Below are 143,171 nucleotides of genomic sequence, written 5' to 3' on the forward strand. Positions count from 1 at the left end.
ATGAAACCAGAGACAGAGGGAAGCTGAGCGAAAATAGACCTTCGCGAGAAAGGAGGGAGCCCGGGGAGAGTCGCGCGGTCCGCTCCCCGCCCCCAGGCCGCCGCCCCCTCTCTGCCCTCGGCGCCCCGACCCCGGCGAAGGTGCGAGGGGCTCGGGGCGGCCGGGCGGAGCCTGCGACTGCGCGCGATCGGGACCGGGCGGCGGTGGCGGCGGCGGCGGCGGCGGCTGTGGTGACGGCAGCGGGACCGGGATGGAAGGTTAAGTCCTGAGCAGCGGCAGCTGCCGCAGCCGCCGGAGGGAGGCCGGGCTGCTCCCCGGCCCCCTGCCTCGGCCGCCGCGCGCCGGGCAGCCGGCTGATTCGCTCTCTCTCTTTGGCGTTTGAAGGGAGCGCGGTGACTGTCCTTGAGCGCGGAGGGGCGAGCTCGCCGGCGGAGCGACCGAGCAAGAGGAGGCGCAGGAGCGGCGGCGCCCGAGCACCCGAGGGGGTCCGAGTCCAGGCAGCCGGCCAGACACGCGCCACAAAGGGAGCGCCCCCGCCACCCGGCACGCCGCCTCCCTCCCCAATGTCCTCGGCCATCGAAAGGAAGAGCCTGGACCCGTCCGAGTAAGTGTGGCGCTTCTGTGCCCGCGCCCTCCCCCCCACCGGGTCCCAGGCTAGCAGCGAGGGGCTGGCTTCAGGTACGCGCCCGCGGCGTGCCCTTGGTCCCTCGGTGTCGCAGGGGCTCCCCGTGCCTCTCGGGTGACTCCGGAGACACCGAGAGGGATTGGGCGGCGGAAGCAGTAACAGGGGTCGGTCCGGCGACCCTGCGGGCCGCTCTGGGCTATCTGGAAAGCTCCCCCAAACCTTCACCCGGGCCAGAAAGTTTGCCCAGCAGCAGGCACCTGGAGCTCCGAGGCGCAGGTGCAATGCAGGGAGAGTGGATGGAGGGATTCTGCCTCCTCCCTCGTCACTCCTTTGGGTTCCCTTTCTCTTTGTCCATTTGTCCCTCTGGAAGAGGGAGACACTCCAACAGACCGTTTCGAGGGTCCCAGACGGTCTCCTACTCAGCCCCGAGTAGAGCGGCTGCGGGCATTGATGGGGTCCGTCTGTCCACCTGGGAACTGGTTCAGGCCTCCGGAGACTTTTAAAATAGCTAATTCGGAGTTCCTCCGGGTGCATATTCGCCCCTCCCCGGAGTCTTCTAGTGTGGGCATGCGAACCTCGAAAGTTAGTGCACCGGTTTTTTGTTGGTGGTGGTGGTGGGTTTTTTTTAATTTTTATTTTTTTATTTTTGGTGTGTGTGTGTGTGTGTGTGTGTGTGTGTGTGTGTGTGTGTGTGTGTGTGTGTGTGTGTGTGTGTGTGTGTGTGTGTGTTGTTTTGTCTAGTATATTTTCTGGGGAGCAGGATCCCATTGAACTCTCAGAAGGACTTGGGGTCAGCGAACCGGAGCTGTAATGAGCTTGTACTGTCTGTTCTCTGAGCTTTGCGCTGGTTTGCAAAGAACATCCCCCATTCTCAGCCCATACCCCAGCCCATTTTCTAGCCTTAACAAGGGGAGCCAGGAATGCTTAAGGTATCATTTTTCTTGTCCACGCAAATGCCCTTTTAAGAGTCATTAGCTGCCTGGTTTTGAGTTTTTATTCCTTTGAAGTCTCCATCTAATCCTTTGAAGGGATTTGTTAACACAAGACCAAAGGAGCTGGTTAATGACTTGTCCATTTGTGCTTTTAAGGAGCATTTGTTTCGGTGGCTTTTTTTTTCTTTTCCTGCCTTAAAAGAATTGTGCTTTCCTGCTGAAGTTCCCCTACTCACCTCCCCCCCTTCAATTTCAGCCTTCTGTGGTGTTTATTTACCTGGGTTTTACCCTCAGTCAGCAGCATAAAAACCCAGCATGTTCTCATAAAACACAGGAAGTCCCACGATCCAGCGAGAATATAAACATCACTCTTCAGTCTTGAAGGTTAAGACACCAGCTCGGAAAGGACCTAGATTTGTTGACATAAAGACCAGCTTCCTAAAAATCTCAGGAGAAAAATAACAACCCTTTAAAAAACAACTCGGTGTCTACAGTTTGTTCCCTTTTAAAAATAAACTTAACATTACATCTGAGCTCTGAGTTTGCAGAGATCGGACAAGACATAATGCTCCAGGTAAGGGAGCCGGTCAGACAAACTGGTGTTTACTGCTTTCCTATCAGCACAACTTAGCCACTTTATTAGAAGTTGAATCTACAGAGTTCAGCTCCTTAAAAAAAAAAAAAAAAAGATTTTTATTGTTAATTGTGTGTGTGTGTGTGTGTGTGTGTGTGTGTGTGTGTGTGTGTGTGTGTGTTTACCTAAGGGCAGGTGCCCCTGGAGGCCAGAGGTGTTGGATCCCCTAGAGCTGGAGTTACAGGTGGTTGTGAGCCACCCATTTTGGGTGCAGACACTCTGGCTTGGGTCCTCTGGAAGAGCAGAAAACACCCATAATGGCTGAGACATCTCTCCAGCCTGAGGGTTGAGTTCTGTAAAGGAAGTTTTCTCTTTCCAAAGTCTGTGCCTTTTTAACCCCTGAGACTAGAACACAGAAAGGTATCCTAAGGCTGTAATAGTGAGCACCTAGTCCAGGAAGTCCGTTGATAGTCCCACAATATGTGCCCAGTAGGAAGGCTGTAACTGAACATGGACAAGCCAGGTGGGAAATGTCTACAGAACATTTCCCCCTCTTTCTGGGAAATTGCTGAGAAATTTTGCTGGAAATCAAAGCTACCAGGGTACTCTGATATCATATTCAGGATAGGCTGGTGGCAGGAAAGTCAAATATTAACTTAAGGTGAATCTCATTCAGTCTTTGGCTTGAATTGTTCACCAGAGATAATGTCACATCATCATTAATTACAGAGAGATAGATGGAGCCAGTGTCTTGCCCAGCCCTTATCTGCTCTCAGATAATCATATCTTTTTCTAGTGGAACTCACTCACCTTGCAGCTGCCTCACTGTGTGTTTGCTCAAAGCCAGCTTGGGTCTTAACCATCCCCTCTCCAAATACAGACTGGTCCTTGCCTAGGCACATGCAAAGGCAGCATGTACACAGGGAGCCAGAATCCGGGAGCATAGATGTCCTCTACCAGGCACTTGGGGATCCCGCCTGCCTTGCCGCAGGTCATTTTAACTCTGGAGTTTTCTTCCAGATAAGTGCAATTTCTTCTCTTTCAAAGTTGACTGGTAATAACATTAGCATCGAGCATGATGGAGGTTCTGTGTGTGTTTTTGAAAGCCCGAAGTAAGACCATGAGATGTGCAAAAGAAGTTGATTCTGAATTGGTGTGCTTGAACAGGCCAGGGGTCTTAGTTAACTCTCGATAGGATGGAAAAGCTTCCATATACCCTATAGAAACAAAGACTCTAGCGTATTATTAAAACTATTTAAGGTCTTAGCCCATCTCACATAATTCTATACACACAAGAGGCTGAGGCAGAAGAATGGAAAGTTTCAGTCCAGCCTAGGCAATTTATTGAGATCTTGTCTTAGAATTTAAAAGGAAGGAAAGGGTCTGTAAGCTGCCCCAGATGCTAAAGGTGATTGCTACTAAGCCTGATGACCAGAGTTTGATCCCCAGGCCTCACATGATAGAAAGAGAGAGCCGACTCCTGAAAGTTGTCCTATGACCTGTGTGTGCACATGCACACTCGTGTACACACGTGCAGCTTTCTGGGGCACCTGCCCTTATGCGTGCATACCTACACACAGACATACAATTAAAATAAAAATTTAAAAACAATGCAAACACAAAGAGCTGAGAAAGACATCTCAGTGATGGAGCATTTGCTTAACCCGAGTAGGGACCTGGTTTGATCGTAAGCCCTGAAAACAAACAAATAAACAAAAACCCCCACAACTCGACTTAGTTGTTGTTGTTTTTCCTTAAAGAAACTTGTCTGAGCTTCAAACTTCCTGGTTCTAAAAGAAGGTAATCTTAAGTTTTATGCAAAAATGGTGGATTTGGCGTTAGCATTTAGCTAAATATTTACCGTGGATGCTTAATGGTATGAAGGTGTTGGAGTGCCCAATAAACATTCCCCAAGCCTCACTGTCCCTAATTATAATGGGGCTGAATTTCATGGGTACTGGCCAATTAGGCCACAAGGTCATTTGGTAAAAGTGCCAGATAAAAAGAAGAGGCACAGACTTATCACCCCAGGGTACCCAAGAGAACCCCACTGGGCATTTCACAGTAGGAATAAAATCCAATTGTTAAAATTAAAACAACACCAGCAACAAAACAACTAGATTGTTTTTAAAGTAGGTTTTATTTGAATAAGGTTCCAGAGAGCACTGGTTAATTATTACACATCAGCAAGCATTAAGCTGTGCCGTCTATTTGATGTCGCAATCATTTCTTCCACGTCCATTTTCTCTCAGAAAAGTTATTTCTTCTTATCTAAAAACAGAACTATTTAGGTTCTAGGAAAGTAAAGCAAGCAGAAGGCCCTATGTATGACTGTAAAACAATTTTGTACATTTATTTGTATGTGTGTGCGCGCGCGCGCGCGTGCGCGTGTCTGTCTGTCTGTCTGTCTGTGTCTGTGTGCATGGGTACACAAGTAGAAGTCAGAGGACAACCTGCCAGAATTGGCTCTTTCCTTCCACGCTGTGGATCCCGGGGATCCACATCAGATCATCAGACTTGACAGCAAGCAGCCTTACCTCTGAAGCCATCCTTTAAATGAAAAGGACACATCCCTCAGCTCACTGTGAACTAACTGCCTAGATTGAGATTTTGGTATCAATTTAATCGCCTTTCAATCTCTTTGAGACCATTGTTTGTCTCTTTTTCCACTTTTGTTACTAATTTAACTTTATTCAAAACACTTTTACTATTGTAAAAAAAGAAGTATGTAAAGAAAGAAAAATCTGATTGATGTCCTCTGTTTAACAGCAGTATTGTATTCTAGATTTCTTTGCAAAGGTTCGTTCAGATCTAATATTCATTTGTTGTTTTGAGACAGAGTCTAATGTAGTCCTGGGCCTCTTGCTGATGATGAGCTTGAGATCCTGATCCTCCAGCTTCCACCTCTGGGTTGGCTGGGATTAAATCCCCACTTTAGGTAGTATTGGAGACTTGAGCCTAGGACCTCTGATAGAGCTAAATCTCTAGCCAAAGATTCATGCAGAATTTCAATTGAAATAACTAGATATTGATGGAATTTTTTAGTTTGGGAAGAGAAGACAACCTAATACAATTTTGATTGCTCTCTCCTTCCTTCTCTCCCTTTGAGTCTGTGCACTGGGAAGGGCCGCGGCAGGGTGAATTCAACAGATTATCTGTAGATCGTTGGCACATTGGGTCATCAGATGCTTTGACTGTGAGCAGCACCTTTGGTCCCAAGTCTGTTCTCTGGGACTTGGCAGTGCTTATGTCCTGGGTACCAAAGAAGAAAAGGAGGGGAATCTGGGAAGACAGAAGAGAGGGGAAAGGTAGAAGAGATCCGAGGGGACCACAACAGTGATGGAATATAGTCAAGGGCACAGCGCCACCTGCAGGTGCCTTGGACACCTTCAGGTATCCTGTCTTCGAATTTTCAAATGTTAGGGTCTCTCTCTAGCTTGCTTCTTCCCATCTTCATTCGAGGTTGGCTGTGTCTCTGCAGTCTGAGGTCCTTTCTCCTAGAATTGCTGGAAAGCAGTGGAGTGAGGTCCCTCATTTGGCATAGAGCTATTCCCGGGACCTTGCCTTTCTTCTATGAGTTTATGTATCCCTAATGCTTGGCCTCCTCCTCCTCAGGGAACCAGTGGATGAGGTGCTGCAGATACCCCCATCCCTGCTGACATGTGGTGGCTGCCAGCAGAACATAGGGGACCGCTACTTCCTGAAAGCCATCGACCAGTACTGGCATGAGGATTGCCTCAGCTGTGACCTCTGTGGGTGCCGGCTGGGAGAGGTGGGGCGGCGCCTTTACTACAAGCTGGGACGGAAGTTGTGCAGGAGAGACTATCTCAGGTACCTTCGTCACACTCCTGGGGCACATCTGGGTTTGAACACAGGGTCTCTAGCTCCTGCTCTGGCCCTGAGGTGCTTGCCCAAGGAGGCTAGGCCATGGAGGCTGAGCCTCAGCTGCCTAGGCACAGGAGCTGTGAGCCTTCCTCTGCTCTGGCCAGGTTCGCAGAGATACATCCCTGTGTGGTAAGTCACTAGTGTCTTTAAAGGTAAGAGAAGAACAAACACAGAATTCAGAATAAGGACAAAATTCTGGGGAGCATACCGAAGGCTCGGGTTTGGAGAAGTATACATGGGGAAACAGAATATCATGGGAACTGGGGGTAGGGAGAGAGTTCATTTATAAGTTTCGGGGTGGGTTCTTAAGACCTCATTTTAATACTCAATAAACATATGCATATATTTAGATATTCTTTTGTATAACTCCAATATTATTGATAAGAACTTTTACAATAACAATCTTTTCTTGCTAATAAGCTCCAAGCACTGAGTCTCGTAGCAGGAAGATGGCATTCAGTAGCTATAAAGGGTGAGGGCCCTGGAGTCAGGAGGTTTGCGTCATAGCCTCCTTGCTTCCTAGTGCTCTGACCTTGGAAAGGGACACAAGCCTCTATTTCCTGGCTGTAAAATGGGGGTAGTGATTGTAGTTACTTCTAAAGTTAAAATAATACAAATGAAGTGTTTGAGTCGGTACGTGGCTGAAGAAATAGATGATAGCTGATGTCGCAAATTATTCTCCAATATAATGGACAAGGAGATGGGAGCGTGGAAGGGTGAAATGGGAAGTGTACAAGGCCAAGTGAGGCAGGAACGTTTCTCCTGACCGGGGGCATGCTCTTCTCCATGTGAGTGTGCTAGCACCCAGTGGGTGTCTGCCTGGCATGCTCTAGCATCCCTAGCTCCTCCATCAGCAGCACTGGAGGTAACTCTGCGCCCTGTCCTGTCGGATCCACTCAGCTGTTGCGCTGCCAGTTCTTTGTCGCCGACTGTGGCAGAGGGTCCACCGAGCACGCAGCCCCAATATATTAGGACCATCTAGGCCGTGGAAGAAGCTCTTTCAGACTCCAGTGCCCCTGGCTGCTGGGGTGGCTCTTCCATCCTGTACTTGTTCTCAGGGCATTGCACATGAGAAATAAAAACAAAACCTCTGGTAATTCGGCAGTCGGAGGAAGCTTATCTGGTCCCCCAAAGACTGAATTCGCTTTTACACGCCTGCATCCCTCAGTGAAAATCATTGTAAATTCAGTGGCTTTTTGGCAAAAAGAAAAGAGAGTGAGTAGGTCTGACTACAATTTTGTTGAATCTCTTTCTTTTTTAAGTCATAAGAAAATAGAACGGAGATAAATACAGACCTGGTTTTACTCACCCCAGGTCTGCCAAATCAGTCAGAAAGCAGCTGGGTAAATGATTCCCACTGGGCCCTGCCTCCATCCCTGTCCAATCATTTGAATCTTATTAAATGAAGTCAGATACAGTAAGGTCAAAAGAGCCGATTCCTCCCTATCTCCACGGTTTTATAGAACATTCAGGAAGAAAGGCAGCGCTGCCTGGGCGTGTTAATCTTTTCCATTTTCAAAAAGGAGAGGAAAAAAATAGTCTGGAAGAGCCCAGTGTTAATTAACTTGTGTCTTGGTGACACGAAATAATTCTTCTCCCTGCTACATTCCCAGGCAACATGTTAATTAACTCTGCATTAGTGCAGACGTTCCCAGCCACCCTTTAATATTTATATTATTGTTATTAAAATGGGCAGCAGAAAGCTTAAGGCGCTGACACCTCTTGACAGAGGAGGGATTTTTTTTTCTTCTTCATCTTCAGGGATGGTCCATTAGCCGTGGGCTTGTTTACTTCAATTCTTTGGCATATCTGGTGCTGATTTCACAGGGTAAGTTCAGAATGACTCAGTGGTCCTCCAGTGAGGTCCAGTCGCTCCCTGGAGAACAGCTTCTCCCCATGATCGTCTTGAATGATCAACTGTCTTCTAGTCCTTTTGAAACATTCAACCTCAATATCCAGGCCCTCAGCTGGAACCTGTGACTGTTACGTTGTGTTGTCTGCAGCTGTTTACGTAGGTGCCCAGCCCAGATCCCCATGGATCCAGTTTTCACGAACTTTTATATAGGGCAGTCCCCTCTAGCCTATAATGTTTCAACAACTGACTCTACATCTTGCCAGCACCTGTTGTAGCCAGAAATATGCAGCCTCACCAGACCCTGGTGCCAATGACACATACTTCAGGGGAGTCCCAAATCCCTGCAGCTTAGAGGGATTGCAAGGCCCCGTGGAGATAGGACTTATACTTCAGGGGTCCCCAGACATGGGGCCAAAGCTCCCTCTGAGTCTGTGCCCCTGAGATTGCTACTCCATTCCCTTCCCTCTTTCCCACTTCCCCTGAGGACATCATAAATCACTTGAACATAAATCCTCGCCTGTGGTCTGCTTCTGGGCTATCCGGCCAAGGCATGGATTCTCTGAGCCAGGGATTAGTACACACGTTAAGTGTCAAGTCCTGGCTTATTTTCATTACTGTTAGCATCTTGGAGTTCCTAGTTTGGAATGGACTGCAAAGACCTTTGCCTCTGCTCCTAGGCTCACAGTGTAAGACACAGAAGCCTGGAGAGGACATGTCATTTGCTCAGGTCACCTAGCTAGTTAGAGGTGACTCTGGGACCTGAGCTTATCTCCAAAACATTAGTCCTTTGTCCTTCCATTAGCTGCCTGATGTGTGGTAATTTGCTTCCTGACTTCCCTTTAATAAGCTCCCTCCTTCCTTAAGGATCTCACACCTCAGGCAGTCAGATTCATTCGGTGCATACTGTTTTCTCAGTTACGTGTCACTGAAAGGCCAGGGCACCAGAACGTACTTTCTGCTCTGTGACCTCCAATGTGGCAGTTACCTACATCTCCACCATTGCTCCAGTGGGATAGTATTCTCCACCACTGATGAGTCTGCTTCCCACACAGGAAGTGGGATCCAGAAGGGAGATGAACTTCGACCCTGCTGCTGCCGAGCTTGCTCTCTGGTTACAGACCCCTCTTATAGGCCATTCGTTCTGGCCAAATGTTGCAAACTTTGGTAACTGCCTTTACCCCCCTTATAACCTCTTAGGATGCATCAGTCGATCCTCTCATTTTGTGAGCTGCTAAGAACTTCTAATGAGAACAAGCATTTACCGGAAATGGTCACAAAGGCTCTATGTGGAAGCTACAAGCTAACGTGCTGTGTTCTAAGCCCCACGTGAAAATGACCCTGCAGCAGCAGTTGGGAGCACACTTGGGATGTGTTCACATAGCCAGTGTTGGCTCGGTCGTTGGTCTCTGATGCTCTGACACGCCCTAGGTGTTGCACTAACACCTGAGCAAGATAACCACTAGGGTGGCTCAGAGAAACCCAAGGCCAAGCCACCTTCCGGCCTTTGTCCTGGTGTTCTTCTGTTCTTACAGGCAGGCTCCTTTTTAAACTTTAGCCATCGTTAGATTCATTAGCACACAGTCTGCTGAGCCTTCTCTTGTGTGTCTCCATCAGGTATAGGGATAGCTGAGAATTCATGTTTCTAACAAGTTCCTGGGTGCCACTGAGATGCTGCTAGTCCCTGGACCAGCTCACTGAGAACCATTGCACTGGTTCCTACCGAGTCGCCTCTCCCAACCCCAACACAAAATGTAACTTAAGTAGCTGATGCACTGAGGCTAAGGAGAAACTTGATTTAGGTGTGAGCGAAGTGATCTCTCCAGAGAGTCATGCTAGGGGGACAGGAGGAGCATGAATGAAGATCTTCTGTGCATCATGGAGAGATACTGTGTGTCCTCTGGGTCTCTGAGGCATGATTTGTGGGACGACATGTCTCCTGGGATACTCCTGTCTCCTGGCAGCTGGGGCTCCAATGAACGGTCATGTGGACATGGACTTTGCAACTTGAGAGCTGGGGCGATGACTCAAGGCACACTTCCTTCCCAGTGGGTGAGATTAGTGTCTGTCGCTGTTGTAGGATTGGGAGCTCATAATGATGCCCATCTCATTGCATTCCTGGTGAATCACCCCTCCAAGGGATGGCTCCAGCTCCTTTTCTACTGAGAAAGTTCCTCTGAGGAAGGACATGTACTGTATGCCTAACTTCTTCTCACAAGTCACTTCAGCTGCATCTCTTCCATAGCTGGTCCACGAAGCCTAGAGGAATGGATAAAAGCAGGAAAGACTCAGGGAAGAGAGGAACACCAGAAAACAAAATGCCACACTATTACCCAGCCTACCCTCTCTGCTTTCAAGGAAAGATTTGTGGGCTGTCATCTGGATTCAGCTTTTTGTGTGTTTTTTATTTTGAGATAGCATATCACTGTGTATTCCAGTCCTGCTTGGAACTTGCCATCCTCTTGCCTCAGCCTTCCGAGTACTGGGATTACAGATGTGTGCCACTGTATCTCACTAGGTCCAGCTTTTCCTAGCTTTGTGGAATCCTGATAGATAGATCCAATCACCAATCCCTTCTGTCTGTTTTCTCTGTCCCGTCTCTCAGCTTTTTTTTTTCCCCCTGTTTTGCCCCAGGCTTTTTGGTCAAGATGGTCTCTGTGCTTCCTGTGACAAGCGGATCCGAGCCTATGAGATGACAATGCGGGTGAAGGACAAAGTGTACCACCTGGAGTGTTTCAAGTGTGCTGCCTGTCAGAAGCATTTCTGTGTCGGTGACAGATACCTGCTCATCAACTCCGACATAGTGTGTGAACAAGACATCTACGAGTGGACTAAGATCAATGGGATGATCTAAGCCAGAGTCCCCGGCACCTTTGGGGAGGCGTTCAGTGGAAACACTGTCTCAGTGGGGTCTTCATGCTTAGGCACTTTGGGAACGTGAGGGTGGGTGAGGCATTTCTTAGGAGATTGTGGACTCTCCTTGGGCACTAAGACACAGCATCCACATGACATACTGCAAAGGCCAAGACTTCGGTGACAAAGGTAGCAGCCCTTAGAGAGAATTTATGGTCACAGACTGTCCATAGGAACTGACAAGATTAGTGGAGGAAATATTTGGGGACCAGCATGCACTGTGCCATCATGATAGGACTTCCCAGATAGGCAGTGCTGGGTAGAGATTAGGTGTGACCGTGGCGCTTGCGGTCTAGAGGTGTGCAATTAATTTCTTCCTGGCTTTGGAACTACCCTATTCTAGCCACTGTCCTTCACACTAGGGAAGGAAAGAGAGAAGAGTAGTCTTTCTTTTATTCTTGGTCACCTTCCCATGGCCTAAAGCTTTGGAGCCAGGGGAAACTGCATGGAAATACATTTCAGTTGGGAATGAAATACACATCTTTCAATCAAACGAATATTTAAAGCAATGTTGATGAATCACTGTTTTTAGACACCTTCATTTTGAGGTGAGGCACCCCCACAGATTGTTTCTATATAAATGTAAATCTTAAGAAGTCAAAGTTGTTCAACTATTTTATTATCTTAGATTATATCAAAGTATTTGTTGTGTGTCATTAAAAAAAAAAAAGACCTTGATTCTGAAGACAATAAAAATGACAAGCTAAAATGCAATGTTGTTGATGTGAAATGACTTACAATTTGAACTAGCAGGGAAATGGTTTGCTTTTTTCCTCTCAGAAAGGTGAAGTAAATAAGCAATTTATTTCTAGGTCAAATAAAAGCTTCCATTTATTGCAAGGGTTTATATGAGGTTTATATAGGTTTCTGTATTACGGGCAATTATATAACAGGCCATCACACAGCTCAGAGGGATGTAGAATAATTAAGTTGTTATTGTAAATGTGCATTTCACTCTGGCATTGTGTGGAGTGAGTGGAAGGCAGCAAGATCATTGCCTTTGGGAAACTTGTAACCTAGAAAGCACACAAATACATAAAATAGATCCCCTTTGGGAGAGAAGGTAATTACCTGGCTTGAAATGTGGCGAAGATGCTGAGCTTGACATTTCTATTTTCCAAGATGTGTGTCTCAGGGTGTTTTATGACAAGTGGTTAAGAGGACCTTACTTAGAGGATTTAAAACTGGCACCTCAGCTTGTATGTTCGCCTGCACCCCCCATCTGGGGCGTGATCTGACTTCAAGCGCCACCTGCTGGTCATTTCTCAACCTACTCATCCAAGGGTGACCCAGGGAATGACAGATCTCTGATATACTTTCAATTATTTCATAAAACCATTGGCAAACACCAGTGAGTCTAGATGTGTTTAATTATCAAGATGTCAGAAACATGCAGCTAAAGCTATGTTTAATTAACTTGAAAGTGCTCTAACGTCTCTGCCATTAAAGCTTTTGTCTTTAATTCTAGAGGAAGAATCATGAAGCAATGTCTCTCTTGGCCTGTAAAATGCTCAAAGTGCTTGGGAGATCTGACTGCTCAAGGTGACCTATTTAAGACGAGTCCAATTATATGGGATCGCGGCCTAGGTGGCCAGCAGGTGCTCCTGGGGAGGGGACGTTCGCTCTAACTTTGCAGTTCCCAGACTACAGTCACTGAGCAGGGTTATCTGCATCACTGTGAACTTGCTGGAAATAGACTCTGGGACCCATCCCCAAACACACAGAAACAGACACTCAGCAGGGGGCTGCCGGTCCTAGAACAGGCTCTGAGGGGCGATTCTGACTCATGCTCTGAAGTCTAAAAACAGCTATTTTACATCATCTCCCAGCTAGCAGGATCGTACACTCCAAATTGTTAGTATTCAGTATGTGACATGAAGGTTAACCACTAAGGAATTCACGCATGTAGACAAACTCTGCTTAGCCAAGGGCCTGATACTGAGAATGCTCACTGTTCTCATTCAGCTAACAGCTGCCTTGTTCTTCATCTAACACCAATCAAATCCAGTCTAACATTTTTGTCAATCTGTGTTGTTCTGTTTAATTATATCTAGTTGAATATGGCAGTGAGATTGTAAGAATGGAGAATTTGTATCCAAAGACTAAAATATAAGACATTCCCACTTTACTCAAAGTGCTAAACACCGTATTCGCACACGTAAAGTAAGGTGCATCAAGATGAGCTGAACCTCTATTTCTAACCCAGGCTGGTTCTGAACTTACAATGCTTCTTCTTCTTACTTCTGAGTGCTAGTATTGTAGACATCCCATCACATCTGGCTACACCCATAATAAATCAAAATAAAGTCATCTTTGTCTGGATACTGTATTGTATTATTGCTCACCCCCAACTATAGTTCAGCTCATGGTAAGATTTAAGAGGTAATCAGCCTAGACCTTCACCATCCCACAACATGATCATGGAGGCCCCTCTGTTTTCTTTTTTTACTATATTTATTTATTCTTTTGTGTACTCTTTGGTGCCATGCTGTACATGTGGAGGTAAGAGGAACTCTGGGAGCCGGGCGGTGGTGGCGCACGCCTTTAATCCCAGCACTCGGGAGGCAGAGCCAGGCGGATCTCTGTGAGTTCGAGGCCAGCCTGGTCTCCAAAGCGAGTTCCAGGAAAGGCGCAAAGCTACACAGAGAAACCCTGTCTCGAAAAACCAAAAAAAAAAAAAAAAAAAAAAAAAAAAAGAGGAACTCTGGGAAATCAGTTTTCTCCTGCTACCTTATAGGATTTGGGAAATGAACTCAGATCATTGGACCTGGGCATTCACCTCTACGCACTGAGCCATCTCACCAGCCCTTATGGGTACATAAGCAGAGTGTTTGCAGAAAGCCACCCTTGGGACTCCAATACCTAACCCCTAACTGACTGCAGAGAAAGAGATGACAGGCCAGCTCCCAGAGCCTCCCAGGTAGTCCTGGCCTGAATGTGTCACTCTTTTGTCCAGACCCAGAATAAGGGAGCTCGGCAGCGTCCCTTCCCTGGCCTACACCTTGACCCATCAGGTTCCTGGAAGTTTTTCCTCTCCCCTCAGGCATTTCCTCTATTGGGAAGCAGCTTCTTCCATTGCTCCAGTAACTCAACTCACTATCTCAGGAAAGCATGGGCTCCCAGAGAGCTGGACTGGAATACCAGCTGGGAGGTTTAGCAGCTGAAGTCTTGGGTTTTAATTATAATGACAGGACTACTTAATAATCCTCCGCATGGCACTTCCTGGGCCAGATGCTCGTCCAGATCTTCATAACAATGAACTCCTTGACTTCACTGAGCCCTCCCAGGAAGCTTCGGCTTGTTGTTACCTGTGTGGTACTGTGGAGGACCTGGAGCCCAGGCAGCCAAGGCAACTTGTCTGAGGTCCTCCAGCCCAGCTGGGGCAACCTGTGCCCTGCTGCCTATTCAGGCTCATCTCACTACACAGAAAGATGCACCAGGGTTTAAATGAGGGTTTTCCAGAGAGTGGTCACTTTTGTTTTCTGATCTTATGAAGGAAAATTTGTGACACTCCTCGGCACACATATACTTGTTCTGGTGGGAACTCGACCTCAGACCCTGGCACCCTGGCATCCATAGACCCAATGAATCTGGAATGTTCTTGTGGAAGCCCCACCTCTCTGCCCAGACCCTGCCCCTCAGAAAGTCCTGCCAAACACAGCTCAAGACCTTCCTTCCCCAGAGATGCTCAAGACCACTCCCACAGGGTATTTAAACTGCACCCCAGAAAACAGACATGTGGTTTTTCAGTCTCTCTTCCCCATGTCCTCTCTGGAGGGCCGGAGCACCCGGAAATGCTTTACCTATTAAACCGGGGCTTTTTCTAATTCAGTCTGATTCAGTCTGATTTGGATTGCAGCGTTGGCGGAGAGGCTTACTGAGGTGCAGAGCCTCTTCAATCCTGAGCCAGCAACAGGACTTTGTTTACATGGTAACCCTACTTGTGCATGCACACACCACACACACACACACACACACACACACACACACACACACACACACACACATACACACACACACAGCAATGGGACTTTGTTTATATTGTAGCCTCCCCCCACCCACACACAGAGAGCAACAGGGCTTTGTTTATATGATAACCCCACATACATAGAGAGCAACAGGGCTTTGTTTATATGATAACCACCCCACACACACACACAGCAATGGAGCTTTGTTTATATGGTAACCCTACATACACACGTACACACACACACACAAACTCCATACACATAAACAGCAATGGGACTTTGTTTGTATTGTAATCCTACACACACACACACACACACACACACACACACACACACACACACACACACGTCCTGAGCCAGCAACAGGACTGAATTTATATTGCAAATAAATATTTTTTTCGTAACAAAAAAGCTTCTTATCACCAAACAGAAAAAAATCAATACCTTTCTCCCCCAATTACAGGATGCTTAAGCTTAGTCTATTGGGAAATGTCAACAAAGCACACATATAAAAAATAAGCACGTAATAAAGATATGTGAAAAGCACAAAGGCAACAAATTAGCCCGGGGATGGCTGTCTAGGAGGCAGAGGAGGTAATGTCTGCAATGGCCCTGTATCTGGAAAGAGCTTGTGTGGGAAGAGTATGGAGTCAGGCCCTTGGAAGGATGAGATCTCTAAGTGATCTCAGAATGCATGAGCGGAAGCTTGGGAACTAGCTAGCAAGGGGCTGAGGAACATCGGGTGGTGGTTTAGGTTCCGGTTTCGGGCCTTGACTACACTGTAGCTCAGTGGTAGGACGGCTTTCTGGGATCTTTAATTCTGCTTTCTCACGGGATGCTCTTACACTGCTGTGCCGGGCACAAGGTCTGGGCCCAAGCGAACGTCACCGGCCTCTACCTTGATCTTGCACTCTTAGCTCAAGCCCCTTCTTCACAGGCAGCATTCTTATTGTTTCTGCTTGCAGAGGTCGGTCACCCAGGCTTGAGTGCTGAGGACTCTCTCGGTGAACAGGAAAAACTGGTACCATGCAGGTTCCTGGGCTGACTCTGTGGGATCAGGATCTTTTTTTATGGGACTCATCAATCTATGCACCCTTTGCTGTGGGATGTTTTCTGACTTCAGTCAGAAATGGCTGCTGAGGCGGGGACGATGGCTCGCTGGGTTAGAGTACTTACCGCACAAGCATGAGGACCCACGTTCCTATCTTCAGCACTCATGTAAAAAAGGCTGTGTAGGGCTGTGCATGCCTGTAACCTCGGTGCTCAGCTCTTGGAGAGCAGGGCAGGGATGGGGGAGCTGTCATTGGGGTTTGCTGGTTAGCTGGTCTACCAAACAATGGTGATCTCCAGGTATAGAGAGAGACCCTGTCTCAGGGAAGAAGATAGGACAGCCATTGATTGTCCTCCTCCAGCCTCTCCACATACTTGTGTGCACAGGCTCTCACACACACATACAAAATTGCTGCTAAGCTGATGTGATGGTGACCAGTTTACCTAGGAGGCTGAAGTGGGAAGATCTCTTATGCTTAGGAGTTCGAGGGCAGCTTGGACAACATGGTGAGATCCTGTTGATAGGAATTCTAGCCATGCCCCCATGATCGTGCATGCCCTGTCGAGAGACACTTAGTCATTTCCAGGTTGTATGTCCTATGTGATCCATGCACTGCGTGGTCATGTAATTTGCATGCAGTGTGATCACGTAATATGTGCATTCGCGGAGTAGCCACGTGGGCCCATGAGCACATGCGCAGGGTAGTCCTTAAAAGGCGGGTCCCGTGTACCCTCCCCCTCCTCAGCACATGTCTTTTCAGCAGGCCTGGTCGCACATTCTGTCCTGTCTTCTCCCTCCTCCTAATAAAACTCTGACAATGGGTTTTGTTGTGTTTCGTGACTTTTCCTTGAAGGGTAAGAGTGCCACATAAAACCAACACCTATTCTGAGGGATGGAGAGAGGAAGGGACTGATGGAGGTGGGGTGGTGGATTGCTCCTAATCCCAAACCCTGTGAAGGCGAGAGTACTGTCTCCTGTTAGCCTCGTGTTTCTGGACCCAGTCACCCACCTGACATGCTGCATGCTGGTGTTATTGACGTGACTTTTGACTCTCCTCTGAGCGTCCACAGCGTTTATTGACTAGAGTATTTTCTTTGTTTTCTGCTTTGTTTCCTGCGTTAAAAATTAGTTCGGGGGAAGGCCCTTTCTCCAACCAGCAGAGCACAGGGTTAAAAGCCCTGTGGCTAAAGCCTGCTTCTGTCTCTCACTGGCTGTCTACCTCAGGCAAGCAACTTCACCTGTCTGGGCTTCAGTTTCTGCAGCAAGTGACAATAAATAGAAAAGCCACAGAGGGCTCTTATGAGTATTTGAATTCATATTCATAAAGCTCCTAGCTCTTCACTGACACCACATAGGCCAGAGTTACACACGTAGAGAAGGAGGAAACGTTTATGGGGTGCATAGGGGAGGACAGCAGCTGGTGAGTCGATTTATAGGGGAGATGGACTTTTCCGTAGTTAAATAATTGCATTTGTTTATGTAGTATGTGTGTGTGCATATACACAGGTCACCCACGTGTGCCGCCCTGTGCACTTGGACATCAGAACTTGACTTGTTTGAGTTGGTTCTCTCCTTTGTGGGAGACCAGCTGGGAGACCGGCCCCCACATTTTACCCCAGGGAACTCTTGAGGAGTGAGGGATAAGAGATTTAGATAGAAGGAAAGAGGGGAGAGAAACAGATAAAAACACAGGATAGCCTCGGGAGGGCCTGGATCCTTATCCACCGGTCCCTTCTGTCTCTTCTAAAGGGCTTTTAAAGGAATGCCAAGAGGTGGAGCAAAAGATCTCCCCCTAGCTCAGCCAAGTGTAGACCCTTCCAATCACCTAGAAACCATGCACATGGTCAAGCAATTCTCCAGTGCAGCTCTGCTGGGTAAAGCAAGCTCAGAGCTCACTGGGAAACCTCTATGGGCTTCCACACTCCTTCCACCATGTGGGTCAGGCTTGGCAACAAGTGCCTTTACCCACTGAGCCATCTCAATGTTCCGTTTTCGAAAGGGATGTGGAGAATCCTACTCTTTGAAATTGTTAATGCTGTGAAAGACAGTGAAAGTCTGTGAAATGCTTCAGAGACAACTAAATGGAATATGTATTTCTATTCTGAACCCAGTAGTCTTGGGTAAACAGTGCTACAAACAAACAAAACCATCATTGGGTAATGGGGAAATATCTCTGTTAATAAAGCACTTGCCACATAGTTCTGAGGCCTGATCTTGGATCTTAAGAACTTGTGTAAAATCTGGTAGGGTGTGATGGCTTCCTTGTAATCCCAGTACATGGGAGGCAGAGGAGGCGATTCCCTGGGGCAAGCTGGCTAGCTAGACTAGCAGTAACAGTGAGCTCCAGGTTTAAGAGAGACCGTGACTCAGCATATCAAGTAGAGAGTGACCAAGGAAGACAGCTGGTTTGCGGGCCAGTTTTATGTTAACTTGACACAGGCTAGAGTCATCAGAGAGCTGGGATCCTCAACTGAGAAAATGCTTCCATGAGATCAGGCTGAAGGCAAGCCGGTAGAGCATTTTCTTAATTAGTGAATGATGTGAGAGGGCCTAGCCTATTGTGGGTACCACCCTGGGCTGATGGTTTTGGGTTCTGTAAGAGAGCAGGCTGAGAAAGCATCGATGAGCAAGCCAGTAAGCACTACTCCTCCATGGCCTCTGCATCAGCTCCTGTCTCCAGGTTCCTGACTTAAGTTCCTGCCCTGGTTTCCCTCAGTGGACTGTGATTCAGGATGTGTAAGCCAAATAAACCCTTTCCTCCCCAAGTTGTTTTTGGTCTTGGTGTTTTGTTACAGCTATACTAGCTCAGTCAGTAGAGCATGAGATGCTTAATCTCAGGGTCGTGGGTTCATGCCCCACGTTGGGTGCCATTTGTAGCCAAAGTTTTCCTGTGTCCTGGCCTGCCAGCAGTCGGGACAAATCTCTCCCACTAGTGTCCCCCAAGTAAACACACAGAGACTTATATTACTTATAAACTGTACGGCCGTGGCAGGCTTCTTGCTATCTGTTCTTATATCTTAAATTAACCCATTTCTATTAATCTATGTCTTGCCATGTGGTTTGTGGCTTACCGGTATCTTACATCATGCTTCTCCTTGTGGAGGCTGGCAGTGTCTCTCTCTGACTCAACCTTCTTCCATCCAGCATTCTCCTCTCTCCTTGTCCTGCCTACACTATCCTTCCTGCCTGGCTACTGGCCAATCAGTGTTTTATTTATCAATCATTCATAGCAACATATATTTACAGCATACAGGACATCCCACAGCAAATAACTCTCAGAAATCTAGCTTCAGTCTTGGGCCTTAACATGCATGTGCATGTGTGACCTTCCTACACACATGTGTCCCCCTTAGACATCACTGAGTTAGTTGAGAAGGTTGGAACATAAAGAGGAATATTATTGAAAAGTATCCCAAAAATTATAATTGCTTAAGTTGATAGCTGTATTGTGAATATGTAAGAGCAAAAACATACACTGAAATATCTATAAGTGAAGGGCTACAATATATCTAATTTATTTCCAAATGGTTGAGAAAAACTGTGCATGTGTACACGTGTATGAGAGAAAGAGAGAATTTGAATGCATGTATAGAGATAAAGAGGAAATGGTAAGGCAAATGGGGGGAAATGTCAACAAAAAGTTTAATCTAGGCAAATGGTAGATGAATGTGCTATTTTTATTCTTGAGATTTTTTTTTCTATGATTGGAACTATCTAATAAAAATTTTTGCTTTGTTCTTAATTCAGGAATCTTAGCTTTTTCTTGTTTGAGCTCCTGGTTCAATTGGGAAAAGAACAAAGGCACCAAAAGAAAATCCCAGTCTGGAGTCCCATGATGCACCAGTGTTCATCGTCGCAATTTTAACATGTTGCTGACTTCAGAAATGATCTGTGCTGGGAGTGAGAGGCTGAGGCAGGAGGGATTGCTGTGCATTTGAGGCCAGTGTGGGCTTCAGTGAGATCTTGTCTCAAAACCGAAACACATTTAGCTGAAACAAGTGACCCCGGCGATGCTGGCCACCACTGTTGGTTTTAAATATGGTGCTTGTAACCTTTCGAGAGAGGTCACAAAGCACGACAAAACCAGTATCAGAGCTTTATTAGGAGGAAGGGTGGGGTGAACAGAAGAGAATGACCAGGCCTGGGAAGAGAACGTGCGTGAGGGGGGGGGGGGGGGGGGGGGGGGGGGGGGGGGGGGGGGGAGGTCGGGGGCAGAAGAGAGAAGAGGAGTCTGTGACTGGCTTTTTAAGGATTTCCCTGCACATGCGCATGTGGGCTTATGGAGCTATGCACGTATGCACTGATTTCGTGACCTCGTTGTGTGCATTTGCACAATCATGCAGAGCACTTACTTAGCTACTGAACTGCGCATGTACAGTCATACAGCAGGAGTGGCAGGATCCTAACAACCACACACAGTACCTACAGTGTCTCTGGGAGGATTGATTGAGTGCCAACTTCTGAAGCAGGTTATCTCCCAACCCTGTAAAATGAACTTGCTAGAATTTTCATATTTTCTTTGTAATTAGGATTGAAATTTCATCATTTGACTCTGGAAATGTGGATATTAAGCAAGATTGTAAGCCGTCACCTTTGCGTGTATGTCTCAGAACTGACTTAAAAGAAGTTTCAAAGCACTAGCTGAGGCTGCTCTCTACCAGTGGCTATGAATTAATTCTCCTGGAAAAAAAATAATTGCTACAAGTTAATAGACTCTTTGAAGCTCAATCAAGCCAATTTTCATTGTCGAGTTGTGATGCCTTTGAACTTGGCTCACTGAATTAGCCTATTGGATGACCACCTTGAAGATGGTTTTGTTGGTGACTCAGCAGCCTCTCTGTGGCTCAGTGTCCCACCCAATCCCATTCATCTTAGTTGCTTAATGAGCAGCTCCAGGCAAACATTCCTTTTTCATTATATAGTAACTAAAAGAGACTTGTAACCAACATGATAGAAATAAACTGAAATCAAGAATCCTGATGTTGCCACTAATGAGGCCACCAGCTCTGTTTCCTCATTTGCAAAATGAGAAATTTAGGACATTTCTAGGAATCTGGTACTCAGATTTTTTAAAGTATTCTTTTATTTTATATGAATGGGTATTTTGCTTTCATGTATGTTTGTGCTCTGTGTTGGAGCTGGTGCCTGAGGAGGCCAAAAGGGCAATAGATCTCCTTGAACTGGAGTTCCAGAAGGTTGTAGCCACCATGTGGATACTGAGAATCAAGCCCAGGACATTTGGAAGAGGAACAAGTGCTCGTAACCACTGAGACATCTGTCCAGCCCCTAGTACTCAGAACTTGCTTTGCACACAGGTAAGTATTCAAACGAGGGGCAAGCATTTGCTGGCAGCTGATCTGCAAGATGCCCTAAAAATTTTTATTTCTGCCAGGCGGTGGTGGCTCATGCCTTTAATCCCAGCACTCGGGAGGCAGAAGCAGGTGGATCTCTGAGTTCAAGGCCAGCCTGTTCTATAGAGTGAGTTCCAAGGCTATAACAGAGAAACCCTGTCTCAAAAAAAAAAAAAAAAAAAAAAATTGTTCCCTGGGTTTGAGCTGAATGAAGTCTCTGCCCGCATGAAATAAGGATACTATGTCAAAGATATCACAAAGTTGATGAACTATGACTTCTAAGACCAGGTCAAAAAAGACTGGATGACTCGAACATTGCTGTCTGCTGAATCAATTGTTCTGGAGCTGGCAGGCCATGGAGACCTAAAGCTCCACAGGGAAATCCACGTGGGTGAAGAGGAGTTACAGCCCCTTGCTCAACCAACACTCATTTACCAATCATGGAAATGAGCTACCTGGAAAGTGAATCCTCTCTGCCCAAACTTTCAGATGATTTAGCCCCAGTTTGTGTCTTAGGCAAACCTCCCAGAATTTCCCACATCCGATGATCTAAGCTTCTCCTGCAATTATGGAAAATACAGCGTTATCACAAGCCAGCCACTGAGTTTTGCAGTGATTTGATATATAGCAAGCTGTGATGCTTAACCTGTCAACTTGACCTCTGGGTGTGCCTGTGAGACTGAATTAAAAAGGGGAAGACTCACTCCAGATGTGGGTGGCACCATTCCGGGGGCTGGGGAGGCAGCAAACTGAATAGCAAGTTTCTTCTTTCTGCTTCCTGACTGTGGGTACAATGTCCCAGCTGCCTCATGCTTCTAACACCATGTTTTCCCCAACATGATGGACTGCATTGTCAAGCTGTGAGCCAAAAGAAATCCTTCCTTCCATCAGGTATTTACCATCGCAATGAGAAAAGCAACTAATATACAAGCTATAATTAAAACACGTTTAGTAACTTTTATGGCAAATTTGATGGAGCAATTTTACATCTAATGACTCCAGCGGTAAAATACGGGCCTTTTATTTCGTATGCCTTTTTAAAATGGTGTGTTCCTTGTCATCCAACTTTTATGGCATTATACAAAAGCATCAGTTAAATGGTAGATTGAAGAATTAAAAAATAATTGGCCCCGCTCCACAGCAAGTTTGAAAACATTGATCAGAATGTTACAATCTTTGTGGAGAGTTGAAAGGGTTTTTAAATTATCTGGTCTAACCTCCCACTCAGTGATAAATTGTCTTTTACCGTTTCTCAGCAATAAAGTTCTGATTCTTGGCAGGGTTGTTACAATCAATGTTCCTAAATGTGCCTTTCTCTGAGTGCTTGCCATGTAAGTGCCTATCCGGGGTATTTATGGTCTGTAGAGCAACACTGCTCAGCAGGTACTTCTAGCCCAGTCCCATAGAAGAGGAAATTGGAGCTTGGGGTAAAGCGGATATTTTTAACTAACCCAGGCCATCTGATTCCAGACTCACTTGGTATGGCCTCTGTCTTCTTCATTGTATTTGTACCCAATACACTTCATTTTGTATAACAAAATGTTACGTTGTCTCTGACTGCTGGAAATTACACTTATTTTAAGAAGAAAAGGACAGAATTGAAATTGTAATATAACCCATGAAAATAGAGTGGGGGCTGGAGAGATGGTTCAGTGGTTTGGAGAATCCCTAGAATCCCTAGAACCTTGGATGCTTTGGTGCTCAGGTGGAGGAAGAGACCAGAGAGCAGCCTAGAAGCTAGCTTTGGTAGCCTCAAAAACAAGATAGAAAGAAAGAATAACACTCACAGTATATCATGTGTGGTGTGCGCACACACACACACACACACACACACACACACACACACACACACAAAACCCCCCCCCATTTTACAAAATGTAAAGAAATAGAATACCCATTTCTACAAATCCACATACCACAGAGATTGTTTGAAAATAATAAAGTCTTAGAACATATCTGCCACATGCCAATTGCTGGGTAGTCAGCCTTCCGTATCCAGGGGTTCCATATGCAAAGATTTGACCAACCCCAGACCCAGAACATCTTTTTAAAAACCTGCAGGGATGCAGACTGGAGAGATGGCTCAGCAGTTAAGAGCACTTGGTGTTCTTGCAGAGGACTTGGGTTCCAGTTCCCAGCACCCACATGGTGGCTCTCAACCATTAGTAACTCTAGTTCCCAGGAGTCAACATTTTCTTCTGGCCTCCAAGGGCACTACACACATATGGTGCACATACATACATGTAGGCAGAACACCCATACACATAGAGATAAACAAAACTTTAAAAGCATGTATCTATAGCGAGCATGCACAGACCCTTTCTTGTCATTGTCTCTAATAGAGTACAATAATTATTCATATATTATTCACATTGTGATACTGTAAGTAGTCTAGAGATGATTTTTATAGGAGTTATATGCAAACACTACACCATTTTACATAAAATGCTTGAACATCCACAGATTTTTATCCTGAGGGATAACTTATTATATACATGTTCATATCCTAAAAATTAATGATTAGGTTAAAGAAAAGCCAAATGCTAAATTTACTCAAGTTATTTTTAGGTGACTTTTGTAGCAAAGATGGGCTAGAGACCCCTGGGACTTTGGTTAAAGCTATTGTCAGCGCCAAGTTGGTACCCGAAATAACAGAAGCGAAGAACTGGGGGCCTGGAAGGGGACCTGGAAACGTGTTTCTTTTTCCAGATGGAGAGCAGGAGTTCCAGAAAAAGTCAAGACGACAAGCCTGAAACCATAGGGAATAACTAACGCCCAGTACCTGTCCAAGGTTCTCCAGCTCACAGCCCTGGATATAAAGGCTTAAAATAATCAAGTGCTTCAGAACTACTCAACACTCCTGCGAGCAAGAGCACTCTATTTGGGCAAATAATAAACCCAGAATCTGCTTATCAGCTCTCCTAATGGAAATGACAACCAGCAAGGCAAAATGCTTCTCGATTCTCAGGATAACACAACCATCTCCAGTTATTACTGATGGAATCCTCCCAGCTATTACGCCTCAGAAGAATATTAATGCATGCAGCCAGCAAAGACAGATCTAAAGGACAGGGAAGCAAGGGCTGTGGCCCTGCACAAGGCTGCTGGTATTCAAATTATGCTCTCCTGAGCTGTGTCTAAGATCAGCACCATTTTTAAAAAAAGAGACATATCAGTTGCAGCCAAGGTTTTTTTAGTCTACTTTCCCCATTCTTCACTGCCTGGATGAGGGGAAAGCGGGAAAAGGAAAAAAGAAGAAAAGAATCACCCGTTACATTACTTTTTAATTTAATGCCCTTGAGTAAGGGCACTCGCAGCGAGGCACGATGGAGACTCCGGGAAGAGCGGTGGCATCATTTTCTCCAGGTAAAGCCTCGCTCCCCATTGTCATGGCATCTCTGCATCGAATTATTTGAATTCCAGACACATCGACAGCACACTGAAGGGCCCCTGCCAATTTTTGCAGCTTGCTTGGAAAAGAGCATCAGGAAAGCCTGCATTAGTCATTTATACGACTCCCTGGTCCCCGTTGTAAATTCAGCTTGCGGGCCTGCCTCCAGGTGAGGCCCTGTGGCTTCGCTCTCTAATCCTGTAACCCTTTGCGGCCAGTTTCTTCCCATAAACATGCGCTTCAAATCTCGGCTCGTTGTTGACCTCTCCCAAGGTTTTTTTGTTTGTTTGTTTTGTGCGGCCGGAGCTGCCGCCATAGCCACCCCTCCTGTATTTTCACACAGATGAAATCTAGTTAAATTTGGCAATGGTGCTCTCATGAAATGGGCTGAGGGCAGCCCATTTCGTTTAAATAAGAGATTTTCCAGTCCCCCTCTGCCCCCAGTTCCTCCTCTCTTTGCTTCTTGTCTCCCTCCCATCCCTTCTTTCCTTCCTTTTTTTTTTTAATTTTATTTTTTCTTTGTTTTGTTAGGGGCAGAGGCACAACTAACCCAGTCTGGTCTCAAACTCACGATGTAGCTGAGGTTGGCCTTGAACTCCTGATCTTCCTGTATCCAACTCTGAAGGGCTGGAAAAAATTTTGAGAAATCGTTTCTGTGGTTTAGGAAAATTTTCACAACACAAACAGGGGGAAATTGCACATGCTGTAAATCCCAAATTTTCATCTATTTTATGTATGCACACAGACACGCACACATGCATGTCTAACTAGAAGACAATGGAGCAAAGCCAGTGGTGATTGTTCTGTTCCTTCTTTACCGTTTGCTTTATTTTCTAAAACAAGCAAGTGTTGCATTTGCAGTCAGGAAAATTAAATGCTACTTATAAAGATAACTTCCCTAGCCAGGTGGTGGCGGCACACGCCTTTCTGAGGCCAGCCTGATCTACAGAGCAAGTGCCAGAGCAGCCAGAGCTACACAGAGAAACCCTGTCTTGGAAAACAAAACAAACAAAGATAACTTCTACCGGGTATGTTTTTAGACAAAAAGGATTGTTTAAGAGTTTTATTATCTGGTCAGGGGAAGGCTCCTACTCACAGGCCCTGGGCAGCAGAGCTGCCCAAGAGACAACGTCTGTAAGCTGGGGTTGCAATTTAGAGTTTGGTCCTGAAGAAGCGGAAATGGCTTCCTCCACCCCCTGGGGTTCTCTCCTATGGATTCAGCTGTCCAGAGAGCAGTCACAGGCGTGGGAAAGAAGGACAGGAAGAAAGGAAGGAAAGAATGACTCCCTGGGCTGGCCAAGTGAGAAGGAGACACACTTCATAGCTGAACTGTCACAGATCGCGGGCAAACTTCCACCCAGTAATTCCATACCATGCAGAGCCAGTTTCTTTTCCCCATGAGCCTTGGTGGCTGCTCCTCCTGCATCTGCATAGCCTTCCTTGTTACTCTCTGGGGTTCACTAAAATCTCCTCCTGACTCAGACCAGATCGAGATTCTTTTAACTGCAAGAGACAGGGATTTCACCATACCAAGAGCCCAAGGCCAGGCAAATAGGTGCTCAGGTAATTTTATCTCCGCTTAAGTATATTACCTAACCCAGGCCTACCAGCAGCCCCACGGTGTTCTGTACAAATTTGATAAAAGTTACCCATATTATTTTATTTCTTAAACACACAGGCACAGTTACTAAAACACATCACTCTCAGTGATTGGAGAGACGGCTCAGTTGTCAAGAGCCTACACTGTTTTTACAGGGGACAGGAGTTGGGCTTCCTGCAGCCAAGCAGGACAGCTAACAAGCACCTGTGATTCTGGCCACAGGCAGTCCTCTGACCACCACAGGCACCTGCACTCATATGCACCAATCCACGCGCAGATACATAATTTTGTCTGTATGCATGTCTGTGCATCATGCGCATGCCTGGTGTCCACCATGGCCAAAAGAGGGTGTCAGATTCACCTGGAACTGGAGTAATAGATGATTGTGAGCTGCCAGATAGGTTCTAGGAATTGAACTCAGGTCTAGAAGAGCAGTGTTTTTAACTATTGAGCCATCTCTCTAGGCCCACATATTACATTTTTGAAGAGCAGCTTCAGGGTTTTAGTGTATTATCAACAATGAATGCTGTATAAAAGTCTTCATATGCTCATCGGCCAATTTCCACTGTAATTTTTTTTATAGTGATTGGATAAGACCAGAACCTCGAGCATGCTAGGCAAGCGCTCTACCACTGAACTAAAATCCAGTCCCCTGAGTTGTGCATTTTCAAACTGCCATTGGCAGGTAACCAGAGTAATTCTTTGGGCTCCGTGACGTATCTAGAGCTCTACTACTCCGGGTATTCAGCAGCGGGGCCACCAGGCCCACATTACCGAATCAGGCTTCGCCTTTAATAGCTCCTCAGTGCTCTTTATGCACTTGACAATTTGAGAAATACTGATCAGAGAGATCAAAAAGGATATGTTCTTTCAGCAACAAAAATATTTTCTTTTCAAGCGAGCAAGGGAGTACTCAACTGTCATCCTACCTCCTCAGGAGGCTGAGGCTCAAAGGCCACTTGAGAACATGGATTCTAGATCAACCTGGGCAAGACAGGATCTATCTCAATAAGTAGGTAAATAAACATTTGCTTTAAAGATAATATTGTGCAGGGGGAAAAATACCTAGAACCAGACCTGCCGCCTAGACTTGGATGGGCTGAGTGTGAAGCAACACTTGAAATACATCTCCCTGCTCTCTCTGGAGTTTCTAGGCTGAAGAAGTTGGCCATTGGTGTTAAGAATCTGTGCTCTTTGGTTCTTAAAAAGATTTATTTTAATTAAAAAATTATGTGTACATGTGTGTGTCTAAGTGGGTGTATGTGCATGTGACTGCAGGTGCCCGTGAGGTGAAAGGTGAGTGCATGTGACTGCAGGTGCCTGTGAGGTGAGAGGTGAGTGCATGTGACTGCAGGTGCCTGTGAGGTGAGAGGTGAGTGCATGTGACTGCAGGTGCCTGTGAGGTGAGAGGTGATGGGTCCTCCTGGAGCCAGAGTTACAGGCAGCTTTGAGCTGCTTGATGTGGGTGCTGGGAACCGAACTCTGGTTCTCTGAAAGAGCGGCCAGCTCACTGAACCACGGAACCATCTCTCTAGTACTCGGTGGTAAGAATCTTAGCAATTTGTTTAGCAACTAATCTTTTTGTAGATACCGTCAGCTAATTTTTCTCGAGTCTCTAAACCATTACGTTCTCAAGGGAATATTATACATTCACTTTGTGTTTCCAATTTTGCTCAAAACATTAATTTTATAATCACTCTACATCAGTACTGAACAACACATTTTAGAGAGAACATTTTTCAGAAGTATGTTACTGACTTTCTGTTTTGGAGGCTGTATTTCCCTATCATCAGCATGCATCGCCTACTCCCACTAATTAAGTTTTATCAGCAAGATGGCATCCACTCAATTCTCCCATCCTATGCTTAACAGTGACTTAAAATTTTATGTTCCATAATGCCTTTCCAATACATTCCAACATTTGGTTGCAGCAAAAAAGAGTCATTGTATAATTTCTTAGATGGCATAAAAATACCAGTGCTATCAAAACAGCCTTGTGCTACATCATCCAATACCAAACTTAAAGATCTAAACAAGAAGCATAGAATAGCCTAGAATTTTAAAGGCTTGTCTGCCACAGTCTCTTACTTTGCCAAATGTGTGGTGTTGCTGTAGATAACTCTGGTTTTAGGTCTATTTTCTGCAAGTAGTCTTCTAAAAGTCTGTCTACACTTTCTTTTGTTATGTGGCAGGCAGGCTCCTTTTCCCCAAACACCCACAAATGAACAGTTTTCTTCCTGGAGGCTCACAATTCTCCCAATGCTTTGTTTGTTTGCTTGCTTGCTTTTTGCCTTGGGTGTTTTGTTTATGTGTATATGCACTTGCTGTGTGTGTGTGTGAATAAGGACATACATACGCCATGGTGGTGTGCGTGGAGGTCAGAGGATGATCTCAAGTGTCAGTCCGTGCCTTCCATCTTACTTAAGACAGGGTCAGGCTATCTGGTCCTTGAGCTTCCAGGGAGAATCGTTCCTACACCTTGATTTTGTCCTAGGAGTGTGAGGATTGCAGATGTGCCCCGTGACACCCAGTTTAACATGGGTGCTGAGGACCAAACGCATGGCCTCTCGCTTGGGCAGCAAGCACTTTACCTTCTGTTTCAGTCGATTTTCTCTTGCTGTAATAAAACACCATGGCCAAGACAACCTATAAAAGAAACCATTAAATTTGGGCCTTATGGTTTCACAGGGTTAGAGCCTGTGACCACCATGGTGGGGAGCGTGGGAGGAGGCAGACAGGAGCAGTCCCTGAGAGCTCACATCTTGATCCACAAACATGAGGCCAAGAGACAGCTGACTGGGAATGATGTGGGCTTTTGAAGCCTCAGAGCCTGTCCCCAGTGACAAACCTCCTCCAGCAAGGCCACATCTCCTAATCCTTTCCAAACAATTCTACCAACTGGGACCAAGTGTAGAGGTATTTGCTCCGCCCACAACCTTGGGCTATAGGGCCTGAAGGAGGCCTTGTATGTGACCTCTTAGAAGGAAAGGTAGAAGAAGAGTCAGGAGCCCCTTCGCCCTGCTGCCTGCTTCCTGGTCTGATCCAACCAACAGGTGGATTCGCTCTGGTCAGAACTGTTTCCTCAGTTCTGTATTCGCAGGTGTATTTCCTCAATTTATATCTTAATAAATCCCTGTTACCCATTAAATAGACTCACATGGATTGATCTTAACAAGTGGTGCACCAAGGAAAGGTAGACGAGAGATGGCTCAGCGGTTAAGGGCACTGACTAATGTTCCAGAGGACCTGGGTTCAATTCCCAGGCCCCCTCCCTTTCCTTTTAAGAGGTCACCCATAATGGCAAAAAGCACTGCCTCTATAGACCAAGTCATAGGTGGAGCAAATACCACTACAACCAAGTACTCAAACATGTGAGCCTCTGGGGCCGTTCTCACTCAAACCACCAGACTCACTGAGCCGTCTCCCAGTCCTATTTTTTGTTTGTTTTGTTTTGTTTTTGTTTTTGTTTTGAGACAGAGTTTTATTATGTAACCCAAGCTGGACTCAAACTCTATCCTCCTGCCTCAGCCTCCGAAGTGCTGGTATTGTGTCTGGCTCACAATTCTCATAGCTTTATCTGTTTTATATAGCTTCCCTCATAGGATGTAGGCTTAATGCAATCAAGAATAATGTGTAGCATTTCTTTTTCTTCTTCTTCTTCTTCTTCTTCTTCTTCTTCTTCTTCTTCTTCTTCTTCTTCTTCTTCTCTCTCTCTCTCTCTCTCTCTCTCTCTCTCTCTCTCTCTCTCTCTCTCTCTCTCTCTCTGAGACAGGGTTTCTCTTTGTAACAGTCCTGGCTGTCCTGGAACTCACTCTGTAGACCAGACTGGCCTCTAGCTCACAGAGATCTGCCTGCTTCTGCCTCTTGAGTGCTGGGATTAAAGGCGTGCACCACCACTGCCTGGCAGCATTTCTTGCTTGCCTCTGCCATAATTTGGTTTTGTATTTCATTCCTTTAAAATGTGTAGTAGGGGGTATGTGGAGATGGCTCAGTGGTTAACAGCATTGACTACTCCTTCAACAGAACCGAGTTTGATTCCCAGCACCCATATGGCAGCCTGAAAAGTCTGTAACTGCAGTTCCAAGGATGGATGCCCTCTTCTGACTTCTTTGAGCACCAGGCACCTATGTGATACACAGACATACAGACAGGCAAAACCTCCATACACATAGAATAAAATAATAAAAAAAATTAATGTAGTATTCATTGGTGTCAGTGTGACATTATGTTATCAAATGTTGGATGGGTGTCATAAAGGAAGACAATGTGCATCCTGGGTAATCTTCTCTCTAGACATTGCCTTGTCAAAGCTGAATCATGTCTCATGTGCACAGGATGTCATTTCTCACTTCCACATCCATTTTGTTTGTCTCTATCCATCTATATTATGTCATATTTCAACCTTGATTTCCTAACATGCTATTGAAATGCTCTTTGCCTTCTGTTTATCTGCTGCGTGATAAAGACTGCCAAGCCTTGCTCTTGTTTCTAGTCTTTAGTTGATACATATTTTCCATCCTTAAAGAATTTAGAATCTGGAGAACATGGTAATTAGTAAGGTGAGATGGTGGTAGTGGGGGAAGGGTTCCACATTGGTAAGAATTTATGAATAAATTGTTTCTGAAAACCTCCTACCTGTACTGATGGTAAATTTGAACAATGTAAACTTGATGAAAAGTTAAATTTCTTTTCTTTCTTCCTTTTTCCCTTCCTTCCTTCCTTCCTTCCTTCCTTTCTTCCTTCCTTCCTTCCTCCCTCCCTCCCTCCCTCCCTCCCTCCCTCCCTCTCTCTCTCTCTCTCTCTCTCTCTCTCTCTTTCTTTCTTTCTTTCTTTCTTTCTGACAAGCTCTTATATAGCCCAGGACGGCCTTGCACTCCATCTATAGTTGAGGATGACCTCCAACATTCGATCCTCCTGCCTCCACCTTCTGTGTACTGGAAGAGCAGCCCTACAGTTTTCTATTATTAGGCCACTGCATCTGATTTATTTGATGCTGAGGATCAAGCCTTGGGCTTCATGCATTCCAGGCAAATATTTTACCAACTGAACTATACACCCAGGCTCAAAGGGTTAAATTTCAGAGATAATGTTTTATAGATAAACTTCAGCTACTCTTTCGTGTTAAGTACTTGGATAGAGAGAAATTCAGTTTACTGTTTGTTTTTCTGATTTTTCTCAAGTTATGCTTGACATGAACACTGGCAGCCAATCCATATCCTAACCCAGAATTCTTTGCTCCCTAGCCTATCCATTTTCTGCAAAAATGTAGCCAACTGTTTAGTTCACTCTCTTTTATTTATTCCCCTATTATCTGACTGAAATTGACTTCAAAAGACCCGAATCTCTAAATAAAAAAACCCAGTGCATAGTATCTTATCTGAGAACTTACATGTATATAATATATAATTAATAACATGTTAAATATTATATTATTAATGAGCAGTTGGTATTGTTAATAACAGCATAGCCATAATAATGAGCAATTTCTATTATATAATGAGATCATTAGTTGCTAATTTCTAATTTATGTGTCCATAATTTATTCTGTGAATTGCTTGATGATGATTCACATAATAAAATTCTTGTGGATTTCAATTGAGAATTCAGCAATACTTTTTGGATACAGCACACAGAGCATGCTATAAAAGGTGTAGGAGATACTAAATTATTCAGTGCATGACTAACAATAGGGCTTTGATTTTTCTTTTAATTATATATTTACCAGTTAATAAGATGGTTCAGCAGGTAAGGAAGCTTGCCATGCAAGCCTGACAACATGAGATTAATCCCCAGAACCCATGCCTAGGCAGAAAGACAGAATAGACTCCAAAAAGTCCTCTGACCTCCGCACAGCATCATGGCACACTGTGCCCCATCACACACACACACACACGCATGCACGCACAATGAGGTTTTGAATTACATACTTGTTAGTATAAGTAGGGATTAGAAAAGCAGTTTCTTAGCTGAGCATGACGGCCCATGTCTTTAATCCTAGAACTCAGGTGGCAGAGGCAAGTGGATCTGTGAGTTTGAGGTCAGCCTGGTCTACATATTAAATTCTAGGCCAGCCACAGGTACATATCAAGACCCTGCTTTAAAAAAGAAAGAAAGAAAGAAAAAAATAACTTTTTGTTTATTTGTTTGCTTTTGGTTTTTCAAGACAGGGTTTCTCTGTGTAGTTTTGGTGCCTGTCCTGGATCTCACTCTGTAGACCAGGCTGGTCTTGAACTCAGAGATCCACCTGGCTCTGCCTCCCAAGTACTGGGATTAAAGGTGTGCACCACCACCGCCTGGCCAGAACTCATTTTTAAGTGATGTTATATCTTCTGTTGGTTTTGACTGTGGACAATTTCCTTTGTGTAGGAGCACAACAAAATACACAAAACTGCATGCCTTTAATCCTATCACTCAGAAGTCAGAGGCAGGTGCATCCCTGTGAGTTCAAGACGGCTTGCTCTACACAGCAAGTTCAAACCATCCAGGGGTACATAGTGAGATTCTGTCTAGAAAAAACAAAAAGAAAAAGAAAAACAAAAATTGCAAACTTAAAACAGGATGCTTCACTGCCTTCTGCCAGGAAGTTATAAAAAAATATACACAGCAGTCATTTTTCCAGTAAGCAAAATTCTCAGGATGTTAAGGGTGAATCATGTCCTATTAGGTGAGAAGCACTAAGGCATTGCCCAGCTAGACAACATGCCAGGCTCCCCAGTCCCAGCTGCACCTAGACTTAACTCTATTTTTAAATTTATTTATTTATTTATTGTGTGTGTGTGTGTGTGTGTGTGTGTGTGTGTGTGTGTGTGTGTGTGTTGTCTGCTTGTGCACCACATGCATGAAGTGCCCTCGGAGGCCAGAAGAGGCCATCAGATTCCCCTGACCGGGCTTCAGATGATGTGAGCCACCATGTGGGTGCTGAGACTCGAACCCTGGTCCTCTAAAAGAACAGTTCATACTCCTAACCACTGAGCCATCACTCCAGCCCCACAGATTTAACTTTAATTGCTCCCTATCTTCTCTCACAGGAGGAAATTTCTAACTGGCATAAACTTTGTGGTACCGAGTCTGGTGTGATTTACTCGTACTGTGGGTAGAAAAAACGGGAGGGGGATATGACAGGCATCTCCACTTCTGTAGAAAGGCGCCCACATTCACACCTAAGACAGGGGCTTGCGATTTCCTCACTTGCCCCAGGTAGGAGGAAAGAGGTGTTCTTGACATCTCTTCAATACTAAAAGGCATTGACTTTTGCAGAGAGTGGGGAAGGGAGTTGAACCCAGGCAAAATCCTAAAAGGAAAAAAAAAAGCCCTCTCTAAAATGAATAAGATTGTGGATGAGCCATCCGGATTCCTAATTAGAAGAAGTGGGGGAGGGGAGGAGAGGGAGCTTTGCACATTATTGTGTGATAGTATACTTGGGAAAACATGAACAAATATCTATTCACCCAAATAGGGAATCAATGACAAAGCGAAATAAGGATATCACCGAATTCCAACTAGAACCAATGAGTTTCATAGGGGTTACTTATAGGAGTATGGGTGAGAGGTACCTATGGGGACAAAAATGACTCAACGGCAGATACATTACCAAGAGGCCACTCCAGCATGGGTGACAGCTCGTGGAGCTCATTGCACAAGTTGCAGGTAGCTCGAGAGGTTGGAGAGAGCCTCTTATTTGCAGCTCACCTTGTCTTAGCCTCTTCTAGGCAGTTAGTCTGGTCTGAGAGTGTCTTTCAGCAGTCCCTACTGCTTATACAAGCTTTGGGAGGGAGAGGCCTAGAGAATCTGGTCTGTTTCAGGGACTTCCTGAAGCTATTGATTTGTGTATTTCCTGAGTCTTAAGGCGCTTCCCTGAAGGACTGAATGTTTTACATTTCTTTAGAATGTAAAATATCGATGTCTTAATGAGCATACCTTCAAGATGGCATTTAAAATCTTTATGTATGTTTTTTCTTTGTGTCTGTATGTGCAATACATGAGTGGAATGCTTCCAGAGTCCAGAAGAGGGCAGTAGAAACCCTGGAGCTGGAGTTAGAGACCATGTGGGTACTGGGAATTGAATCCAGGTCTTCTGAAGGGCCACCTAGTGCTCTCAACTGCTGAGCCGCCATCTCTTCAGACCCGAGAGGGAATATTTTATCTCATAGGAAAATTGTTACACAACACACACACACACACACACACACACACACACACACACACACTAGTGTAAACCCACAAGTTCTTTCAAAAAGGGGTAGTACCACCCTGGCATGCTTGCTTAGAAACAATGGTCAAAGGGGACCTGGTAAGATTGTTCGGTGGGTAAAGCACTTTCTAGGCAAGCCTGGTAATCTGAGTTTGGTCCCCAGATCCCATGTAAGGGTGGAAGTTGTCTTATGACCTTCACACATGCACCATGGCACACACTCTCGCACCCCGACCATACACACACAGAAGCAATAATAATAATAATAATAATAATAATAATAATAATAATAATAATAATAATAATAATAAAAGGAAACAGTGGCCAGAGATCTAGTCATATTTTCTGTTTCTAGAATTAGGCAAACCATTCAATGATAAGGTGATTAGAAGTTCCTACTACACAATCCCAAGTACTGGAAGTAACTCCTGAGTGATTCTGTTTCTCACAATACAAATAGCAAAGTTTAAGATTAGCAGTAACTATCACAGAGCCCCATAGGGCCCCAGACCCTGAGACTAGCACATGAGACATTGTCCCCAGGTACTTGGTGAGCAAGGAGGTGGTAGAATGGAGGGCCTGCAGGGGGAGGTGAAAATAGAGCTAGGTCATGTCAAGGAGTCAGGTAGAGACCAGAGATGGAGGAGAAAAGCACCCTGGGCAGAAAGAACTGTCTGAAAAAGATGCATAGAGATAGAGGCCACTGAGGGCATCTAGAGGTGCTGGAGAAGGAGAGAACATCAGTGAGGCCATGCTTGGACAGCAACCATTAGATCTGTGACCTCTGAGGGTGGGTATGGAAGCTTGATTGCAAGGGAGGGACATGGCTGAGCTGGAGACAAAGAAGGGAAGGCTGTGGAGGCCCCAGTAGCCAATTCTCCTTTGACTTTATTGATATTTAATATATATAAGTGTATGGCTTGAATAATTGCTTTCTTGACTTCTAACACAGTCCTAAGAAGGACTCAAAAACAAAAAAACAAAAACAAACAAACAAAAACCCTCAAACAACAACAACAACAAAAACAAAAACAAAACCAAGAAGTTGGTAGAAGGAGAAATGTGAGATGTAACTTTAGTGGTTAGGTCAATGGAGATGGCCTTTAGGGTAAGGAAGGTGTTTTAGGGTTTCTATTGCTGCAATGAAACATCATGACCAAAAAGCAAGCCTTCCGTATCAGTATTCATCATCAAAGGAAGTCAGGACAGGAACTCAAACAGAGCAGGAACCTGGAGGCAGGAGCTGATGCAGAGGCCATAGAGGGATGCTGCTTACTGGCTTGCTCCCTATGGCTTGTTCAGTCTGCTTTCTTATAGAACCCAGGACCACCAGTCCAGGGGTGGTACCACCCACAATGGTTGGGCCCTACCCCATCAATCACTAGTTAAGAAAATGCCTTACAGCTGGAACTTACGGAGGCATTTTCTCAATTGAGGTTTCCTCTTTTCAGATAACTCTAGCTTGTGTCAAGTTGACGTAAGACTAGCCAGCACAGAAGGTGTGGTGGTTTGAATGAGAAAACTCCCCATAGGCTCACACATTTGCGTGCTTAGTCCCCTGTTGACAAATGGTTTGGAAGGGTTAGGAGGTGTGGCCCTGTTCAGTGGGTGTTGCCTTGTTAGAGGAAGTGGGCCACTGGGAATAGTCCAGTGTCTCTCTCTCTTCCAGCTGCCTGCAGTAGCTCTCAGCTGCTCCTCAGCACCACACCTGTCTGCTTCCCGCCATGATGATAATGGACTAATCCTCTGAAACTGTAAGTAAACCCCCAATTAAATGCTTTCTTTTATGAGTTGCCTTGGTCGTAGTGTCTCTTTACAGCAATAGAACACTAAGACAAGATTTTATTTGTTTTTGGCAAGAGGAGCTAGCTAAGAGGAAGAGAGAGCACATTTAAGAGGAAGGGGGTACTTGGAGAAATAGCTCAGCATTAAAGAGCACATACTGCTCTTCCAGAGAACCCATGTTTGGTTCCCAGCACACACATGAGGCATCTTATGGCCACCTGTGACTTCAGCTCTAAGTGACTCACCTACCTTTTCTGCCCTCCACAGACATCTGCACTCACACGCACATACCCCAATCCAGATACACATACATACATATAATTTAAAGAATAAAATAAATCTTAAAAAAAAGAGAAAGGGGGGAAATTGATGGAGCATAAGGATGTACATGATCGAGGCAGGCCCACAATACAGTTGATATTAAAACAGAGATGATGGCTGGGGTGAAACTTGGTGGTATAGCACTTGCCTAAACATACCTGAGGCTCTGGATTTGATCCCCATCACTGTAAAACAATAAGGATGATGTCAGTGCCTACTGCAGAGGACTGTTGGGGCATCGGGTGAGTTCATTCATACGACACAGAACAGTTAATAGACAGCGTGGCACACAGCTCACGGCAGATGCTAAGTAAGAGATAGTGGTGCTGATGTTGATGCTGATGGCGGCAGTCATGGTGAAAGCCTTGAGGGGACAGGAAAGATGAGACCTGCAGGTAGACACAGGGGCACTCATGTGAGAATGCTTTCCTCATGAGAGATAAATAAAGTCTACCCTCTCCTTTTAAAGTCCCAAGTGACAAACCAAAGTATTCCACCAAAATTCAACCTGGGGAACCAGTGGGTTTACAAGGCATGGGTGTGGGGGTAGTTACAGGCTTGTAGGGGAACCCAAAGTAGCCACACTGGAAAGTCTTCAGCATGAGTGACAGTTTCCCCATAGACACATAGATGGAGTCCCCCTCAGTTAACCTTCCCCAGCCTATGCACCTCCAAGAGCCCTCAGGCCACTATGTGCAATTAGGGGAGAATTATATTCAAATGGTTGGAAGGTACAGGAGGGAGCCTCTGAAATCTCAGGCGAGGGACTGATGTCTTTTCCCACCTACTCCCTCTCTAAGGGATGGTCAACCGCCCAACAGAGGCCAGATCTCAGAGGTCATTTGCAAATAGTCACAACTGCTCTGATGATGTTTTGCTTGGAGGACAGGCGGGAATGAGAGATAAAGAGACAGGAACACCCTGGAGACAGGGAGATGGAGAAAGAAAATCGCAGCGTGGGGTGGGGTGGGGTATAGAAAATGTTCAAATGAATGAGACAAGGAAAAGGTGGTGCTGCCCTTAGCCTCCAGCCAGAGACCACCCTTTAGCCTCTGCCTGAGGTTGGACCCACCCTTCCCACTGGTTAAGAAATCCCGAGGGTCACAGAGTGTACTCTCAGTCCCTGTCCTTCCTACTGACTCATTTAACTGGAATGTCTTGTCCCGTGGTAGGATGTCCACAGCCAGGAGCAGTCCCATTCAGGTCATATTGTCGCTGACATCATCCCGAGGGCGGCAGCTCAGATGTGCACACCCTAGTCTCAGAGTTGGTATAGACCAACCGGACTTTAGCGTGGGGCAGTGGTGTCTGCGTGTGTGCTTCAGAGTTTCCTAATGACGATGGCTGGAGTTAGGCTGGCGAGAATTAGGTGGGCAGGTGTTCTGAGAAAGGCACGGGGTGCCTATGTGGCAGGAGGATATTCCTCCCCTTCCATTGGGGTCCTGTATGGTAACCACTGCCATGGTGTGTTCCCTCCCTATCAGTGTCTCTCTTGGACCCCAGAACGTTGTTTCCCGGTTAACCCAGTTGCATTGATACAGAAAAGGGGAGGGGAGGCAATCCTTCAATCTTAACTGTGGTAGAACCCAAGGACATGAATGAAATAGTTGAGAAACCAGTACCCACATCATCTGATTCCCAAGGAGCACTTCGCTCTCTGAGCTTGGTTTCAGCCCACCAGCAGACACCTCCAGGAGTGGGTGCCACGGAAGCTCTGGGACCTGCTTCGGGTCTACATAGTCCCAAAGGCGAGTCCGCCCCATCTGCACATCTTCCAGCCTCCTGAGAGTTCCTTTCCGAGAGACGGCTAGGGTGACCTCGCCCAGAATGGACGAACCGGATGCCAGGAATTCCAAGAAGCTTCTTCAGAGGTGGTCTATGCTGCTACTGCTGCTGTGGCTGCTGCGCTGCACGAGTCCCCAAGCGCCTAGCGCCACCTTCCGGACATCGCTGGTCACTTTGCCCCTACAAATGTGAGGGACCAAAGAGGAACAAACAGCTTGGCTTGATGGAAGAGGGGTGGGGATATTAGATGGTGACCCGGAGTGAAGAGCCAAGGCCCAGCGAGGACTCCAGGCTTAATGCTGAGGCTCCTCTCTAGGACCTCATCCGGTCACAGTGCGCGGCGGCTTTTCCCTGGAGGCCACCACCGGAGCCTCCAAGCACAGTGTTCTCCTACATCCAGTCATCCCGCCTCGAAATGTACTTCTAGCTGGGTCCATAAACTGGTTCTCTGCAATTAGAGAGACCATAGCCTTGGTATCTTGAAACAAATGTATGACTTGCCAACAGAGAGAGCAGTTTCATGCGTCTACATTTGCCCATGTGTGACTAGTGTGGGTGCCAACAGTGATACACAGGATACAGTGCATGCCGGAGGCTCTAGAGTCAATTCCAGCACCAAACAGGAAAATACTCAACAAGAATCCTAGTGTGGTTTAGTGGAAAGAAGACAGATGATACAGCTTGTAGCCCAGCATTCAGGCTGTGACACCCTTTTTTAGAAAGGATAAAAAGAATGCGTTACTAATATTATTTCAGCCAAGCTCGGCTCGTTCATGCCTACCCCAGCTACTGGGAGGGCGGAGCTAGTTTCTGAAAAGCTAGAGTGGCTTTCAAGTAAGGTTGGGTTTTGAACAGAGGGAGCAGGGAAGGGCAGCTGGTAGAGGTGAGGAAAGAGGAGACAGACTCAGGGGAACCTGGAGAGACGATGGGGTGGTGACTGTTGGTCTTGAACCCTGCTGCTCCTTAGTGGCAAAAGACAGGCTGGTGGTTTCTTGTTTTGTTTTGTTTTTTAGATGGCCTCACCCTATGGTCCAGGCTGACTTGGAATTCTATAGTTTAGGCTGACCTATAATCTGTGGTGATCCTCCTGCCTCAGCCTCCCAAATGCTGTGGCTTCAGTCATGAGACACTTCACTGAACAATCATTTTTTACTGTTTTGTCCACAGGGCTAAGCAGCTTCATTACAGGGGAAGAACTGACAGGAAGTGGAGGTTTAGCAGGCCACGTACAAAGGAAAGGCTGTGACTTCTTCCCTACAATTTTATGGAGCAGACAGAGGCAGGCCTGCAGGAAGGGTGGGATACCCTTGTGTCCCAGGCAGAGTCTAGCCAGAATTGTCCTGGGAAGCCTAAGGAGGAGCCCTGGAATGTGTCCCGAGGGGCTCTAAGTCCAGCCTCCGCTGACTTCTGACTAAAGAAGCAGAAAGGTACCGGCTTGGGTGTCTGGTAGCAGCCTGCGCCTCCGCCACAAGCTCAGCCAGAAAGGTTTGCCTGTGAGAAAATCCATGGTACTCATGAGGCCCCTAGGTAAGGGGGTGACTCCAAGTGGCTTTGTGGGAACACAAGTATAGTGACTCAAAGTACTCAGCCTTTAGCTTGGTGTGGCCTGTGGATACTCTGGTCAACACTGGTGCACAAGAACTATGTGCGGGTTAGTGTTAATTATCGATTTGATAAGATCTAGACTAAGCTGGGGGATGGACCTCTGAGCATGCCTGGATGGGTATTCGTGCTAGCCACAGTAGTTGGGTTTTTCCACCACAGTCAAACTCTTTCCGTATGTGCAGGGATATGGATTTTTGTTTTGTTTTGTTTTTGAGATTGGGTTTCTCTATGTAACCACCCTGGCTGTCCTGGAACTTGCTCTGTAGACCAGGCTGGACTTGAACTCAGAGATCCGCCTGTCTCTGCCTCCCTAGTGCTGGGATTAAGGGGCTGCTCCACCACTATCTAGCTGTGCAGGGTTATGGAAACCAACCATGGACACTGTCCTTCCCTGTCCTGTCTTTCCATCTGCCTCGGGGGAAAGATTCAGAATCACACAGGCTCTGAAGGTGTAACCCAGGCGCCTCTTCCCAGGAGGGCTGAGAGTACAAATGAGACCTGAAGCCACTCCCTCAGCTCCAGCTTCCGGAAGACGTTAGAAGCAGAACTGCTGTCAGTACCGCCTCAGGGTCAAACATCTCCTCTCCTCTCCATAAGAAGCACCTGGCATAGAAACCGTGAAAGAGGGATGGCCTTTGAGCCAGATATCAAACACCTTCGAACCTTAGTGCTCCCTGTTGGGGCCGTGGAGCAGAGGGGTCTCCGTACTCCAGAGTCAGGGTCCTGTGGTTCAAAAGCCTCAACTCAACTGATTTAGTGAGCTTTATATGAATGAGACGAAAGGTTATTTAGAAGCATCAGCTTTCCAGCGGCACTCTAGGCTGGTCACTGTGTGAATGGCTACTGGAAACTGGTGGGTGTGTCATTAGCAGATGTGATGGTTAACGCTGACTGTTGACAGACTCTGGGATCACAAGACAAACCTCTGGGTACATCTATCAGGGTGTTTTCTCTATTGGCTTAACTGAAGTCGGAAGACATACACTAAATGTGGGTGGTCCTAGATGGCATAAAAAGGAGAAAGCCAATGAGTGTACCAGGCTTTTTCTTTGGGGCCACAAACCAACACCCAAATTATGACACAGAGATTTATTAGTTATGAATGCTCAGCCTTATCTTAGCTTTTATAAAATGTTTCTCTTTATCTACATTTTGCCTCAGGGCTTTTCTCTTTCTTTCTTTCTTTCTTTCTTTCTTTCTTTCTTTCTTTCTTTCTTTCTTTCTTTCTGTATGCCTTACTTTCCTGCTGTCTCTATGTCTGTCTGTCTGTCTGGCAGCTGCCTGGTTTCTGACCCCGGGCATGTCCCCCTCTTTCTCCTTGTTCTCCTTTCCTTTCTTCTCTCTTCTCTCCTTTGCCTAGCTTTCTCCTCTATTTACTCTCTCTGCCCGCCAGCCCCGCCTATCCCTCTCCTGCCTAGCTACTGGCCGTTCAGCTTTTTATTAGACCAATCAGATGCCTCAGGCAGACAAGGTGAAACAAATGCAACACATCTTTACATAATTGAACAAATGCAGCACAAGCAACACATCTTTACATCATTAACAAAGGCAGCAGAAACAAATGGAACACACCTTCATACAGTTAAATATGCCACAGCATAAACAACTGTAACACATCTTTGTCTAGTTAAAATATCCCACAAGTGACAACTTCCATCTCTCTTCTTCCTGTTTCCTCACTGCAGACATAATGTGACCAGCCTTTCCTTCTCCATGGTGCTGGCTTTTTTGTTTGTTTGTTTTTAGGGGTTATTGTTTTTTTGTTGTTGTTGTTGTTTGTTTGTTTGTTTGTTTGTTTGTTTTTTGGTCAACTTGACATAAGCTGAAGTCATTTGGGAACAGGAAGCCTCCACTGAGGAATTGCCTTCCTCAGATAAGCCTGTGGAAAAGTCTGTGGAATGTTTTCTTGATTGATGATTGGTGTGGGAGGGCTCAGCCATCCCTGGGCAGGTGGTTCTGGACAGATGATTCTGGGCAGGTGTTCTGGGCAGGTGGTTCCTCCATGGTCTCTGCTTCAGTTCCTGGCTCAGCTTCCCTCAATGATGAACTGTAGCATGAAAGCCAAATTAGACTCTTCCCCAAAATGCTTTTGGTCATGATGTGTATCACAGCAACAGAGAGGAGGCTAACTAGAATGCAGGCTATGATAGACTGTCTCTCCTTGAACTGTAAGCCAAGCCAAACCCTTTATTTCTTGGGTCTATTCTTGTCCAATATTTGGTCACAGTAACATGAAAGGCAATGAATACAGTACTGAACACCTTTTTAAAACTATAAGTTTCAGAGTTGACTTTGGCAAGTCGAATGTCCATAAAGACAGATACCTAGGTGTTGGAACATAGTCCAAGAACAGGGTCAGGTGAGAAGAATTCAGAGTGCTTGTGAGAAAACTCTAAGAAAACAAGACAATAGTTTTGTGACTTCAGTTTCTTCAAGATCACAAAATTCTTCTTGGACTGTGTTTTTGTGTTCCTTCTCGGTATAGTGGATAGCAGGGTGTTTACTTCAGACTGCTCACTACAACTGGCTATTGTTATTTATTTGCCTGAATGGAAAAACATCTTTTTTGTCATGCGTGGCTTCCACATGTGGCTTGTCCACCACATCAGGGTGGTCTGCGACATGCTGCTGATCCACCACATGCAGCTTGTCCTTGTGGTTGGACTCTTTACTTATGTGACTCTACTTAACTCTCAGAGTGTAAATTACTTGATGCCCTGAATAAAGTTAGCTATTGCGTGAGACTTTAGCCTGCCTCATTTATTGGCTCCATTCTCCCGGGTCCTACTGCCTCTAGAGCAGAAAACGCCTGGGATTGCAGATGTTTTGTTTCTTAGGCCTGGAAAGACCCAAATAAGAATGCATCCTGTGTAAAATCCACAAGACATCAAAGCTGGAGGAGTGGCAGACATTCTTGAAGTCCCCCAGGGAAGCTGGTGGTCCCTGGGATGAGTTTGGAGCTGACATCCTTTTTAGTAGGGAGATCAGACTGGGCATCTTGCAGGAAGCCAGCCTGGTGCATTCCCCAGTCCCCCAATACTTGGTAGTACAAGAGAAACACAAGTTTACAGCTGTCCCAATGGAAGGTTCTGGCCTGAGAGGTGTTGGGACTGAGATGGTGAATGGAAGCTGGAGAGACAGGTCCGGAGCATAGGAGACCATGTCCTAATGTTTCCGAAAACTCAGAAGCACAGTGCTGGGTAAGACCCAGAGTCACTGGGGAGGGGACCTGGAAAGAAAAGGCCAGAGGGAAACAGAGAGGGACTGTGTCAGATGACCAAGACTCCTCTCTGTGAGGTCTCAGAAGAAGTTATTGATGGGGTTCAATAAAGAACCCCATTGGCAGGGTGCTGGAGTCATCTCTGCAGAATCAGGCAGAGTTGCAAAGTTGAACCAGGCCTTAGGATTGAATCGAAAGATAGGCATTATGTTAGGACCCTGGAGGCCGTAGAGGCAAAACACAGGACTGCAGAACCAAGAGGGTGAGGTGGAGGAAGTCCAGACAGGTGAATAGACGTCCAGCTGGGAATTCAAGTATGCTGTGTCCACAGTTGTGGCTGCAGCCCTAGGGACACTTGAAAGTTTCTGCGTGCCCCTCCCTGGGTCAGATGACAGGTTGGTTGTCGCCTTGCCAGGGACAACCCCTTGGCAGTGCCAGGGGTTCTCCTTATGGGGTCTGGCAAGGGCATGGTGTCCTTCTTTGGTTTGGTGTATTTAATATGTTCGCTGGCCTGGTGTTTCTAATTTGGTTTTAATATGCCCATGGGTTCATATTTTCCCTCCACAGCCCACGTGTAGAGGTCAGAAGGCAACTTGTGGGAACCAGCTCTCCCCTTCTACTATATGGACTCTAGGGATCAAACTCAAGTCGCCAGGCTTGTTGACCAAAACCTACTTCGTCATCTATTGGAGAATTTTTGCCCTTTGGGAGGATTGGGCAATGTCTAGCCTGGATAAGATCACAAGGACAGACCAAAGTTCAGTTCCACTAAAGTTCACCCTGGAAAACTTTGAGTTTATTAGGCTTGTTACAGAGTAATGGGTGAGGGATTCTAGGCAGGATAGGCAACCTTAAGCAATCACCCTGGAAGGTCTGCACCTAGCAGGTACAATTGCTTCCCTGGGGCTGCATAGAGGGAGCCCCCTCCTCTAGCCCTTTCCTACCATATATTCTAGCCCTTCCCTGAGACTCCAAAGCAGAGATGGCTACATATTCAGGTGAAGGTCCCCTGATCCTCCCACCCCCTCCTTCTCTGAGGGAACATCGGCAGTCAACAAGCCCAGCTGCAGTGATCTTTTGCAAAGCAGGCCTGCTGAACTCCTGAAGATGGTGGCATTTTGGCTTGGAGATTAGTTCTGTGCAGCACCATCTCCCCGGCTGGATCTCTAGGGAGTGAATCCTTTGTCTTCTTGGGTTGCCAGCCCTTTGAACGAAGCACAGCTATAAGATCAAGTTCTTGTCTCTGCTCATTAGTATTTGCGGTGGCAGCCATGGCGGCCCTGGGTATTCAGCATCAATGGATGTACTTGCTCAAAACATGCAAAGACAGGCCAGCAAGCAACACTACTTTCCCCCTGAACCTCTTCATATCTGGACCAGTCATCGGAAAGGACCATCCATTCTGAGGGAAGGGCTTCTATTCTCAGCTAATCTTTTCTGGAAATGCCCCTACACACACACCCTGTCTTAGATTCTCTCTCTCTCTCTCTCTCTCTCTCTCTCTCTCTCTCTCTCTCTCTCTCTCTCTCTCAGTGACAGTCATTGACACATGCTGCAATCCATAACCCCAGTGACTTTCCCTGATATCCCTTGAACTCCCAGTTTTCTGCACAAAAACACCCACCTAATAATGCTCCCTTCCAAAATGAGTGTGGAGATGGAGGGAGGCTCTGAAGTCTGGAATGAATGTGCGCTGTTGATATGAGCACAGGCATGTCAAGGACCCTGGCCTCATCCCCATGGGAAAATATCCACATACTCGGAGGTGAGACTCAGAGGGAAATGGTGAAGCCACATGTGGATGTTGATAATGTTGATGCATAAATTGTCCACCACAGTTGAGCTCCCCTGCTCCCCCATTTTTACAGTCTGAAGACTGCTTCTCTACAGGGACTACACCTATGGAGATGAGCTAAGTACATCTCCTTGATCCTGCCTGTCTAGTCAACTCTACATAATAAACACACTGAACTTCCATGATGTTGAAACTAAAAGCCCAGACTACCCAAACCCAGCCCTTTCTGTCTGTCTGTCCTTTCTTGATTCCCTCACTCCCTCCCCCAGTCAGGTCAAACTCCAAACTCTGCATCTCCATGTCTGATGTTCAAATGCTCTCCAGATCTCCAACTCCTTTCAGCTTTGTTGACTGCAACATTTTCTGTCTTGGGCTTGTTCCACTGCCTGTTAGCACCTTTCCTTGGCAGGTATCCCATCTCTAACATCTTGGGGTCTCCAAGGCAACCTAGGCTTCTCCCTCACAGCTTCACAAAATGATCTCTCCGGATCTCCATTCAGGGACACGCCTGATGTGAAGAGGCCCCTGTTGGTTACGCTGCGGCACAAGTGACTGGCTGCTGCTGGCAGCGGCCATGCCGGCGGAGGAGAGTGCTGATCGGAAGAATCACAAGCCGTGGTTACCTTTCTAGAGCTTTATTGGGGGGGGGGGAGAGACAGAGACAGAGACAGAGACAGAGACAGAGACAGAGACAGAGAGACAGAGAGAAACAGAGAGACCGCGTGGAGGGAAGAGAATGGAAAGAGAGAGTGTGGAAAGGAAGAGAACGCACAGAGGGCACACCCGCTTTTTAGGCTGGGATGATGTCACAGGCTGGTGATGTAATTAAGGACATAATCCTTACAGCCCCAAAATAGCTTGACCACATGGTAGCCATGACAGACTTAGGGGCCTAGACATAGCTTCTGTGACAGGCTTACTGGGAGGCAACACCCAGATTCAGGAAAAGCCTTAATCTGATACCACCCAGGGATCTACCCAGGGGTGAGGAAGTACCTGCCCGGCATCCCAAACATTCTAATCATTAGATAAGGTGGCCAGATGCCCTAGCACACACCTATTTTTTGTTTTACAGACACCCCTAGACAATTGTCAGCCAATCAGGGTCCTGGACCCTGGAAATCCCCTCACCCCAGCCTATGCTATGATAAAAAACTCTGCCCCACCTGAGCTCAGGGCTCTCTGCTCTCACTGCTGTGTCAGACAGACAGAGGGACCAAGCTCTGGAGCTTGAAATAAAGGCTCTTTGCTTTTACATGCAAGATTTGGTCTCTGTGGTCTTTTGGGGGTCCCTGCGGTCTCTGTGGTGGTCTTTTGGGGGTCCCCGCGATCTGGGCATAACACCTGACATGCCTGGCCTCAATGACTTTCCTTAGTCTCAGAGGAATATTCCATAAACCACTTTTTCTATCCTTAAAGCCAGAACCACGTGGCTGAAGTGGCCAAGTTCTGCTGCTTGCTGGGGCTGGAACTTGGTGCCTCATTCAATTATATCTTCAGCAGCTTTCTGTTTTCTGTGGTTTCCTTCACTGCCTAAGCTTAGCTGTCCTTGAACTTGCTCTGTAGACCAAGCTGGCCTCAAACTCAAGAGATCCAGCAGCCTCTGCCTTCCAAGTGCTGGGATGAAAGGCACACACAACCACACCTGGCTCTAACCTTTTCTTTCATTCCTTTCCACACGTTGGAAATTTAGCTGGGTGGGATCTTGCCCTGAGGTCCCCACTCCCTTTATTTCATTTCTTAATCTGTTTATCTCCTTGAACACAGGACTTAGCTCCACTCCACTTCCTGGTGCCCTCTTTCTCCTCAGCTTGTTCCTTTTCATTATAAATCTTTATAAGCACAAATACTAGTAACCACACAACAGAGTCTATACTAGGCTGTTTTGAGATTTCCTTTACCAATGGAATTAATCCAAACTCCTCACTTTAGCCTCAGGCAGAGTCTTTGGACAAGGGCAAAAAGTACCCACTTTCTTCACCAAAATAGCCTAAGAACAATCTCTAGGCAACATATTAAAATTCTTCTCCCCTGAAACATCTTGAGCCAGCCCCCCACAGTTCAAATCACTCAGCACCACTATCTTCCATGTTCCTACCAATATGGCCCATTAAGTAGCACTTCAAGCATTCCACTGCTTTCCTAACCCAGACTCTCAAAATCCAAATTCCTCCAAACAAAAGCATGGTCAGGCCTTTCGCAGGAATACCCTAGTCCCTGGAACTAACTTCTGTCTTCGTTAGGGTTTCAATTGCTGTGAAGGGATACCACGCCAAGGCAGCTCTTATAAAGGAAAACATTTAATTGAGGTGCAGCTTGCAGTTTCAGAGGTTTGGTCCATTATTACAACGGCAGGGAGCATGGCGGTGTGCAGGCAGATGTGGTACTGGCTACATGTTGATCAGAAGGCAACAGGAAGTGAACTGAGACATTGGGTGTAGCTTGAGCATATAATGAGAGCTCAGAGCCCACCTCCACAGTGACACACTTCCTCCAACAAGGCCACACCCACTGCTGCAAAGCCACACCTCCTAATAGTACCACTCCCTTTGGGGGCCATTTTCTTTCAAACCAGCATGCATGCCATACTCAATGATGACTTCTACTTTTCCTCAACCCTCTGCTTGAGACTGAATGAGAAACAGGGGACTGTGGGAATCATCCAAAGTAAATTCAGTGTTCGCATTCACTGGGGTGCCCCAGGCATGAGAACTCTCCCAGAGACATCAAAGCAAAGAGCATAGCAGAGTAATAACCTTGTCTTTTGACCTGGTCCCACTTTTATATCATCTGCTCAGTTGTGGGGGCCCGTGAAAACTACATTCCCATGATGCTTTTGTAAGCTGAGTTTCTCTTACATATTGCCAACACACTCATAAAACAGCTATTTTTCAGGCCTTGAGAAGTTTGTTTGTTTTTTAAGAAAAAAATTTAATAGGGTCTTCTGAAGCCCTGGCTGGCCTAGAACTTGCAAAAATCTTCCTGATTCTGACCTCTGAGTGCTGGAATTACAGGCCTTCACCCTATCTCTGCATTTCAATGTTTTAGACTTTATGAATCCTAGCCCCAGTATGAATTTCAGGTTTTATAATGTCCTAAGTAAAAAAATCAGGTATTGACCTGGATGGAAGTAGCCCTAATGTAAGCTGCCTGGGGCTTAATAATAACTCAGTTATAGAGGTCTTCACTATTCAGGACTCCCTTATGGATTCTGTTAGGGTACCCTAAATGCCTTGTATTCAGCTCTTTCTTTGATCAATTTCTAAGCTATTGGCAACTAGAGCTATTTTTTTCTACCATAATAGTTGAAGCTTAAGCTACTTAAATTATCTCCACAGACACAAGTATGAACACTCTCACATGGTCTCACCTGCAGGTTTGGCTGAGGTGAGTTCCAAAGGAAGAACTGACAATTAACAACATTGAAGAAAGGAAAAGATTGTTATTTGACCAAAGGCTCAAGTTAGAAAAAGAACAACCAGTAATTAGGAATAACATGCTCTGAAATCAGCCAGTTTATGAAAAGCCTCACTGCCACAGGCTGTCACTGTTGGCCTTGAGACTTTGAAATCCAGCCTATCATTGACAGCCAGCACTCAGCACAGCAGATCCTAATGCTATTATTGGCTGTGTTTTCTTGTGAATGAATATTCAATAGGCAAAAGAACATGAGTTGGATGCTATCACTCTATTATTATAAAGCATTACAATGTCCATGAAGTCTAGACTTCGTATACAAGCCATTAACAGACAAATTCAGCAAACAAGAAATCACAAAGGAGAACCAAATCATCAGGGAAATAGAATTAGAGAAGGAGGCAGATAGTTTATATGCCTAATTATTAGATAGAGAATTAATACTTTTTAAGTATATGTCTTGTGTGATATTTTTATCCCAGTGTACAAAATGTAGGTGATTAGGGAGGTGGGGGTTATTGTTTTTTTCTAGTTCAGTGTAGTTTTTGTTTCTTGGTGTGCATGGGGTCTTTCACACCTGGCAATCCTACATGCAGAGCTCTGAGCACCTGTTGTGAGTTACCTGCTATAACATCCAAACCCAGAGATGACACCACCAAGTTCAGGGTCTGCACCTCAGACAACAGAAGATGAACCCTGTGTTAGCTACTGTAGTCAGACGTTTTTTGGACTACCAGCTCGCAAATAATGACATGGAGACTTACTATTAATTATGAATGTTTGGCCTTTAGCTTAGGCTTGTCCTCAACTAGCTCTTAAAATTCAGATTAACCTGCTTCTACTAATCTACGTTCTCTCATGTAGCTTTTACCTTTCCTCAGTACATATGACTTGCTACAAGTCTGCGGGCAAAATCCCCATGCCTAGATTCCTCCTCCTCTTCCTCTCTCTCCCCAGAAATCCTGCCTATCCTCTCCTGCCTAGCTATTGGCCATTCAGCTCGTTATTAAACCAATCAGAAAGCGCCTTAGGCAGAGACCCATCTTCACAGTGTACACAAATGTTCTGCAACAATCTACCATCCGCTACTGGTGGCCCCTCTTCACAGCATTGAGGTTCCACAGCCTTCTCTTTTCCCATCTGTTTCCAGGACCCTAGTGTGGTGCCAAGCCATAATCCCCAAACACATACTCGCACACACTATAATCCTCAAAGCTGAAATATGGAAAGATCCAAATCCACAAGGTCTAGAATTCTCAAAATTGCTTTCTCAAAAGATTAAAATTCTGAATGCTGAAATCATGAAAGCGAAAGTCTCCAAACCATAATTCTTATTAAAATAAAATGCTCTGTTAATAGGAATGCTAGGTGGTTGCATTGTATGAGGTGGAACGAATACCTGAAAATCGGTAAAGAATTAGCCTGGATGTCTGTGAGGAAATTTAACAGGTGCTTTAAGGAGGAAATATTGTCCCTCTGATCTATCAGATTGGGAGCTAAAGACAGGAAAAGGCATAAACAGGAGATGTTTTCAACAGAAAATGCAGCCAGACCCCCACAGATGGAGAGTAAATATTATCTTTTCTCATCCCTTCCTCAGGCTCCCCAGAACATCCCATTGGCCGAGTTCAAGCAGGCCAAATCAGAAGAGGGGCACACTGAAGGAGCTCAGAGGTCAGCCTTCTGGGGCACAGAGAAAAGCAGAGGTTAGTTTTTCCCTTTTTTTCTGGAGAACACTGGTATTGGCAGTAAAAGAAAAACAAACCACTAGCCCACCCAAGTTTTCATAGCAAGTGTTGCTGATGGCGCAGCTACAGCTTAGCCACTCTCGTGACACAGGCCACTGGTCACCGCAGGATTAACGATGGCCATCTACCTATTTAGGTCCCAGTAGGACACAGTAGGATTCCAGCACCCTAACACTACAGGACTTTTGAACAGGTGAGCGCCCGTGTTCAGCATCCTAGACAGTGTCACATTTTTTTTTTCCCCATGGAAATACTTCATTTTCCCCTCCTCTATCTAATAGGAGACACCATTTCAGGGATACAAAGTTGTAGGCTTTGAGATTACAAATCATTCTTGGGCACACTCTTAATCCACCGTGTTAGAAACAGCTGATAGGGAACACTTAAAAAGTAGCCAACTGGCAAGCTCACTCATCACCACCCCCAACCCAGCACCTGGCCATGAAGGTTATATCCTTAGGCTGCAAGAAAACAAGAGGCTTGCAGCAGAAAAAAGCAACATAATCCACTTGTTTAGTGAATTCAGAAATACTTAAGTCTCTCCTAGAGGGAGGGCAAAGCAACCAGGTTCCAGGATTCAGTCTGAGTCGCTGCTACCACTCTGCCTATAATCCTCTTATGTCCTGTCCATGTTTCTCATTAGCCATGGACTGGCTGTGTTCCACAAGAGCAACTAAATCCATGCCACGGTTTGGCAGGACCCATCCACCTGGCTGCTTTTTGAGCATCAGTGGCAGCCCCCAATCTTCATCCACCCCTGTACTTTTATCATTATTCCTGCTTTCAGCCCCTCCTGGAATTTCCTGGGCGCTGCTGAGGAGGACCTCTTCCTTACTAATCACCGGGCAGCCTTTCAGCCCAGGTTGTTCTCTTGATGATTCTCTAATTGTGATCCTCCCTTCTGTTCCTGGCTTCCCACATGTGTGGGCTACCTCATTACAATCAAGAGGGGTGCCCAAATCCCTCAGCCCTGAGATAAGGTTGCAGTTGGTACACAACCTCCAAATAAAGGCAGTTCAGGGGCCAGTGGTTTACAGCTCCAGTACTGTTTGGTGGAAACACAAATTGGGGCTGGGGACTACAAACAGACTATAGTGCACCTGAAACCTGAAACCTCTGCCCTACTTCCTACCCTCCCCCAGTCAACCCAAGCTCCCAGCTGTCTTCCTCCACTGAGAGGAGCCCCTAGGTTGGAAAGAGTAAGATATAATAAATTCCAGAAAGTGCTCATGGCCCCTAAAAGATGGTGTTTTACATATAGAGAGAGGACACCGGTAGGCTATCCTTTCAGAAGGAGCCATTTCTTCTAGATAAGTGGTTCTCAGCCTGTGGGTTGCGACCTCTTGGATTGAACAACCTTTTCACAGGGGTCACAGGTCAGATATCCCGCATATCAGATATTTAAATTATGATTCATCAGTAGCAAAGTTGCAGTTACAAGGTAGCAATTACATAATTTTGTGGTTGGGGGTCACCACAACATGAGGAACTGTGTATTAAAGGGTCACAGTATTAGAAAGGTTGAGCACCACTGAGTCTAGAGCCTGGGATCTGGTTATTGCCTGCCCCACCTCCAAGCAAGTCCTTCTAGGCCTCTTAGGGAGGGGAAATCAATCATTTCAAAATAAATAAAAGCATGTATTTAGAGGTACATCTCCCTCTTTTTGCCTCAAACTTTAGTATGGAACTGTGTGATCTTGTTTTTATTTAAAATGTAATATTTTGTTCAGTGTTCTAGTTAGCTGTCATTGTCAACTTGACACAGCCTAGAGTGCTCTCCAGGGCAATTTAGACTTGTCTGTCCCCAACCAAATGTTCCGGAGTAACCCTTCTACATTCTAAAGAGCAGACAAGTAATGTGTTCACATCAGTCCTTTCTAGTCTTCGGGGCCAAGATGTGTGTCCACGGTTAAGACAGGAATTATGGATTGTTGCTTGAGGGACTTACTGGAACAGTCAATAGGAACCTTGAAGCCAGTGAGGCTATAGGGGAGCAATACCAAGTGGGATGTTATCTGCTATGGCCTAGTTGTCATATACAAGGTAGCAGTGGAGTCCTAAAGGGAACATACATTATTTCAAAAGCATTGAAGACTATTCCAGAGAAAAGGAGAAACTTCAGATCTGCATATGGCCTCTTCCTTCAGAAGCTTGTGTTTGCTAATTTGTCACAGACATTATAATGGCAAGAAGATCATGGCATTCTCTTGTGCCCTTTAGAGAACAGCTTTCTAAATAATTAGCCAACTTGGAGGGTAGTTATCTCCACTAAGACCCAAAGGCTAAGATGCACCCCCTCTTGCCTTTATACTAGAAGATCCAGAACACTCAGTCCTGGGTGCTCTCTCGTTCCTTTGTTCAGCCATTATTTGGGGGTAGTGGAGAGGGGCAAATGGAAGCCACATCTCAGGAAAGGAAGGGTTCTTGTGGGTCCTGCTCACTGACATTGCTCCCCCAATCATCTCTACTTCCCCCATATTATGTTGGATAGGAAAACAGAGCCTTGGCCTGGTAGGAGGGGCTGGTAATCACATGGCGCCTTCCGTGAGACATGACAGAAGCTGGCAGCATGAAAAAAAAAGAGAGAGGTTGAAAGTCCATGTTAGGACCTCTGAGCCTATGTATCTGGGAGAAGAAGCAAGTCCTTCATCAGAGTACCCACTTTGACTTTTTGGGCAGGAGAAATAAATCATTTAAAAGTAAACAAAAACATGTATTCAAGGGTACAGCTTACCCTTTTCTGCCTGATACATTGTATGATCCTGCTTTGGCATTTTCTCCAGTATAGATTTTTGGCATTCATTTTCATTTCTAAATTATATTGCATTGAGTATTATAGTTACTCAAACTTTTTCAACAGATAGGACACAGACAAAAGAAATTATTCCATCCAAATATAGGTTAGTGAGCCAGTGAGTTTACTGGCTTTACTTAAGGAGTATGAATGAAAGATCATTCTTAGAAGCATGGAAGAAGGCAGCTGCATCACCAAAAAAGCCCACCCTAGCCCGGGTGACAACTTGTGAAATCTGTATCCCTTCGAGCTCCCAGGACTATTTGCAGACAGCTCGGCAGTTTGGACAGTCTCTTCTCTTTCCAGAGCTAGCCTATATAACCTTGGGAAATGGGTCAATAAATCTTGTAGATTTCAGGAATTTCCTGGGCTTTGCATGTCCTTGGTCCAGCCAGTTTCCTCCCTCCCTCCCATAGGAAATGTTTCAACTGGAGAAAAGAGCTATGAAACAGGCAGCCCTCTTACATTTTGTGCTCCAAATAAGTGCCCCCTCTTAGTCCTGGTTCTGACGATAGGATAACTGCATGCTTTTGGACTTGCATGTGATTATAGCTCAGACTAAGTCCAAGTATAGGAGGACAATGGGAGCAGATGTGGTGCACCTGAAACCCCCACCAGCTATTGTGTTTAAAACAAGCAGCCCATCCCAGAGAGGACTAGACACAAGCCTATATTAGGAATAATGCTGTTATAAGCATTTGCCTATCTAAATGGGCATAGTTCCTTCGCAACTAGAAATGACTGTTTTGAGCTGGGCACAATGTCCGAACCTATAATTTCAGCACTCAGGAGACTGAGACAGAAAGATGAATATGAGCTTGAGGCCTGGGTTACTTAGGGAGCTCTTGTCTTAAAGAGAGAGAGAGAGAGAGAGAGAGAGAGAGAGAGAGAGAGAGAGAGAGAGAGAAACAGGAAATGACTGTTATGTCTTCAATCAATCTGAACTTAAATTTTCATTTGTTGAATGATATATCAGTGCCCCAAGTTACAAGGTTGAGTAAGACCTAGAGATTACAGTTAAAAAAAATATTTTATTTTATATGTAGGTATGCGTGCCTGAGTATGTGTAAGCATACCACGTGAATGCGAGAGCCCATGGAGGCAAGAAGAGGGCATTAATCTCTGGAACTAGAATTAGTTGTTGTGAGTCATCAGGTGAGTGCTGGAAACCTAACCTGGGTCTTCTGCAAAAGCAGAACCACTGAGAAATCTCTCCAGACCCAGAGTTTACAGTTCTTAGAGAATCCAATGTAACACGAATCGCTAGATGATCTTATTAATAATAATAAAAAAAAAACCCCAGAGGCAGATATTGGGGTAAACACTGAAAAATCAGAGAAACAGAACCACAGCTAACCTCACCTCAACAACTTCTCAGCCGATCCTGTTTCCTCAAACTGGAAGCCTCTGAGTCCTCATTCAAATGTATCTCAGCTGAGCTGCTGCTAAAAGCCTAAAAGCTTAAAAAGGCTAAAAGCCTCTAGTTCCTGGTCCTCATGCTTTATATACTTTTCTGCTTCCTGCCATCACTTCCTGGAAATAAAGGCATGTGTCTTTTCCAAGCAAGACATGAGATCTGGGATTAAAGGAGTGTGTCACCATGCCCAGCTGTTTGCAGTATGGCCTTGAACTCACAGAGATCCGGATGGATCTCTGCCTCTGGAATGCTAGGATTAAAGGTGTGTGCTACCACTGCCTAACCTCTATGTTTAATATAGTGGCTGTTCTGTTCTCTGACCCCCAGATAAATTTATTGGGGTGCACAATATATCAACCACAATCCAAGGCAATAAACATTCAGATAAAGTTTGTACATTAAGAAATGAGGAAACACAGAGATACAGGCAGTGGATGTTTTGCTTTTCTAGGCAGAGCGGGGGTATAAAAGCATTAACGATATGGTGAATTGAGAAAATGCACTTTTGTAGAGGAGTGAGGGAGATCATAATCACTTTTCCAAGTACTTAAGAGAAACTTTTTCCAGGGTGATGTTGCTTAGGGAGTAAAGGTACTTGCTACCAAGCCTGATGACCCAGGAAGAAAATGGAAGGAGAGAATGGACTCCTGCAAGTTGTCCTTTGACCTCCATGGTACGCTTACATACATAACTTCCCACACTCAAAATATGTGCATACATACATACATACATACTTGTGATTTTAAAAAAGGAAACTTTCTTTTGGAATTTATAATCATCAAGGAAATGTAGTAACTGTTACACTCACAAGCTTGGGAAATTAACATTTATTAACAAATAGGAGGGGTGGTTTTGGAGATGAGGACCACTTCACAGAACTTAGATACAGATAACTAATGCACCATCTCACTGCTAGTGAAGTAAGTGCCCGGCATGTGAAGTCCAGGTCTTTTGGATTTCCCAAGCATCTCTATCAAACAGCCCCTGTGAAATCAACGGAAAAGAAGAATTGACTCCTTGGTCCGTGATCCCATCCACACTTCTCCCACACCCACCTTAATATTATTTCTACAAAGCTGAAGAATCACATCTTCCCGTCCTCCAGTGGTCTCATTCAGTTCAGCCCCTCACGCTTGTGGTCCCAAATCTGAGTTTATAAAATAAAAATTAAAAAATTCAATTTCCGTACAATTTACCCTTAGGCTGAAAATTTGCCATGCCAACCAAGTAAAGTGAAAGTATCTGATAGAAACCCATCAGAGGGGTAGGAGAGATCATATCCTCTGTCCTCCTAAAGTTAGAAGCAAGTTTGAGGTCTCAAAGACAGAGTCCACCACTCCAACTATGTGTCTGGACAAGACAGATTTATTCTTGATCAAGAGGGTGTGCTCAGAAGAGCCGACACCTCCAGTCAGGCAGTGCATCTGGCTTTTATTCTAATTCTGGTAGTGACTGTGTCTTTCCCATTGGTGGGGTCCAACCTCACAGTCTTAGGTCAATTGGCTAGTCTGAAAAAAAAAAAAAAGGCACACAGGAAACATAGAGGAAGGGGGAAGTCACAACTCCAGGCTGTCAAATTACTGGAAAGTGTTGTTTGCTGTTTTGTTTTTGTTTCCAAGTCAGGGTTTCTCTGTGTAGCCCTGGCTATCCTGGAAGTCACTCTGTAGACCAGGCTGGCGTCCAAGCTCCAACTCAGAGATCTGCCTGCCTCTGCCTCCCTGGTACTGGGATTAAAGGAGTGCATCACCACCACCTGACTCAAATTACTGGAAGGTTTTTCTGGTGGAGGGGATTAAAACATTTGTATAAAAGTCTTATGAGATGGGGGGATAAAGAAAATTAAATTCCTTGTCCTAAACACAAGTCTTATAGTACTTGATGGAAAAGATTCATATTTGATTATTTCTTACACTAAGTAGTTGGGAGAAACTTTCTCCGGGATGCGGGTAGGTTTAGAAACCTAGGGGTAAAAGCTTTGGAAATTAACATTTGTTGGTTATCTAGACAAGGAATTTACCCAGAGATGATTTTCATTTTTAGGACCATTTTGCTTTGTGGGCAGTGGTAGAATTATAGCCTCCCGATTATTTCGAAGTTGAAGTGCCTTCCCCGGCGTCTCTCTCCCCGCCATTCCTTCCCTACTAAGTGGAAAAGAGCCGCAAGGCGGAGTGCGGGTGGGGGTGGGGCGGGGGAGTCAAGTTCCTGGACTGGAAATGCAGCCGTGGGTTTGGGACGCAAAGGAGGCCCGGGATGATTAGCGTGAGGTTTAGGTCGAGGCTTTGAGGATACCACATAGAAAATGGCAGGAAGAAGAGAGAGAGAGAGCGAAGACACGGGGACAGCCTGGCAGGGTTCTGGGCTGAGCTTGGGAGACGGACGGGCTGTGGAGGGAAGTGCGCATCAGCAGAGAAGCAGACGCAGCGCCAGACAGCCGCAGGGCGGGCCGCGGGGTGGGCGGGGCGCCCAGGGGGCGGGGCCGGCTGACAGTTACATAACTAACCTGTGCAAGCGGCCGCCGAGCGGTTCGGGCGGCGGGGGCGGGGCCGGGGTGGTGCCGGGCTGCGGCGGGCCGGGCAAGATGGCTGCCGTGGAGGCCGAGATCGGGCCGTTCACCCTGGAGTCGCTGCCCACCGACCCCCTTCTGCTCATCTTATCCTTCGTGGACTACAGGGACCTAATCAAGTAATGGGGCGGTGCTCGTGGCAGGGGTGGGAACGTGGAAGGAAGCGGCGAAGGAGGCAGGGAAGGAGGCCCCGGGTCGCCGAGACTGGACGCCGCGGGCTTCCTCTGCAGCAGAGGGTGACTGCAGGGCAGCCGTTATCCTGCAGAGCCACCTCGGGGGGGGGGGGGGGCTGAGGGAGACGCGGAGGAGGGGGCTGGGCATTCAGGCCTTACTCCTGCCCAGGTACCCGGGGACTTAGCGCCCTCTCCCTCCAGCCTTGGCTAGGCCGGTTTGCCGAGGAGAGCCGTGGCTCCTTGGCGCAGCACGCCGCGGACCCTCGCTGGCCCTTTGGGGCCTGGTCTGGCGCCGTGGACAGGCCGCTGTCTCGGCCCACGCGCGTCCCTGTCGGGCCTGGGGTCCAGGATGACCAGAGCCCGCGTGGGCAGGTAGAACGCGCGCCAGGAGGCCTGCGACCTTCCGATTCCCTCTGATGCCCCCGTGGTCATCGGCAGCATGCACTTTCTCTTGTGTTTGCGACTTTTTTGGCTGTCAGTTTTGCTCCTTACGGTGGGTGGTTGGGTTTCGTGTTTTGTCACCGACTTCCGGTGAGGCCTTACAGGTGACTGCAGTTACCTCAAGGCCTTCCCAAATCACCAACGTTTGCTCCAAAAAAAATAAACAACCGGCCTGCTAGTACGGGTGGCCAAAACCCAATGCCCAATTCTTTCAGAGAACGGGACTGTTCCGGTTGGAGAAAGAAATGGCGCTGCTGTGCTCCCCCCGCCCCGCCCCCCCCTCCTCCCGTGTTAGGATTGTTTACATCCTTGACAGCATGGCCAGGGGTTCTTGTGCTTCCGTGTATGTTTGTAGAGTAGGCAAAAAGGCCCTCTCATATGGCGGAGACACAGTTTTGGTTTTTGATTGATTACTGGAGCCTGGCCGTTTGATGATTGTGTCCTCGGGTTTTAGGGGCCCTTTAGAGGTACAGATTTCTTGGAGTTACAGTTTGGTTGGCCTAGCTAAGTGGTGGCAGAGGTATTTCCTGGGTTTTCTGCTATGGCCTCCACTCGTACCTGCTAACACTTGTTTTTTTTTCCAGAAAACACATTTCCCCCTACTTCAGCCTGTACTAAAGCAGAGAAAGTTTTTCTGTAGAAAAGGCTGTAAAGCTCAAATTGATTTCATCTGGAATACTCTCTTGCTGTAACTTACCTTGACAGCCTTCTGTCTTTGATCGCTGCCACAGTTACCTTCCGAAGACGCACCTGGCTGTCATTCTTAAAAGCCCGTAATAGCCCGTTTACAGACTGTACCCTGAGCTTCTGCAGTATTTCAGGCCCTTATCTTCTAGCTTATTATCTAAGCCTTTCAGGCCTTCCTCCACTATCGTATTTGCACAGTCCATTCTAGCTAGAGCAGACATCAGGTGGCGTGCCACACACTTGCACATTGTTGTGTAAGCTCTGCTCCTTGTCTGGAAGAGTTCACGCTCCTCAACTTGGCAACCTTACTCTCCCATCTCCCTTAGCTGCAGTTTGTCCTAACAGTGTGCACTTCTAGAGTGTAAGGATTGTTTATTTTTGTATTCAGTTGTTCAATCAGGTTTTTTTGGAGTGCCTGCCATGTGTTGGTTAAATGTAGACATACAATAGTGAATTGGAGAGATAGGGTCTTTTTTGACGTAGCTGAAATACTGTAGACAAGATGGAAAGTCAAACAAGCGCATAATTACAAGAGCGGCCGCGCGTGCGTGCGTGCGTGTGTGTGTGTGTGTGTGTGTGTGTGTGTGTGTGTGTGTGTAAGGAATACACAGGTTGCACTGTTGGAATGTGGAGGTCGGGATGACTAACTCGTGCAAGATGAAAGTGTGGCAGAGTGCTGGGAATGTGTCCTAGTGAAGGGAATGGTGTGGAGAGGCTCGCGGTCTGTTAACAGTAGTGTGGCCGGTTCAACTAGAAAAACTAGAAAGCTGTTTTTGCTAAAGGTAGTAATGACTAACAGGCAGGCTGCATGAAGGGTGCCTGAGATCATGTAGCCTCTTGGAAGAATAGATTTTTAGTGCAAAGCTTTAGGTAGTAATCAGAATTTTAAACTGAAGTGACGTGACTCCTCCATAAATGTTTGGGGAAATGAGTGGAGTTGAATACTGGTTTTGTCTACAGACTCATCCAGCATGCTGCAGCGTCTTTCTTGCCCAGTGCAGTCCACCTTTGCCAAGTGTCTCACCTGTTGCCAGGGCCTAACGGTTTTGGTGCATATTTGCTTGACTGTGGTGGGTTAAACTGTTTTAATCTATTGGGAATTTAGTTTGATTTGAGATAGTGTGTTACTTTCTCCTTATTACTCACAGGGCAGTTATATTAACTCACACATTAAAGGATTTGACAAGATACTGCATTGCAGCTATGTAGGTAGTAAGTAGAAATAAGAGAAATAAAGGGCATAAACAGACTTTAACAGTGACTATTTGAATCTTTGTCTTTACGTTTTTCTCCCTTTTGTTGTGACTGAATCTGGTCACCGCCAGTTGTTGCCATGTCAGTCGACGACTCAACCAGCTCTCAACTCATGACCCTTTGTGGAGAAGACACTGCAAGAAGTACTGGCTGATAACCGAGTAAGCGTTTCGTGAACATTTGTTCTTTTGTGGGTGTAGGCTACGGTGTAGGTTTGTTTGTTTGTTTTAAGAGTAAATTTTTCATTGTTGTTAGAGACAGCGACTCATTCTCTAGTCTGGGCTGGCCTCGACCCGTTGTTTGAATTCTTAAATGGTCTTACTAATAGAAAACCCTGAGCCAGATATTGGGGTGAATGCTAAAAGATCAGAGAAGCAGAACAAGCCACAGCCAACCTCACCTCGCCAACTCCTCAGCCGATCCTGTTTCCTCAGACTGAAAGCCTCTGAGTCCTCACCTGAAAGGCCTCAGCCAAAAAGAGCCTTTAGTTCCTGTCTCCTCACGCCTTATATACCTTTCTCCGCCCTGCCATATTACTTCCTGGGATTCAAGGTGTGTGCCACCACTGCCTGGCTCAGTTTTCTCTCCTAGACTGAGTCAATCTCATGTAGTTCAGGGTGTCCTTGAACTCATAGAGATCTAGATGGATCTCTACCTCCGGAGTACTAGGATTAAAGGTGTGTGCCACCACTGCCTGACCTCTATTTTAATCTAGTGGCTTGTTCTGTCCTCTGATCCTCAAACAAGCTTTATTAGGGTACACACTGTATCACTACAGTGACCGTGTGGCAGCGCTTCCGCTTCAGCCTCTGCTGTGTTGGCATTACAAGGGTGAGCTACCACACTTGGCCCTAGAGCAGTGGTTCTCCATCTTCCTAGTGCTGCGACCTTTTAGTACAGTTCCTCATAGTGTGGTGACCCCCAACCATAAAATTATTTTCATTGCTACTTTATAACTGTAATTTTGCTACTGTTATGAATTATAATGTGAATATCTGATATGCAGGATGGTCTTAGGGGACCCCTGTGAAAGGGTCATTTAACCCCCGAAGGGGTTATGACCCACAGGTTGACAACTGCTGCACTAGAGTAATTTTTAATTGATATGCAATAATTGCTCATGTTTATGGGATAAAGTGTAATTCATTACATATTTACAATGTATAAGAAGTCAGGCTAATTAGTATTTCCAGCTCCTTTAAGTGTGTATCATTTCTTTGTATTTGGAGTTTTCCAGTACCACTTTCTTAGTTCTTTATAATATGTTATAAAACATACAGTAAATTGTAGTAAACTGTAGCCATTGCCTACTTCTCCTTTCTAGTTAACTCTGTTTCCAGTGATGTTCTGAACCCCTTGCTTTCTTCCCTTCCCAGCCTCTACTGCAGAATATATAGTTTTGAATCCTGACCTTTGACTACCATAATACTATGTACTAGTTTTCCTTTCTAACCCAGTTTCTGTTACTGGGTCCAGTCAAAGTTACCACATAGCCAGAATAAAAATGTAGATGACAGTGAGATTTAGGAGAAGTAGAAGAAAAAGCAGGGATACCTAACATGTTTCTTCAATCGTGGGAAGTCAGGATTGCTAAAGTTGGTGGAGAACTATAGGCTCTAAGTGTGTGTGTGTATGTAATATAGTTAATATATATTTAATATTTAATATATTTTGGGTTTTTGAAACAGGGTTTCTCTGTGTAGCCCTGGCTGTCCTGGAATTCGCTTTGTAGATCAGTCTGACCTCGAACTAAGTATATTATTTGAAGCTGAAAGCATTAGTTCTACCAAGGGAAAAGTTAATAACAGCTGTCAAGCATTGGGAGGAGGAAGAATGAGGAAGGAAGAATTTTGAGTGTTGATATATCCTCATCTTTCACTTAGGGGCATGAAGATGGAAGTTTCTGTTCCACCAGCAGCTCCCAAATAAACACACTGAGGTTTATATTAATTATAAATGCTTGGCCGATAGCTCAGGCTTATTACTAACTAGCTCTTACATTTTTAAGTTAACCCATATTCCTTATTTATGCTCTGCCACATGGTGGTACCTTTATTAACATGGCTTGTTCATCTGCTCCCTCTGCATCTGGCTGGCAACTCCAGACTCTGCCCTTTTTCCTCCCAGCATTCTCCTAGTCTAACTCTCCTGCCTAACCTTATTCTCTTCACTGTTGGCCAGTCAGCTTCTTTAGTAAACCAATCACAGTGACAAATCTTCACAGGATTATTCCACAGCAAAGGCATCACTCATACATGTGAAATTTGGAAATCAAGAACCAGAAGTATAAGGATTTAGAAATATAGAAACAATTCCCATAAATAACTTCTAAAGGCTTAGAACTAAAGACTTTTTTAGTTTGATTTTTGTTTGTGTGTTTGTTTTAAGACAGGGTTTCTCAAGACTTAAAAGAAAAAAAATCAAAAGCTCAGTTTTTACAGTGCTGGATATTATACCCAGGACCTCACTCATGCTAGGCAAGCATTCTGCAGTTGAGTTACAACCCCAGCCTTGTTGCTAGCTGTATGTATTTATGTTAATGCTATATATTAATAAAAAGATGTTTTATTCCCTCCTTACACCCCTTCGCCCAAACCAAACTGAAACTGAACAAAAACCACACCTGAAGTCCAGCACTTGAGGGACTGTAGTACAAGACCCTGAGTTTGTGGCTAGCCTGAACTACACATACTGTTCCAGAAAACAAAACCACCTCTGCTCTGATGTGTCCTTGGTTCACATCCAAACCTTGAATTGTGCAGCTGTCGTCTTCACTGTCGCACCCGTCCGTGACCCCAAGCCAGAGTTAGGGGTCACCCTAACTCGTCTCTCTCCCTGCGTCTGCTGAAACCACTGGCCTTCCCAGTTAGTGCTTCCTTCACGGCTCACACCCTCCTCGCTCTTTTCACCTGGTACCACAGCTGTCTTCAGTCTGTGGCCTCACCAGGTCTACTTCAGAACTTCCCCAAGTCTTCTGTAACGTTCCTAGTTTTCACCCTTAAATCTCCCCTGCATCCCAAACCACAGCTTCAGCCCTCCCCTTTCAGCTTCCCTGTAAGTCCTCCAGGGGGCTGCATCTTCTGTAGGAAAGAGTCCAGGCTCGGGTGACAGTCCTCAGTACCCTTTGTGGCTGCTTATCTCTGTGTTAAGTTTGCATTGTGTTCTTCGTTTATGATCAGACTGTCTACTTTCTGAACAGAAAAAAAGTGTGCATTTCTTAATGTTCTCAGGGGCCAAGTGAACACTCAATACATGTTTATATAATTAAAGCAAGGAAAGATGTTAAATTATGTATTTGTCTTGATTTACGATTCTCTGGCTGATCCAGTGTAGATGTGCTAGAGCAATATTATGCTATTCTAAATATTCTCAAAAATGGGACAACTACTTGTGCCATATATATATATGTGTGTGTGTGTGTATATATATATATATATATATATATATATATTTTTTTTTTTTTTTTTAATTTTTAATTTTTAGTTTTTTTCAAGACAGGGTTTCTTTGTGTAGCTTTGGAGCCTGTCCTGGAACTCGCTCTATGGACCAGGCTGGCCTTGAACTCATAGAGATCCGCCTGCCTCTGCCTCCCGAGTGCTGGGATTAAAGACGTGTGCCACCACCACCCAGTGCCTTTTATATTTTTATAATTAAGGCCAGATTCAGTAGCACACACCTGTAACCTCAGCACTTGTAAGGTAGAGGCAGGGGAATCATAGTTCATGCCAGCCAGAGCTCCATGAGACTCTGTCTCAAAAAAAAATTTTTTTTAACTAATAACGTTTTTAGGAGTAAGTTGAAATTTGTACTGACATACTTTTCACATATTTTGTTTAGAACTGGGAAACTTGGGGAAAACCTTGAGTAGAAAGTCAGAAAGTAAGTGACTAATAAATAACCCCACCATGACAGTGGTAGCTGTTAAAGGTTTTGATGTATCACTTCTTGCTATCCAGTTCTCTTTGTAGCTAAAGTAAGTTAGGAAAATAAAAAGGCAGAGTAACCACAAACTCCCAATGAAAGTGTGTTGGTAGGTATCAAAAATATGGGCTAAGCCGGGTTTGTGGTACACATTTCTAATCCTAGCATGTGACATCTAGAGGCATGAAGATCAGAAATTTAGGGCTATTTTTAGCTGCATAGCTAGGTGAAGGCCAGCCTGTACTATATATGACCCTCTCTCAGAAAGCAAAGGAAAAGAAAAAGTACATGTTAAAATCATTTCAAAGGATTTTTTTAATCTTGTTTTTTTTTTTTTTTCATCTATTTAGGGAAGAGAAATCTCGGAAGAAACAGTGCTGGAGATCTCTCTTCATATCTACTTACTCAGATGTAGGAAGATACATTGACCATTATGCTGCTATTAAAAAGGCCTGGGATGACCTCAAGAAGTACTTGGAGCCCAGGTGTCCTCGGATGGTTTTATCTCTGAAAGGTACTGGGAATACAGGGTCTCCCATCCATATTTTAGTTAGTATAGCCAGACTAATTTAAATAACTTTGGGTCTGTCATGTACCTGGGCTAATCCAACCTCTTCTAGTTCACCATTCACATTTTGTTAATAGCCAAGGAAGTATAATGCTGACATTGTTAAAAGGATCTTGCCCTTTTTCGGTTGGCCTGGAAACCCATACATTTATTAAATGAAGAGCTAAACTACTTTATCTTTATATTTGTTTTATATAAAGAAGCAATGCTAAGATTGCTTAAGAATAACCATTATGATTTATTTTTATTTTTGCAATGATGATGATTGAGCCCAGGGCCTCATGCATTTTAGGCAAGTATTCTACCATGGAACTCTACCCCTAGTCCTAAAAGATGATTACTGTTGTTGTTATTGTTTTGTGTGTATGTATGTGGCGTCCATGTGTCATGTTCACATGTGCACTCACATCCATGTTTGGAGGCCATGAGAAGTAAAATAGGCAATAGTTATTATAGCTCAAAGGTAGACATGAAACCAGATGGTTTTTATTTAATATTTTGAGACATGTTTTCTTTGTGTAGCCCTGACGGTCCTGGAACTCATTCTGTGGACCAGTCTGGCCTTAAACTCACAGAGATCTGTCTGCCTCTGCCTCCTCAGTGCTGGGATCAAAGGCGTGTGCCACCATTGCCTGGCAAAACTAAATTTTCATATTACCTCATTTACTTTCCAAAAATCCTGTAAGGAAAAAATTCTCTTTTTGTAGGGATAGCACTTAGGGCATAAAAGACCAGGTTTATCATCAATAAGTAAAAAACAAAGTCAGGAATTGACTAGGGGCCTCACCTTGGAAGGGTAATCTTTAGTTGTGGTTGAAGGAAATGGACCTAGCCCATTTTGTTTAGAATTTCTGAGGTTCCTTAAAGGGTCACTCCATATTAGGGCCCTTGTAGTGTGAGACTGTCATATGATTGTTCTTTCGGACAGACTTATAGCTCCTTTTTCTTTTGTCTGTTGTTATCCCTGAGCTCCTTGTGTCTGTTCTGTATCCAGCTGTCAGATTCCTTCGCCATGTCTGCTCTACTGATAGGTGCCAGTTCTCAGGGCTTGCCATGAGTTTGGAATAAGGTTAAAACCTAGTGTATCTATAGTGCTGGAAATGCTAGGAATTTCAGGCTTACGACTTTGACCACTAAGTTAAGAACATAGCTGCTGGCTTCAAGTTCCACAGCCCTCATTCAATTTGAAGGTTATAAAGGTGTCAAGTAAAAAGGAAGATTAGCAGGCAAATAGGCATTGGACATGGGGTCATCTTTGTGGAGCATTTTGAGATTGTATTATATTGATGTTCTTAATTGTGTATTTTCGAATCATATTCTCCTTAGAATTGAGTTGGGAGTTTAATAGTCCTTTAAAGGAACAAACAGTAAATATTTTAGAGTTTGTGGGACCCATGGTCTCTCATTGAGACCTGTGTGTTGTGTTTAGTCCTGTTGTTACGTTGTTGTTTCTGGAAAACAACCATAGATAATACAGAAACAAAAATGGAGTGGCTGGATTCCAATAAAAAGGATTTAGCCTCTCATCTATAATTTACCAAATCCTGATTAATTACTAGTACCTTCATTTCATATCAGAGAAAGGATACAAAGAGCATTTAGGTGGCCTGTTTGACATCCAGTAACTAGTAAGCAACAAAGATAAACTGATCTTGGCTTCTGGTAAATTGTCATTGTTTCCTCTATGATAGGTGAATATTTATTGAAGCAGTAAGGCACTTTATAAATAAATAAGAACATGACATTTTTTGTAGTCCTTCCTATAACTCTCTCAGGTGGGTGGTATTAGCTTCTTTTTTTGGAGGAGAGAACAAGGTCAAACAGATCAGTAACTTCCAGAAAGATCCACAGTAAGTAGTGGAGCCAGAATAAGGACCAGTCTGGCTTATCATAGCAGAATGTCTTTTTCAGTCTTGGTTTTCTTGTATTGTAAACATGTATTTCCTTATCTCTTTTTGTTAACTATGGTGTTTTGTTTGGTTGGTTGATTTTTTGGTTTTTGAGACAGGGTTTCTCTGTGTAACAGCACTGGCTTTCCTGGAACTTATTTTATAGACCAGGCTGTCCTTGAACTCACAGAGATCTACCTGCCTCTGCCTCCCGAGCACTGGGCTTAAAGGCCAGTTTTGCATTACCTCGCTTGGCTTCTAAATTCAGGGTTTTTTGTTTGTTTTTAGAGACAGGGTTTCTCTGTGTAGTCCTGACTGTCCTGGGATTAGCTCTGTAGACTAGGCTGGCCTCAAATTCATAGAGATCCACCTGTCTCTGCCTCCCAAGTGCTGGGATTAAAGGTGTGCGTTACCACACCCAGCTAACTATGGGTGTTTTTACTTCTAAATCTTATGTATTAAATAGTTTAACATGTAACTCATAGAATACAAATGTTAGTTTCTTTCCTTAACCAACATACTACTTCTGGCTTCTATTCTGCTTGGTTTCTTTTCTATTAAACTTCTGTTTTTTTACATTTTCTTTTGTATGTGTATGTAGTGTACGTGTGTGTGTGTGTGTGTGTGTGTGTGTGTGTGTGTGTGTGTGTGTGTGTGTACATGAACACATGTGCATGTGAAGATCAGAGGTTGATGCCTTAGTTGTTTTCCGCCCTATTTTTTGAGACATATTGAACCTGCACTCATGAACTTAACTACATGGACTGACTGGTCAGTGAGCTGTAGGGATATGCCTGCCTGTGTCTCTAATTTATGGGATTGCAGTGACTCAGCACAGTGCCTGGCTTATAAAGGTTGCTAGGGATCTGAACTCGAGTTCTTATTCTTGCAGAGCAAGGGCTTTCTAGACTGAGGCATCTCCCTAACCCTTAGTGTATGTATTAGAGTTATAAAGAGAGAGTTTTATAGTTATATATTTATTAAAAAATTAATATATATATTAATTTTATAGAGTAATTTAGATTTTCAGAGAGTTCTGTATACTCATTTTCTCTAGTATATTACACTGGAGGACATTTATCAGAACTAAAAAGTCATTAATATTTTGTTACTTTTACATTTGATTTAGATTTCATCAGACTTTCCATTAATGTCTTTAGTGTTCTTTCAGGATCCAGTCCATAATACCACATCACATTAAGCTGTCATTTCTTATTAACTGGCAGTGGTATTTTCTAAGTCTTGTCTTTTATGACTTACACAGTTTTGAGAAGAACTCATGAGGTATTTTGTAGAAAATATCTCAGATTGGTTTTGTCTGATACTTTCTTCATGGTTGGAGTTGTAGGTTTTTTGGGAAGATTCCTTCAAAGTTGAGATGTTTGCCATCATTAGTGATGTTAACAGATATGTAGATATGTTCACAAATCACAATGCACAACTCAGAGTTATCACAAAGTGAATGAATTCATTAAAACAGTCTCCAGATCAAATAGTAGAGTATTATATATACCCAGAAGCCTCTTGTGTCCCTCCCTCTTTCATAGAGACAACCACTGTCCTGACTGCTAATTCATCTAGTGATTTTCTCTTGACTTTATATAAATTATGTGGTTAAGTATGTATTTTGGATGAGTTAATTCTAGTTTGGTTGTGAGGCTCAATAGTAGTTTCAGTTTTGTTACAGACTAGTACTGTATATTAGTAGACTGGGTTTATGTTCATCCTACCATTGTGGATATGTGGGTCATTTCCAATTCTGACTGTTAGGAATAACAACTTCTTTTTTTTTTTTTTTTTTTTTTGGTGTTTTTTTTTTTCGAGACAGGGTTTCTCTGTGTAGCTTTACGCCTTTCCTGGAGCTCACTTGGTAGTCCAGGCTGGCCTCGAACTCACAGAGATCCGCCTGGCTCTGCCCCCCGAGTGCTGGGATTAAAGGCGTGCGCCACCACCGCCCAGCAGGAATAACAACTTCTTAAGAAAAGATTTCTATTTATTTTTATATGTGTGGAGTGTCTTACTTGCATTATGTCTACATGTATGCAGTCTCTGCATAGGCCAGAAGAGGGCATTGGATCCCCTGGATAGTTATTAGCCACTGTGTGGGTGCTGGGAACTGAACCCAGGTCCTCTATAAGAGCAGCAAGTGTTCTTAACCGCTGAGCCATCTCTCTAGCCTCTCACTAGGAATTTTACATTGATGTTTGTGAGAGTTTGGCATGTAATTTTCCTGTCTTGCAGTGTTCTTAGCAGGATTTTGTATCAAAATGATCCTGCCTTTAAGGGCAGGACCTTAAAATAAGTGAGGAAGTGCTGCCTCTTCTGTTCCCTGGAGGAGTTATGGAAACTTGGTCTGATTTCTTGCTTAGATAATTAATAGAATGTGTCAGCAAGTCATTCAGCCCTGGAATTCATTGTGGAAGCTTTTAAATTAAGAACTCAATGTCTGTTTAAGTCTTGAGGCGTTCTGCTTGATAGATTTTGTCCAGGAAATTGTCTACTTTGTGTTTTCAGATGTATTTAACATCCTTTCATGCTTAGTAAGTTTTTAGTGATAAAACCTTTTCCATGTCTGATATTAGTAGTTATCACTCTTGATGGGTAGGGACTAATCTAGTCCTTTCAGAGAGCTGGTGTTTTAGTCAGTCTCCTTTACTGTATGTTTTTTTTATTATTTTATTAATTTTTTTCTCTTTGAATTTGCTATGATTCCCTTTTCCCCTGACTTAGGTCATAGATTTTTTTCAGTCTTTTTATTCTTTAGACTCCCTAGTATATTTAGGACTATAAATTTACCTCTAATCATATTAGTTTATCTTATAGGTTTTTTAAAAATTGTGTGTGTGTGTGTGTGTGTGTGTGTGTGTGTGTGTGTGTGTGTGTGTGTGTGATGTAGAAGCCAGAGGCAATGTTGGATGTCTTCCTTAATTGCTTTCTGTCTCTTCTGGCCTCCCCAGGCACTGCACATATATGGACATATATGTAGGCAAGACACTTATACACATAATTATAAAAATAAATCTTTCTTTAAAAGTTATGTTATTTCTATCAGCCAGAACCAGAAATGACCCAGATGTTCAAATATTTTTGGTATTGGGTCTCTTACTGAACCTGAGGCTCACAGTTGGACTAGACTGTCTGGCCAGCAAACCTCAAGGGTTTTCCTGTGTCTGCCTCCCTAGTTCTTAGATTACAGGGTATCACTGCACCCAGCTTCTCGCATGGGCACTGGAGGTTCACATTCAGGTACTCATGCTTATGTAGTAAGTACTTTATCACCTTTTTTTAAGATTACGTTTTATTTAGTGTGTGTAACATACATTCTGTGGCACTTGGATGGAGGTCAGAGGACAACTTTCAGGTGTAAGTTCTCTCCTTCCACCTGTGGATCCCAGAGATGACTCATGTCATCAGGCTTGGTGGCAAGCACCTTTAAGCACTAGACATCTTGCCTTTTCCTGATTTTTGTTTTATTTATTTATTTATTTATTTGTTTATTTATTTTGTTTTTTTGAGACAGGGTTTCTTTGTGTAGCCCTGGCTATTTTGGAACTAGTTTTGTAAACCAGGCTGGCTTTGATCTCTCAGATCCATCTGCCTCCCGAGTGCTGGGATTAAAGGTTTGGGCCACCACCACCCATTTTTTATTTTTTTAAAAGATGAAAAATATTATATTTTATGTGTGTGGGCATTTTATCTATATGTACATCTGTGCACCATGTGCTGTACCTGGTATCCCTGGAGGCCAAAAAAGGGCATCAGATTCCTTGGATTAGAAGTTACAGATGGCTGTGAGCTGCTGTGAGGGTTCTGGACGTTGAACTCAGGTCCTTTGTAAAATGAGCCAGTGCTGTTAACCACTGAGCCTTCTCCCAGGCCTCTGTCTTTTTGTTTCTGTTAGTTACTGAGAGGTTTGTTGACATTTCCGGCTGTGGTAGGCACTGTTTTGAAGTAGCCCAAGATTTTCAGCCCATGGTATACATGCATGGTACAGTTATTTCTCCTTTCATATAACCAGTGATATAAAAAAGTCTTGATTCCCATTATTTAATATATTCAAATTATTTAAAATAACTTCTCTATTTTTTTTAAAGAAATGTGAAGAGATTTTGCAGGTATAGTTAAGGTGCCAAATGAATTGAATTTGAATGTTAATTAAAAGGAAAATGATCTTGAATGGGCCTCCCTTAATCAAGTACATTTTTTTTTTTTTTCCGAGACAGGGTTTCTCTGTGTAGCTTTGTGCCTTTCCTGGATCTCTCTCTGTATACCAGGCTGGCCTCGAACTCACAAAGATCCACCTGGCTCTACCTCCCGAGTGCTGGGATTAAAGGTGTGTGCCACCACTGCCCAGCTCATCAAGTACATTCTTAAAAGCATCTGGACCTTTCAGAAGGCAGAGAGATTCATAATGTTTTTTCTGTTGACTTTGAGTAAGCAAACTGGTATGTTGAGGAGAAAGCTACATGATAGGGAATGTCAGGTGGCTGCTAGGCACTGAGGGCCTCACTGAAAAAAACTGTAGGCTGCTGAATTGTGCAAATAACTAAGTGAGGTTAAAGAAGATCTGAAGCAAAAGATGGGTAAGATGAACTAGCACCCCAGTTAACACCATGAGTTCAACATTGGGATCTACACAGAGGATCCAGTGGAGTTGTGCTTGAACTTTAGATCTGCAGAAACAAATAATGAGTTCCTGGCTTGGTTTCCTGGGAGGTGGGCTCAGTGTACTCCACCTCCTCTCAGCTAAGCCTAGAGTACAGGGGCAAGGTATGCACCTGTGTGGGAGAGGTGCTTAAGCAGGGAGCCTTGCCCGGCTCTCCTAGCCTCACATTTACTTGCAAAATAGGCAAACAAATCAGTATTGTTTTAAGCTGCTAATACTTCATGCAGCAGTGGAAAATTAATCCACTGCTTGTAAATGTTTTTTTGCCATTTTAACTCTGATATTAAAAAAATGTATTTGGGCCAGACGGTGGTGGCGCACGCCTTTAATCCCAGCACTCGGGAGGCAGAGCCAGGTGGATCTTTGTGAGTTCGGGGCCAGCCTGGTATACAGAGCGAGATCCAGGAAAGGCACAAAGTACACAGAGAAACCCTGTCTTGGAAAACACACGCGCACGCGCGCGTGCACACACACACACACACACACACACACACACACACATATTTGGGGCTGTAGGTGATACTTCACTGCTTAGCCTGCTGCCCCCTTGCAGTGTACTCTAAATTTTAAGAGAAAAAAAATGTGTGTATACATATGTGTTTGTGTGTGTGTGCATGTGCACATGCTGTTTTACTGAGGTACATAAAATTGATTCCTACATAGTGAATTTAATCTTTTGCTGTTATTATTATGAAAGTTCTCTGTTAGTTTTAATGAAGCTGTTTACGTTAAAGTCTCTCTTGTGTGATCTGAATGCTAGCTTTTTTTTCCCCGTGTCTACATTAAGATGAGTCTCTTGGGTAGAATTTTTTTATTACTTCGGTGCTGAAATTGAAACCGAGGCCTAACACACCCTCTCCTACCCCCAGACAAAGTTTCTTTGTGTAGCCCTAGCTGTTCTGAACTCGCTCTGTAGACCAGGCTGGCCTTGAACTCAGAGAGATCCACCTGCCTTTGCCTTCAGAGTGCTGGGATTCAAGGTGTGCGCCATCACCGCCTGGCAAGGCCCAACACATTCTAAGCCTTTGCTCTCTACCCCTGTACTGCGTCCTTGAGCCCTTGTTCTTTACCTAGTCTGTCTTTTTATTAGATTATTTGGCTTAGTGATATTTAATTTATTTACTAATATAGTTGAACTTAACCATGTCATTTAAATATGTTCACCTTTTTTGCATTCTTAATTATGTTTAATTTCTTTGCTTTCCCTTTTATTTCCTTTTTAGTAATCGCAGTATAGATTAAAATATGCATTTTTGATTTATTGAAGTCTAATAGAATTTAATGTTTACCACTTCCTGGACAGTGAAAGAGCTTTAGTTCTGATATGGGAGGGTATTTGGGCTCCAGCTCAGGTCCCTGTGCATGTTAGTTCCTCACTGAGTCCATCACTCTGTGCCCATCACTGAGCCCCCTAGTGTTAGTTTGTGATTTTAATTTTTAGCCTATTTCTTATCCTGAGAACCTGGGGCTAGGATCACACGGATGTGTCGACACTCTTAGCTTGCTCTTTAGTCAGTTCTTGTTTTTATTGAGGATTAGTTCTTTTGAGTGATTGCACAGCACTATTTGGGTCTTAGGGTAATAATTTTTTCTTCTAGAGATTTCCTTCTGCTTCTGCTGCAGATTGTCAGGGGGTTGATGTAACTGGAAAAACTGGGCTTTTTGTCCATGAGGGCTGATTTGTTTCCAGTTCACTTTTTCTTAGGACTTGGCTTTCTGTAACTTAGCCCAAACCATATTTGTTTATTTGAACAGGTCCTTTTCTCCTTTGTGGACTCTAGACCCCCCTTTTTTTCTTTTTAAATCCATCAGTCCTGTAGTACTGCCTAAAGCTTGGCTCCTCTCTTTGGCCACTTGTTTGAGAATTGGCATTTGCTTGAATCAAGGTGATTCTAGATGCCTGATTGACCTCTTGTGTGTTTATTTTGTTCTGTTTTCCTGTTTCTGAGTTCACTTTAACTCTCACTGCTGGGGTTATACTCATGTGCCACCACATCTGGCTACCTTGTGGGGTGTTTTGTTGGTGGTGGTAGTTGGTTTTATTTATTTTTTTATGTCTTCAATAGCATTTCTGCCATAATCATTCAATAATGAGAGGTTTGGCCCAACAACCCGAGGGGCTGTTGCTTGGAAGTGGATCTCTTCTCTTGGTATTGGTACTTTTTTTTCCTGCTTGTGACAGAATGCAGGGGACAAGTTTTCAGATGTGCTCTCAAGAGTTCAACTTAGTAAACCTACATCTGTCTAATGTCCCATATTTCCTGTAAAGGGTCACATTGAAATTCTAGAATGACATCAGCTGAGAGAACTTTAAGATTTTTTTTTAAGTATGAATATATTAGGTTTGGAAAAGTGAGAAGGTTTTTGTTATAATGTAAGAAAAATAATTGATTGCTCATTTCCTTGGTACCCCTCTCCTTTTTACTTTGTGCCAGTATTTTTCCTGTCAAGAGGAAACTAAGGACTTTGTTCAGTGTTTAAAATCAATTTCCAATTCATTGCCCTGATTTTGACAGTATATGTTGAACAGAATTCACTTGCTATAAGATTGTTGCATGGGTTGGTTGGCAGCTGACCTACTAGATTGAAGTCTGATTGTGCGTACACACTTCTGTCTTTGATGTGTGTTTGCAGAAGGCGCACGTGAGGAAGACCTGGATGCTGTGGAAGCTCAGATTGGTTGCAAACTCCCTGACGATTATCGATGTTCATACCGGATTCACAATGGGCAGAAGTTAGTGGTTCCAGGGTAAGGAGTTTGACGTTTGAGTAATTCTCAGAAATGGACATTACATTCTAGAATGAAAGTACATTTTGTTTACATATTATATATATGTGAATGTATGTATTATAGAGAGGGTGGATTCCCACTTCTTCCTTATAGCAATCTATAAAATGATATCTATACGTTAAATTAAATTTTACTAAAATTGTCTCATAAAAGCATTATTCTTGCCAACACATTCTTATGATTAAAGTGAGATCTGGTTGGGGATGGGCGCGTGGGATACAGGAGAGATATGTATTTGTGAGTATATTTAACCTGTTAAGTGCTTGATGTGTTTATTACCCTGTTAAAAGTTAGGCAAAATGTTTTAGAAACTTGATACAAGTTCTGTCTATTATACTTGTAAAAAAGCATGATTTGTTCAAAGCTGTATACACCAAACCAAGGAAAGTAGAGTTTTGTCTTACTCAAGTACAGCCTGTAATTGAATGGCCTTTTAAAAACTTTTGCAAGTTGAGGTATTCATTGTAGTGTTTGTTTTTTGGTAAAAGAGGACCCTATAGTAGCCATCAAATTTGTTTACAGTTTTAAAATTGATGAACTTTGAATGTGTTTATTCCTTTTGTACTTTCACGCAGTTAAGCTATTTGAAAGATACTGTGTTTGTAAAATACCAAGAGTTCAGGGAGACTGTTGTATTATCTTGATGGAATCTGATGTTTCTCTGTGTGTGAGGGATTATGGGAAACTGTTAATGATTTCTAATCTGGGTTGAGTATGCCCTGGGATTCTCCAAGGGGATCCTACTGATAGCACAAAGTAGTACTCAGAAGTGAAATATCAGGAATGGGTCACAAACAGGTCAGTCGAGGAGGCTGGAGAGATGGCTCAGTGGTTAAGACTGCATACTGCTCTTGCAGAGGTCCCTTGTTCCCAGCACCCATGGTGGGCAACTCGCAATGGGCAGTAATTCCAAATCCAGGGACTCCCAGTGCCTCTGGACTTGTACTAGTTTGTTTGTTTTCCTAGTTAATTGAAACCTGAAAAAGCTGGAAAATTTGTATTATTTTAAGAGAAAATAGAACCGAACTTTGTTAAGAGTTGTCTGGAACTGACACGGTAGATAGCTCATGAATTTCAGTACAGGGTTATTTATCTGTCTGTCTGCCTACCTAAGAAATGAGACTTGGAGAAGACTCTTTACCAGACCAGTATTGTTGCCATGACATACACACACACACACACACACACACACACACACACACACACACACACACACAGATGTTAATGCTTACATGTGGAGATTAATTTCTACCACGTCTATTTCAAGTTTGTGACAATTTGGATAAGATTTAGACTTGGTTTACATTTGTTGCTGTCTGGTTTTATGAGAAAAACTGAAAGTTGAATCAAGATAAAGATGTCAGAAAATTTACTCCTTTAATCATTAAATTAGCTATTAATATATATGTGTGCATATATGAGGATATGTGCATACATAAATAGCAAGTCACAAAAGCACTAGCCATTCCATATATAATACAGTTTTTTTTTTTTTTTAATTTTGGAGTGAAAGTCTCACATATTGGTCTTGAACTCATTACCCTCCTTTCTCAGCCTTCTGAACAGCTGGGATTTTAGGTATGTGCCATTGGCTGACTGTATCTTTTAAGACAGGGTTATTCTAGCCTGTGGTGGCCAAGAACCCACTGTATAGCCCTACTTTCATTCTTTAGCCGTCTTCCTGCCTTATCTCAGTGTGGGGTTACGGGCATGAACCACCACACCAAGTTCTTGAAAAGCAGTAAAGTTATATTTCTTTAAAAAGATACTTTAGACATTTAATTTTTAAATCTAAATAAGGATATTCTGATTTAAAGAGTGAATTTAAGCCAGGCCTTAAATCCCAGCACTCAGGAGGCAGAAGCAGGCTGATCTCTGTGGTGGTATTGTGTTCCCCAAAATATTGTGCACCATAATAAACTTGTCTGGGGTCAGAGACAGAACAGCCACTAGATACAAAGATAGAAAATGGTGGCACTCACACCTTTAATCATAGCACTCCAGAGGTAGAAATCCCTCTGGATCTCTGTGAGTTCAAGGCCACATTGGAAACGGCCAGGCATGGTGACACACGCGTTTAATCCCAGAAAGTGAGCCTTTAATCCCAGGGAGTGGTGGCAGAAAGCAGAAAGGTATATAAGGCGTGAAGACCAGAAACTAGAAGCATTTGGCTGGTTAAGCTTTCAGGCTTCTAGCAGCACAGTTCAGCTGAGAGCCATTCGGATATGAGGACACAGAGGCTTCCAGTCTGAGGAAACAAGACCAGCTGAGAAGTTGGCCAGGTGAGGTAGCTGTGGCTTGTTCTGTCTCTCTGACCATCCAGCATTTCACCCCAATAACTGGCCCCGGGTTTGATTTTATTAATAAGAACTTTTAAGATTCCTGCTACAGATCACTGTGAGTTTGAGGCCAGCCTGGTCTACAGTGTTGTTATTGTTGTTTATTCTTTGGGGGGCCTGTCAACCAGCTCCCAAATAAATACACATGGAGGCTTATTCTTTCTTATAAATGCCTGGCCTTAGCTTGGCTTATTTCTAGCCAGCTTTTCTTAAATTAACCTATCTTTTGCCTTTGGGCTTTTATCTTTCTCTATTTCTGTATATCTTTCTTTATACTTCTTTCTCCATTGCTTGCTGTGTAGCTGGGTGGCTGGCCCCTGGAGTCTTCCCCTCCTTCTCTTTCTCTATCCTTTCTTCCCAGATTTCACCTCCTATTTATTCTCTCTGCCTGCCAGCCCCACCTATCCTTTCTCCTGCTTCCCTATTGGCCATTCAGCTCTTTATTAGACTATCAGGTGTTTTAGACAGGGAAAGTAACACAGCTCCACAGAGTTATAAACAAATGCAGCATAAAAGAAAGGAATGCCTCTTTGCATCATTAAACAAATGTTTCACAGCATAAATAAATGTAACACATCTTAAAATAATATTCCACAACATACAGAATGAGTTGTAGGACAGCTAGGACTACACACAGAGAAACCCTGTCTCAAAAAAACAAAAAAAGAAAAATAAAATGAATTCAATATACAGAAATTTTAGTGGTTTTGATATTCTTGATTTAGAATTTGTATGCTAACCAGTGCTTAGAAAATTACCAATGTGTGGCTGGGCATGCTGGCACATAATTCTAATGCCTATAATCTCAGTGATCTTAGAGCCTGAGGCAGGAGGATTACCTTAAATTTGAGGCCAGCATCAACTACATAGCAAGGCCTAGGCTGGCCAGAGCTGCATAGCAAGACCCTGGTTGTTTCTTTTAAACAAAACAAACAAGGAAATTTCCCGTGTGAAATTATTCACCAGAAAGATGAAACACAAGCCCTGTGGCACTGTGTTTCCGTGGTTCTACTCAGGTTGACAGTTTTGAGTCTGTTTGCTCCTCAGGTTGCTGGGAAGTATGGCACTGTCCAATCACTATCGCTCTGAAGATTTACTAGATGTTGATACTGCTGCCGGAGGATTTCAGCAGAGACAGGGACTGAAATACTGTCTCCCTTTAACCTTCTGCATTCACACGGGCTTGAGTCAGTACATAGCTGTGGAAGCTGCAGAGGGCCGGAATAAAAATGAAGTGTTCTACCAATGTCCAGTAAGTAGGAAGTGTGTTTGATTACGGCTTTAACACGTAATCTGACAATACTGTAAATATATGCATTGGATACATCCAGGGATGTAAAATAGGCTGGAGCATCATACATTAACTAGAGAACTAATAGCCTCCTGTGGTGATGTGGAATACCGAAAGGAAGGTTTGCCATTGGACAAATAGTGCAGACGATGACAGGCTTAGATGGGAAGTTGTGATTCGAGTTAAGGAACTCGTTGTCAAAGGCCTTGATTGTAATGTGTAAAATTATTTTTTCTGAACATCCTAGAATTGTTTGGTTCTCTTGACTCTGAATCCAAAGTGCTTTCTTCTAGAATAACAAGCTATTTATTTTATCACTTCTACTTGCTAGTTATGTTCTTAAAGTATAGTTTCTTGTCTTAATAGTGATAGCATTCTATATTTTCATTTTATTGAGAGGTGTCTCCAAACATTTTATAGAATAAGTCCAAGCACAGAAATTATAATAGTAGGAACTGATAGGTGTTGCTAAAATTCCTTCTCAAGGATAGACTTAAGTACTCTCTACCCTTCCTCCTAAGGTCTCAATGACAAACCGAGGCACGAGTCCCCAAAGTTCGCTCTGGCCAATGACTATATTTCATAGGTGAGGGACTACTTATAGGCGTGTGGGTATCCCTCCACGAACTGACTGCACCTCAGAAGCTTTAGCCAGTGGGTATGAGGACTTCCCCATAGCTGTATAGATGGAGCCCCAGCCATACCTGCTTCCCCTACCTCTATATACACCAGGTGGTAGGAGCAGCTGGAGACTCGGGTAAGAATCGGGTGCCCTTCTGGGCTCTTCTGTGGAGATGGGTAATAAACAGTCACCAGAACAGCTGGAATGATCATGCCTGTGTGTGTGGTAGGGGGCAGTGGTGGTGGTGGTGCAGCTGAACTCTCCAAGATGGTGATTGCTTGGTCTGGAAGACCGTTACAACAACAAGGATTACATGAGTATTGTATCTATTTTGCTTTGTTCCCAGAGATCTAGGTAAGGAACAAGAGGAAATGTATTTGTATCAGTTTTGTTTTGTTTTTCCCCTTAGGACCAAATGGCTCGGAATCCTGCTGCTATTGACATGTTTATCATAGGTAAGAGAAACATAGAAAAGTCACTTTTCCCTTCTTTCTATTGGTTTAGAAAAGAAAATAAATTGGTGAGACTTAGTTCCTTGAGCAGCTGGCAACTTTATACTTGCATCTCTTTTTTTTTTCTTTTTTTTTTTGGTTTTTCGAAACAGGGTTTCTCTGTGTAGCTTTGCGCCTTTCCTGGATCTTGCTCTGTAGACCAGGCTGGCCTCGAACTCACAGAGATCCGCCTGCCTCTGCCTCCTGGGTGCTGGGATTAAAGGCGTGCGCCACCTCCGCCCGGCTATACTTGCATCTCTTAGTACTTCCTGGTTGATAGAGTTCTATGTCTCTGTTTTCTCGTTGGGGCAGCCCGTGTGTTTTCTTTGTTTAGGAAAAGAAAAAGCCAGGTCCTGTACAGTCTTAAGTTTTTAATTTTCTTTAGGTAAGTGATATAGGTCCTATATTACCTTACTGTCGCTGTGATAGGATACCTGACAGAGTGCAACTCGGGGAGGAAGGGCTTTATTTCAGCTTACAGGTCACCGTCTGCCATTGAGGGAAGCCAGGGCAGGAACTCAAGGCAGAAACTGAAGCAGAGGCCATGGAGAGTGCTGCTTGTTCTCTGGCTCACTCACAGGCTTATGCTTAGCTCGCTTTCTTACGTAGCCCAGAACCATTTGCCCAGGAAATGGTGCTATGCATGTGGGCCAGGCTCTCCTACATGAGTTAATGATCAGGACAGTCCTTCATAGGCTAGTCTGATCTGGGCAGTCCCTCAATTGAGACTCCCTTCTCAGGTGACTCTCGGCCAGCGGTTCTCAACCTTCCTAATGCTGCAGCCCTTTAATACAGTTCCTCATGTTGTGGTGACCCCTAGCCATAAACTTATTTCATTGCTACTTCATAACTATAGTTTTTCTACTGTCATTAATCATAATATAAATATCTGATGTGCAGGATGGACTTAGGCAAGCCCTGTGAAAGGGTCCTTCAACCTCAAAGGGGTCATGACCCACAGGTTGAGAACTGCTGCTCTAGTCTGTGTCAAGTTGATAGTTACAGCTAATTAGCATTAATTCCTATAACATATCCATGGACTTTCCACTGAGCGTATTAATACGTAATTGAAGGTACAAGTATTTAAAGTGATTGTATTTTTTCTTCTCATTTGCTGCTAATTAAACACATCACGGTAGACCTAAGCAGTGTCACTCTTCAAGATGAGTGGATATTACAAATGATAGGCTTCACAGACTCCTTGGCACTTGCTTTCCTTCTCTGTGAAGGTGTTTCTTACTAATTTTGGGGCACTCTAGTTTCTATGTGAGTGCAGCTCACCTTTGGCTATTCATGCAGTCTCGTCCTGCTGAGACTCTGCTCAGTAGCAGAAGCTTCCTACATTCTGGGCCTTCTTTTTAAGGGATTTCTGACATAAGCGTCTTCCTGTGTATTCATAGTACAGAAGATGCTAAGGGATAGCTCAGTGGTAGACTGTGTGCCTGGCATGGGCAAGGCTCCAGTTCAGTCCCCAGCACTAAGTAAATAAATCAATATTGGTGTTTAATTTTATCTTCTAATTGGAACCTAGAACAGAAAACAAGTGTCTTTTTTTTTTTTTCATACTGTGACATGATCCGGGTTTATGATATTCTTCACAGTATCTAAAAAGGTCTCGCCCTTACCCAAGTCATGCAAGCTTTTAAATTTCGGCCTTAGCTTTCCACTTATTCTGACTTACATGGTGTCCTGTTTCTAAGCTAAGCACCATCAGGATGCCATGCTTGTGTTCATATCTTCCTTGGTATACTGGTATAGCATATTTTCAGAGATGACCGTCACAGCTCCAGCCCAGCAGTGCTGATCACTTTGTGAATTAAAGGCTTCCTGGTCAATAAGGAAAGTTGCTGTTAGTTTCTGAATTTCTTTCATTTTCATGTTTGTCTGCTTTAAGACAGAATAAATAACCGTTGTAACAAATATGAAAGTCTGGTAATTAAAAAAACATAATCAGTGATATAAATTGATCATCTGATACTCAGTAAAGAACTGGGTTAATTGAAACCAGATTACAAAAAAAATTCAGTGAACAGCATTAACTAAGTACTATATATCCCTAGGCATTTAGCTGTACTAACAAAAAAATGAGGTTTGATAATTATGTTGTATTACCTAGAATGTTTAAACTTAATTCATATAAATACTTCTTATGAATCCTTTTACTATATAACATGGGCAGATAGTATGGCTTGGGCTGATATAATAATAAATGTTTTCTGCTTTGAGTTGGTCACTGAAAATATGGAGGACCACTGTGCAACCAAATCTGCACTAATGAGCCTCTTGACCCCTTTGGTATTGACCTGACCCTGAGAATTCCTCAAAGTCCTGTCTCTGGTGATGTTTAGACTGGGCCTGGCTTGTGCTAGTATTTTGAGTGTATATCAAGATGTGCCTAAGGTGAACCCTCATTGAGAGGAGGTGCCTGATAACCTTTCTTAATGCTTTTTTCCTAGATATAACTATTTCCTTTGTTCTGTATGCTTTAGAAATTAGTAGACAAATAGTTTTTATCACTGAACCAAAACTAATTATTTTGAGTATAAAACACAAAACTACATAAGTGGAAATAGCCATAGAATTCCCTAAAAAGACTTGGGCAGGGACCAGAGATAGTGGTGGACGAGAACACAAAGGACATAATGTAAATAGAATTGAGGACGGAAGAGCTGGAGAGATGGCTCATTTGGTTAAGAGTACTTAATGTGCAAGCATAAGGCTCTGAGTTCAAGTCCTAGGATCCATGTAAAAGCTGGGTGTGCCTATGCTGTAATTTATGGGCCACACCCATAAATTACATATGTGTCCAGTATTTTATGGGACAGAGACAGGAGGATTGCTGGGCCTTACTGGATGCCATTTTAGCTCCAGATTCAATGATAGGCCCTGTCTCGAAGGAGTAAGGTGGAGAGTGATAGAGCAGGGGTATGATGTCCTTTGGCTTCTGCATGTGTATGTACAAGTGTATATAGATGCACTTACTTGGCATACACCACGCTCACAATAAAGACGAACTGGGAAAAGAAATTGGACTAACAGAGTAATAGAATCGTACCTATAAACATTTCTAGTTTGGGTAGCGTACCTTAACTATAGTGAAGTTATAGTTGGTTGTTTCCTCTGTGGATTTTCCCCATTTGCTCATTTCCCCCTTCTTGGTTTACAGGTGCTACTTTTACTGACTGGTTTACATCCTATGTCAACAATGTTGTATCAGGTGGCTACCCCATCATCAGAGACCAGATTTTCAGGTATGTTAGTTGGGGCTTTGGGGATTGAAATGACTATAAATCAGAAAAGGCTAACTATTGCACATATCTATCATGAGATGAGATTTCTCTGAAAGGTTAAGAAATGAACTTCACTGTCCTAAATCTCAGTATTTATTCTCACACTAAAACATCCAAACATTTAATCAGCCCATATTTTTCTTGTCTTGAAAAATCAAGAAGAAAAACTAAATGTGATATAGTAGCTGGATGGTAGCTACATAATTTCTCTTTGCAAAACAAGAAAGCTAGCTGATTAATAGGTTTATTATGAGTAGCAAGTAAACAACTTACTCCTGGCAAACATTTATTATCTCTAACTAGAACATTCAAATGTTGGCAGTTAGTAGTAGAGGTGGTTCCAGGTGATACTAGTTCATAGTAGCCTTCATGGCGGAAACAGTAGGTTAAGTGTATGTCATGAACTTCTCCATTAGAGGCAGGAATTAGTAATTATGCCTAAGAGGCTCAAGATCTTTACATTTGTACATATTTTCATTGCCCATGCTCACCATTTAACAAGGATGGACAGGTTTCAGAAGTCTCCCAAGAGGAGCCCTTGTTAATTTCTAAACTGGTTACTGATCCATGGTTTGTATCACTACCATGGATCTTTGATTGCTGCCTATACTGAACCAAAGTCATCAATGTTTTCCAATATTATGAAATTCAAGTTCAACAGGATTGTATCAATATGACTTCAAGTTTTAATTATAAAATATAAGGAAAGTCTTGTACATCGTATCTTTAAACCATTTAAGTGGTGGTAGCGCATGCCTTTAATCCCAGCACTTGGGAGGCAGAGGCAGGTGAATCACTGAGTTCAAGACCAACCTGGTCTACAAATTGAGTTCCAGGACAGGCTCCAAAAGCTACACAGAGAAACCAAAAAAAAAAAAGAGAGAGAGAATTGAAGCAAGTTGATTTAAACATGCTTAATTTCCTTCCTTGCTAGATATATTCATGACCCAGAGTGTGTAGCAACAACTGGAGATATTACAGTTTCAGTGTCCACATCATTTCTGCCAGAACTCAGCTCTGTCCACCCACCACACTATTTCTTCACATACCGAATCAGGTGAGCACTTGAAATGGGACTGTAGTGGTGGTTAGTTCGTTTCTATGACAGAACATCAAGGGAATCAACTTGAAATGGTTTATTTGGCTCAGGGTTTCAGTCCATGGCCATCTGGCTCTGTCATTTCTGGGTCAGAGTATGATGAGGTAGAGTATCATAGAAGTGTAGAATAATGCCACAGAGCAAAGCTGTTCACTTCATAGTGGCCAGGAAGCAAAAAGGAAACCAAGCAAATCTTCATCATGTGAACCCTTGGAAGCATTTTATATCTGAACCATAAGACCCGCCTTTCAGTTACAAAGTGCAAATATCCAATGGCTGTTTTGCTTTTGTCCTATTTGGATATGGTCTGTGAAATGAATTTTAGGGTTTGTTTGTGTGTGGGGGGGGGTTGTTTTGTTGTTGTTGTTGTTGTTGTTCTATTTTATGGTCCTATGGGTCAGACCAAGAGCCCTGTACATGTCTGGCAAGTACTCTATGTCTGAGCTACAATCCCCAGCCATAAATTGCTTTTAAGAGTCATTTTTATTTTTAAAATTGTATTTGTTTTTCAGTACCTGTGTGTGTGTTTGCATTGTGTGGGTTCATGTGTATGGAGAAGCCTACGGTTGACATCAGGAGTCCTCTATCGCCACCCCCCTTAGTTTTTGAAGCAGCGCTTGCAGTTAACCTAGAGCTCGACCATATAACTAGACTAGCTGTCTGTCATGTTTTGAGGAGCCTGTCTCTGCCTCCTGTGCATTGGGATTGCGGTCAGGCAGCCACACCCACCCAGTGTTTACGTCAGTTCTGGGATCCAAACACCAGTCCTTATGTCTGTGCCCACTGAGCCATCTCCCTAGCTCGAAAGAAACTTCATTTTTTAAAATTCCACTTTTAATTTGTTGTGTATGCATGTGTGGGTAGTCTCCAGAGGTCAGCTTGTGGGAGTTGGTTCTTTGCTATCCTGTGATCCTGAGGATGCTATTCAGGTTGTTAGACTTGACAGGAAATGCCCTTATCCACTGAGCCATCTTGCCTTCTTGCTAAGGCATATTTTGAAAAATAATTTCTTGCTGAAGTTTGCAGAAAAGTTAGTAAATTTCAACAATAAAAGTTCACAAAGAAGTTTGACAAGTTGTGTGGTTTTTTTTTTTTTTTTTGTCCTGCGTATAAATCATTGTTTCAGATACTGCAGGAACTGGATCACTAAGTTGTAATTGTCAAAGCTCTATTTTAGATTTATAATGTAATCTAGAAGCTATCACATTGCCAAACAGGAAACCATTCATTTAAAATTTCATGTGTCCTGTCTGTATTCAATTTTAAAATGCAATAAATATTTATGGCGTACTTCATGTGTGTCATACATAGTATTGTTTGTTTTGATTAAATATAAAAACAAATGCTTTAAATTCCCTGTACTTAGACTATTCTGTACTTAGGCAGAAAGATAACCTGTTGCTTCAAGTATAGTTTAGATGTTTGTTTTTATTTAGATCCTGCTTAATATTAAGACTTGTTTAAAATAGAAACACCTCCTGCACTTACAGGGTACTCAACGTGAAGATTAGAGGTACAGATTCCTAGAGAAAGAGGAAATGAAACAGAGTTGGATTATAAGCCCAGTAACTGGAGATATTGTACTTTGAGCTTTTTAGAAGCTAATGGAAAAAAGAATTGTGTTGCAAAGGTTTGCATGAGTGAATGTCTGAATTCTTCAGAAGTTTTTCATGGCACTTTATCTAGAAAGTGTCGGCTAAATGGGTATTTATTTGAGCAGCCAAAGATGGTTGCTACCAGAGTGTTTGCATGTATTTTTGTAGCCTCTTCTCGTTGGTTCTTACTGAATAATAGATGAATAAATTGAGTGAAAGCCATTTCCATGGGGAGAATTAGCCTAGTTAAAGCAATGTCTTTGAGAACTGATGGCTAACATGGACTTTGGGTTAGATTTATTAATTTCCCTTGGAAGTATTTCATAGTGTTAACTCAAATGCTGTAGTACTTAAAAAAAAAAAAAAAAAAAAAAAAGTAAACAAGTGCATCTACACCTGCTCTTTTCTCCAGGATTGAAATGTCAAGGGAAGCACTTCCGGAGAAGGCCTGTCAGCTGGACAGTCGCTACTGGAGGATAACAAACGCTAAAGGGGATGTGGAAGAAGTTCAAGGACCTGGAGTAGTTGGTATGTCACCGAGATTGACAGTTCTGTTAGCTGCTTCAAAGAAAGTTTAGACTGTGTACCCAGAAATGGCATTTGTGGAGGTCATTAACCCATCATTTTAGTCCTGAAATGTCAGCTTTTCTAAAACTGTAGCAATTTTAACTATACGGGGATTGATTCCCTTTCTGTGGATCACCTAGGATTCCTTGATTGTTAGTCTTGTGTTCTTTATTTAAAAAAAAAATTATTATTATATTCTGTGAGTTAGGTGGCACAGGACAGTAAGAATAAATTTCATATTGGTGATCTTTATAAAATTTGGAGGTAAATGTTGAAATTAATAGCAAAGATTTAATTTTCCTTTGTTATTATTGATGCTGCTCTTCCAGAACACCCACATTCAGTCCCCAGCACCCACATTAGGTGGTTCACAATCACCTGTAATTCCAGCTCTGGGGTCCAATACCTTCTGGTCTTTGTGAGCACTTACACTCATGTACACACATATACATAAATACATAATTAAAATACACAGTTTTATTATTTTTATTTATGTGTTTGTTTTGGAGACAGCATTTTACTGTAGCTCTTTCTGGTCTGGAACTCCAAGACCAGGCTGGACTTGGACTCAGAGAGATTCACCTGCATCTGCCTCCTGAATGCTGGGATTAAAGGTGTATGTCACCCAATCTGGCTGAAGTATAAAATAGATCTTAGAGAGTCTAGTGCTAAGGAATTGCATTACAGCTGTGATTCTTTTTGCCATTTGTTGGTGTGAAGACCCTCCTCAGTAACTGACGTTTGTCCAGACTGAACATTAGGGTGCACCATGAGCCTTAGGTGTTGGTCTCTTGCTGCTATAGGAATTAGATTACCTTTATGTTTGTTTGAGCTACTGGGACACTTTTCTGTTATTTGTGTTTTAAAGATTACGTCAACCTTGGAAAAAAAAGTTTGCCTTTTAAGTTTTGTTTTACTAGCTATTCCCCACTGTTACCTTGTTCAGAATTTGGGGAATAAGAAAATGTTAAGGGCTGGTGACGTGACTCTGCAGACAAAGGCGAGTTCCACCAAACCTGAGACCTGAGTTCTATTCCTGGGACCCACATGATGGAAGGGAAACAGTTCCCACAAATTGTCCTCTACCCCACATGCAAAAAGTCCTCAGCCCCCCAAATCTGATTAAAATGTAAATATCAAGGGGAATTAAACCCTCATGATCTCATCACTGCCAATACTTTGTTGTATATCCTTTTAGAGTTTTGTTTTTTCCTAATTGTGCAGTTTACTTTCGAACCACTTACATAGCATCTTGAGAACATATTTACTTTAAGGAAGAAGTGAGTTTTATACTTTGGTTTATTGTTACTGTTTTCTCTGCAGGTGAATTTCCAATTATTAGCCCAGGTCGGATATATGAATACACAAGCTGTACCACATTTTCTACAACATCAGGCTATATGGAAGGGTATTATACCTTCCATTTTCTGTACTTTAAGGACAAGGTCTTTAATGTTGCCATCCCCCGATTCCACATGGCATGTCCAACATTCAGGGTGTCTATAGCCCGATTGGTAAGTTAAATTTTTTTCTAGTGCTGGATTACATGACTTTGTATTCTAAGGACCATCTTTGTTTAGGTAGATGAGTGGTATAAATGATGTTCCAAAAAAAGTGGACATTTTGAGGAAGTATCTTAGGGTTGTAATAATATGTAAAGGGAGATGAACAGTAAGTTTATTTTAGCTCCTCCCACTTTTCAGCCAGAGAAACTATTACTTGTTTCTCAGATTAACTTTTCCACTGCCCCCAACACTAGCTGTGTGGCCTGCGTGTATTAGAAGATGTGAAAGGACCAAAAGAGACCAATTAAAATTGACTCTTGTCATTAAGAATTGGGGAACAATTGCCTACAGTATTTTTGCTAAGATTCCCAATTTAATAAAATAAACTAGTATCCTATAGAGATCTTTGCAGAGGATTTATTGGGTAGAAATATACTTGTAACAGTCTTCTGTGATTGTTTTTCAAGTCAACCAGGCATAGTTTACAAATCTCATTCTTAAGGTTACTTTGTGATAGGTACAACAGTAACCCTAATTTATGGACTGTAAAATGATTAAGCAAAGTGTGTGAAATCCTGTGTTACATATTGGGAATAGTATATTCAGAATACACCTGAGTTGTAGACGTCAGGTGCTTAGAAAGAGCCCTCCTAGCTCCTGGAATGTCGGTGGGTTTGAGATAATTCTAGAAAAGTGAACTAGCCACTAACCTTACTGAAAGAGGATCCATTCTCTTTCAATGTAAAGGACCTATAATCCAGATTTATAAGTAAAGTTTTAGCTTTCTTCCCAATGGGAGAATGCTAGAAACTGTGTTCCCAGTATGGAGAATTTGCTTCTCCCTGTAACAGACTTCCATTTTTCTTGGGGAAGGGGATGAGAAGGAGGGCTTGAGATAGGGTATCATTATGTATCCCAGACTGGCCTCAAACTCACTGTTTTCTTGCCTCAGCCTCCCAAGTGCTAGATGTGTGCCACCATGCCTACACCAGACCAGACTTCCATTTTTGGTTAGCCCAGAATCTTTATGAGCTTGGTACCATCTTATCCTTAAATGGTTGATATTCATCAGTGAAGCTGTCTGGGACTGGAATTTGCTCTGTGGGGAATTTTAAAACATGGACTTAATTTCTTTAATATGTATATTTTCTATTTCTTCTTTCAGTTTTGGTAATTTGTGCCTTTCAAAGAATTTGTTCATTTCATCTAAATGTTGAATTTATTGGTATAAGGTTATTAACAATATTACCTTGATATCCTTTTAATGGCTACAAGAGCTGTAGTCAAATACCCTCTTTTATTATTAATATCAGTGATTTATATTGATTATTCAAAATGGAACAACATTTAGTTTTGATGGGTTTTCTGTACTGTTTGCTTTTTTTCTATCTCAGTGATTGGTGCAGTTGTCTTTATTTCTCTCCTACTTTCGTTGGGTTTAATTCACTTTTATTGCAGCTTTTAAAGGTAGAAGTTTAGATAATTGATTGTAGACCTTTCCTGTTTCTAAGCACTGTTTTAGTTGTATTGCACAAATTTTGATGTTATATTTTGGTTACTATTTAGTTCAAAATATTCTCAGATTTCCCTTGTAACTGACTTATGACTGCATAGACATATGTTAATTTTCAAGTATTTGGAAAACTTTCATTTGTCTTATTGCTTATTGATTTCTACTATTACTGTGGTTAGAGAACTTACTGTGTATTGCTAATGTTTTTTAATGTTTTATGGCCCAAAATTATGTGAAGAATTTCTTTATCTTGGTAAATGACCTTGTGTATGTCATTTGAAAAGAATGTATATTGTGCCATGTAAAGAGAATTTACTCTATAAATGACAGGCCAAACTGCTTGGTTGATTGACAGTGTTGGCAGTCATCTGTATATTTCTTGCTCTTTTTCCTATTTGTTGCTTCAGCCATTGAAGAGATTGTTGAAATACTCAGTTCATGTTATGGCTTTGTCCATTGCTTCATTCTTATCAGATTCGCTCCTGCCTTTTGAAGTTATGTAATTGTGTGCCAGTGCTTAGGATTGTTGTCTGTTTATGGAAGTGGTTCTTTGATTATCAGCTCCGGTAACTTCCTGTCCTAAAGAGCATTGAGGTATGTTTGGACAGGCAGTTAAGTTGAGTCAGCTTGATTCTTCTGTTGCTTGTTTTTAATATTTGTTTCAGTGAATGTAAAGTATGAGTTTTACTTAAGGACAGTGGTTCTCAAGCCTTTGGGCCTCATCACCTCCTTAGATGTGTAAAAATCATTGACTCCTAAGAACTTGTTTACATGGTTGTGTCAGTATTTACCATATTAGAAATTAAAACAGAACATTTATAATAGTATCAGTCTTTCAAAATTATAATAAATAAACCCTTTACGTGTTCAATCCTCTCAACTGTATTTATTTAGAGTTTTAGTTTCTGCTTAACTTCAAGAAAAAGTAATCAACCTGCTTTATGGAAAATGTTTTCTCAAAGGTGGAGAGTCAATAGAAAAAAATGAGAATTGTGACTTATTTTAATCAACATTAAAAGATAGTGGGGTTGTATTATTTGACCTTATTTCTGTTATCTTCCTTGATATGGAAGTTGACCTGTGTTTTGCTTTTTTTGTCCTCCACCAGTCTGATTAATTACTAGGCTTCAGAATTTTTCCTTTATATTTGCCACTGTAAATACACTGATGGCTTTCTTATGTCCATTCTCCTCTGTTCCTCTCTTACGTGCTGTTTGTATAGTACACTTTCATTTGAGTATTTCTCTAACCACATTTAATTCCTATAGCAGTTCTTGTTTTCTTGGTTAATAGAATAATTATACTACCTGATGATCATGTTTTAGAGTTTCCAAAGCCTTCCGCATCCCTCCTTTTGTACCTCCTATTGAATTTTGAAGTCTTCATTCCTTAGATTTAAAAAATAAACTAAAAAATAGTGCAATACCATTGAAGTCACATTTGTGTATATTTTCTGATTGTTACTGTTGTGTTATAATAAATCCTGAATGGCACAATTCTCTCTCCTACATTTTCATTTGCTTGTTCATGTGTCTGAATACTGTAGTAAACAATATAATCTAAACCCCTGCCTTGGATTTTATATTCTAATTGGAAGAAACTAACATGTGCTCTTGTGTCAAGTAACAAGTGTGGTGGAGAAAAATCAAGGGATAAAAGGAGTACCTGGTTGGGTTCTAGTATACAGATGTGTCAGGAAAGGCTGTGGGGACATGTAAGTGGAGGTATAAAAGATATATAGATACATAGATAGAAAAGGAGTGAAGGGGACCAAGTGACTGTGGAAGAATACTCAGCCAAGAGTACTCAGTGTGAGGGTTCTTAGGCAACTGTGGGCTTACCGGTTTGACCCAAGGAGGCTTGAGTGCAGAGAACAGGGCAGATAGCAATTAGAGACAAGATCAGAGTAGCTAGTTTAGGCTACATGAGAGCTTGTCTAAAAAAAATAAATAAATAAAAAGAGGGGCCAGAACAATGCTAAAGATATTAATGCCATAAAAGTCAGGGTGGAAGGATTTTTGCTGACATCTTGTGCTAAGTTTCTCAGTACTCAGATTACCAGCTGAGCCCTGGCTGTTCAAATTCTGGCCAATATAACAACAATTGAGTCTTCAGATGTGTGTAAGAGAAAATTGACAGCTAGGTTAAAGCCACAGCTTGATTAGGGATGCCTGCTTAATCAAAATGGCCTTCCCCGAGACGTTCTGACACTGCATTTCATCATCACTGCTGTCCCAGAGCCTCCAAGTCCCCCTTTTCCTACAGTGTTGACTGATCTTAGGACTGCACCTCTCTAGGGGATCAGCAAAGTGACACTGGCTGAGGCTGAGTTAGAAAAAGGCAACGCCTTTAGCTTAGTCTCTCTCTCCCCCGGAACATGTACGTCCCTTTGGTGTCATGAGACCTAGTGTGAGAAGTCCGGTTCCTAAGAAGCAGCCATGCTGGAGACCACATGTAGAGATCCAACTTCAAGGTGGAAGGAGGTACCCACTTCAGGCTCCAGATACTTGGATCATCCCAGTCCAGGTACCAGACATGTGAGTGAAGAAGTCCTTGAGGTGAAGCTTGATTCTAGTCACCATTCAACTGTAGCATCATAGAGACTTGAAGGCAGAAGTATTCCATTGAGTGCTTCCCACATACCCAACCACGGGAACTAGGAGATAATGAATGACTTGTTATAAGCAACTGAAACAATAAAAAGGTTTCTTTTTCAAAAGTAGAGGCTACTGATCTTTAAGATGATGGGTTTTGGAACTCAATAAAAAATATTTTAAGAACAGTGCATAAAAATTAGCAGTAAAGGTCATATCTGGTTAATATTTTCACATCTTTTTTCTGTAAGCAAATTTTTAAAGAATTAATAAACACTATAAGTTCATTAAAACTTTATTGTGGGTTATTAGGAATCGCATACCTACCTCCATGTATGAATTACCAACTACTCTGTGAAGAACGAGTACTGTCTTTGTGAAATGTGTTTACCATTCAAAGCATATTGAGCATATTTCACATGTGGTGCAGTGTACAGTCTAGAATCCTGCGTTAGGAGATTGTCCTTTTCAGGTTTGTGAAAACTTGCGCCTAGCATGTCTAGTTATGTGTATTCTAGGCTATAGAATTATTGTAAGAAATGATAGACATTCTTCTCATCAAAAGATTTTTCTCTTTTAAGGAAATGGGTCCTGATGAATATGAAGAGATGGAAGAGGAAGCTGAGGAGGAGGAAGAAGAAAATGACTCAGCAGACATGGACGAATCAGAAGAATCAGATGAGGATGAGAATGAATCAGATGAGGGTCAAGGGGAGGAGAGACGGAGGAGGGTCTTTGATGTGCCCATTCGCAGACGCCGCTGCTCGCGTCTCTTTTAGCTGCTGCTGCAGGAAACTCTGGAATGGCTCTTCTGTTAAATAGATCTGTCAATAATGTAAATAATTGTGCTCAGCATATAGCAGAATTAGCATGACTATTGTTCCAGACCTAGGTTCTCCATGACGCTACATTAGGAGTTGGATTGCTTTGGTTTGTTCTGTGGTTGTAGGTAGAGGAAGAAATGGGAATCTTATTTTCTCTCCCAGAAGTCAGTATAAGAGCAGTTCTGTAGGTGCAGAACAGATGTTTCTGTGTTTAAAATATTTTCTACTTTAAAAACAAAACAAGACACACAAGTGAAAGAAGAATTGTTTTGGCTGGGGATTTTACATGTAGCAGAAACACACAGACAAGGGTAGAAGGAAACTGTGACTGACTGAAAAAAAACCCTTTTTAGTTGTTTAGAAACGAAGAAAATTTGTAATTAGCTTAATCCACTTCATGGTTGTTAACATTTTATACTCACAGGAAACTAATTGACTAACTTGAATGGGAATAGTTGGCCCTCTCTTAGACAATCTGCCCTTGAATTTAGTCTTTGTCACACAAAGCTTGAGTTGCAAATTTTCATCCTTAACTTTTTGTCTTCAACATGATAACTTTGGACTTTAAAAGTTAAAGTTCTCACGCTATGACCTTTCTCACATTATTTACAGATTCATCATTTTAAATGTAGTTTGTTTGTAAAAGTATGTAGTGTTGTTAAAGATTCTTCACAACGTTTCATTGAGTCTAAATTTGTAAATACGCTTTCTGTTTTGTTTCTTTATATACATTTGTCTAACTTTGTGGTAAGTGATCTGAATTTTATGTTAGGGTTCAGGATATTTTCCTGAAACATTTTTTTTTTGTAATTATATAATTGAGAGTTTGGAATGAAATCCTTCAAGTGTCAAAAACTCATATTTTAAAAACGATTTTGTGTAAGTGCCTATTTCCCAAAAACGAGTATTAAGCCTTTGTCCTTACGATAGAAGATGGCATTGCTACTCGATGGCTGGCAGCCAGGGTGTGGTAGGTCCATTGTGAGTTGTCTGCTGGCTTTGATTATGCTCTCTTGTTCTCATCAAATTTCCTCTAAAACAGTTCTCTCATGGAGAACATTCAGGAAGGGAGAGCCCTATTCAAGGCTAAGTGTCTACTCTCAGGGACAATGAGCAAACTTGCCATTTTATGATGACAGATCAGAATATTGAGTCCTTTTCCTACTTATTTTTCATAAAACAGTACAGTCACATGGTGTTTCAACAACAGGAGCCAGCATAGTCTCATTTTGTGTACACCACATCTGTTGAATGTGTCATTTTCTCTTGTACTTGGTTAAATCTCAGGTTTTATTGTGGCCCCAAAACATACAAGATGTTGACAGTAAGTTGTCATCTGGTGACTGATCCAGAAATGAAATTAAAAGTGATCAAGGACAGTGAAGTAGGGGTGGAGTCACTAATGGCTATTGCTTATGAAGTCGGCCATTCCAGCCTAGCTCCACCCTCAAAGAACAAGAACGAATGTGACCTAAGTTGTTGGAGCATCTGCTTCACTCAAGGCAGTAGGTTAGACTAAGAAAGGTCAGCATCAGATCTGGAGAACCTTGTTATGACCTGATTCGACACAAATGTGTCCTCAACACCAGAATGACCACTGCCAAAGCAGGATTTGTCTGCAACATTGAAAGAGAAGACTGGACCTGACCAGGGTATCGAAGTTACTGAGAGCTCTGGGTGGTCTAAAATGACTCAGTAATTGTTAGCAAATGCAAAAGTGAGTGAAGAACCTGCAAACTCGAGTGTGAAGTAGCTGACTACGTTTTAAAAGCTGGAAAAGCTGATTGTGGAGGGCAGTTACTGCCAGAGCAAACCCTCTTCTTCCATCTAGGTTTGTAGAAAATCATCACTGTGCAAATATCAGAGAATGTAAGTCACCTGGCAGTACGGTCACCTGATGACTCATTTCTTGGACTATATCCCAGTTAAGTGATAGTATAACTATTATCAGACTGCCAAATACTGTTCAGGCTGCCCCTTTTTAAAAATGGACAGTTGTTTTCATTTAGGCATTGATAACAAAATACCTTATTTGCTTGTTTTGTTTTCCAAGACAAGGTTTCTCTGTGTAGCCCTAGCTGTCCTGGGACTCACTCTGTAGACCTGACTGGCCTTGAACTCATAGAGATCCACCTACTTCTGCCTCCCCAATGTTGGGGTTAAGGGCATGTGCAACAAAATACCTTTGATTGTAATTTACAATAGAAAAAGTAGCAGGCAATGATGACTCATACCTGTAACTCCAATTTGAAAGGCTGATTGAAGCAGGAGGATCATAGTGAGTTTGAGATCAGCCTGGGCTATAGAGTAAAACTCTCTTTTAAAAAAAGAAAAAAAATCTAGCTCTGTAAGCTGAGAAGTCTTTAAGTCCTTTTAAGGGCACTAGTCTCATTCATGAAGATAATCATAACTGAATCAACCTAACATCTCACATCTTCATAAAGCTGCTTTGTGGATAGTTTCAACATAATGCACCAGGAGGGGACATAGACATGAACATTCAGACCCCAGCATCAACCCACTTTAAAAGGACGTTCCCAATAAAGCAGTAATGTCAGAGCTGGCCCGATACTCCCTTGCCATTTTTCGTATCCCCTTTTCCCCTAGCGTGCTGATGATGCCCCCATTGCCTTGAACCCTATCTAATGCTTGTGTGTCACAGTGCCTCAAGATTGCTTAGCCACCCTTCAGAATTTGCTGCCTTGGTATATTACACAGACTTTGTTGCATTATTTTTCTTGGAGACAGGACAATAGTAGACCAAAGATTCCATTGAAGCCCAGCTTGATGGGCCCATAAGTTTATCAGGATTGCTAACAGGAGCAGGGATGACTGTCAGCTACAGTTGAGGAACAACAGCCTAGGTGAGGACTCACGAAAGCACCTCTGCATGTTTGAAGAGTTTCTTCTAGCAAGTGTGTACTGTTTATGTACCCCTGGAAGGGGTCTTCGGTCATAAATTTCCGAGTCGTCTACCTCCTCATGGAACAAGATGTTATTTAACAATAAGTTGTCATCAAGTGACTGACCCAGAAACGAAATGAAAAGTGATCAAGGACTGAAGGGGGAGAAAAGTCACTGATGGGCTATTACTTATGAAGTCGGCCATTCCACCATAGCTCCACAAAGAACAAGAACAAATGTGACAGGCCATTGGAGCATCTGCTTCATTGAAGGCAATGTGTTTCATGAGCCTCCCTGCTGTTTCTATGAATAGGAATTAGCTGTACAATAAACATCCAGCTCACACTCAAGTGTGATTAGTTGATAAGCCTCTGTTAACTACATTGCAAAAATTCTTAGAAAAAAATTTTAATGTGTATGGATGTTTTGCCTTCTGTGTGTATCTGTGCACCACCTGCGTTCCTGGTGTCCATGGAGGCCACAAGAGGTCACTGGGGGTCCCCTGGGTCCTGAGAATCGAAACTGGTCTTCTGGAAGAGCAGTCAGTGCTATTAACTGCCTAACCATCCTTCCAAACTCTCACTGAAAAGAATTTAACCATTGGCATCATCAATGTTACCCTAACCAAACTCTAATGGAGCAAAGTCCACTTGCTGGCTTCTTGAGAACACATTGACATATTTGTCTGAACCTCAGGATGAGACATACCTAAATTAACAGTAGCTTAAATAGTTGGGTTCTTAAAGAAAACTCAGAGGTAACTAGTTCAGGACTGACATGGCACAAGGTCATCAGTGTCCCAGATCCAGATGTGTTCCAGCTTTCTCTCTATATCCTTAGCACAAGACCTTAAAAAAAAATCTCATGTAGCCCAGTCTGGCCTTAAACTTGAGACCTTCTCTCTATCTCACATGTACTGAGATTACAGCTGTATGCTACATGCCTGGCTAGAACTTTTAAAGGTCATTTTATAGTTGCAAATTGGCAACCAGCCGTATGTATTCAAGGAAGAATGATGAAAACAAAAGGCAAGATGTTAAAGAGGTAAATAAACTGAGTCTCTGACAGTGATGTGGAGAAGGGGTCTAGAATGTAGGAATTATTAATGAGGTCTGGTATGGAGGAGTCAATGACCCAGGCAAGCTACAGACCAGAATTTAGGGCAGTAGCAATAGGAGCATAATGAATTGGGTGAAATTGCAATACATAAATGGTAAGTAGGCCTGATTAGTTTGTGTTGTGGGCTTTTACTATTTTGGGGAGCCTGCCACCCAGCTCTCAAATAAATCACACATGGAGCTTGTTCTTAATTATATATATCTGTCCTTAGTTTGGCTTGTTTCTGGCCTGTGTCAAGTTAACGTAAAATTAGCCAGCACACCAGGGAACATTCAGTTGTTAGGGGGTAGGCAAAAAAAATCTCAAAATTGAAGTCAAGAGATTGGTAGCAAAATACTTGGGATTTCAGAATTTAGGAGCATTGAATTCTAAAAGGAGAGAATAGAGAGATATAGAGAGATATAGTAGGCAATGCATACAAGACAAGGAAAGGGCTTTGGACACAGGCACACTAACTATCAAAGCACTCCTGACTCAAGTCACACTCGCATAGAGGAAAACCAGGATCTGGGTACTGGCGATCTTGGAACTCGGCAGAGGATCATGATAAAAGGCACATGCCAAAGGCTTTCTGATTATCCCTCAGGATGCTATCTGTGGTTTCACTCCCTGCTGGTGACACTGGCCAGCAGGTGTTTGTTCCCCTCCCCACATCCCTTTGTTGTACAGGGCTATCCCCAAGTCAAACTGCTTCTGTCTGTAGTTCAGTCTGGCCCCCTGTTGACTGTTTACAGCCCCTCGTAGAGGGGTGGGGAGGGTCACAGAGCCTCACCTGACTATCCAGCTGTGCATTTCACCTGTTAGGCAATGCCTCCCTAACAGCACGTGCTTCAGGGAGGGGCTGGACTATTGGAGCTTGGGAAGACCAGGGCAGGGGGCCCTCTATGTGTCTGAGGAAAAGACACCATCTCTGCTAGGTAATGACTTTCCAATGTGAAAGGGGGGGGGGGGCAGCATCCACACTCCTGTAGAAAACCTGTGCTCTGTAAGAAAACTGAATGAACTCATAGGTTCATCAGAGTCAACTTCGGTGAAATTGCACCTAGGTTTGTAGTCGAGATTTTAGGAGGAGCATAGATGTTGCTCAAGATCACCCCACCCTAGAAACCTGGAAGGATTTATTTATTGGTAAACCTTTCAAATTTCCAGAGTAGAGAAAGGGCCCGGAACTGGGGAGATGACCTGCTTTAAGAGGGATTGGGTTTGTGGGATGTCCTACCTGGTGATTCACCCACTCTTCCTGTTTCTTTTGGTCAAAAGGTGTCCATATGCTTCTTCTACAGCAGAGTTTGAAGCTCAGTCTCTGTCATTGCTGATAGGCTAGGGGAAGAGTGGATGTCCCAACCTCCTTTGTTCTTTAGGATAAGGCAGGTACAGAAAGACCTACCACATTCTAGGGGGAACCGGCCATGTTTTGGAGGAATAGATAACTACTGGGGGAAAAAAACAACAAAGAAATGAGAATTTGCTTCCTATTGCTGAGGACAGAAAGCCTTAAAAAACAAAACTCTCTAACTGGATCATTGTTTCATTTCTCCCATTCGGACTGAAGGTCTAATTTGGATTTAATCCCACGTATGCTTCCCTTTCCAACTCAGCAGAAAGCAGGCCTGAGATGCTACAGCTTCCCAGACCGATGCTCAATACCTCCTGTTCCTCTAGGAGGCCAGCCTCTTGGAATGTTTTTTTTTTTTTTTTTTTTTTAATTATTGTTCCTGTTGCTTCTTTACTGGATGTGACTCGTCCCAAATGATAAATGGCAACTTCATATTATAACTTCACGTGAAAGGCCTAAGCGGTAGTTTTGGAGTTTGGGTACCTGACCAGTCCACAAAAGTTTTCAAATGCACGACAGAATTTTGTCTTGATTCCAAAGAAAACACTGGGCAGCTGTGTCTGAAGAATATTTGGAGGTTGTCCGAACCTGAGAGCAGGAGCAAGCCACCGCTGAAAGGGCCTGGAAAGATGCCCATGACGGACCAAGAGAGAGCTCAGAGCGCTAGCAAGCATGGACACAAAACCATTTTAGGGAGTAATTTTTTTTTTTTTTTTTTTGGAAAGGAAAGATCAGAAGCCGTTTGGGGTAAGGAATCAGAGGGAGACGCACGCCTTTTCTGTTCCCTGGGTTTTGAGAGTCTATCCCTGGCCGCCAAGCTCTCAGCGGCGGCGGCAGAGGCTGTGACCTGGAATAGCTGCTGCGGGGGAAGGGAGTGTGGTCATCAGTTCTTGGGCGTGGCCTGAGGAGCTCGGTAGCTGTCCAGAAGAGGGTGGAGCCCGAGCGCCTACTGCGTAGAAAAGCTCCGCCGCTGAGTAACCGCTGGAGCAGGTTCTGGCGGACAGCGAGGTGGCAGGTAAGCAAGGGAGCAGAGTCCGCTGTAACCGAGACTGGGGTGGGAGGTGGGGATGGGGGGGGGGGGGGGCTGCGCTTCGGAAGCGCATGCGCCCTTGTTCCTTCTCCCTAGGGAGGCCTCTCCCAGGCTTGTAGCTCGGGATACCTCTCCCCGGCTTGTAGCTCCGCCGGCCCTCTTTATCATAGTGAAGATCTCCTGCCGCAGCCGGCTCCCGAAAGCCCGCACTCTGCTTCCCACGCACGGTCCAGGAGCTCGGCATTCCCTCGGCACCTGCCTCCGGGGACGCCTCCCCCCGCCGCTCGGAGAAGGCAGCCGCAGGGGAGCCGAGGGGGTAACCTCAGCCTCGACTACTTACTGCCTTTCTTTCTTCTGGCCGAGGGCCAAATTTGAACTTGCTTTAGCAGGTATTTTTGGTGCGTGGGCCGGTGCCACCCTTCAGTCTGAGGGCGGACTTTGAAAAGAACCTTAGGCAGTGTGAGTGTCCTTTGTTTTTGTTCGTAGGTAGTCAAGCAAGCTATTTAACCTTGTTTTCTCGTCAGTAAAGGGGAAAGCCTTACTTCACAGGGAGGTAGTGAGCACTAAGGTCACTCACGGAAAAACTCAGGTTGGCCTCCGGGAATGTGGGAAACAGCAATTGTTAAGGAGACCCCAACCCCAGGGCCGCCTTTTCGCCTCTTCTCCAGAGCAGACACACAGACATCAGAATGTCAGTCGAGGGCACTAACAACATTTGCTGTCCACAGTCTGGGGAGGCTGAGAGAGTTACCTCGTTATGCACCACACGAGTACTTTTTTGACATGTACTTTGCTGTACATGGAAAACCTTCCGTTTCATTGGGCAGATTGAAAGAGAAAAACCCAACTCAAACGGATTTTAGAGTGAGAATACCGGGAAGAGCCAGGGACTTGGGGTCCTGGAACAAATTGCAAAGAGAGGGAGGCCCTGTTGTAGGTGAAACTGAAGTTCTGTGCGATTTTAAGAGCACCGGGATGCTTATCCGGGGCTACTAGGTGGCTGGGAGGGGCTTTTCCATTGTGATGGTGGTTTGCTCTTTGTCCCTACCTGCTGATGTAATTACTGCTTTGAACGGAGTAAAGGATCTTTGGGTATCTGTTGCATACTTAGCTACTGCATTTCCAAGCTTTTAAGGTCATAAAATCGGCACGCCCATGAGACTGCTAACACTGGAGTATATTAAACCACTTAGTTCCCAGGCCTTGATAAATACAAGCAAGATTCATCCAAAGTGACTTTGTGACTATCCTGTTGTCTTGGGACAGGTAATTCCATCCCTGTGGCTCTCTGTGAACTTTCTATAAAGTGATAATGTTGCAGCTTTATTTTTATGACATGCTTAGCCTTAAAGTGCATCAGCCCCAAGCTTCTTGGAGTTTCAGCTACACTCAGGGCTGAAGATGTCTGTGAATCCTATGGAAACGGCTGCTGTTAAAAATCTCTAATCTGGCTGGGGGATGTGGCTCAGTGGTGATGTCTTATCTGTGTTCCATGCTTAGTATTGTAAAAGTAAGCGAAAGAAAAGGAAAGAGGGGAGGGAGAGAGAATCTTATGCAGGTTTTTTGTTTGTTTGTTTTGTTTTGTTTTTGTTAGCTGCATTTATTTTGGAACCCAAATTACAATCTCCATCTATGTTCATGGTTCCAAGCTCAAATCTATGCTTGAAATGCTGTCTCACCATTTTCCAGGAATGAGGCTGCTGGTTATAACAGCTTTGGGGTTTTGTTCTTTTTGTTTGTTTGGATTCAGGGTCTAGCCTTATTGACCAAATGGGTCGAAAACTTGGGTTCCTGTGATCTTCCATCCTCAGCCACCCAAGTAGCTGGGACTATAGGTACATGACATCATGCTTTTGGCTTTATATTCGGTTTTATTGCTGCCAAATGGATTAAAAAAATAGCTTAAGACAACACAAACCTTACAGTTCCTTCATCTTCCTGAAGTCTGATTGGGGTCAACACTGGAGGCCCCAAGGGTTCCATGCCCTTACTCATGCAAGTATTGGCAGAGGGAAGCCTTTGTGACTGGAGAACCCAGATCTGATTTCCTTGAGAGGTGTTAGTTAAGGAGCATTCTTATATTCTAGAGGCCATGAGTATGCCGTGGCCAAGGGAGCTCTTCCTGTCCTCAAAGTTAACAGTAGTAAGATGAGTTTATCATGTTCTTCATGTCCCGCCTCTGCTTCTGCTCTCCAATTTCTGACAGGTTCTGTTCCCTTCCTCTCCCTTCTGAGGACCCTGTGATTATACTGGGACAACTGAGTCAGCGACAATAATGTGCATAACCTTAGGGTCATTGAAGGTCCCCACCAGAGCATGCCTGTAGTCACAGGTTTTAGAGGTAGGGTCTGGATAGTTTTACCGGAAAGAGGGGTCACTTCAGCTGCCTGCAGCTGCTGCCCTGTAAACTAGCTCTCCCTCACTCTCACCTGCTTAAATGCAGGAAGTGATTACATTCACCTCACATTATTATTGTAAGGATTAACTGCATCGTTATGTCAGGGGCACTAACACTAGCACTGGCTTGTAACATTTACCCCCCCCCCCCCCCCCAAACAGCAGTTAAGTAGCAGTCAAGCTTAATGGCTTGTGTTTGGTAACAAGTTGCATCAAGCGGTGTAATCATGGGCCCTGCAGGACAAAAAGACACTTCTAATTATTTAATTAACACTAACAGCTCATTTTACAGTCCTGCTGAGAGAATCACTTTCAACCCTTGGGCTAGGTCACTGTGATCTGCTGGTCCTCACTGTGGTCTCTAGGAACATCTGCAGCACTTGGGAACTGGAAATGGGATTACTAAAATGTAGATGATGATCTATGGCTACTAAAAAGGAAATGTACAATGTGCAAATTTTCCTGTGGTTTCACATTCTAAAAACAATACTTGGCTAATTATAGAATGCACTTGGGGGGACAGCAGAGAGTAAAGGATCAGGAAGAATAAAGGATTTATATCTCACTTAACTGTTACTGTCAGCATTTTAAGGCATTTACAATGCAGCTTCAGGCCAATGGCCATTCTCCTTTCTGACTCGTCAGGCAGAAGCATTCTGTTCTTGGAAATAGTGGCCTGTCTTGGCATCATTACACAAGGCCATTTCCTTCCTCAACTGCCTTAATCTCCGGCAGCCTTGTCGTAGATACTGCCAGTGATCATGTGCATCTGGGCAGCACTAATTGGACTCAGGGTGTTATTAATACAGTTTAAGAAGAGGACATGAGCTGGCTATGGTGGTGCGCACCTTTAGTCCCGGCACTCAGGAGGCAGACGCAGGTGGATCTCAGTGAGTTTGAGGCCAGCCTGGGCTACAGAGTAAGGTGTTTTTGTTTTTGTTTTTAGACAGGGTTTCTCTGTGCACCTCTAGCTGTCCCGGGACTCACTCTGTAGACCAGGCTGGCCTCAAACTCAAGAGATCTACTTGCTTCAGCCTCCTGAATGCTGGGACCACAGGTGTGTGCCACTACTGCTTGGCTACATACTAAGTTCTAGGTCATCCCGGGCTACATAGTGGGAGGAAAAAGGACAAAAAGATGAGAGGAAGCTCAGGGGAGTTGGATAGAGGTAGTAGTGGAAAATACATTGAATAAATTATTAAATTATTGAAGAATAAATTAAATTATTATTTTTTTTTAAAGAAACTACTGGTGACAACCAGCCAGGCATAGGAAGCAAACTAAGAATCTGAGGGCTACCTTAGGTTAGAGCTGAGATGTTCTCATCTACTCCCAACACTAGGGTGACTGGTCCCACTCTTCCCTACTGATGCTAGGGTGGCTGGTCCCACTCTTCCCTACTGATGCTAGGGTGGCTGGTCCCACTCCTCCCTATGATGCTAGGGTGGCTGGTCCCACTCTTCCCTACTGATGCTAGGGTGGCTGGTCCCACTCTTCCCTACTGATGCTAGGGTGGCTGGTCCCACTCCTCCCTATGATGCTAGGGTGGCTGGTCCCACTCTTCCCTATTGATGCTAGGGTGGCTGGTCCCACTCTTCCCTATTGATGCTAGGGTGGCTGGTCCCACTCTTCCCTACTGATGCTAGGGTGGCTGGTCCCACTCTTCCCTACTGATGCTAGGGTGGCTGGTCCCACTCCTCCCTATGATGCTAGGGTGGCTGGTCCCACTCTTCCCTATTGATGCTAGGGTGGCTGGTCCCACTCTTCCCTATTGATGCTAGGGTGGCTGGTCCCACTCTTCCCTATTGATGCTAGGGTGGCTGGTCCCACTCTTCCCTATTGATGCTAGGGTGGCTGGTCCCACTCTTCCCTGTTGCCCCCTCTCTGCCTGCTTTCCTCCTCTGGGGAACCGTGTGACTTCCTAGTCTCGGTGGTGGTGGCAGCTCCTCTTCCTCCTCTTCTTTAGGGGGCCACCTTTGGCTATGCAGCATTCCTTGCAGTCCATGTAGCAGGTCTCACATTTACTAGATAAAAAATGGAGGCCAGAGGGAGCACATAGCAAATAAGTGTCCAGAACAACGTGACAACTATTCGAGACTTTGTTCGAAGACCTCTAAGCTGGACTCAGAAGCCCCAATCTTTACCAGATCTCTGTTTCATTCTTTCCAATACGATTTGTCAGCTCCTTGTCACAGAGCAGATGTGGGGAAGGAATTATGTATATTCCCACAGTGTTCTTTATGTTGGGTACCTTTCCGCAGGAAGTTTCCTGACCCGATACGGATACCTTCCCAGTGTCTTTGGGATGCAGGACCACCTCCCCTCCTCCCCTAATGCCAAGGCCTGACCCAGCTGGCCCTCACTTTCAGAAGGTGTCTGAGGCCCTCCTGTCTATCTGAGGACTTCTGGTCAGTCCTCTCCTTGCTCCCTTGCAGTAGTTTTCCATACCCCAAGTCCTGCCTAACCAGAGTCTGTAACCATCCTTTGTACTCAGAGTCCTCCTCACGTGAGTAACGGAGCAGGAAGCTGGCCGCCGAGGAAAGAGGAAAGAGGTCCTCCACTTGTAAGGAAAGGGCCAGGCCTTCTTTATCCTTGAAAAACACACACCCCGTGGTGACTCAGTCCAATTTCTACAATGAACAATGAGGAAATCGCCTGTTTTAGTTTCTTGATCTTCCCCTGACCTTGGTCAGCAGACCACCTTCAAAGACACGAGGCTGGTGACACAGTCCACACCCCCAGAATCTCACATTTCTAACCCTGAAGACACCCGTAGTTTACCCCACCACAAACCCCTTTGGTCTGCCAGGCCTGAGCCTTGGCCTGTGGTCTCAGGAGAAAGGCATGCAGAAGCCCATGGTTTAAATGTCCCGTCACGTCCCTATTTCAAGGTGGACCCCAAGGTGTACAGGAGGGTGGAGACACTTCTTAAACCTGCTCCCCAAACTTGGCGTGTAGGGAAGTTTGGAACCTTCTGTGCCTTGGTTCCTTTATTGGATGAAAGGATTGTTCCAGGCGTTTCCACACTTGCCCTTTCACCTTTTGCTTGTTACTAGTCACCTGGTCACTGATGTAGTGAGGACTAATCACCAAGGTTACCCGGGAGCTGCTTCCTTCCTGTTATGCCCAGATCACAACCCCAAAGAGACCACCGAAGATTGTGGATGTCCAGAATGCAAGGGCAAGGTTTATTCTGTAGATACAAGTCTAGACAGGGAACTGGTTCCTACACCCAACACAGTGAGGCAGGGAGGAGTTGCTCTTTCTCTGTGAGGCTAGCTATTTAAAGGCAAAAACCGCAAGCCCTTCAGGGGGGTTGGGGGGGGGGGTTGGGGGTTTTGCACGGGTGTAACTTGGATTGGTTTATTTTTATTTTTGAAGATCTCTGTTCTCTTTTAATTGGGTGAGCATACGTAACCTTTGAATTTACTGCTTGGGGGTTACAATTATCATTTTGGGGGCAGTCCGGAACAAGTCCCAGGCTTTGTCCTTGAGCTGCCATGGGGGCTGGCTGGCCTAGCATGTACTGACTGTGGGGGCTGGCTCAGTGGTCCAGGCTCTGTCCTTGAGCCGCCATGGAGGCGGGCTGGCCTAGCACGTACTGACTGTGGGGGCTGGCTCAGTGGTCCAGGCTCTGTCCTTGACTCATGCACATAACTCTAAGTTGGTGAGGGGTCCCAGACAGTAAACATCTGGCTGAACTTTGAGCAGTCAGAGTACGTGCAGAAAGGGAGCTACTGCAAGGACTATGTCTTTTGTTCACAGCCCTCCCAGAGACTGCTTGCTCAAGTCTCCGGAAAGTGAAATTGAGGCCTGATCTCTGAGAGAAGACTGAGCAGCCTGTTATGGCATCTGCTTGGTCCTTTCACTTCCCTAAAGTGACGAGACACTAAGCCTAGGCAACTGAACCTCCCTATATTCACAGGCTTTGCTGTTGCTGCTCTCTGGGGCCTTCCAGAGGTTTGCTTAGGCTCTCTCCACTTAGTGGCCAGGCCTAGGGAAAGGGCACTCCAGCTTACTCAGCAGCATGGGCAGGGCTGTGAGAACTGAAGCTGAAGTTACCATGTCAGTCAGACGTCTCACATTTTCATTGGACTAAACACCCTAAATGGGGAAGGTAGTATTTCCTCCTTTTTACAGCACTGAGTATCAAACCCAGGGCTAGATAAGCATCCCTGGCCCAGGGGAGGATAGATTTATTCCCTGTGTGGCCATGAATACTGGCTTATATGAACTAAGTCAAACCTTAAGGGTCAGAGGTGGGGGAGGTGGGGTTCTTGCCCAAGCCTTTGACTCCTGCATAGCTGCCCGTCTCCCCAAGATGGACATTTCCTCACTAGCCGAGGTCTTGAAGCAAGAAGAGAGGACCGTCACAGCCTTACTCAGAACTGCCCTGAGTTAATGCACCCCACCCCAGTGGAAGTTTCGTGCCTGTTCTGTTAGCCTTCTGTACCTTTCCCAAGACCGCCCTGGACTCTAGCACGTGGTTTTGGAAATAGCTGGAAGGTATCTGTCAGTCAGTGACAACTCTTGTTCATTCCAGATTTGGTGAACAGGCACAATGAGAGTTCCAAGGCGACTCCTCTTACTGCTGCTTCTTCTGGCTGTCCTCTGTTCCACAGGTGAGTGATCCAGACCCCTGGACTGCCCTTGGCCATGGTGCTCCTTTCTCTTGGGCCTCTGGGAGTGTGGGCTGCTGCTGCTGGCCTCCAGTCCTTCATCAAGGCCTAGCTTTGGTTCCTTTGCTTCGAGTATCCCAGATCCTGCTTGTGTGACAACTCTGATGCTTTGGGGTGCCTTCCATGGGGTGTCTGCCTGAGTTAAAGCCCATCCTAGGTTACAGAACTGTTGTTTGTTTGTTTGTTTTCTTTTTAACAGGGGTGGAGATCAGGTTTCTCCCTTGTCCTACCACATACTACTTTGGGATTCAAACAGATATCATCTTTATAATGCTACACAAGTCCTTTTTGAAAGATCTCAGGTGTGGGATATCAGGGGGACACTGGGTAAGCTGTCCTTTTGGGCAAGAGATTATTAGAGTTATTAATGCCATGGATAGACAGACAGACAGCAAGTAGTAGGTGCTCTGATGAGGTAGGTCAAGTGGAGGCACCTTACAGGTCTCAAAGGGAGAAGGTTTCACAGCACGAGTCTGCAGCCAGGCTGTCTCTGATGTGGAGGATGTGGCTTTTGTCACTCCTGAGTCTGGCCGCTTCCTTGGGGAAGTGAAAATGGAGCCTGCCTTCCTATTGGAATAGAGGAACCTGGGGTTAGGGGCTCTCAGTGAGGGACATGGCTATTTCCTTTACAGAGAAAACAGCAGCAGCAGTCTAGCCTGGATGCTAACACCTTTGGGCCAGCGATTGTGGGGATTCCCCTACAGGCTTTACAGCAGGCAGGAAAAAAAACGATCCATGAAGAGACGAGAAGGAAACTTGGCTCAGCCAGATTTTGTTACCAGTGCTGGGCCAAGACTTCTAGAGTCTGGCCCAGATCATTTTACGTTAGTTATATTTAAGCACAGCACGGTTTAGAAAAAAAAAAAATCAGATAATTAACTCAGTCCCGAATGCACAATTTAAGGCATGTTTACATTGAGATTCCTTACAAAATACATCCAGCTTCTTTCAAAAGAATGGGGACTGTTGACTCAGAGATCGTGCCCAAGATTTAGGGTTTAGGGAGTTTGACTGAGGTAACCAACACCTGTGGGTGTCAGGATGGGCCTGGCCCTAAGGTAACACAGAAGTCACTTAGGCTGTTGTAAGTCTCGAGTGAGATCACTCAGAAGAGTAGGTTTTATGGTTTAAAAGCAATGCTTGAGATTTGGGGGGGGGGTCTTCTTATATAAGAAACAACATCAATTCTGGGAGAGACTGGCAGAGCCTGTCTCTTCAGACAGCGGGGACCACCAGGGTGTAAAACTACAGCATCCTGGGCATTCCGGCAAGAGCAGCTACGAACCTCATTCCACTGAGGAGGTGAGCTGTGTGTTTAACTTTCCTGGCTTCTCCAGTGCTTGTCTGTGTACCCAAGGTCTTTTTGCCCTCCCCATGCTATGAGGACAGCCTTCTGAGCTCTGTCCTTCCAACCCACCATTTTCCTGTGCCACCGAGATAGTGGTCATGATGCTTGCAGCAACAGCTAAATAAACTTAATCTTCTACCATGCACATGCCTATCTTTAGTCTAAGCGTTTTTCACGTATTTACTTACCTAACCCTCTTGCCAATGTAGCAGATTATGTACTTATCTCCTTTTTACAAATGACAAAATTGAGGTCCCCAAGGGTTAGGAACTTATGAAATAATGCTCACAAGAGATTTTGAATGCATGAAATAATACCTAGAAGTAGCATGTCAAAATGTGACCCCAGTCTGCCACCGGAGTTCCTGATTTTCACTTACTGTAGGCCACTCCCAGGCGACTGCGCTAAAAACTATCCATCTCTGGGCGCCCTTCTCTTGGCTTCTGAAGAAAGCTGTTCTTACACTTCTGGGACAGTGGGAACACCCACTTTGTGTTGTTATAAAGAGCAAGCGTTATCTTCTGCCCATGTCATACTCTTCTAACATCCTAGCCATGACTGCCTTTGGCAGTGGGGGAGGGGGTTGGGGGGTTGGGGTGGAGGAACCAGCAACAGATGAGCACAGAAAACGGAAGGTTCCTGCAGTGTGGGAGTGTTCGGAGCAGACACACTCTGACTGCTAATAGATGAGGAACTCTGCAGATCATCACCTTTGTCCCCACCCAGACGGTCTGAGGGGCCAGTGAGACTGTTCACTGCACCGTGGAGAGAATGGAAGCGTGGTGCATATTCCAGCTCATGACTCCGTCCTCACCCACCTCTCTCGTTAGCTTTTGATAACTGTGATGTGGTGCTGTGGTGCGCTGTGATGTGGTCCGCCTCTGTCACATCACATTTCATTCTTCATCCTTCTTCCTGATGGATTTCCTGGCATTACAGCCATCATCTGCAACTGTCAGGGGAGCAAGCTTCGGTTTGAGACTGTCAACTGCCCTGTGATAAATTTGGGATATACGTAGTCCCCTTCCTCAGAGAATTTGGGTGTGAAGCTAAAGGCGGAGGAGAAAGGGTGAGAAAGACAGAAAGACAGAAAGGTTTTTGTTTTCGTTTGCTTTTTTCAAGTCAGGATTTCTTTGTGTATCCCTGGCTGTTCTGGAACTAGCTCTATAGACCAGGCGTGCCTCGAACTCACAGAGATCCACCTGCTTCTGGGATTAAAGGCATGTACTGCCACCTTCCCTGGCTGGGCAAGTTGTTTTTAAATGCTATTGTCTAAGACCTAGGAAGCCCTGAGGAGAATTTTCCTGGTAATCAGCAGGAAAATTTTGATCTTTTGTAATAAAGTCAAATAGTACAGATTTTTCTATTGTTTTTTGTTTTGGTTTTTCGAGACAGGGTTTCTCTGTGTAGCTTTGCGCCTTTCCTGGAACTCACTTTGGAGGCCAGGCTGGCCTTGAACTCACAGAGATCCGCCTGGCTCTGCCTCCCGAGTGCTGGGATTACAGGCGTGCGCCACCACCGCCGGGCTCAGATTTTTCTATTGTTACAGCAGTTAGAGCAGGATAACCCATTCCTGAAACCAGGACAAGAAGGGGCCCACAGGGTCAAGTCCCCTCTGTCCTGGCTCAGCAACAACCACCCTCTGACTTACGACCTGTCTCCCCTTGCAGTCTACAGTTGTTTACTTTTCCCAATTCAGTGAAGTTAGAAAATATCTTGGCTAAACCAGGCTTGAGTTTCAGAACCGATGGCCTGTTACTGAGACGTTTATCATGTGACATTCGTCATGTCTGTTAATATCTTCACCTTAGTTTTCTCTTCTGAAATGGGGATGACACCGCTTGAGACTGATATTCCTAACAGTGCTGTGAAGGGCCCAGCATATAGGTGCACAGACATGGGAACACTGATTGAATATGCTAGCTAGGGATACACCTACCCTACAGAAGTTCCCAACGTGGTGTTGGCCTTGGCCTTTCCATCTAAAGGCTTGTCACTAAGCCACACGAACTCTGACTCTAGCCAGGAGACCAGTTCCCTTCTGTGGCTGAGTTTATAAACTGGCCCTCAAAGAACCAGGCTAGTACAATACCCTTCCTCTCCCATGCTTTGCTTCTCCTATGTATGTGGCTGTATCTAGCACAAGGAAGGGGCTGTAGAGATGTAGAGATGTAGAGAATGACATCCTTGGGTTTCTCATGCGGACACTGAAGGGGAGCAAGCAGAAATGTTTGCTGGGTCCTGCCTGCAGCTGGCGGCCCCACTTTGACTCTCTCATTTTGTGGCTGGTCACTTCACCTCTTCAGGCAAAATAGAGAGGGGAGAAGTTTTGTTTTGTTGTTACTGATGCTTCAGTGGGTTGAATTTGAACCTTGCCAAATCAAAATACTCCCTTTGAGTGAGATGTCACACCGGTAAAGGCTCAGGGACAAAGAGCTTGCTTCCTTGTAAGACTCAGAAGTGAAGATCTCAACTTCTAGAAACATTTCCTTGTCCCCTGGTGATAAACAGAGGTGTTGGCCTTAGAAGTAAAGGTCATCACTCAGAACTAAAGGTCAACCACACCGGGTTTAATCATGACATAACCACAGCATCCTTCTGTAAGACTGTACATGTTTCTCCTTGAAAATATCTTTCTGTGGGTGGGTGCTACAAAATCCTGATGTCATGGTAGAAGCCACGTGACAGGAAGACCATTCTCTCTGGAACAGGGGAAGGGCATACCTCCACACTCACATGAATTGGGAAGATTCCTTTCTGATTCTTGCCTCAGCCTCTTTTCACATGTGCTGACTACCATCTCTTCCTTGTCGTCATGTTATAAAACCGAAGAAGGAAAAAGAGGTCAGTAAAGTCTGACTCTTACCTCTCAACACTAAGAACTAGAGGGACAGCAGGAGTTGCTTCTCTGTTTTTGAGTTAGGGAACCAGGGCTTAAAGTCTCTGCTATGATTGCTTGTCCTATCTACAAGAGTTTAGTGTATACCTGTTGCCTTGTGTTGTCTGTAGGTACTTCTGACCCTGGGTCTGTCCTAACAGGAAGCAGGTCAGTGATGATATCCTATTCCAGAGATCATTAAACTTTTCTCTAAAGGGCCAGATAGCAAATACCTGAGGCTTTACACACCAGCAGGCAAAGAATCCAACACACTGTACAAGCTCATATAAATAAGAGAGGAAACAAATTTCTACAAAATTTCGATTGACAGAAATCCACAATGTAATAACTGCCTATCAATGTATAATGTATATCTGCTAATGAGTGGAATAGTGTTTTTTTTTAGGAGGATAATATTTTGCTTATGGTTTCAGGATTAGTGTACCCCATCACCAAATCAGTTAGTTGTAAATGTTCAACTGAAAGTACTAATCTGAAGAGATTTTTACCTTTGAAAATGTCTTTTCACACCAATAAGTACTGATTATCGACCCACACATAAAGGTGTGATGTAGTTGAGTATATTTTTGCTTCTGAAACCCTCATAGGATTGTTATGTCATTCTCTTGGTACTTTCCATCATTGCAGATTATCGCCTTCCAGTGGAAGGTTAGGAGGAAGCTTCCCAGTTGTACAGCTAGATTTGAGTTTTTGTTTGATTTTTTGGAGGGTACCAGCAGTCCCTGGAACCACTATCCAACCAGTGCTAGCCTTAACCTCCCAACTCTTTCTCCATCTCCCAAGCACTCGAATTGCATGTTGTACATCAGCATATCCACCTCAGTTGGGTGGATTTGCACTTAGACCTGGGTCCATCCTATTTTTGTTTGTTTGTTTTTCGAGACAGGGTTTCTCTGTGTAGCTTTGGAGCCTGTCCTGGATCTTACTCTGTAGACCAGGCTGGCCTCGAACCCACAGAGATCCGTCTGGCTCTGCCTCCCAAGTGCTGGGATTAAAGGCGTGCGCCACTGCACCCAGCTGGTCCATCCTATTTTAAAAACTGTTTTACAGCTTATTAATCTTTGCAACACAGATTGCTAAACGGTCTTACTAATAAAAAAAAAAAATCCAGAGCCAGATATTGGGATAAAAACCTAAAGAGATCAGAGGAATAGGAAAAGTCACAGACAACCTCACCTCACCGACACCTCAGTCTCCAAAGAGACCTACTTCCTGTATACCCACACCTATATGCCTTTCTGTTCTGCCATCTCATTTCTTCTCTCTGCCCAGCTACATCACTTCCTGTCTTGTCTGTACAGACCCCCAGACCTCTATGGTTAGTGCTGGGATTAAAGGCTGTGTCACCACTCCTGGCTCTGTTCCCCAGTGTGGCCTTGAACTCACAGAGATCCAGGTGGATCTCTGCCTCCCAAATGCTAGGATTAAAGGCATATACTACCATTGCCTGACTTCTATGTTTAATATAGTGGTTGGCTTTTTCCTTTGATCCTCAGATAAACTTTATTAGGGTGTACAATATTGGGGGACACAATACATCACCACAAATCTTCTCATTAAAAATCTACCTGCTGGCCAGGCAGTGGTGGTGCACGCCTTTAATCCCAGCACTCAGGAGGCAGAGGTAGGCAGAGCTCTGTGAGTGCAAGTCCAGCCTGGTCTACATAGTGAGTTCCAGAGCAGCCAGCAGCACTATATAGAAAGACCCTGTCTCAAAAAACAAATATACAAAGAAAAAACAGACATACTCACCCCTGGCAAAGTCACTGAAGAGCCTTCACAGCTGCTCATTGTGAGCGCCAACACAGGCCTGTGTAGTCCTGACTTTACTCGTCATTTTTAGGAGGATTTTTTTTTTTTTAAATCACTCAGGCTATGTCTTATAAGTCTGTGTTTGGGCTCATTTTTCTGTGGCTAATTCAAGGAGTTCAGTAATCACAGAAAAGTCAGTTGTCTTCCTGCCACTGAAATGGATTCTCAGTCTGCATGCAAAGATGCTAGCTCCTTGTTGTTTTGAACACTTAAGCTAGCTTTCCCTGGAATTTCTGTCTTAGGTACCCATCAAAGCAAAAACAGAACTCTCATCTCAAAGGGGATAAGAGATAGTTTATTCTGGAGCCAAACATGAGTGATCTTGGCCCAGGAAGACAGATTTAGGTTACCCCAAATTCCATGTCCCAACATGGAAGCAGTTTGATGAGATCTTGTAGGAACAGAACCAAGAAAGTCATAAATCAAGACACTACTGGAATGCACTAGTGGAAACATGAGGTAGATGGATTAAAGCGAGGTGGGGGCCCCTGCTATAGGCCTCAGATGCTCTCTGGCTGTACTCCTAGCCTTCTGCTTAGTTAGAAACGAGTGTTCAGTCTGTACATTCCAAACAATCTACCTAATGGTCACAAAACTGGTTGATCAAGTGCAGAGGGGAGCCCTAAATGACTAAGAGGGCTAAAGATGGCTCAAAGGAATTTGGTTCTGGAATTCCCATTCCAAACTCACCACAGTCCTTGAAACTCTAACCAGTTAATCAGCTTCAAAGAAGACTCCGGTAAGGCTCCAGCTTTTTTGAGGAACTTTGGTTCACAGTATTGGAAGGTCTCAAATGTGATTTATTCAATGTCAGAGGTGTGGCGGGGTCTGAAGGGAGAGGGGGATCTTCAGAAGGCTTGGAAAAGCAAGGATTTTTTTTTTTTTTAATTTGGGCAAGGAGATGAGGCAGGGAGTGAGGGAGGAGTGTCTTATACTGTGGAGAAATGAGGGGAAGGAATCCAGAAAATGAATGTGAGGTATGGAGGAAATGCACCTCAGGTGCATTCACTAGATGGGTGAGAAATGTGCCCTTTGCCTCTGAGGTCTCTAAGCTCCTTGGCTATTGTCATGCTGCTGGAATCCGGACACCTAGGGAGTTGGCTTCTGGAACTCTGACAAGCTCTCTGCTGCTCCCTGGAACATCCGTGATCCCAGAATCAACTCAGAGAACTGAGAACTGGGCTGTTGGAGATGGAAAGGTCATTTTGGCTCCTCTTGGATTTAGATTTCTTCCCCTTAAGTCTGGAGGAGGGGATCATGCCTAGGGAGCCTGTCACAGAGTCACAGACATCCTCCTGGTGGGGTGTCTGCTAGTATCTGTTAAGACTAGAGGGAAGCATGGTCTGGTTAGCCCCTGTTCAAACCTAACAGGCATTTCCTTCCCCAGGTGAAGGGCGCCGGTGACTACCTGCTTCCTCTGAAGTAGGTGGCTGGTTGCTATGAGGAATGCATTTTTGTTGTTGTCATTTTCCTGTTAGCTGACAAGGAACCGTATTTCTCCAATCTCCCTCTTGCCCTTTTGTGCTGGGTTAACCAATTTGTCACATTGTGAAGTTGAGTTCCCACCAATGGGATGAAAGGCAACACATACATTGGGGCAAAAGATGGAAGTGATTTTGTTTTTGGCGTTTGCTAGCCCAATTTGCACTCTGGCACCCTCTTTTTGAAAAGAAGAAGAAGAAGGCAGGAGGAGGAGGAGGAGGAGGAGGAGGAGGAGGAGGAGGAGGAGGAGAAAAAGAAAAAGAAAAAAAGAAAAAAAAAGAAAGAAAGAAGAAAGCAATGGATTTGCTGAGTTAATTTTGCTTTTTTCCTTTTCCAGGTCATGAACTTCCCAGTTTAGATGGTTACTGTGTCAATCAATCCAAGGGTGGCTGAGCTTCAGGCAGCCCTGTAGGAAAAGAAACACACACACACACACACACACACACACACACACACACACACACACACACACACAGTGAAACTCAGTCACAACAGAAGTAGGAAGGGGACTATTTGAGGAAAGGAAAGAGTTTAGGGGGTAAGAAGGGGAGTGTGAATGTGCTTACAATATATTGTATTCATGTATGAAACTGTCAAACTTTTAATTAAAAATAAAGCCAGGTGGTAGTGGCACATACCCTTAGTCCCAGTTCTCAGGAGGCAGAGGCACATATCTCTGTGAGTTCAAGGCCAGCCTTGTCTATAGAGTGAGATCTAGGTTGACCAGGGCTACATAGAGAGACCCTATCTTGAAAAACAAAAAACCAACCAACCAGCAAAAGATTAAAAAAAGCTGACCCAGACCTGTAGTTTCACAGAAGCCAACAGTCTTTCTTCCTGTCTCTAGGTGTTAGCCTCAGATGCTACAGCTGTTTGGACCCGGTTTCCCCATGCAAAACGAATACGACTTGTTCACCGAACCTGGATGCCTGCCTCATCGCTGTGTCCGGTAAGGGCCCCTGGGTTTCTGGTCTAAGTTTTGTCAGGGATGAGAATCTGGGAAACCTGGACCCCTCTAAATCTCACTCCATTTGTGCTCGCCGAGCAATGGCTGCTATTCCCTAACACCTGCTGCTCACGAAGGACTGGACACTAAGCGTTTCCTGTGTACTTCTTACAAGTACATTTCTCACATAACCAACCCTTGGGGCCGTCTTCCTCTGCGATAGATGAGAAAATGGAGGCTTGGGTAACATCTTAGGCAAAGGTCAGGCAATCCACATGGGATTTGAATTTGGAAATATATCTGATTCCACAACTCTCAGGCTTCTTAATAGTGATTGTGTGCTTGCCTCCCAACCTTCTGGGAACCTCCAGTGTGCCAGGCCCTAGCTAGGGATGCAAGGATGGAGAAAAGGGTATGCATCAAAACTTTGACCTTGGCCTGTCTCAAATGACTGTTTAGCCCTCTGTCTGACTCCATGTATCTAGTACATATGGAGTCCTGAGGGGGCCCGGGATGAGCTCAGAGGATAATAAATGTCCGATGACTAATAAGGAAGATGATTCATTTGAGAAGCCCCTGCTGGTGGCCTAAGAGATCAGGGCGCATGTGAGCAACGGGAAGGAGCATAATGCCCATAAGCCCATATCATCTGCCTTTCCATGTTGGCTGAACTGTGGAATCTCCACTTAAGAATTTAGGAAATGGTCGCCTGGGAAGAAGTCAGCAGCTGTCCTCTGTTTTTAGTGGCTGGAGCTCTAAGCTAGGTAAATGTGTATGACTAATGACAGTAGGGAGCAGGGGCCATTTCAGTATGGCTTGGTGTACGAGATAAAACCCTTTCTTTCTAAGAGATAGGAAAAAAAAGCTGCCTTCAAGGATATTTTCCCCCAGGAAGGAAAAACCGTTCAATTAAGTAAGGACCAATCAAAGGTAGCTTGTTTTCAAAACAGGATACCTGCTAATTGTTATGTAAATTCCTGGAGTGTAGCCAGAATTCCAGGCCTTATGTTCAAAGTGTTTGTTTTCATGGGGTATGGGAGGAAGATAGTCCTCCACACCTTCACTGCTCAGGTGAAAGTGTAGTAATCCCCTCATGAGTACTAAGATCATGCATTCCATTTTTTCTTTTTTGTTGAAATTTTTTTTCATCCAATATGTTTTGGTTCATTCCATTTTCTTGATCTTAGCCCTCCTTATAGGTATGAAGTAATATTTGTCTCTCTATCACTATGTAGTAAACAGATTCATGAATAGATTTTGTTTTTTTAAGTGCTTGCTTTACAGATAAAATAGTATTATGTCTCTTTTCCTTCTCTGTAAAAGTAGAATTGATTGATCTGAGGCAACATGTGTTTAAAATCTTAGTAGGTATCACCAAGTTTCCCTCTTAAGTAGAAATATAACTGCCTATAACTTTCTCCTCCACTCACACACTCACACACTCACACACTGGCTCTGACAAGACTTTAGATTTATGGGACATTCTCCCTTTGGAGGTGTGCCATCACTTGCTTGTTTCCCTTTATACCCAAGTTGGGATGCCCATTTCTGCCCAAACCTTCTCTCTTCCCGTAGGCTAAGCTTGGAGACACAGAGTGGCAGGTTCAGAGCTGCACCTGCCTGGCTTCTTAGCATCTGTGTGTCTCTCCACAGGAAGGCAAGTCTATCAACAGTGTTGGAAATTTTCGGATTGCAATTCCTTGACCATTTTGAACCGATTAGAACTGGCAACTGTACAGCACAGATGCTGCCAGAAGGACATGTGTAACGAAAAGCTCAAAAAAGAAAGTGATGGCCAGGAAGGAAATAACGGGTCAAAAGATGAGGCGACCTCCTTGTCGGGGAAGACTGCATTGCTGGGGACCTCAGTGCTGGCAGCCATCTGGAAGCTGTGTTTCTAGGTCATCGTGGAGCTCCGGAGCACCTCTGTTCTTACCTTTTTTGCTGCAGCTGCTACTGCTGCTGCAGTAGCACTCCAAAACTATTATTTTCCATTATATCCTTTTGGGAAAGAATAAAGTTTATCTGAACATTGTGGACAAGAGGAAGGGATCTAAGCAGTGCGGAGGACCGCCCTGCACACAGGGAAGGCCCACTTGAAGTTTAAGGGTGAAGTTCGTGGATCCAACTCCAATAGGTTTTTTGAATCTTCCTTTGCTCTTGGGAGCACTGGCTTTCTGTTTCAGCTTAAGTGGGCTTTTGGCAACCCTCAGGGATGTCTCTCTGGTTCCTAGAGTGTAGCTGAGAGGTTCGGTCAGTACCTTTAGGAGTGAGTGAACCAGGGGGATTCTTTTCATCATTTTGTCACACTCATAAAATGCTTTCATAGCCTTTGCAAATCAAAAAAAAAGAAAAAAAAAAAAAAGCGTGTGAGTATTCCAGATGTGAACTGTCAGGAGCAGTGATGTTGGTTTTTTTTTTGTTTTTTTAATTTTATTATAATGCTGGGAATGAAACCCAGATCCTTGAGCATACAGGCAAATGCTGTACCCTTAAGGCATACTCCCAGCTCAAGCCTAGTATCTCAGCACTCATGAGGCCTAGGCAGGAGAATATAAGTTCAAGGCCAGCTTGACTACAAAGTGAGTTCCAGGTCACCCAGAACTATAGTAAGACTTTGCCTCCAAAAAGAAAAAGAAAGAAAAAGAAAAATCAAAACAATAACAAAAAAAAAGAAAGAAGGAAACACAAAAAGTCCATCTATTTTTTAATAGAAGTACCAGTGACTACAATTTGACTTTTCCCGCATCTCTAAATTTCGATTTCCTGCATCTCTAAATTTTGCATAGACTTTCCCAGCTTTTTTTAGAAAAATGTAATTGCCTACAATAATGTTGTATTTAAGCTATTCCCTCTCATTTCTTAGAAAAGCAGATTATCTTGACTTTGCTCCACATAATGAAGTAATAAACAGCCTGTGCTATATGACAGAGGGGTGTAAGTGTGTTTATTTTAAATGTCACCTAGCAGGAAGACCCTTCACGTGTTCATGCATGAAGGATGAATGCAGTGGGAACAGACTGTGGGGCTGGCTGTCATTTGAGATGTCCAAATGTTTCCAGGAATAGCAGCAGGCGAGCGGGTATGTTCTACCTGCCTATCTCCAGCCTGTTGGCTTCGCAGTGATTCAGCACAATTCATACACAGCACATTCACTGTGGCTGTCTGTTAGCACAGAGTTTGGAAGCCTCCTTCCTAAAAAAGGAGAAGACTGTTCCCTGTATGTGCTGAAGTCTGACTTTTGCAGAAGAAGGAATTTCTTTATTAACCTCACAAACTGTTTCTTATGAAAAGGGTGTTAAATTCAAAAAAGAAAACTTTCTTGATTATATAATCTATTAGACAAATCATGTGTATTATTTTAGACAGCTACGCAGAAATGATGCTTTTCTGAAAACAAAATCTCAGCCAATGGATGAGCAAGTGGGTGCAGCCGAAAGATGACAAACAGCTCATACAATGTGTAGTTCAAGGGTAGCAACAGAAAGAATGTGCTTTCGGGCACTTTCGATTCCTGTTGCCTTGGTTATCAGTGTCCTCTGCTGGCTCAGTGTTTTTGTTTTTTTGTTTTGTTTGGTTTTGGTTTCTTTGTTTTGTTTTGTTTTTTTCGAGACAGGCTTTTTCTGTGTAGCTTTGGTGCTTATCCTGGATCCCACTCTGTAGACCAGGCTGGCCTCGAACTCACAAAGATCCACCTGGCTCTGCCTCCCAAGTGCTGGGATTAAAGGCATGCGCCACCACTGCCCGGCTGCTTGTTTGTTTTTTTACAACATCTTTATTTCATTTTCTCTGCCAAGTCAAATTATCAGTTATGACTGTTTCCTTTAAAGGATTTTTCTCCCTTAGCAACTGGCTGAGTGGAGTAGCCTATTCCATATGAGTTCTGAGGAATGATAACTGAAATTGACTCATTTAAACAAAAAAAAATTTGATATTTCAAATTTTGTTGGTGTGTATTTTGTGAGCAAGATGCATCCAAGATTACAAAAAGCTGAGAATTTTGCTGTTCTGGAAGTCTATCTCAATATCCAGGTTCCAGTATAAGACAGTCTGACGGGCATCTTAGGCCATGTATCTCCAGTTAATGGAAAGAGTTCACTGGGGGAAATGGGAAAAGGTAGTTGGTTTTGTTTTGTTTTTTTTTTTTGGTTTTTTTTTTTTTGGTTTTTCGAGACAGGGTTTCTCTGTGTAGCTTTGCGCCTTTCCTGGAACTCACTTGGTAGTCCAGGCTGGCCTCGAACTCACAGAGATCCGCCTGGCTCTGCCTCCCGAGTGCTGGGATTAAAGGCGTGCGCCACCACCGCCCGGCTTGTTTTTTAATTTTAAAAAGTTACTTTGTAAGCCAGGCATGGTGGCACATGCCTTTACTCCTAGCACTCAGGAGGCAAAGGCAGGCAGATCTCTGAGTTTGAGGCCAGCTTGGTCTACATAGTGAGTTCCAGGACAGCCAGGGCTACACAGAAAAACCCAGTCCTCCCCCCAAAAAAAAGTTACATTTGTGTTTCTCTCCCGCTTCCACCAGCGTGTGTCTGTGTGTGTAGTACATGTGCAGGTGAGGGGTCAGAGGAGAACTTGGTAGAGTCACTTGTTGCCTATTATGTGGGAGCTGGGGGCTTTACCTGCTAAGCCATCTCACTGGCCCCCAAAGGCAGTTTTTTGAAAGCAGAATCTGGGTCCTGCTGGAGAAGGAGGAGGGCTACTATTTCTTTCTGCACAAAATTGTGCTTATGGGTTGGTGCCTGGATCCACAGGCAGTACTGCTGAGCCCACGTAAGTAGAGAGCAGGTCATCATTGAGTTTCACAGAAACTATCATACTGTTTGGTGCTGGGCAGAAACAACCCCACTGGGCTGTCTTTAGGAGGTGAGCTGTGGGTTCAAAGGTATACCAAGTATGTTTGTAAATAGAGTTCATATATGTCCTGGAGGATGCTGACCTAATATCCAACTTACTCTTGGAAGCACTAAGCATTAAGGTGTGGGGAAATGCCTCTTGTATCCTGGCAATTGGCCCCATGATTTAAGATGGTGTGTGCATCCTGACAGAGTAAGAGCCTGCCTGCTGTGGGGTGGTCTTTCTGTATGCTGTGAATATGTGTTGCTACCATTGGTTAATAAAGAAGCTGCTCTGGCCTATGGCAAGAGGTTATAGCCAGGCAGGAAATCCAAGAGAGATACAGGGAGAAGAAAGGTGGAGTTGAGCAGATGCCATCCAGCCACCCAAGGAACAAGATACCAGCAGACCGGTAATGCCACGACCATGTGGCAAAAATATGGATTAATAGAAATGGGTTAATTTGAGATGTAAGAGCTATCTAGAAATAAGCCTGAGCCATAGACCAAAGAGTTTGTAATTAATATCAAGCCTCTGAGTGATTATTTTATAAGCTGCTGTAGGGCAGGTGGGACACAGAAAAGCTTCCAGTTACACCTGCCTGACTTTGTTCTGTATGTTTTGGATTTGAGACTTCCTGAGAGAATGAACCAGATGCATATATCTTCATTCTTGGTAGATAGAGCCAGGTGATTTATGTTGCTCAAGGTAAGACTTTTATCAGTCTTCAAAGCATTTAGCACATACTGGTTTCTGTTGCTTGCAAACTCATCTGAACTGATGCTAGATGGCTCTCTCACTAAGAGCTGCTTGTGCCGAGAAGGCAGTGTTGTCTAAAGGTGGCACTCACCTGGCATGTGATGAGGGCAATTCCAGGTGCAGGGCTTCTCAGCTCTGGGCCTTGAGTCTGTCTTCGTCAGCATCATCCCGCCTTGCATAAGAGTTGGAATTACAGGGGCTGAAGAGATGGCTCAGTGGTTAAGAGCACTGGATGCTCTTCCAGAGAACCCAGATTCAACTCCTGGCACCCACATGGCAGCTCCTAACTGTAACTCCAGTTCTAGGGGATCTGATACACTCCCCTCATCTCCATAGGCACTAGGCACTTATACACATAAAGTAATAAAAACAGAATTGGACGTGCATTTGGAGAAATTAGCTGAATTGCTCAAGGCCACCAAAGACAATAAAGTGACACATTCACATTGAGCTCTGCAGTCACTCTCCCTCTATCCTTGTGTGCACAATCTTTGATGTACTTCAGGGTGACTTTGGAAAGAAACCTGGGATAGGACCCTGTCTTAGGGTTTCTATGAAGAGACACCATGACACAGCAACTCTTACGAAGAAAGCATTTAATTGAGGTGGCAGCTTGCAGTTCAGAGGTTCAGTCCATTATCATCATGGCGGGGAGCATGGAGTGTGCATGAAGACACAGTGCTGGTTACATCTTAATCAGAAGACATCAGGAAGTAAACTGTGACACTGGGCAGTATCTTGAGCATAGGAAACCTCAGAGCCCGCCTCCACAGTGACACACTTCCTCCAACAGGACCACACCTACTCCAACAAGGCCACACTTCCTAATAGTGCTTCTCTCTCTGAGCTGATGGGAGCCAATACATCCAGATTATCACAGACCCTGACGCTTTCATGCTTTGAAGAAATCAATTCCTGCCTTTGTTTACAAGAGAAAACTTAAGCACCTGTTTTGTTACTGAAAAACAGTGTAAGCCTTACAGAACTCAGCAGGCCTTTCTAGAAACATTTCCAAATACCAGCAACATATCATATTCTGTTTGTAAATGCCCACTGTAGATATTTTAATATAGCAGCAACTAAGTATGAGGGTTTAGTATTTGGAAGACACGTGTATCCCAGACTGTCCTTGGTCTTACTATATAGCTGAGGATGACCTTGAACTTGTTGAACCTTATCAACTAGTCCTGTCTGTTAGTTTAAAGGAAAAACAAACACAACAACGTAGCTTGAGCCTTCTCTCAAATATTATTAAAGGACTAGCCTTAATAATATTCTTCCCAGAGGCCCAGAAGAGAAACTACAAATTTTGAGAATTATTTTCGGGAAATAAATCTAAATACACCAAGTGTCGGAGCAGTCAGCTGGGTAGCTGGCTAGCTGGGTAGAGGCGTGTGGATTGAAGAGACAATGAAGAAGACAGAAAGGAGTTGAGAGGTCTGCCAGTCGATGCCGGACAGCCTCGAGTTTATTTCACAGCCAGCTTGTATACAGTTTTGAAGGACAGAAGTAGAACAATACACAGCACAGGCACTCAGCCACTATCTATCCTGCCTTGCGTCAAGGAGCAGGCAGTTTCATTTTCTATCTCGATGTACCTCTGACTAGTGTCAGCAGCCTGCATCTAGCTAGATGGTGTGTTCCTTCCTATGGGCTTGTTATGCCCAGATCACGACCCCAAAGAGACCACTGAAGACCATGGATGTCCAGAATGCAACAGCAAGGTTTATTCTGTAGATACAAGTCTAGACAGGGAACTCATTCCTACACCCAATAGAGTGAGGCAGGGAGGAGTTGCTCTTTCTTTGTGAGGCTAGCTTTTTAAAGGCAAAAACCGCAAGCCCTTCAGGGCAGTTGTGTGTGGGGGTGTTGGCACAGGCGCAACTCGGATTGGTTCATTTTTATTTTTGAAGATCTCTGTTCTCTTTTAATTGGGTGAGGGTATATAACCTTTGAATTTACTGCTTGGGGGTTACAGTTATCATTTTGGGGGCAGTCTGGCACAAGTCCCAGGCTTTGTCTTTGAGCTGCCATGGGGGCTGGCTGGCCTAGCATGTACTGACTGTGGGGGCTGGCTCAGTGGTCCAGGCTCTGTCCTTGAGCTGCCATGGGGGCTGGCTGGCCTAGCATGTACTGACTGTGGGGGCTAGCTCAGTGGTCTAGGCTCTGTCCTTGAGTCATGCACATAACTCTAAGTTGGTGAGGGGTCCCAGACAGTAAACATCTGGCTTTACTTTGAGCAGTCAGAGTACGTGCAGAAAGGGAGCTATTTCAAGGACTATGTCTTTTGTTCATGGCCCTCCCAGAGACTGCTTGCTCAAGTCTCAGGAAACTGAAATTGAGGCCTGATCTCTGAGAGAAGACTGAGCAGCCTGTTATGGCATCTGCTTGGTCCTTTCAGGCTAATCAAAACTTTCTCACAGATTAAACAAGTCTGAACTCTATTGACTCAGAAGAGACTTCAGATTCAAACTGGGAAACTGAGTCAGTTGTCGGCTCCCACAACCAAGCTCTTTGTCCATCAACTTTATTCCTCAGAGGTAAAATCCTATCTACACAGCTTCAGTTTTGTTTTCGTGCCTAGCTCCTTTCTTGCCTGATTTCTCTCTACCTTTATCTGCTGTCCCCTCTAAGTTCTATCTTAATTCTCTCATCTTAATTCTGCCTCATCTAGGTCCTTCTCATCTCAGTCTTACCTATCTAATACTTCCCCATCTGGCTCTTCCTCATCTTCCATCTCGTCCTCAAGTTCTCTCTGGTCAAAATCCTCCTAACCCTCTCAGATCTCTCCTCAAGTTCTCCGGGGTATTCAGTTATAAACCCAAGCAATAGCATTCCTCCCCCTCCGGCCAGGTCACCAGGCTTGAATTCCTACAGGGTCATAAAGGCAGGTAAGAATTTTCCTCAGGCAGTGACTGTCAGGCTTTCTTTTATAACCCCAAAAGGGAGTGGTTAAAAGAGGAGGTCAACTGAGAGCTAAAAGCAGTTAGTATATCAAGAAGGGAATTTATGTGCTCAGTCTACATTCCTGGAAGTTGTTAGGTAAGAAGTTAGGAGTCTATAATGTTAGTAAGGCTGTATAAGAAAGGAGCCAGGCGGTGGTGGCTCACGCCTTTAATCCCAGCACCCAGGAGGCAGAGCCAGGAGGATCTCTGTGAGTTCGAGGCCAGCCTGGGCTACCAAGTGAGTCCCAGGAAAGGCGCAAAGCTACACAGAGAAACCCTGTCTCGAAAAACAAAAACAAAAACAAAAAAAGAAAGGAAGGTCTCTCCTTAAATTGCACAAGAAATAAAACTATCTGCCTGACCTAGGAGACAGATATTGTTTCCATAAGGGTGTTACCTTAGTTCAGGAGATCGATTGGCTTTGGATACTTGATAGGTATTTTAGATAAATATACTGTTAGGAGTTCTTGGCACACAAGAAAATCATTTTAGGAACCAGCTAATATATATACAAAAGCTAAAATATCACCAATACTTCTTAAGCCATGGCTTGACCTTCAGAAAAGTCCTTGAGTTTTCCAAGTAGTAGCTTTTGTGATAGTAGCTGGGTTCCATTGCATTTTCCTGTGGCTTGCAGCAGCTTTCTGCATGTACCTTGGGTCTGAAGGGGAATGCATTTGTGAAGTGTCTGATAAGCAGCATGTAGGCTATAATAGACGTTAAATTATTGGGGTGCTATGGTTTGGAGTACTACCCCAAACCACATGTGTGGAAGTTTTAGTCCCCAACTGATGGTGCTATGGATTGGGAGGTGACAGAATCTTCAGGAGGTGGAATGTGGCAGGAGGAAATGAGGTCATTGGGGGCATGCCCCTGAAGGGAAGACTGGGTCCTCATCTCCTTCCTCTCTCTGCTTCCTGGATTTCATGAGGTAAACTGCTTTGCTCTGCCACATACTTGGCGCCCTGATTGTTAGTTTTTCGGCTGCGTTGTGTTCTTACCCTGCAAGGAAATGCCACGAAACACGACAGAATCCGCTAACAAGAGTTTTATTAAAAGTAAAGGGACAGAGAGTGAACAGGCCTGCAGGAAACACGTGTGTGGAGAAGGAGGAAGAAGAAGAAGAAGGAACCGGGAACATGGCGCCGGATTTTAAAGGCTGGGCGTGGACAGATCAGCATCACTACTACACGCAAGCGCGTAGATCACATGGCCACGTTGCGCGCCTACGTAGCCAATGGAACGTCACGGATCTTGGTCACGCAAGATGCCCTGACCCGGAAATGGCTATCCTGACCTGGAACTGGCTAGGTGGAAGTGTCTGTTGGGCATATGCGAACACGCCCGACCGTGGGGGCGTGTCTCCACAGGCAGATGTGCTGGTGATAGCGTTTAAGGTGTTCCATGGTAGAGATGAAAAAGCCCATAAAAGGAGCTGCCAGATGCTGGCAAGCACTGCCCAACCAGCTCCCCGAAAGTCATCTGGTCCCTGCTTCAAGTGTGGGAGAGAAGGCCATTGGGCCCAGGCTTGCACCACCGGCCCATGAAGGGCACCGACAAAGCCTTGTCCAAAGTGTTGCCAAAAGGGTCACTGGTCAGCTGACTGTCCTAATGTCCCAAGCGACATAGGAACGCCAGATGAAGACCACCCTCCAGCTGACTTTGTAGGCTTGGCTTACAGCGAGGGCTGCTGCTGCCTGGTTTCCGCCCCGGCCACTCCCATCTCACACAGGGAACCTAGGGTAATTATAAAGGTCAATGGGCGGCCCCATCTCGTTCCTTTTGGACACCGGAGCTACCTACTCTGTCCTGAGAGAGTTTTGGAGGCCCACCTCTCCTGCTCGTCTCCCTATTGTTGGGGTTGGGGGACAGCCTTATCTACCATATAAACAGGGCATAGCAGTACATGCTTATAATCCTCCTAGGGCTCAGGCATCATCACAGAAGGCAGGGTGGTAAGAATATAAGGCTTGAAAGAGAAGAAGGCGGCCTATAAAATGTTGTCCCCTGGGCTTGGCACAGCCAATGCAATCGGGAACCCACAGCAGCTGTGGCTGACCTGCAATGGCATACACAACACTGATGGCTTGCTTTGTCGGAGATGGAAGAGCAAGGGAGCCAACCAGCCATGGCGCCTGTGACACTGGAGGCCACAATAAACCTTCTTCTTTTGTAACTTGTTTCTCTCAGGCATTTCATCACAGCCACAAAAGCTGCCTAACATACAGGAGAACAGGGTTATTCGGGCTACAGAGGCCTCAGGCTTACAGCAAACCACACCATATTTATTCCACTGACTGATGTAAAGAGGAACTGACCAAAGGTCTCCTTCCAAATTTCTTACATTATTGAAAGAAAATTCTTTGATGAATAATCTTCTTTATCTCATCTAAGGCCCCTGTTCACAATCACTCATTTTACATGGGATTAAGAAGAATCACCACACTGAGACCCTTACTTTCTAGACTGGTGCCTACAATGAACCATTAGAAACAATATTACTTTCTGCCCAACTACTATGCAGAGCCTCTGGCAAAGGGAAGGACAGCTTATATCCTGCAGGGAATGACCATTTTGAACCAGGAGCCCAAGCTTCCTAGTCTGTGGTGTGGTCATTTACTCTCTGTGATTAGCTTCCTTAGGGGTGGGTGGAGGCATTGTTCTTTCTCAGCCTTGCTATTCTTGGCTCAGTAAATCCCTGCTAATCTGGCTGTCCGGGAAACATAGGTATGGATGTGATGGATGGTAGTGATTTATGTTGGGACAGACCTGGAGTTTTGTGTTGTAATTTGTAAACTCTACTATTATGAGCCCAATAAGACCTGGCACAGAATGACCTTTCAGTGGGGAGTACAGTGATTTTTTTTTGGACTTCCAGTTCCCAAATAATGATACTGAGACTTGTTATTAATTATGAAAGCTTAGCCTTAGCTTAGGCTTGTTCCCAACTAGCTCTTAAAACTTAAATTAATCCATTTATATTTATTTATGTTCTGTCACATGCCTGCTACCTCTCCTCAGTACTGTATATCCGACTTCCTCCTTCTGGCTGGCAAATCTCCCACCTCAGATTCTTTCCCAGAGTTCCTATCTGTGCCTGGAAGTCCTGCTTATCCTCTCCTGTCTAGCTATTGGCTCTTTATCAAACCAATCAGAAGGTGCCTTAGGCAGGTGAGGTGAAGCAGAGACATATCTGTACAGAGTGTACAAAAAGATTATCCCAACAGCAGTTACATGAAAGCCTCTTTATTTTCACAGTATGAGGGATTGAACCCAGGGCCTTGTGCATGCTTCCAAGTGCTCTACAATCAGCTACAACTCCAGCCCTTTTTATTTTGAGATAGATTTTTTTGTCAAATTGCCCAGGCAGGCCTTGAACCTTTGCTGTTCCTGCTTTGGCCTCAGGAGTAAACTTGACTTTTAGGCCTGTGCCACAGTCCTGGCTGTAACCTAAGAGCTTCTTTTGTGACAGGCATTACTCTAGGCTTGATCAGTATAGTTGCCCAAATAATTCTTCTCAGTTTTCAATATGAATAATATTGCCTATACCCAAACCCATCAAGTGTTTACAGATTACAGATAGATCACAGATGTCACCCATTTCCCTGGCTAGGGTCTGGAGTTTAAGCAGCTCCATCTTGGGATTCAGTAAGCCCTTCTTTATTAATTCTGTCTCCCTGTTCTGAGTTTTTAACTTACTTGATAAAGTTTCTATCTGTTGTGACCAAAACTACTGGATCAAGATAGTTACTGGTGAGAAAGGTTAACAGATGAGAGCTAAACCCTAAGCTGTGGGAATCAGTGAACATAACAAGAGCCTGGGCATTGTCAGTTATAATGGTGGGACCTACTGCAGTGGGGGATTTGGCTTATTGTCACATGGTCTGTGTTCCCATCCTTCTAGCTGAAGAACCAAAGCACCCCCATTTCAAGCAAGCCCCTCACCCCCAGCTTGAAACAGGCCTAAGATTAAAAATTCTCAGAGCTGCTGACATAAGTCTCAGGACAAAGTCAGGATGTTTGAAGAGCCATCTGGTAGCAACTGATTAACCATAGAATGCCCCAATGCTGGAGATGGTCAAAGTACAAAGTCAGGATGTTTGAAGGACTTATCTGGTAACAATTGATTAACCACAGAATGCCACAATGCCGGAGGTAATCTATAAAGTTTGACAAACAACCGATTAAAACTCCAAAGTAAGATAACACAGAAATTCTGAAAAGCCCCTAAAACTTGAGCCAATCAGAATTGTACCCATACTAGCACCCCTAAATGACATAACCTTGTGGTTTTTGCCTTTAAAAACTGAGCTTGCGGAGGGGCGGGCACCTCCTCTAGCCTCCGATGTGTTGGGGTGCTTGACCGAGGTCTCTGCTGCGGCTTGAATTGAAATAAACCTTGCTTTTGCATTTCGGTGAGTTCGTGTCTCTGGTGGTCTCTTCGGGGGTCTCACACCCAGGGCACAACACTAGCAACAGAAACTTCAATTACCTTTTGGGAAATTACATCCATCCTTTCAGCCTTGGGAAACTATTAGTAAAAGTTCCCATGATCAAAGCATAAAGAACAGGCATGTTTTCTTCTGGAGTTTCACCCAAGTGAAGTTCTGCAATGACTAGGAAAATAAAATAAATTTGTTGTTGTTGAAACTGTGACTCGCTCAGGTATTCAGCTACAAGCAACAGGCAACCCAGTTTCAGATAGTGTAATCAAATCCAGTCTGACTGTTTTCTACTGCAACCACAGTCCAGCGATGAGCAGCTTTGGTTCAGTTGGTCCACACTGTCTCGGCTGCTGTGTTGGTGGTATCCTTGTTCTTTCCCTCACAAACACAAAGCCATCGCAGAGCTTCCTGCATTGTATCCAAGTTCAAGACAGGAGGAGATGATGACAGAACTGTGCTTCAGTTTTCCTTATTAGGAAATCAAAGTCTGTCTTACAAAATCCCAACTGTCTTCTTGCTTCTATATTCTGCTGGATCTGGATCTTGTAAGCATCTGAGCTGCAAGAGGAATGGGGAAAGCTGGTATTTACTTTCTGCAGCCACTGTGGGTGAAGGAGGCAAAGGAAAAGGATTGTGATTGGTACAGTCACTGGGACACCCAGCGGCAGCATCTCCTCTCTAGTGGCTGCACTGAAGGTCACACAGGTGATCCTGCTCTATCTACTCCACACAGGTGATCCTGCTCTATCTACTCCACACAGGTGAGCCTGCTCTATCTACTCCACACAGGTGAGCCTGTTCTATCTCCTCCACACAGGTGAGCCTGCTCTATCTACTCCACACAGGTGAGCCTGCTCTATCTACTCCACACAGGTGAGCCTGCTCTATCTCCTCCACACAGGTGATCCTGCTCTATCTCCTCCACACAGGTGATCCTGCTCTATCTACTCCACACAGGTGATCCTGCTCTATCTACTCCACACAGGTGATCCTGCTCTATCTACTCCACACAAGTGATCCTGCTCTATCTCCTCCACACAGGTGAGCCTGCTCTATCTACTCCACACAGGTGATCCTGCTCTATCTACTCCACACAGGTGAGCCTGCTCTATCTGCTACACACAGGTGATCCTGCTCTATCTACTCCACACAAGTGATCCTGCTCTATCTCCTCCACACAGGTGATCCTGCGCTATCTCCTCCACACAGGTGATCCTGCTCTATCTCCTCCACACAGGTGATCCTGCTCTATCTCCTCCACACAGGTGAGCCTGCTCTATCTACTCCACACAAGTGATCCTGCTCTATCTCCTCCACACAGGTGAGCCTGCTCTATCTACTCCACACAGGTGATCCTGCTCTATCTACTCCACACAGGTGACCCTGCTCTATCTGCTACACACAGGTGATCCTGCTCTATCTACTCCACACAGGTGATCCTGCTCTATCTCCTCCACACAGGTGATCCTGCTCTGTCTACTCCACACAGGTGATCCTGCTCTATCTCCTCCACACAGGTGATCCTGCTCTATCTCCTCCACACAGGTGATCCTGCTCTATCTACTCCACACAGGTGACCCTGCTCTATCTACTCCACACAAGTGATCCTGCTCTATCTCCTCCACACAGGTGATCCTGCTCTATCTACTCCACACAGGTGATCCTGTTCTACTCCACACAGGTGATCTTGCTCTATCTACTCCACACAGGTGATCCTGCTCTATCTACTCCACACAGGTGATCCTGCTCTATCTACTCCACACAAGTGATCCTGCTCTATCTCCTCCACACAGGTGATCCTGCTCTATCTCCTCCACACAGGTGATCCTGCTCTATCTCCTCCACACAGGTGAGCCTGCTCTATCTCCTCCACACAGGTGAGCCTGCTCTATCTACTCCACACAGGTGAGCCTGCTCTATCTACTCCACACAGGTGATCCTGCTCTATCTCCTCCACACAGGTGGGCCTGCTCTATCTACTCCATACAGGTGACCCTGATCTATCTATTCCACACAGGTGAGCCTGCTCTATCTACTCCACACAGGTGATCCTGCTCTATCTACTCCACACAGGTGATCCTGCTCTATCTCCTCCACACAGGTGACCCTGCTCTATCTACTCCACACAGGTGAGCCTGCTCTATCTACTCCACACAGGTGACCCTGCTCTATCTACTCCACACAGGTGACCCTGCTCTATCTACTCCACACAGGTGGGCCTGCTCTATCTACTCCACACAGGTGATCCTGCTCTATCTACTCCACACAGGTGAGCCTGCTCTATCTACTCCATACAGGTGATCCTGCTCTATCTACTCCATACAGGTGATCTTTTTCTATCTACTCCACACAGGTGGTCCTGCTCTATTCCACACAAGTGACCCTGCTCTATCTACTACACACAGGTGATCTTGTTCTATCTACTCCACACAGGTGATCCTTCTCTATCTACTCCACACAGGTGAGCCTGCTCTATCTGCTCCACACAGGTGGTCCTGCCTTATCTACTCCAAACAGGTGATCCTGCTCTATCTGCTCCACACAGGTGAGCCTGCTCTATCTACTCCACACAGGTGATCTTATTCTATCTACTCCACACAGATGATCCTGCTCTACCTACTCCACACAGGTGATCTTGTTCTATCTATTCCACACAGGTGATCCTGCTCTATCTACTCCACACAGGTGATCCTGCTCTATCTACTCCACACAGGTGATCTTATTCTATCTACTCCACACAGATGATCCTGCTCTACCTACTCCACACAGGTGATCTTGTTCTATCTATTCCACACAGGTGATCCTGCTCTATCTACTCCACACAGATGAGCCTGCTTTATCTACACCACACAGGTGATCTTGCTCTACTCCTGAGACCTGTAGGTTGCCCTGGGCTTTCCACCTTCCAAATGTAATTCTCAAGTTTTCGTTTTGTTAAGGTTCCAGTGTGAAACATCCACCACAGGCTCGGCTTTAGGCTGCTTGGTCTTCAGCTGGTGATGCCCTTTTAGGAGGTTCTGGAAACTTTGGGAGGTGGAGCCTCACTGGAGGAAGCCGACCAAGGTTAGTACAGCTAATTGGTTCTGGTTGATTCGATTTACTCACATGTCTGATCTGCCAGGCTTCTTTAAACCCTACACTGACTTAGCTCTAAGACTTCAATTTCATTAACTTTTTAACAGTTAACTTTCATTAACAGTTTCATTAATTTTTATTTATTTTTGCTACCTCTGCAAGTACATGGGAATACATGTACCTAGGAAAACAAGCATACAAGCTAGACTGCATTTTTGATAACATGTTTTGAAATAGTGGGAACTGTGAAGGAGGTGGGAATACCCAAGCCCTCAAGTCCACACCAGAACAATGGTTAATTCAGATTAGTAATAAAGGGCTGTTTTGTATTCCTGAGAATAGCATGGCCCTTAGATTATGCACAAACAACCTCCAATAAGAGCCAGCCTGTTGCCAGGAAGAGGGACTTGGAGACCAGAGGCCATGTAGGCAGCCCTGGCCCTGCCATAGTAGAACACAGGGTCCCCCTTTAAAGTAGTTTCTTGATGTCATAGATGAAAAAAACTTTAAAAACAAAACACAAAGGGGGAATGTTTTTTATTGGAATTAGGAAGAGAAAACAATTGATCATGGAGCTCTGGGGGAGGAAGAGGGAAAGTTACCCTTTGTGAGTCAGAAGTCAGAAAATGCCCGTGTTCCCCAGTGACCATCTGTAAGCAGCTGGATGCGGGGTAGCTGAAGTATATAAATAGATATTTCATTAATGGGAGCTCTATTCAGTCTATTTCTGTGCCCTTAGGCATATCTACCATATATGTCTTTTCATTGTTTAGCTTAGGCTCATCTTGTTTAAGAAATAAAATAGCCTTTGCTCTTTGATGTAGTACATGGAGGAGAGATTCATCTCAAAGGCAGTCTCCTCATGATTCTCTTATTTCTATTTATAGATAGCTGACTTAACGTCTTTGATGAGATGGTCTGTTCACCAAGAGCAGTGAATCAATTTTACTGATTGACCTGGTACAGTTCCCAGCACCCACATCCTCTTCTGACCTCTGTGAGCTTCTGAGTGCACATGGAACACATAAATTCACTCACACACACACACACACACACACACACACACACACACACACAAATTAAAGAAGGAAAGAAAGAAAACTGACTTACAAGTCAAGCAACATGCTAGGTGTGGTGATGCTTGCCTCTAATTCCACCAGGTAGAGACAGGAGGATTGCTGTACGTTTGTGGCCAACCTGGTCCACACAGGGAGTTCTAGGCCAGCTTGGACTGCCTTTTCTCAAAAAACAAAAAACAAAAGCAAATACCCTTTCCTCCAAGTCAAACTACTTGCCTAAGACTACCAGTTTGAATATCAGACTCTATCCTTTGCTGCCCCACCCTATATATTTAGCATATATACATACAGCATTCACTTATGGAGCTGAGACTGATTGAGCTGGCCTGGCCCCCCACCCATCCTTGTTCATTCATGCTGGTGATCATTACAAGAACATCCTTAAGGAAACTGACCTCCCCTTAGTTAATTGTGGGAGATCTGCTCCCACTTTTTCCCCCAGGGTACTCTTGAGGAGTGAGGGATAAAAGACTTAGCTAGAAATACAGAGGGGAGAGAGACAGAAACACATTTAGCCTAGGGAGGGCCTGGATTCTTATCCACCAGCTCCTTCTGTCTCTTCTAAAGGGCTTTTTTTTTTTTTTTTTTTTTGGTTTTTCGAGACAGGGTTTCTCTGTGTAGCTTTGCGCCTCTCCTGGAACTCACTTGGTAGCCCAGGCTGGCCTCGAACTCACAGAGATCCGCCTGGCTCTGCCTCCCGAGTGCTGGGATTAAAGGCGTGCGCCACCACTTTTAAAGGAATGCCAAGAGGTGGAGCAAAGACCTCCCCCTAGCACAGCCAAGTGTAGACCCTTCCAAACACCTGGTAAACACGCATGTGGTCAGTCCATCCGCTTATCCAGCCCTGCTAAAGCAAGCTCAGATCTCACTAGGAAACCTCTGTGGGCTCCCACAGTTAATGACGAATATTTCATAGAAATGAGCTATACATGGCCCTTGGGCAGAATATTCAGTTCTCAGAAATGGGTGTGGAGTATGTGTGGCCACATGAGGATTTCCTCTTGGTGCTAAGCTGCCTGTCAGCTCCTGAAAACTTACAGAACTAAACTTCCTTCCATAAAGAAAAAAAATTGTCTGCTTCTGAGTCATTACAAATCCAGCGGCTTCCCCCTTTCCAGAATCTTTCACAGCATCGCTAAATTTATCAGAAAAATTTCCCCTTCTCCCTCTGTAGAGGATGAAGTCAGCCACCCATTTTCTCAGTTTCCTAAATAATGAGTCAAGTGTGCTAGGACCCGGTTGTTGGGAAATATTTTCCGCTCTCCGATAAAAAGAAAGGCTGAACTTCTCTCGCAGCCTTGGCCATCTCCGTGCGCAGGATTAGTATGTGACAGCTTCGGAAATCGAATTGAAGGGCGCTGGGAGGAACCTAGGGCCGAGACGGAAGTGCGCCAGGGCTATTTTGGAACCAGTAGGGCAGGGCAGCAACTGGAGCCAAAAAAAAAAAAAAAAAAAAAAAACCAAGCAAGGAAGGACAGATGCGGCTTTCCGCCCAGCCGGCTCGCGGGGCGGGGCCTCTGCTCCCCAGAGCCCCGCCTTCTCGGGGCGGGGCGAGAGCGAAGGGTGGGGCCGCGCCCCGTCGGGGCGGGGCCTGTGGAATCTCGGAATTCCGAGACACGGGGCCCCGGCGCGCGTCTCCCGGCGCGGGATTCCTCTCACGCAGACTCCCATTCAAAAGATGCCGAAGGGGCGGCGCGGCAGCCAGAACCCCAAGATGAGCCAGCGGCCGGCCCCGCCCCTCTACTTCCCGTCGCTCTACGACCGGGGCATCTCGTCGTCTCCGCTGAGCGATTTTAACATCTGGAAGAAGCTCTTCGTGCCGCTAAAGGCGGGCGGGGCGCCGGCGGGCGGGGTGGCGGCGGTCGCGGGGGTCCGACCCCTGCCTCTGGCAGCCCCCGCCACGGTGCCGCCGCCGCCGCCTGGCCTGGGTCCCCCCAGCGAGCGCCCGTGCCCTCCGCCTTGGCCGTCCGGCCTGGCCTCTATACCTTACGAGCCTCTGCGCTTCTTCTACTCGCCGCCGCCAGGGCCCGAGATGGCAACTGCAGCCCTGGTCCCCGGCTCCACGACCCCCTGGCTCGCCTCCGCCTCCCACCCCGAGGAGCTGTGCGAGCTAGAGATCCGGATTAAGGAGCTGGAGCTGCTCACCATCACTGGAGACGGCTTCGACTCGCAGCGCTGTGCGTGACTGCCAACCGAGCCCAACCCTAGCTGTCCTGATTGTCCGCTCTAGGCGTCCGTCAGGCACCAGAATGTGACCCCAGACTGGCCCCAGCCCTAGGAGTCCCACTCCCCAAATCTGTCCTCCAGAGGTCCAGACCCTCACGTGCTGAATTTCAACCGACCCCTGCCTCACCACACACTTGAGCTAATCAAGCCCTTTAGTTTAAAAACTTGACTCCTCAGGGGGTCGTCCTTGAGGAGGAAATGTGGACTCTGGATAGACTCGTGAAGCACTCCCTTCCTACACAGTAATACCACACTTCTGTAGTCTGGAGCTCCATTCACCACAGACTGCCTATCTCTAGAGACTAACCTTCAATAGTCAGTCTTACACGGGGGTCTGTGGGTGGGAGGAGATGGTTGGAATTGCCCAAACCTTGAAAGCTCTCAGTCATTCACTCTGCCTTTCCATGGGGCTGCATGCCCCGAGACCCTCCCACAGGAAATCTCGGACTCTGACATTTGATCTTAGGTCTGAGGTTTTAGGGATCTACACCAGAGCAAAGCAAGTGTATTGATGTAAGCAGGAGTCCTCCGGTATATGAACTGATTCCTCTCTATTGGGCAGTAAGGCAGTTAAAGCCAGCTGTATTTCCAGAAGGACCGATTGCTCAGGAATTAGCAGTCATAGGCTGTCCTTTCTCATCATCTGCTCTGAGGTTTGAATTTGACTCCTGGAGGGGGGCAGATGGCACTGGAAAGACCATGTTACCTGTTCTCTGCAACAGGTTAAACTGCTCCCCTCTGCCACACAGGGAGGTGAAGTATGAAAAAAAAAACCTATATATTTAGGTATGCATGGCCATGGGAATGGTCTCCAATTCATCTGATACTCTGTAGGATACACTTTTTCATAGCCACAGGAGACAAAGTCCCTAGAATTTCCAGACATAGGCGTTAGCTATGTTTGAGCTGTTAGGAGATTTTAGGGTCGTGCACAGTTACTTCTCAGAAGCTTGCTCTGAAGTTCTAAGATTCCTCCTCAGAGCGGAGGTGGTGCACACCTGGAATCCCAATACTTAGGAGGCTGAGGCAGAGGGATCAAGAGTTCCAGAACAGCCTGGAGCTACATAGGAAGACCCTGAACAACAAAGCAAAACCTTCCCAGCCGCAGCTGAATCTGTTTTGCTCTCCTGCAGATAAGTTCCTGAAGGCGCTGAAAGATGAAAAATTACAAGGACTGAAGACGACCAGGCAACCTGGAAAGTCGGCCTCCGTCTCCTGAGGAGCTGCCCCCCAGAGCTGGGCAGCCACCTCCTTAGATGTTAGTGCTTAGATAATGTGTCCTTTTGTTGTCATTTCAAAGATGGTTATTTTCTGTTCTGTAGTTACTACTGTTATTGTTGCTCCCAGCACGTACTTCACATACAGTTGCCCGCTTGCATAGTAAATCTCATGGCCTCTCTCCTCTCTGCTGATGCTCAGGGTCCTTCCTCATGGGATGTAGAGCATGGTAAACCTCATGGCTTCTCTCGTCTCTGCTGATGCTGTGGGGGTCCTCCCTCATGGGATGTAGAGCATTGTAAATCTCATGGCTTCTCTCCTCTCTGCTGATGCTCGGGGTCCTTCCTCATGAGATGTAGAGCATGGTAAATCTCATGGCCTCTCTCCCCTCTGCTGATGCTGGAGGTCTTCCCTCATGGGATGTAGAATTCCTGTCTGGCCTGCTATCCAGAGTCTCTTGTGGCTTAAGGAGCGGACCCAATACTGCCACTGCCAGGTGCACCAGGCTGGCCCATATGTAGGAGAGACTCAAAGCACAGGCAATAAATACTGGTCCTGATGTTGGCTCTCAGCCAGAAAGATCATTTGAGGACTAGAACTAAAATTAGAATTTTAGTTGCCCTCCATCTCAACATCTTTCATTTTTAGAAGTATTTTTTGAACCACAAAACTCTGGTAATCTTATGAAAGGCATGGTCCTTCTAAGAAGTTCACATACAACATTCAAGAAGTATTATCAAGTCCTTAGTATACCCTTAGACCCCCACCTAGGTTCTTGGAATTGGGGATGGGGAAAGATAAATGAGTGAAGTACAAGATGGTGTCACAGAAAATAACATGCCAAACAAGGAAAAGGAGAATACAGTAAAGAGAGCCAGACTACCCTAGGGAGGACAGAGCGGGGTTCAAACAGGGTCTCTTTGAAGACAAGGCACATTTTGTTACCGTTTTGTGATTGAGACAATGTACCCCAGGATAACCTTGAACTCCAAAATCTTCCTGCACCTGCTTCCCAAGTACTGGGATTACAGGTGTATGCTACCAAGCTTGATCAAGAGGTAGCATTTAAACAATGTTGGGAAGTGATTGAAGGTTGTCGCCCTAGGGGAGAATGTTCCAGGCAGAGGGGCCAATGCAAAGGCTTACAGTGGGAGCATGCTAGCTTTTTTTTTTTTTTTTGTTTGTTTGTTTTTTTTTGTTTTTTCAAGACAGGGTTTCTCTGTGTAGCTTTGCTCCTTTCCTGGATCTCGCTCTGGATTCGCCAGCCTCGAATTCACAAAGATCCACCTGTCTCTGCCTCCCGAGTGCTGGGATTAAAGGCATGCGCCACCACCGCCGCCCGAGCATGCTAGCTTTAATGAGTCCTTACAAATAAGTGAGATGGCAGAGCAGAAGGGGTGAGGGGAGATGGGGAGGGATGAATGCAGAGGAACTCATTCATGTAGTTCAGTAAGAACTCATTCTTGTAGCCATGACCAGGTAGGTCACAAGGTCCTTGTGAGATGGGAAGAGACCTTAGGGGTTTTCAGCTGAGGTGTAACGGGATCTGACTTGTGGGGCTACAGGTCTTCCCTGCTGCTACACTGTGAATAGACAGCAGGGGTGCAATCAGGGAAGCCCGGAGAGCCCTTAGCAATCAGTAACCCCGCTGAAGAGCGTGCTGACGGCAGCTGTGTTTAGAGGCCATTGGAGTCACCGGCTGAGCTACAGCCGCAGGTGGAGCAGGTTCTGGGGGAGAGGAGTCATTTAGTCTGAGGTGTGTGAAAGGGAGGGTTGTAGAGCTGTGGGGTATATGAGTTCTGGACAAGGCCTTTGCTGAAGGACACATTAGGAAGTTACTGATGTGGAGATGTAAGACCCCTGAGACCTCCACAAAAGTGTATGCAGGAAAAATAGAACAGATTTCAGAGCCTCCCTGACCCAACCATCTGAAGTCCAAAATGTTCCGAAATCTAAAACTTTGACCACCAACTCAACTAAGTTTCACATCGTGAAACTTTTGTTCCATGCCCAAAAGTATTTAAAATATTGTCTAGAATTACATCCAGGCTATGTGGATAAGCTATAAACAAACCGTGGATGAATTTCATACTTAAGCTTGGGCCCCATCCCCGAGTTATCTAAGTATGTATACATTGCACACTTTCAAAATCAGAAGAAGAGGAAGGTCTCAAACAAATCCACGACACTTCTGGTCCCAAGCATTTTGGCTATGGAGAGCTCTGAGCCTGGAGGTACTTCTTTGGAGGAAAAGATGCAGAGCCTTGAAAGAATAGAAAGCAATTAGCCCCGAGTCAGTTGTGTGCAATGACGGGGGCATCAAGGAGGTGAGTGGCCTGCCTTGATAGACAGTGCTGCATGGGGCTGGCAGGGTGGCCCAGTGGGTAAAGGTACTTGCCACTGTCCTGACAGCCTGATTTTGATCCCTATGACCCTCTGATAGAAGGAGAAACGACTCCTGAAAATTGTCACCTGACTTGCACACATATGGTGTGGTACATGAGCACCCACACAAAGACACACATATAAATACTTTATAGTCTTTTATTATTATTATTATTATTATTATTATTATTATTATTATTTTGTTTTTTTCGAGACAGGTTTTCTCTGTGTAGTTTTGGTGCCTGTCCTGGATCTTGCGCTGTAGACCAGGCTGGCCTTGAACTCACAGAGATCTGCCTAGCTCTGCCTCCCGAATGCTGAGATTAAAGGCATGCACCACCGCCACTCAGCTAGTTTTTTAATTTTTAAAAGTTAAATATTTTTTAGATTAAAAAGGATAGGGGGCTGGAAAGATGGCTCAGAGGTTAAGAGCACTGGCTGCTCTTCCAGAGGTCCTGAGTTCAATTCCCAACAGCTACATGGTGGCTCACAACCATCTGCAATGAGATCCGATGCCCTCTTCTGGGCTGCAGGTGTACATGCAGGCAGAACACTGTATACATAATAAATAAATGAATAAATAAATAAATCTTTAAAAAATATATAGTGCTGACATGGCAATAAGGTAAGCAAAGAGTCTGCTCTTAGACTTAGTAGCACACAATTTGTGCCAGTGATATCTTTAAGAGCAATTTTGGTTGAGCAGTAGGATCAAGGTCTGAAGGATGTAATTTTAAGAGAGGCTGGGAGCAGGTGGATTGGAGCTGATGGGCGCTGGCCATTCCTTGGGTTTGACTGCAAAGGAAACCAGCGAGACCTGAAGCCGGCAGAGCAGCAAGTGGTAAGAGAAGCCAGCAGACTGAAAACTAGCTGCCTGGTTGTGTTCTGAGGAGGGTAATCCAACAGAATGTGATGGAGGTGGACAGGGTGGAAATTGTTCAAGCGGCATGCTTGAATCTGCAAGAAAGATAGTGTTTTCATTGGCTCCTCAGATTACCACAGACTCATTATGAAAGAGTTGTTTTTCACAGGAAGCCCAAAGATCAAGGCACTGGTAGGTTGGTCTCTGCTTTCAAAGCTGCGTTTTGAATGTTGCATCATTTGGAGGGGAGGGACACTGTGTCTTCCCTCGTGTGACAAAAAACCCTAAGAGGGCCGGGCGGTGGTGGCGCACGCCTTTAATCCCAGGAGGCAGAGCCAGGCGGATCTCTGTGAGTTCGAGGCCAGCCTGGGCTACCAAGTGAGTTCCAGGAAAGGTGCAAAGCTACACAGAGAAACCCTGTCTCGAAAAAACAAAAAAAACAAAACAAAAAAAAAAAAAAAAACAAAAAAAAACTCCAAAAAAAACCCTAAGAGGAAAAGGAACTCACCCCTGTAAGGCCCTGCCTTCCACCATACACCGTTAACACTGAAAGTTAAGCTTCCAGGATGAATTTCGGAGGGAACAGACGTATTCACACGACAGCACAGGGTGTCTAGCATTCAGCAGAGAGGCCGACTTGAAGGGAAGCACAGAAGACTCATCTCAATAGGGGCCTACCTCTGTATGGCGGTATAGATGCTGGAAGTGAGTAAATGGGGTGATGAGAACCCTAGACGTGGCCTACACGTACACACAGATTTGTTCAGCAAACCCCAGCTTGAGGATACAAATCTACATGCCTGCAAGACCTGGCTGGAAACCCTGGAGTTGAGGGCTAGGTAGGACTGGTACACTGCAGCACTTGAACCCAGTGTTGAGGGGAATAAGTCCCTAATGCAGACATTCGTTGCCAAAGCTGGAATGTGAGCACAGGGTGAGGTGAAAGTCCTTGGTTTTCAGTCTCAGTAATTCATCCAGATGTGCAGGCCACATGGCTGGAAGGTGAAGCGCCGTGGAGTGATGAACTTTGTTCTACTAGTAGGCCCCCCCACCCCGGCAGTGACTCTGGAGCCGCCTTCCCATGCGTGGAAGATGACAGACCTGAGTCAAGGTAGCCAAGGTGCTACTAGAGAAGTTCTTGTTGTCCTTGAGAACTCAGGGCTTCCAGGGCAGTGACTGCTGCGGCCTGAACAAGCTTAATGAGAACAAATGAGAATCAGCCAGGACAACCCAGTGCCAAGCTCAGATGGAGACAGAGGTGTCCCAGGGGGCCTGTGACCCATTACCTCCCCAGAGTCCAGAAAGCCCCTCACAAGGCTATCCTCAGGTAAGTGCAAAGTGCTCAGGTGTTGCAGTTGGCGTTAATTTGATTTGATTTATGACATTTAATCCCCCACACCACCACATTGTGAGATAGGTCTTTCTCTCAGCATGTTTTCTAAACAAGAGGCCAGTGCTCTGAGACCAGGTCACTTTTCTACAGGCACAGGACAGGGCCTGCAGAGCTGGCTTGGAACTCAGGGCTGACAAGGATGCCTGCCATGTGTGCTTCTGCCTCCATGAGCAGGCTACAGAAGTCTCGGGGGAGCAGGGTGGCGTGGTCACAATTACCACCCATGGAAGGGAAAGGCAAGAGGATCACAGCATGTTCAAGGCCACCCTGCTCCATGTACTTCCAGCCCAGCCCCCAGGACTACATAGTAAGACACTGTCAATACCAGCCAAAGCAGGGGCTGGGGAGATGATGACTCGGTGGGTAAGAATGCTTGCTGTGTACACACGAGGACCTGAGTCTGGATTCCAAGCAGCCACATAAAAAGCTGGGAACAGCCACGAGTGCCTGCAACCCCAGTGCTGGGGGTAAGGTGGGAACAGGAGTGTTGGGGCTTGTTGGTCAGCCAAGCTAGCTCCGGGTTCAGCAAGAGGCCCTGTCTCAAACATACACACACACAGAGACAGACATATACATACATTATACAGACACAGATACATACATACAAACACACAAGTACCTATCACCCCACAAAACCCAACAAAACACCGTCAAGACAAACTAGGAGCTATAGAAGTGTGTGACACAATGCAAGGACAGCTGGCATGTCTTCTGAGGAACTCTGACCTCCTGCCATGTGTTCTCCTTGTGTCTTGGGCTCACAGGTGACACGGCAGCCATGGAGGATGGTAGGCTAGACACTTGCTTGGTCCTGACGCCTCGGTGCCTACACACAGCAGCCAGTGCACTCACACTGGATATAACCTTCCTCTCTGGATCCCCTGATAGCCTGGACCTGCCCTCCCCAGACAGCCACAGCAGACAGACAGACAGACAGACAGACAGACAGACTTCATTTACACCTACCAGCACAGCCCCATTTCCTGCAGATTGGAGAAGAGATATAGGTTCACATCTCTGATTTGTCTGTGCCTGGAGCAGTTGTGGAAAGTCGGAGGCACTTAGTGGATGACTGGGAACCAAAGCCATTGAGGAAGGATGGCCCGTTGTGTTATCCCATGGCACAGGTCCTTCCAACTCAGAAGGCCAAAGAAGAATCCACAACACAAGAAGGTCACATGATCAGTGTAGAGTTCCAGACAGGGTGCGAGATTTGTTGATCTTTTGTATACAGGGTGACTATAGCCCAAAACCAGACACATCACGTACTTTAAAGCAATATAACCAGAGCCTTCTGTATCTACTACTGGCACTTTCTAGGCATCGCACATTGTTTTAAGCTTTTTACATGGTTCATTGAACTTTATCTTCAGAATGATCTTGTAAGGTAGAGAGATGGTTTTATAGGTTCACCCAAAGGTGAGACACTCAGAAGTAAATTAACATCACTACAGTACTGCTGCTAGTAGACAATTTAGGCTTGGGGCTGGCTCCAGAGCCCACGTTTTGACCACACAGACCCTTGTGGACATCGTGGTCAGGGGTTGTGGTGAGTACAGATGGGTGTTAGCAGGAAACAGTGCAGCACTTAAGTTGGTTAATGATGCAAACTGCAAAAATATACAAAGTAGGATTTCAACTGATTATGACAAAGCTAATCCCTGGAAGAAACCAAGGGCCTTCCAGAGGTCAAGCTGAGGCTCAAGGAGCCTTGGTGATATTTGGCTTTTGATTATCAGCCATTTCCTGCTATGAGTTTCTTGTGTGCTATTGTAGCTTTTCCATCATTTATTGGGCACCATTCCCCCTCTACTAAAAGAATATTTAGATGACCTGCACTGACAGCCATGCACAGCCAGAACCCCAGTCAAGCCTGCCTGCAATTATCGTCATTGGCAGCATCCGGCCAGGTCCATCCCTACCCGGAGGAAAGTACCTTATCAGAGATAACCTCTGCACTCTCTAAGAACAGATTTCAGTGTCCAGACTACCTGTTTGAGAAGGCCTGGCAGATGTGCCAATTAAGCTTAACTTCCTCCTTTCTCAAATCTTACCTTTAGTTCCAGATCTCTCTTTAACTATCACCAGAGGCATCTAGCTGTACACAGGTTGCCTAGAGACTGAGCACACTTTCCCCCACGCTGCAGAAAAACAGCAAATAGCTTGGACAGATAGGAGCCACAGGAAAAAAAGAAGGCAATTTTATTTTCTCCCATTGACCTAGCAACTTACAGATTCTTAACATTTTCTACCAATCACATTTAAGACTATAGTGGAGTATATAAGATCCCTCTTCTTAGATATTACCTAAATTTAGCCTTTAGTTAATTCATTTCCCCATTAGTCACTTCCCTTTTGGGTTGCAAATGATAATTAACAGTTACTGCCCCTCCATGTGATTCTTATATCACCCCTCCATTTGACCCTGGAAGCCTGGTGGTCACTGCCTGAGGAAAATTCTTACCTGTCTTTATGACCCTGTAGAATTCAAGCCTGGTGACCTTGCTCAACCAGGAGCTTGCTATTGCTTGGGTTTATTACTGGATCCCTGGGAGACTTAGGAGGAACGTGGAGAACGGACCGAGAACGGAGAGGGATAAGAAGAGTACGTGTGGACGAGATGGAAGATGAGGAAGAGTCAGATGGGGAAGTACTAGATGGGTAAGAACAAGATGAAAAGGACCTAGATGAGGCAGAATTAAGACGAGAGAATTAAGATAGAACTTAGAGGGAACAATAGATAAATGTAGAGAGAAATCAGGCAAGAAAGGAGCTAGGCAGGAGAACAGAACTGAAGCTGTGTATATAGGATAGTATGCCAGAGGAATTAAAGCAAGTGGACTATAGAGCTTGGTGTGCTGAGATTCTATTTCCCGAAAATAGTCCTCATCGTTAGTAGTTCTCTCTCCTGAGCCCCTGGGATGTATAATATTAAGGCTGGTCCCTCTAATATTATACAAGAGGTTTGTGTGTACATGTATGTGCGTGCTCATCTTCATGTGTGCATGCACAGATGCACATGCCAGAGATCAAGCTCAGGTGTCAGTTCTCGGGTGCCGTGTACTATAAGTATTTTTATTTTATTTTATTTAAAAATTGTTAATGTGTATGGGTATTCTGCCTGCGTGTATGTGTTTACTCCCCTGGAACTGAAGTTACAAACATACAAACAATTGTGAGCTGCCATGTGGGTGCTGGGTCCTCTGAAGAGCAGCCAAGTCATCTTTCCAACCCCTTTCCTTTTTTTTTTTCCCGAGACAGGATCTCTCATTGGCCTGGGGCTCTGGGTTAGGTAGGAGGGCTGCCAGCCAGTGTCGGGGATCTCAGAGGCAGGCTGCAAAGCTGCCTTTTCAATCAAGGGTTCTGGGGATTGGACTCAGCTCTCCATGTTTGTGCGGCAAGTGCTTTAGTTTTTTTTTTGGAGCTGAGGACCGAATCCAGGGTCTTGCGCTAGGCAAGCGCTCTACCGCTGAGCTAAATCCCCAACCCCTATAGCTTAAATTTTAATTTAAAAATATTTAAGTAGATAGAGTCTTTGAATATTCTTAAAATCTATATTTTTCGCCCGGCGGTGGTGGTGCACGCCTTTAATCCCAGCACTGGGGAGGCAGAGCCAGGCGGATCTCTGTGAGTTTGATGCCAGCCTGGTCCTCAGAGTGAGATCCAGGACTAAAACTACACGGAGAAGCTCTGTCTCAAAAAAACCAAAACCAACCAACCAACCAACCAACCAAATAAATAAATAAATAAATAAATCTATATTTGTTTATACATAGTTTCTTTGGAAATTTTTATTAATTAAAAATTGCTATCATGTCTGCTTTTATTCTTACATTCTACTTCCATGTAAAATGTAAGAGACATTGTGTTTGTTATCACTAAGTACTTGGAAACACTGACAGTGTACTGATCTCTTCATTGTTATATTCTAGACAGTAGTCTTAAAACTCACTTTTTCTGGGGTTGGGGATTTAGCAAGCGCAAGGCCCTGGGTTCGGTCCTCAGCTCCGAGAAAAAAAACCAACTCACTTTTTCTATAAAATGATTTAAGCTTTCTTTGAGACAAACTGGCTAATTGTGTTAAAGAAACAGAACAAAGAATTGCCTGGATCAAAGATGAAATGTAAATTCACTTGACACTTAGGAGCACTCTCCACACCACGGGTCTCCACTGGTCTCATTAGAACCACATTAACCCAATGTAATGTCTATGCATCATCAAGTACTCACAGACAAATTCAGTTTTCTCTGATTTATCGACTGAAGTTCTCATTGAATAATCATCTTTTCATTACATGTATGAATAAGTTGCAGGATGATACTTAACTAGTGTTTTTAAATAGTGTCCTTATAATTGTGTTTTTGTTGGCTTAGGGCTAATCTTTTCTTAGAAATGATAAATAGCCTGGGGCTCTGAGGATATGTTTAATTAAGCCTTCAGGCATTGTCTATTGACTTCTCCCACAGAAACAGAGAATTTATCTCTTCTCTTGTCCCCCATGATCCCAGCTCCTTCCTTAGCTGTATGAATAATCATTTTAGTTAATATAAAAAGACTATTTTATAAGTTAACATTAAGATTACACAAAAATAAATTCAACATCACTCCAAAGTTGAAATATGACCCTTAAACTTTCCTTGATTTAAGGTGTTCTATAGAATCATGGTATTTCTCCACACATTGCCTAAATAAAATTTGGGGAAATGTTGGAGTCGACACTGAAAGTAACTTGTATTACTTTTGTTCCAGCATCAGCTGGCCAGAGGACTCTTATTCGAAAAATGCATTTGGTTTTATTTGTTGTCAGGAGGGCTTTCATATATATATATTTCACAGGGTTCTTTTTTTTTTTTTTTTGGCATTTTACTGCTGTGAGTTAATTGCATCTGTGGAATATGTTCACAAAGAGATGTGAGCTAAGGAGATGTGCAGTTAACCCTGAGTAAAGAACATAAAGACAAATATCTGAGGAGGGATGATGAAAACTGATTAGCAACATGGTACACTTTCACCAAGCCATATAAAACCATTAAATGGTTAAACTCTAGCTGAAGGAAACCAGCCAATATCATGAAAGTACTATCCAAAGAATTTA

At 44.5% G+C, this 143,171-nt stretch overlaps 4 protein-coding genes and 1 non-coding gene across 9 annotated transcripts in view; all 5 read left to right on the plus strand.

Annotated features, from left to right (window-relative positions):
* The window catches only part of Lmo2 (LIM domain only 2), an 11,572-nt gene extending 77 nt beyond the window's left edge, over positions 1-11,495 (plus strand). Inside the window, exons 1-4 of one of the 2 annotated variants that reach the window (XM_052724895.1) lie at positions 1-140; positions 385-604; positions 5,747-5,962; positions 10,503-11,495. The exon at positions 1-140 is cut by the window's left edge and continues 77 nt beyond it. In XM_052724895.1, coding sequence (XP_052580855.1) covers positions 564-604; positions 5,747-5,962; positions 10,503-10,722 — 477 coding nt within the window. In that variant the 5' untranslated portion in view covers positions 1-140; positions 385-563 and the 3' untranslated portion in view covers positions 10,723-11,495. The other variant, XM_052724894.1, reaches the window with a different exon arrangement.
* A 45,261-nt stretch (positions 11,496-56,756) lies between these two features.
* Positions 56,757-91,776, plus strand: Fbxo3 (F-box protein 3). 2 transcript variants are annotated; one of them, XM_052725838.1, is made up of 11 exons: positions 56,757-56,902; positions 59,410-59,499; positions 63,610-63,773; positions 73,017-73,131; positions 76,560-76,764; positions 77,835-77,880; positions 81,083-81,167; positions 82,141-82,263; positions 84,313-84,428; positions 85,791-85,981; positions 90,661-91,776. In XM_052725838.1, the coding sequence occupies exons 1-11, from the start codon at positions 56,799-56,801 to the stop codon at positions 90,856-90,858; spliced, it is 1,437 nt and encodes a 478-aa protein (XP_052581798.1). In that variant the 5' UTR covers positions 56,757-56,798; the 3' UTR covers positions 90,859-91,776. The 2 variants fall into 2 exon arrangements, with proteins under 2 accessions (XP_052581798.1, XP_052581799.1); XM_052725839.1 differs by lacking the exon at positions 90,661-91,776 and adding an exon at positions 86,925-88,981.
* Positions 70,414-70,552, plus strand: LOC128102771 (small Cajal body-specific RNA 21). Its single transcript, XR_008215531.1, has one exon. It is a non-coding gene; the product is annotated as a small Cajal body-specific RNA 21 (non-coding RNA).
* A 5,369-nt stretch (positions 91,777-97,145) lies between the features above and the next one.
* Positions 97,146-115,783, plus strand: Cd59 (CD59 molecule (CD59 blood group)). Of its 3 annotated transcripts, none has more exons than XM_052725844.1 (4): positions 97,146-97,277; positions 104,233-104,311; positions 112,757-112,858; positions 114,509-115,783. In XM_052725844.1, exons 2-4 carry the CDS (start codon positions 104,251-104,253, stop codon positions 114,754-114,756), a joined length of 411 nt encoding a protein of 136 aa, XP_052581804.1. In that variant the 5' UTR covers positions 97,146-97,277; positions 104,233-104,250; the 3' UTR covers positions 114,757-115,783. The 3 variants fall into 3 exon arrangements, with proteins under 3 accessions (XP_052581804.1, XP_052581805.1, XP_052581807.1); XM_052725845.1 differs by lacking the exon at positions 97,146-97,277 and adding an exon at positions 97,406-97,751; XM_052725847.1 differs by lacking the exon at positions 97,146-97,277 and adding an exon at positions 97,406-97,681.
* Positions 115,784-131,476: 15,693 nt separating this feature from the next.
* CUNH11orf91 (chromosome unknown C11orf91 homolog) lies at positions 131,477-133,616 on the plus strand. Its single transcript, XM_052725843.1, has 2 exons — positions 131,477-132,168; positions 133,351-133,616. The coding sequence occupies exons 1-2, from the start codon at positions 131,670-131,672 to the stop codon at positions 133,434-133,436; spliced, it is 585 nt and encodes a 194-aa protein (XP_052581803.1). The 5' UTR covers positions 131,477-131,669; the 3' UTR covers positions 133,437-133,616.
* Positions 133,617-143,171: the final 9,555 nt, after the last annotated feature.

This window comes from Peromyscus californicus, unplaced genomic scaffold (genome assembly GCF_007827085.1).
Source record: "Peromyscus californicus insignis strain IS unplaced genomic scaffold, ASM782708v3 Scaffold_7__1_contigs__length_154581171, whole genome shotgun sequence".
Taxonomy (NCBI): Eukaryota; Metazoa; Chordata; class Mammalia; order Rodentia; family Cricetidae; genus Peromyscus; species Peromyscus californicus.

Coding starts and splice junctions, on each gene's coding strand:
- Fbxo3 (XM_052725838.1), top strand. CDS start 56,799: ATGGCTGCCGTGGAGGCCGAGATCGGGCCGTTCACCCTGGAGTCGCTG. Junction 76,765..77,834: donor AAGTGTTCTACCAATGTCCA/GTAAGTAGGAAG, acceptor TTTTCCCCTTAG/GACCAAATGGCTCGGAATCC. Junction 82,264..84,312: donor TTCTTCACATACCGAATCAG/GTGAGCACTTGA, acceptor TCTTTTCTCCAG/GATTGAAATGTCAAGGGAAG.
- Cd59 (XM_052725844.1), top strand. CDS start 104,251: ATGAGAGTTCCAAGGCGACTCCTCTTACTGCTGCTTCTTCTGGCTGTC. Junction 104,312..112,756: donor GGCTGTCCTCTGTTCCACAG/GTGAGTGATCCA, acceptor TCCTGTCTCTAG/GTGTTAGCCTCAGATGCTAC. Junction 112,859..114,508: donor CTGCCTCATCGCTGTGTCCG/GTAAGGGCCCCT, acceptor GTCTCTCCACAG/GAAGGCAAGTCTATCAACAG.
- CUNH11orf91 (XM_052725843.1), top strand. CDS start 131,670: ATGCCGAAGGGGCGGCGCGGCAGCCAGAACCCCAAGATGAGCCAGCGG. Junction 132,169..133,350: donor CGGCTTCGACTCGCAGCGCT/GTGCGTGACTGC, acceptor GCTCTCCTGCAG/ATAAGTTCCTGAAGGCGCTG.